This window comes from Glycine soja, chromosome 19 (assembly GCF_004193775.1).
Source record: "Glycine soja cultivar W05 chromosome 19, ASM419377v2, whole genome shotgun sequence".
Taxonomy (NCBI): domain Eukaryota; kingdom Viridiplantae; phylum Streptophyta; class Magnoliopsida; order Fabales; family Fabaceae; genus Glycine; species Glycine soja.
Genome location: NC_041020.1, coordinates 42,221,370 through 42,352,158, shown reverse-complemented (window position 1 = coordinate 42,352,158; position 130,789 = coordinate 42,221,370). Strand labels below are relative to the sequence as shown.

General features: G+C 31.5%; 8 protein-coding genes, 1 long non-coding RNA gene and 2 pseudogenes across 11 annotated transcripts; 4 read left to right on the top strand and 7 right to left on the bottom strand.

Annotated features, from left to right (window-relative positions):
* Positions 1-18,656: 18,656 nt before the first annotated feature.
* On the bottom strand, positions 18,657-19,322 carry LOC114398846 (annotated as a pseudogene).
* Positions 19,323-22,500: 3,178 nt separating this feature from the next.
* On the top strand, positions 22,501-30,544 carry LOC114400608 (transcription factor EMB1444-like). Its single transcript, XM_028363134.1, has 11 exons — positions 22,501-23,521; positions 24,257-24,427; positions 24,515-24,599; positions 24,721-24,762; positions 25,104-25,163; positions 26,248-26,361; positions 26,572-27,810; positions 27,908-28,015; positions 28,341-28,481; positions 28,669-28,794; positions 30,065-30,544. Exons 1-11 carry the CDS (start codon positions 23,427-23,429, stop codon positions 30,152-30,154), a joined length of 2,271 nt encoding a protein of 756 aa, XP_028218935.1. The 5' UTR covers positions 22,501-23,426; the 3' UTR covers positions 30,155-30,544.
* A 1,464-nt stretch (positions 30,545-32,008) lies between these two features.
* LOC114398436 lies at positions 32,009-35,108 on the bottom strand. The gene is made up of 5 exons (XM_028360632.1): positions 34,927-35,108; positions 33,476-33,590; positions 32,723-32,812; positions 32,540-32,638; positions 32,009-32,452 (listed from the first exon to the last, which is right to left on the bottom strand). The coding sequence occupies exons 1-5, from the start codon at positions 34,992-34,994 to the stop codon at positions 32,351-32,353; spliced, it is 474 nt and encodes a 157-aa protein (XP_028216433.1). The 5' UTR covers positions 34,995-35,108; the 3' UTR covers positions 32,009-32,350.
* Positions 35,109-58,503: 23,395 nt separating this feature from the next.
* LOC114399942 (LOB domain-containing protein 29-like) lies at positions 58,504-59,703 on the top strand. Its single transcript, XM_028362172.1, has 2 exons — positions 58,504-58,858; positions 58,983-59,703. Exons 1-2 carry the CDS (start codon positions 58,580-58,582, stop codon positions 59,328-59,330), a joined length of 627 nt encoding a protein of 208 aa, XP_028217973.1. The 5' UTR covers positions 58,504-58,579; the 3' UTR covers positions 59,331-59,703.
* A 9,473-nt stretch (positions 59,704-69,176) lies between these two features.
* On the bottom strand, positions 69,177-70,921 carry LOC114399882 (LOB domain-containing protein 16-like). Its single transcript, XM_028362100.1, has 2 exons — positions 70,356-70,921; positions 69,177-69,727 (listed from the first exon to the last, which is right to left on the bottom strand). Exons 1-2 carry the CDS (start codon positions 70,659-70,661, stop codon positions 69,392-69,394), a joined length of 642 nt encoding a protein of 213 aa, XP_028217901.1. The 5' UTR covers positions 70,662-70,921; the 3' UTR covers positions 69,177-69,391.
* A 3,922-nt stretch (positions 70,922-74,843) lies between these two features.
* Positions 74,844-85,640, bottom strand: LOC114399032 (poly [ADP-ribose] polymerase 1-like). Of its 3 annotated transcripts, none has more exons than XM_028361127.1 (20): positions 85,487-85,640; positions 83,507-83,556; positions 83,179-83,398; positions 81,660-81,825; positions 81,229-81,559; positions 80,430-80,625; positions 80,186-80,350; positions 79,971-80,031; positions 79,810-79,870; positions 79,480-79,731; positions 79,086-79,320; positions 78,867-78,979; positions 78,721-78,797; positions 78,416-78,576; positions 77,754-77,945; positions 77,533-77,641; positions 77,104-77,186; positions 76,852-76,989; positions 76,409-76,591; positions 74,844-75,189 (listed from the first exon to the last, which is right to left on the bottom strand). In XM_028361127.1, the coding sequence occupies exons 1-20, from the start codon at positions 85,610-85,612 to the stop codon at positions 75,142-75,144; spliced, it is 2,967 nt and encodes a 988-aa protein (XP_028216928.1). In that variant the 5' UTR covers positions 85,613-85,640; the 3' UTR covers positions 74,844-75,141. The 3 variants fall into 3 exon arrangements, with proteins under 3 accessions (XP_028216928.1, XP_028216927.1, XP_028216929.1); XM_028361126.1 differs by lacking the exon at positions 85,487-85,640 and adding an exon at positions 83,770-84,056; XM_028361128.1 differs by lacking the exon at positions 85,487-85,640 and adding an exon at positions 83,680-83,770.
* Positions 85,641-85,674: 34 nt separating this feature from the next.
* LOC114399033 lies at positions 85,675-87,548 on the bottom strand (annotated as a pseudogene).
* An 8,033-nt stretch (positions 87,549-95,581) lies between these two features.
* LOC114399905 (protein LATE FLOWERING-like) lies at positions 95,582-96,782 on the bottom strand. The gene has a single exon (XM_028362127.1). It carries the CDS (start codon positions 96,651-96,653, stop codon positions 96,129-96,131), a length of 525 nt encoding a protein of 174 aa, XP_028217928.1. The 5' UTR covers positions 96,654-96,782; the 3' UTR covers positions 95,582-96,128.
* An 8,647-nt stretch (positions 96,783-105,429) lies between these two features.
* Positions 105,430-106,622, bottom strand: LOC114398323 (transcriptional regulator SUPERMAN-like). Its single transcript, XM_028360508.1, has 2 exons — positions 106,392-106,622; positions 105,430-106,276 (listed from the first exon to the last, which is right to left on the bottom strand). Exon 2 carries the CDS (start codon positions 106,241-106,243, stop codon positions 105,608-105,610), a length of 636 nt encoding a protein of 211 aa, XP_028216309.1. The 5' UTR covers positions 106,244-106,276; positions 106,392-106,622; the 3' UTR covers positions 105,430-105,607.
* Positions 106,623-110,654: 4,032 nt separating this feature from the next.
* On the top strand, positions 110,655-115,406 carry LOC114398009 (F-box/kelch-repeat protein OR23-like). Its single transcript, XM_028360115.1, has 2 exons — positions 110,655-111,778; positions 114,832-115,406. The coding sequence occupies exons 1-2, from the start codon at positions 110,865-110,867 to the stop codon at positions 115,121-115,123; spliced, it is 1,206 nt and encodes a 401-aa protein (XP_028215916.1). The 5' UTR covers positions 110,655-110,864; the 3' UTR covers positions 115,124-115,406.
* A 10,930-nt stretch (positions 115,407-126,336) lies between these two features.
* On the top strand, positions 126,337-128,601 carry LOC114400000. The gene is made up of 2 exons (XR_003663883.1): positions 126,337-126,448; positions 127,893-128,601. It is a non-coding gene; the product is annotated as an uncharacterized LOC114400000 (long non-coding RNA).
* The last annotated feature ends 2,188 nt before the right edge of the window (positions 128,602-130,789 follow it).

Genomic DNA, 130,789 nt, shown 5'->3' with positions numbered 1-130,789 from the left:
CATGTAGATTGATTTAGCCTTTATTTTATCTTCTTATTTTTTTTCTGCAACAAATATAAAAAAAATTATCCAAACAGGTTTAATTTAGTGTAATCTCATATAATGTACCTTATTCCCATAATATGAAGCCAACTACACGTGGACATAAAATCAAGGGTGTCTGTTAAAATGACTTTTTTAATTAGTTGAGCCCATAATTATAATATGTGGAATGAGATTAGTTGTCATTGTACACTGACTGCTGCAAAATACGAGCGGGCTCAAGCAGCTCTGTATTGTCCCGATTACTATTAGCAAACATGCATGGAAGTAATACTATATATGGTTTTTTCTATGATCTTGTCAGCATCCTACAGAAGCAAACAATGCAAATATTTATTTGTGAACTTATCCTTTGGAATTTTTTGCCTCAGATATTTCTTTCTCACAAGAATAATTTCCCTTCGTCCGCTAAAAAACACATGTTGGCCAGATAAAACTATGATGGAAATAGATTCTTTCTTTAATACATCATTGTCATCTGAACAATATTTTTAAATTGTTTCGTTTTTTCCAGGCCAGATTTGAACCCGAAATTTTGTTCAGCAATTTCCGGTCGGAAATAAAATAAAATGAAACAAATTAAGAACTCTTCGGCTCAAAGAAAACCTTCATACGTGATAATATTAATTAAAAGTACTAAGGGTCAATTTGTCAATAAACAAGGGTCAAACACAAGGCAAGAATTTTGTTTGTTTTCACTAAGTCGGGATGTAATATTATTTCTTCACCTAATACAAATAGACGTTAACATCATCCAATATGTTGAATAAGCATATCTATTTGCTTATCGGAGTTTACAAGTTTGAGAAGAATCCAAGGTATATCCTAGAAATTTTCAGCACATGTATAAATAAGAACTTAAGAAGATACCACAGGGTCCAATACAAAGTGCGCTCATCAAGGTTTCAATGGTGCTAGAGAAAGAAACATGAGGCATAGAGAGGGAGAAGTGTTGGAATTTAGAACCCCACAACACCCATCTTTGGGAACAAACAATTGGGGTGGTTCATCTCCTTTGCTAGCAAGGAACGTACCCAAGGAATCACTTGATCAAAAGTATTCAAGACTCAACACAGTTCGGACCAAAGATGAGATCTTTCCAGCTGATGATGACTACTATGTTGTGAACCCTTCCAATGAGTCAGGTGCAAGTGTAAGTAGTGCCAAGAGATGGAACAAAGGTAGAGGAGTTCTGTTTAAGTTAATATTTGTGAGGAAAGAGAACAAAACCACAGTTAAATTGGGTTCACGTTTAAGGAAGAGAAGATGGATACCGAGAATGGATCCTACGACTAGGTGGCCACAAGGTTGGTGTTGATGCCTCATTGTTCCATGCATTCCATATGTTGATGTCACTTGCGGCTAGTGCCTTGTGATTTGAAAATGCAGTCTTTTTTATTTCTTTTCTGAATGTATCATATCACAAGATTCTAACATGTCTTATGTATCCAAGGATGAATGGTAACATTCTTAATTTTTATTAATAAATTATCTTAAAAATCATGTTTAAGAATGATTTCTAGTTAGTTAATTATGTAAAAAACGAATTTTATACTAACAGCATGCCTGTTATAAACTCTATTTCTTCCCCCACAAACATTATTAAACTGCATTATCCCCTTTTTTTATATATTTTGAAATTTATATGCTTCTTTCTTGAGAAGTAAACTATGTTGTAATTTTAACATAAACAATTGTAAGCAAATAAACTAGCTATTTAAAGATACTTTTTTTCCTCTCAACAACTTCTATTGTGAATCTGTGATAATAACAAATTTTGAAAATTTTATTGATTTTAGAAGATGGATAATATTTTAAATATATACACGTATTATCAACTTTAGAATTTCGCTCAAAATCATTATTTCATCTTAAGAAGTTACAAAACTCGATAATCAACATTTAAAACTAACTTATTAATGGTGATGCCGAGAATGGTTGAAAGAGAAAAAATGACAATAAGATTTTAATGAACTATGTAATACATATTAAGTCCTCAGGAAACAATATCATAATTTGTTTTTTAATAAAAAGAATAGCATAATTTGTTTTGAAATAAAATGAAACAGAATATCATTTAATTAAATATCTATCCTAATGGAATTTAATTTTACTCTTTATTTTATTTGTATAAATGGTTGTAGCAATTTGATGAATCATTCTAAAAAATTCTTGCATCGTCCAGGCCTAAGGGATTTTTCTTTTATCACGAGAAAGACAATCGCTTATATGCCACCAGTTTGACAAGTGTTCTAATTACCCCGCGTGGAAGGTCCAACTCAATGCTCTCTTCGCCGGCCATAACCTTCTCAGGTTCGTTGATGGCACCACCACGTGCCCCACCACAAGCCATGCGAACTATCACTATTGGCGTCATCAAGATCAACTCCTCCGACACACCATTATCTCCTTTGTGGACTACCTTGAAGCAAGCATGGGATATCCTAAAAAAGATGTTTGCGAGCAAAACAAGAGCTCGCACCATGTATCTCAAGGAGCGTTTTCACGCTAAACCAAGGGTACCCAATCAGTCTCGGCGTACCTTCATGGCATCAAGTCCCTCTCTGATGAGCTCTTTCTCCTTTCCTCTCCCTAGATGTGATGGCCTTGTCACCAAATACAAAGAGGTCACCGTTGCGCTTTGCTCCCGCGAAAACCCTATTGGTTTTACTGAACTCCATGACCTTCTCACTGACTTTGAGACATACCTCAAATAGGATGAACATCATCAAGAATCTACATCAGTCACCATTGCACACGCCGCCCACAAAGGATCAACCTAGTACAAACATCGGGGCTTCAAACCCAAGTACAACTCCTCCACGTCCAATGCTCGTCCCACATCCCCCAGTGCCACCAAGAAGGTCATATGCAAGTACTATGAGAAACATGGGCAAGCTACTACGGTCTGCTACAAACTTCATGGTTACCCCTATCCACCTAGGTGTCACATGCACTGGTCTATCTTCTCATCATGCCAGCAACACCACCCCCCATGCAGGACACAACTGACTGGATTATGGACTTAAGAGCCACACACCACATCACCCATGACCTAGATCGCCTGCATCTCACTCACCCCTACCAAGACACTAATTAACCCATTGTAGGTGATGGCACTGCCCTCCCAATCAACCACAATAGTAAAACTTTCATTCACACACCATCTCACAAACTTTCACTTCCCAAAGTTCTACATGTTCCTATTATATCTAAAAATCTTTTATTTGTTTCTTCTTTATGCCAAACTAACCCTATCTCTGCTGAATTTTTTTTATCACTTTTTTGGTGAAGGATCTGAAAACAACATTGCCTGTAGTCAAGGGGGAATATAGGGAAGGCCTCTACCATATGTTACACCTCTCCAACAACATTCCAAAAATAACCCAATAATTATTTAAATAAAAGTTATCTAAATATATCTTTTACTATAAAAATAAATTGATTAAATTATTTTAATATATTATATTATTATTTTTTGAAAATATATTAGTATAATAATATATTAGATTGGATAAAGATAATAAAAATAAAAGATAAAAAAAGATTAGTTAAACAAAATTCAAAATATATAATTTTAAATTAAGTATTATATAAGGATAAACGGTTTTTTTCTTAAAATCACACAAATAAACAATATATCTTGAAATTAGTAGGTTGATCAAGAATTGAGAAAAAGGGAGAAAGCAAAGAAATTATGTTGAACTAAAAATAACAAAAAACTTAAATTACTTGTTTTAAAAGTAAGTAAAACACATCTTTTAAAAACTTCTATGGTATAATTCATTATGGTATAATTCATTTAGGAGTATTTTTCTTTTACTGTGTTCTCGATGTAAAGAAATCATAATTAATAATGTTTTAGATGTTCTAATCGTAGGAATATATAATTGGACATTCGCGAGTGTGATCGGATATAATTTAAAATTAGTTGAAGTTTTTAATGTATATATAACACTACATGTTAGCGATAATACTCTCTCTCAAGGCATATGACAAATTTCAGTGGCGGTGTTTTATAAATCCTAGTGGAAAAATAACAAATCGTTGTAGTGGTATTACTGTTAAGGCAAATTTATATGGCACTAATTAAAGAAATAATCGCATTCGATTGGCATATACTTGTTAAAATATATACATTCTATTGATTGTAAATTTGATTTACTTGGGGAATTTTCTTCTACATGTATGTGCCTTGCATTTGTTTATATTATTTAATTATTTAATTATGTATATGTATAATGCATGATTTGAGTGAGGGGTATAAGAACACGGAACTGATATGACAAGGTTTTAAGAATTTTGATTATTAAATGATTTTTGTGATGTACAATATTATTGTGGTATGATCTTGTGAATTATTAATGGATGCATAAAATTAAGGAGTTTATTTGGTAGTTTTTTAAAATGATATTTTTATAATTTTGTGAGTTGGTCATCACCTCTTAGAAAGGAATGATGATATACATTTTATTATGATAATATAATGTTAGATAATTCTAGCTGGAATGTGGATAATACTTATTTATAAATATTCCCATGGAGAAAAATTTTAAATACTTTCATTTATGATAAAGAAATTAGTAGAACGTCATTACATAAAATATGAGTTTATAGGTCTTTTGAAGAATCTGAGATCTGCATTAAGTTGTATCTGTTATATTTATTTGAGTGCGTTGAGTTGTTGTTATTTATTTAAATATTTTATTTATTTAGAGTGTCATGAATTGTGAGTGTTTTAATTTGATTTTTTATTGGAATATATATATATATATATATATATATATATATATATATATATATATAATCTCATTTATATCATGCTTGATTTTCCAGATTAGTACGTCGGCCTGAGAACAACACTATTTATAAACACTCTAAGTTTGTTTTATTCATTGAGATTATCATCTCATTAAAAATTTTATTTTCAAAGCATAATTATTGGAATTGAGGAGACTTAAAAACTTAATTACCTTTAAATATATTTTTAACTTTGTTAATATTCAGAACAATATGTCATATGTGGCTGATTACTTGATACTTTTAGTATCAGTTATTTTTAGATGTCCATATTTAAAAATAATATTTTTATTTATGTAAAGACTTATTTATTTAATTTTATTTATTATATGAGATATTTTTATACTAATATAATTTTAAGATTTTATATTCTTTTTAACATGAGTTATTTTAATAAAGTGCGAAACAATTCATATGTCTTTCACACTTCATCATCATCTCACCCACCATGTCTTCCTATCAAATAAGGTCGAGCTCAACCCAACCATGCATTTCATGTAGCACAGCCAAAAGCCACAAATAGCTTTTCAACACCTCAAGCATAACCACCACCAAACCATTAAAACTGATCTATGCAGATGTATGGGGACTAACTCCAATTAAATCATTAGATAATTTTCTTTATTACTGAGTGTTAGTTGATCATTTTTCAAAGTACACTTGGTTGTACCCAATAAAAAAATAAGTCTGATGTCTTCATTATTTCCCCTCAATTCAAAAACATTGCTGAAAAATACTTTAATCTCCTTGTAATCTCATTGTACTTTGATAATGGAGATGAATTCCTTAAACTCAAAACATATCTCATGACCTATGGATATCCCACTTCACCACCCCACCACACATACCTGAACTAAATGCAATAGTTGAGCTATGTCATCGCCACATAATTGAAATTGGTTGAGGCCTTCTACACCATGCACACTTATCCCTATGTTTCTGGTCCTTTGCTTTCCAAACAACCACTTATCTTATAAATTGCCTACCCACACCCATACTTGACATGCACTCCCCATATCAAAAGCTTAACAAAACCAATCCCAACCCCAACCACTTACACTCCTTTGGTTGCCTTTATTTCCCATGGCTTATTCGCCCATACACCAACAACAAACTCTAACCAAGATCCACACCAAGCATCTTCCTTTGTTACTCACCTACTCAATATGCATATCGTTGTCTTAACCCTGTTACCAACAAAATATACACATCTCGCCATGTTACCTTCCATGACAACATCTTCCCATATCACACCCTACTTCCCAAACCACAACTTGATTTAGCCATCCCGACCACACCAAGTCCCCCACCTCACACAATAATTCCTCTCACTACCCTTACAAACACAACCCCAACCACATTTTGTATGCACCATTGTCACTCACTAGACACGAATGAGGCACCCTTGTCAACAGACTCGACACCAGGTAATGATTATCCGCCCTCACTTTTGCCTCTTACTACTTCTAGTGTCACTAACACAATTGCAACAAACCCACCCCCCATCCACACTCATCCCATGCCCACTCGCTCCTAAAAAAACATCTTCAAGCCCAAGGAAGAACTCAATATCTCCAAATACCCCCTACACGAGAACCTTGAACCATCCACTGTAAGGAAAGCAATGCAACATGCTCATTGGCGTCAGGCCATCTTAGGTGAGTTTGATGCTCTCATAAAAAATGGTACCTGATCACTTGTTCTTGCACCCTAAAATCATAACATTGCGGGTTGCAAGTGGCTCTTCCGTATCAAAAGACATCTCAACGGCTCTGTTGCTTGCTACAAAGCCTGACTAGTAGCGTAAGGCTGCAAGCAGTGCCCTGGTGTTGATTTTTAGAAAAAATTTGTTTTGTTAGTTCATCCCCATACCATCAAAATTGTCCTCACCATTGCTTTTGACCATAACTAGCCCATGCATCAGCTTGACGTCAACAATGCCTTCCTTCAAGGCTCCCTCAAGGAAGATGTGTCTCAAGGATTCACAACAGATTACATAATGTAAGTTGTATAAGTCTATCTATGGCCTTCGTCAGGTGCCATAGGCTTGGCATGATGGCCTAAAATTTTTCATCATGTCCTTTGGCTTCACCACCAACAAAAGGGACCCCTCCTTATTCATCTACATCAAAGCCAACACCATTATATACTTTCTAGTCTATGTTGATGACCTTTTCCTCATCGGCATCAACATTAACCTCATGAACACCTTCATAGCTACCCTATCCCACCAGTTCTCCCTAAAAAAATATGGGCACCCCTCATTATTTCTTGGGTATTTAACTCATACCCAACACCTCGGGCCTATTCCTTTTTGATAACATAAATTCATATGTGATGTCCTCCACAAATCTGATATGGCCGAAGCGAAACCATCACCCACACCTTTATCTCCAATTGCTACCTTCATTTTAAATGATGGCACACCCACCGTTGGTGCAACCCTATATTGGAGCATCATTGGTGCCTTACAATACCTCACTTTCACCATCACTAGACCTGACCTATCCTTTTCCATCAATAAAATTTCCCAATTAATGCACAACCCACCACCCTTCACCTCCAACACCTCAAATGCCTACTTCGATCGATACCTCAAGTTCACTCTCAACCATGGCATTCAGTTACAGAAAACCACCTCCTTTACTCTACTAGCTTACACGGATGCAGATTGAGGAGGGAATGTTTACGACAGAACCTCCACCTTCACGTTCATCATCTTCTTTGGCAGCAACCCGATATCCTGGTTTTCCAAGAAACAACGTACTGTCGCAAGATCCTCCAATGAGGCTAAATATCGTGCAGTAGCCATGGCCACCTCAGAGCTTAGGTGGATCATGAATCTCCTTACAGAACTTCGAGTTTGCCTGCCTACACCTCCAACACTCCTATGTGACAACATTGGTGCCACATACTTATGCTTGAACCTTGTTCTTCACTCTAGGATGTAGCACATCTTCTTGGACTATCACTTTGTTCACGAGCAAGTTCAAGCTAGCCACCTCAATGTCTCTCATGTCTCCACTAAGGATCAACTAGTTGGTGCTCTCACAAAGCCACTTGCCACCGCTCGGTTCCATGATCTCACAACTAAGATGCAAGTTGTGGATGGCAACTTGATCTTGAGGGGGCGTATTAGCACATGACAAGTGCACTTTATCACTAATTCAAATATAATTAATCTGTTTATATTGATAATTGATTTACCATTATCTTCTCAGCTATAATAGGAAATATATTGGTTGTACAGTAGTTTTTGCAACAACATCCTTAATTCTAGCATTCATCACTTGTATATATTAGGAAGCTACGTACACATTGCAATAGATTGGAAAACCTAATTTCTCTAAACTCTATAGGAATTGAGTCCTTTTAAGGTACCATGTATCACTCCGCGATTGCTTCTCAACTAGCCTCAGACTTCAAGGCCCACTCCGATCCGTAAAATCTCTGTGAGCCACCACGAAACCCACCACTACAAGCCCACCCCAAACAAACACAAGCCACCAGCGTGAACCCACCATCGCGAACGCACCCCGAACCGCCCCAAAACCTCCGTGAAACTCACCGCAAACAACAAGGAAACTAGATCCACAATTAGCAGGGTATAGGAACAAAGTCGTTTTCTTTATCTTGGTTATGCCTTGTTATGTGCAAGTTTGGTTTATCTTGTTTATTGATTTATGTTTGGTTAGGGGAGCTTCATACAGGGGTGACTTTAGCTAGTTCTTCATTTGTTTTCGGTGGTAGAGTTGTCATTTTTTATTGGCAATAGTTTGCTCTCTCATTATCATATTTCATGTAAACTTCTTTGTCTGTCATTTGGCACTTCTTATGACAAATGCATGCCTGTTATATTTATTATCTTTTGTTGGATGTGCCAAAAAAAACAATTGGAGATGAAGCAACAACATGTTGAGGGAGAGTGAACACAAACACATTGACGACGTTGTGAGATGGAGCAGATGAAGATGGAGATGTATACGCAGTGCCTCTTGTTTTTTTTAATTACTCTAGTGTAAGCATGTTCACGGTGCTCCCTCACATATCTTGAAAATAGTCTTAATCGGGCGTTCTCGCTTTCTTTCTCATAGTGAGAGGTTTGGAATGCTCTCCCACCCTAGATGCGACCCTCAACCAAACCCTCCTTTAATGGGCTAGAACTAGAATATAAAAGCCTGCCCACGCCTTAAGGACCGACTTTTCACCGTGAATGTGAGGCTGTGTAGCATTCCTTGCAAGTTTTTTCTTTGGTGAAATATCATTACAAGTTTGATTAAGAATATTGTTGAAAACATAATCATTTATTTGTTAAAAATTATTTCTAAATATTGATAAAAAATATAATTATTTGAAATAAATTAAATTATGTACTTTTCATCGTGAATGTAAGGATGTGTAGCACTCCCTGCCATATGATTGTTTTACCAATTAAATAGTATTTTATCAGATAAACATTTATTTTATGGTACGGTTTTTAGTAAGAAATAGCAAAAATAAAATGGTTGGTCATAACAATAGCTCGATCGTATTCCACAGCCAGGTTTAATATTTTTATGTCCTTTCCATGTCATGATTCGTTCAATACTCCATGACACATTACTAAAAGTCCGGAATGTGTTTGTTCACAAAGCAAAGCCACACATCCCAAATGTGTGTCTTTCCTTCAAGTTATAAGAAGCCCGTTCAACTATGATAGTCTTCTGGTATTATGTAGCAAGTTCATCGCTACAATTACTCAAAAGAAAAATAGTACTCAAAGACCTTCTTAACCTTATATCAAATTAATGTCAATTCTTTCTGAATGATAAAAAAAATTAATGTCAATTTACACCCATGATTTTCAGTTGTTCAAATGGGACTTACGTACCTTTGGATAAGTTAAATATTTACTTCTAATTGATAGAAGTTACTTGTTAGAGCAATTTTTGCTAAGGATAATAATACATATAATACATGTTTTTTTTCGGAGTAATACATAATACATGTAGATACAATTACTTACAGAAACAATATTAAGTTTATTAAATGGATCCGATGGCATCATCATCATTACATCCACCTTTTCTGTATATGACCAAGGTACTTCTTGTACCAACTAATAAAATCCTTTTGCTGTTTAAAAAAAAAAAGAAAAAAAAAAGCCTTTACACACACCGTCACTTGTGCAGGCTGGATTCAAGGTGTTTGAATTGGCTCTATCATAATTCATCTATCAGTCAGGATTAATCAGTCATATATATTAAGTTTGACCCACTATCTTGTATACTTCAAACATAACAGATCGATATATGCATATTTTAGTAGTACTTGATGTTGGAAAATGTGAAAGAAATGGTTTTGGATCTTAATATTAATTATAAACATTGAAAATGAGGTTCTCATAGAGAATAAAGGAAAAACAGGTGGCGCTCAAAATGTTAGGCCGTTTCTATCTAATAATCTTAGTTCAATGTATCCTGACATAGCAATTGCATGAGGAAGGACAAGTAGAGGGGACAATTTGGGTTTATGGATGAAGATGATGGTTCAATTGTCAGACACGTCCTCCAACTACTTTATAGAACCTGATTTCTCTGGTAAAAACTGGTACGTACAGTTGTACATTTTATCTTATAGATTAATATTGACCCACATCGTCTTACTAAAATTAGTGCTTTGCTTTTTAAATTCTTTAGCTCAGTCAATGGCTTTCGATATGATGGCTTTCTGAGATAAGAAAAAGGGAATGATAACATAAGATTTCATTGTCATATAGACTGTTTTTAAGCATTAATATGTTTTACTGGATCGATAACATGCATATAATGTGTGTTTAGTTGTGTGTATTCTTATTAGTTTAAAAAATTATATATAATTTTTTAAAAACAAATAGAATGATAGCATTTAACTATGTTGGCACTCCAAAGCGGAAGCAATCAATTGTAACACAGGAAAAAAAAACTTATATAGAATAAATTCTTAAATTATCCTAATATAATATGTAAACAATATAATTTTTTTCTATAATTGATACAACATATATATTATATATTATGATTTTTAAGAAAAAAAATAGAATGTAACAAATTGAAGGAACAATTCTCAATTAAACTTATATAGAATAAATTCTTAAATTATCCTAATATAATATGTAAACAATATAATTTTTTTCTATAATTGATACAACATATATATTATATATTATGATTTTTAAGAAAAAAAAAAGAATGTAACAAATTGAAGGAACAATTCTCAACTTTGTGTGTGTCTGTGTGTGTCTGTATCTGTGTGTTTAATATTATATATAATTTAATTTTTTATATATATAATAGCAATATATTATTAATATAAAATTTATTTAGAATACTCTGACCAATGTAAATTAAGCTTCTATACCATATCATTTAATCACATATGATTGTATATAATAAATTTATTGATTTTTATAATAATTATTTTTAAAATTATATATATTTAAAATCATTCCTCATTAATTGATTAGTACTGGAAAAAAACTACACTCTCAATACTTAAAAAATAAACAATCTATAAATAGAATAAAAAGAAACTAGAATGTACTAAAAAACACTGCGTGCACACCAAAGAAAGTATTACCTCTGGTTGGATAGATTCAATTTAAGTAAGAAAACTATTTATTTGCATAGAAAATATTTATCCAGACATCTCACATGATCATCATAATGACCTCTCATTTTCCCCTCTTATTTTTGCTCTGCCACTTTTTGGAAAATATAATACAATGACCACAATTTCTTGTTGGGTCTATAAGATGTAACACTTTCTTCTTTCCCTTGAACTTCTGGTCGATCTTTTGCATGCAAAGAGACGATTCATTTGAGTTTCTTTTCTCTTCTCGAGAGAGGTAGAGAACGATACTGACGTTGCTCTTCATGCAAGCATAACTGCATAAGTGCATGTGTTATTCTTGCGCTTTAACAGGTTGTCTTAGAAATCACAATATATAGCTAGTAAAGTGGAACGTGAAGATCATTAGAACAATTGCCACAAACCATGCATTTTAGAAATATCGTGATTATAATATTATATTCGCAATGATCTACATGAGAAATTTTATTACAGATAATAGTATTTAAATACCCTATATTTTTATATACCTTGTAAACCCTTACTATTTCTCTTTGTCTTTCTCTTTCTATCATATTAATTATATCACACATTTATTTTTTTTCTCTCTCTTCCTCTTTCTCTGACAGGTATCAAATAAATGTTTATAGGTGTCCAATAATAATTTTTGTTTTATTACCAAGGTTTCTCACTGTTAAATGGTCAACGTATTTAAGATGACTAAATGTAACTTCTCCAAAGCTGGTCAGTATGCAACTTTTTAAAACTAAATTTTTACTCAACTAACTATTCTATAGCAGGCCTACATGACTTAATTATTTTCCTCCAAATGTTTAGATTGTGATCTAACTTAAAGAGTAGATATTATATAAAGTAATCAGTTCTAGAGGACAAGCACCAGACAACTCATTTTTGCATTTAGCCCCTCCAATTGATTTTTCTCTTTTGGGTTGTTAAGGCCAAATCAATTTCAATTTTAACATCATTAATTTGTTAAAATAAAAAATAATTATAATAATAATAATCAATGGGGAATCTCCATATCCTAGCTTGGCGGCTAGTGCTTGGCAGCTGTATTGTCCTGAAAATTTTCCCATTTACATGATTGCGTTCACAAAAGAATGTTGAATAGTTTGAGGACAGAACAACAGAGCTGAATCCTCACTATGAGCAGTTTACATCCACTGAAAGAATTAAGCTGATAAATATGTTTGTGAGTTTGGTCCTACGCAAGGATGATGAATCCAGCACCACCCAAATAAGGGAAGAAAAATGCTACCAAGCTATAAAACCAATGACTTTAATTTCAAGGTCTAGTTGTTTTGTCAAAATCAAAATTGTGTCCCACTTCCAATCACATTCTCACACACAAAAGGGTAAAAATGTAAAGAGCATTCGTCCCTGAAATCTTTAGTGCTTTACTCCCTTGGCTTTAGTTTGGTACATAATGATCGAAAATGTATATGCTCTTCTTTGAAGAACGAAATCTAACTGTGAAGTGACCATTCTAGTCACTTCAATAGAGTAAATAATTTTGATATAATGCACAGCGTGTTTAATTGGCTAATGAAAGGCGAAAATAAAAATGATGAAAATTGGTAATTTATCATTCTCTGTAAGAGTGTTAGTAATTCATTATTTTTAGCACACTTTGTACACAAAATTTATTAGAAATGAGTGAAATTCATTAAATAAGTGGAACTTATAAAATTTTATAATAAAAAATAAAAAGTATGATGCAAAGGGTATATTATATTGTTAGCATTTTCATATTTCATAATTAATATGTACTGCACTGAATTTATATATATATATATATTATCAATTTATTTTACTTCTCTCTACTAAGAGATGGCAACACCGTCTTATCTTGACTGAAATGTGCTCCCCCGTGAAGACAAATCATCCTCATTTTCCTTGTTTCGTTCAACACTAATTAAAGTGCTCTATTTGTATAAATTAAAGCCTTTCTTTTTTTAGCATGTGTTGAACCTTTTACAGAACCTCCTATAAATAATCACAATCTTTTAGTGGCTACAGCCTAAAGATACCCTTTAAATTCGCATAGTGGTTTGAATGATAGATTGCATTCAATCAAAATCGTTCAAGGTGGCCAAATTAAAGTTATCATTTATCTTGTGGAAAATTTTACAACCTGATCACTCCCTCACAATACATTTTTATGAGAAGATCTTCCTTTCAATAATCATTGGCATGAAAATATTTAATTTCAGTGGAGATAAATTAATGAGAAGGATGGATCCATGCGGGAAAACAAAGAACAACAGACGCCATTGCACACAATATTCGTGAGAGCTAGCGCTCTTATCTCTATTAAATGACAAATCCCACTAATCCAATCTTATCATGGAATAGGACATATTGGATTAAGCACTTTTATCATGGTAAACTTACTTGTGGTTAGAAAAGTATTTGTACCTTTCATGGTGGTATGAATGACTTTCTTTAGCGCAAAGCTTATCAATTTTAAAACACATAATGCTTGACTTTACTTGCAATAGTACCATTTTAAGATTACATACTGTTGGATATGGCCAACGTCTACTTTGTGCAGATCCCAAGAGAGATCAATAGCAATTCCATTTCCCCACCCGATCGAAGGGTCGAATGAGCCTTTACAGAAAGTGACAACATGGACTTGGACCATATTAACCGTTGTAGTTATCATGTAACATTATTAGTGATTGAAGATTGGACAACATTTTTGCAAAAATAATTATGATATTCCCTAGCTAACAAAGTAAGAAATTTAATATTCTATATACTCATTATTCACAAGATGACAAGAAATTCTTTTTCTTTGCTCTATCTTTTTTTACACTCAAGGACTGAAACATTATTGCTTCGGTAAAAAAAAATATACAAGAACAAATTAAGGGCTAAGAAGAGTTTTGAGCTAGTGATTATCATTGGATTCCTTATGCCTGTTTTATCACTGGCTTGGGGAATGACTTAATGATCATTCAGGAAATGGAAACAAAATCTCTTACCAATTAAATTAGTACCACTTGAGATATGTATCTTGGCAGATTTTCCAATCGAAAATACATGAAAAAAAAAAGAAAAAAAAAACTTCACATATCTGTAGTTGCTTAACTTGTAGCTTAAAGATAGTTTATTCAGGTAGTGGCCACTAGAGCAATTATTGTACATATTTAAAATTTTATTTCCTAGGGGTGTTCCATTTTTATGCCGGGCCATCGATATTGACTAAGAGAGAGAGATCAATCAGTGAGTGAGTGAGAGACAGTGAGATCGAACACTCTACTCATGACTTTGAAGGCCAAGGAGTCATCCTTTCTTCATTAGATTACATGTTAACAAAAAGCTCAGCTACAAGATCTATTTGGGATGATTTTGGCCCCCAACCATGTTAAGAGAAAAAGGGAAAGCAACGAAAAGGAACTCGACCATATAACATAATAAAAAAGTGACCTTTGGAATCTATACGCAAAATGAAAAAGATATTTTCATAATATGTTCTCTCTGTGTTGGCTTTGTATGATACATATCGGATGTAATTCTTTTAAGGTAAAAAACCTAGAGAGTGAAAAATAAAAAAAGAGTAAATTACACTTGTATCTATGTATTTTTAGTGAATTATATCTGATATTTCTTTCTTATTTGACCTTAAAAAAATCCTAATATTGTTTTTCATATATATAGCATCGAGTACATTTTTTCCCAACACTGTTAATACTATTAATGAAAAAGGAATTATAATTAGTGTTTTTCTGTGAATTGTGCCGGATATCCCTCTAATATTAGTTTCATTAATATAGTATTTATACAAATATATTGATATTTTTCTTGTAAAGTATTAATTATTATAATTATTAAATATATTATAATAAATATAATGATAATACACACACACACACACACACATATATATATATATATATATATATATATATATATATATATATATATATATATATATATATTAGTTACATTAGTTTTATCTTCCATGTTGAGTTGATATTGTTGCTTATTGTCTTTTAATATTTAACTCAAAATGTAAGAAAAATGTTGTCCAACATAGATGAAGAACTTGTCTGTCTAATAAAATAGTTTTTTAAGAAAAGATTCGTAGAAGAAGTATTTGTAAGAAAAACAATTTAACTTTCTTATTGTGTTTCCTTATGATTTACAGTGTAATTATATGTGTCATGCACAAGTGTTAATTTATAATATATATATATATATATATATATATATATATATATATATATATATATATATATATATATATATATAAAGAGAGAGAGAGAGAGAGAGAGAATATTTTTATATTCTTGTATTTTTAATTATTTATCTTAATTATTTAAATTTAATTATCTTAATGAAGTATATTTAATAATTATATTAATTACTTTAATTATATCAATTAAAAAATTTCATCAAATTCAATAATACATTAAATAAAAATCTAAATTATATATAATATGTCATGTTTCTCTCATCTTATAATACATGTCATGAAATTCTACATTAAATAAAAAAATCAACATTAATGGTGAAAAATCGTGACGTCTCAGTGTCAACATTTGAAAATACATATCAACTTAGTGTCATGTTAATAGTCATTTTTGTTAACTTTGTCTGGCTTCAAAAAATAAAATGTATTTTTTGAGATTTGAGAGAATAAAATATATATTTTTCAATTTAACTTCCTTATTGTGTTTTCTTATGAGTCACAGAAAATTTATTATTTTTGAAATAAGGAAAAATTCATGAAAATAACTTTTAAACTTGCTAAGGGTGTCTGTAAAAAAAAAAAAAAAAAACCTTGCTAAGGGTGTTTTCTTGCTCCAATGTATTCTTGACTGAAATAGAAAAAAAAATGAAAGGTAGGTAGTTCTCACAATGATCAAATAAGAAGATACAAAATGATTGTCAATTATAACCATTTTTTTTAAATCAAGTGCAATGAATTGAAATTAAAAGGAAATGAAATGTCACGTTGAATAAAACGTAAAAATACATAGTAGCTAGGTTAAAAAAGAATAAAACATAAGTAAAAATCTAGTCAATAAAATGCAAAATGTGACGACAAGACTGGAAATTGGAAGCGATGGATTCAAATTATAAAAATAGTAGAACAAAAACATAATGTTATTTCCTTTATTCCATATGACGTTTAATTATAAAAGTAGTAGAACAAAAAGATAATATTACGTTTAAGATTTTGGCACAAGTATTAAGGAAGGTAATCAATTTGTTAAATTTTAAAAAAAATAGATAACTTTTTAATATATTACTTATTTTTTAATTAATAACTCATTTCTTCTTTTTATATATTATTCTTACTGAGTATTAATTAAGGATAATTAAAAAAAATATTTCATTGATTTTATAAAACGATATATATTTTAGAATAATTTTTATTTTCTAAAACGTTATATAATATGAAATAGGAGAGTAATAAATGCTATTTCATGGTATATTTCCTGAAAGTCGCGGTGCACCCACGATACTATACCTGAATCCGCGTCAATTCACACATGCATGCTTCAGTATGGATAATAAGGGGATGAGAGACTTAACTTTTTCGAAAACTCATGTTACTTTAAAGTTAAGTCTATCAAGTGGCGAATTCTCTGGCTAACTATAAGGTCTCCTTGCATGAGGATATGACTTTTCTATATTTGTATATCTTAGTTGATTCTACTGGTTTATCTTTTTTCTTGAGGCTTTAATTTGATTTGTTGGGGATTTTGCTCCTTCTTTTTCAAAAGAAGAAAAATCGTGATATCTCAATTAATTGTTGCAGTTTTTTTAATTTTTGTAATTGTTAAAATTTAAAAATAATTCTCTTACAGTTGTGAGAAATGAGAATTATAACCGACTAACATGGATTATGCATGTGGTTGCATTTCATTTTTATTAATGTTAAAATAATAACTTTTATGTAATAATCAACATATACATAAATACATGCTTAGCAATTTTTATGTTTTGTATAATATCCAATTAAAAAACACATAATACGTACAAAGAAATACTTAAAATTTAACACCTTAGTTTCTAGACTAAATTTGCTAATTTAATCTTTTAAAGATTCGCTTAACATTAATTTATTCCTTTGAGTATTTTTAATATCAAGTATGTTTTCTAAAATATTAAAAATAAAAAATAATGAATAATAACTTAATAAAAATCATTTTTATGTTATTTTTACATTTGAATAACTCATTTGATATCACAAACAAGTTGATATCAAATAATTTTTTAAAAAAATTAATTTAATATATTTTTAAATAAATTATAATACCCAAATTATTCAAATAATTAACTTACTAATATCAACCAATATAACATTATTATTAATATAATTTAAATTATCAATATCATAAAAATATAAACTAGTATATGACATAGTTGCAAAAAACACACTCTTAAATACACTTATTTTAATATACTCTTTATTATTTGTTAAAATTTATTAGAAATGATAAAATTTTATAATTTTTTAATAAATTTCAGTTAATAAAAAAATATTAAAAAAAGTGTGTGAAAGTGTGTTATATCTAAAATAGGGAAGTAGTACTCAATTGACGTACACTTTATTTTGGATTTTATCACTGTACTTTAGTAACTTTGTCTACTCGCTGAAAACATTAACAATGTACCTAGTAAAAACTTAAGTAAAAAAAAAAAAAGAAAAAAGAAAAATGGAGAGAGATATCATTGTTGTTGCGTCTCTGTCTGCCTTCATCATAATACTCATTCCTTACACTATATCATTAGAATCACTGACTTGGCATATTTCATGCATAGCCCAGTTGACTTTTTACTATGACCACCACCTGTGCAAAGCTTTTGATAACCCTATAATTAAATTTATTGCCGAAAACAATAATGGTCGTTCAAAGAGTTTTTATTCGTTCCACCACTGAACATCATGGGTAGTAATGTTTTTCTTTTCTTGTTTACATTTTTTCTATACTTATATAATATAATTATTTAATAGGCTTAATTAAGTTTTTCATATCTAAAATATAGTCTTTTTTAAAAAAAAATATCTAATATTCATTTTTTCTATACTTAGTACATGTCGTCAGGCTGCATCCGTTAAGTGATAACGTGGTAGACGGAGTATCATGTTATCACGTCTAGTCACTAACCACGTAAGCATAGGTCATCATATCAAAACCACTTCATCGGCTTCTTCCTCTTCTCCACCGTCATGAAAAACGTCATCAACTGAAAAGGTTCAACACTTTTCAGTCTTCGTCGGGGGCATAGTTATCTTCAATTCCGCTCTCCAAACACGATGTCATCGTCTCAAACTCCTTGGAGTTCATTGACGGAGATCCTGACCAGTGAATTTCCTGCCAACAATTGAAGCTCGTCGCGTTCTAAAAAAAACTCGACGTCAACCAGAGATTGAGATTCGTCACCGTCGTCTGAAGCTTGGCGAGCTCTTCAAATTGCTTGTGTTTACCGTCGAAACCACCCTTATCAAACCTCAAACCTAGGAACCAAAAATTAGGGTTCAGATCTCGGACTCTCTACTTGTCAGTACAGGTAACTTCTCCTTCAGAGGCAGAGAAGCTCTGACATGGACCCGACGGTGCCGCCGTAGAGCACCGTCTCAACCACCGCTTGGCACACGTGCTAGGTTTTGGTCCACAAAAGTCCCACAGCACTGTTGACAGGGTTCATCGTTCTTCCACACGCTTCGCACAACAGAGATTGAAACAGAGCTGCATAAAAGAAAAAAAATATATCAGAGATGAAAAATCACCCTCACATGAAAAAAATATCATAGATGCTTCATGCGTATCGATCCATTGTAGACACAGCCGCAGGATACAAGACTCGATGCAACCCTTTCGAAGGACGCGACACTCGTTACAACTCATGCCTCTTTGGGAAAAGAAAAAAATAACCTAGGAGAGTGTGTGGTTTGTGTTTTGTTGTGGTTGTGAAAACTTTTTGCAAAATCACCCTCACACGAAAGCGAGAGAGAGAGAGAGAGAGGGGGGGGGGGAGAACAAAGAGAAGAAAAACGAGGAAAGGAAGATGGAGAATGGAACTTGAGAGGAAGAAGTTGATGACGTGGTGTTGATGTGACGGTCTATGCTTACGTGGTTAGTAACTAAGCGTGATGATGTGACACTTCGTCTGTCACATCATCACTTAAGAGGTGTGATGATAGGTACTAAAATGAAACATAATTTTTTTTTGAAGATATCTGAAAGAAAAAATGAATGATAAATAATTTTTTAAAAATAAACTATATTTCAGATATGAAAAATTTAATTAAGAATATTTAATATTATACCAATAGGATAATATTTTTGAGCGGACAATCAAACATAAAACTTATCAAAATAAGTTTTACTTTTTTTAATAAGATATTTTTCACATACACAATTAAAAATTGAACCTAGATAAATATGCTTGTGGAACCTATAACCCATTTGACTACTACCTAGCTACGTCGATCTCTTGTGGTCCAATTTAGGATGATAGATGATGGGTCATAATTATGATGGATGATCGATAATTGAGGAAACTTAGAGAGATATAATTGATCCCGTAGATTTAAACCTAACCAATTAGCAACAGAAACAAATATGAATGATTATGCCTCCCGATACTGCACTATTTAAATTGCTGTTAACTACTTCCGACAAATTGAATCTCTACATGACCAAAACAACGTTTGCCAGTAGTGGAATAATATATCGTTTCCTTTTACTGTTTAAACTGTAACTGGTCTGTACGTGCTTTTGTTTTTATGAATTTTGCACTCTACCATTACTTGACGCAGTAAATTAATTGTTTTAAAAGTGATTGAAGATAGATCATAGAAATCAATAACCATAATCACTCTCGACTATGCCACTTACAAACTTGCACTAACGGGAATAACGTTGAGTTGATGCCAACACAGGGAAATTTACACATTTTAAGGATTTAAAATCTTACTTGATGAATGTCCCTTCCTAAAACCATTTTTTTGCGTCCTAATCAAGAATTAGTTGATGATTAAGAACACTTGATAAAATTACCGATTTATTAGTATGCCTATATAGTAAGTAGTAACTAATTATGTCGTTTAGGTCTGTTGGTTTTCTCAACATGCCATTAATGCCTCATCCAGTAAATTAAAGATGTTATTTCTTCCCTACCATTTTCACTATATAAAAAAAAAGCAAGTCAAGAAATGTATTTAGGACTTTGATCTTAAAAAATTGAATGAAAAACATATATATTCACAACGTAAAAGTTTTTCATAATGTCATTTAATCATATAACGTATAGTATAATAAGTTTGTTAATTTTTAAATTATACTGTAAATACTTTTTAATTTATTAATAGTGTAAAATCTTTTATAGAAAATGTATGCTTGTTAAACTCTTAAAAAAATTATTTCCAATTTATTTTTTAAGGTTATATTTATCAATTTAGTTTTAAAAAATCATTTAACGTTTAAAAAATGACATAATATGTTTAACTTGGTCGATTAAACTAAAATAATTGTGTTTGGCGAACCCACTAGGGTCGTGTAATAATAATAAAAAAAAAGACAGCAAGGTCGCCCTAATTTCATATAAGATAATATGTATTGATAACTTGGTTTTGATCTCTCTCTCTCTCTCTCTCTCTCTCTCTCTCTCTCTCTCTATATATATATATATATATATATATATATATATATATATATATAGTTTTTGCAAAATGATCTTTTTTAACTTAATTAATTTAGGTACATATATTATGCTACTCTATTCATTCCAAAATAAGTAATTTTAAGGTTTTTATACAAATTAAGAAAATAATAAATAATTTATTGAGTGAAATGCTTTCATTAAATTGTCCTTATTATTTATTCTTTGTCATATAACTGATTTCATCAAATTAATTATTCATTTGGGGGAAAATTGAAATAAAATATTTAATGTTTCACTAAAAACGTAAAATGTCACTTAATATTAATTTTTGAACGTGTTAAAATGTCACTTATTTTGAAATGAAGAGAGTATTTTTTTAAAAGTTATAAAAAATTCAAAAGTTAATAGCATTAAATTAGATAAGTGATAGATGAAAAATTAAAGATTTAAAATTGTACACAACAATTTCATGTTTGTTTATAATAACTAAATCTTAAAAAAATCATTTTTTTCTTAAAAATATTTACAAAATAATTATTTAAAATAAGCTAAATCAATCGCATAATAAATTACTAAAAAGAAAATATTTAATATAAAATAAATCAATATTTTTAATATGATATTTAAATATTTTCTTAATTGGCTAATGATTCATCTTTATTGCATTCTTTAGTAAGACTCTATTAAATTTTATATTTTACCAACTAAATTAATAAATAACATATTCTTTAAACTCTAACATAAAGTTTTCAATTAAAATCTAGATTAAATTTAACATGATCATAAACATGTCTTACTTATCCAATAGAACATGCATGTTCCTAGGTAATTGCGTGAGAGGCAAATTTTTTGTTTTTGCTTTCTCCAAACTCCATTTTCCAAACCTTGTAAAGGGTAAAACAGAAATTAAGAAGCTGTAAATCGGTGCAAGGCATGATGATAAAGGGCAGCATGTCCACCAATGTGTGAAACAAAGGTTGGCATTCTAAAAGATTTAATTATTAACGTGACAAAGTAGGAAGGGGTTTGAAGAAATGGGAGGTTGAAGGTGTCACAACTTTAGGGCAATAAGATCATTGTTGAAAAGGACCTCAAGAGGGGTGGCAGGGTACGTTCTATAGGGTTTCAAAGAAAGGATTGAAAACTTGAGGGGAAAATAAGGAAGCATGTTCTCAATTTGGTATGATGCTGTTGGCCATCAATTGACACCACCATAAAGTGTACTCATACCCCAATTGGATTGTTCCCCCCATCAATCTGTTTCCCCCCTTTTCTCATTGCCCTTGGCTTGGGGGTTGTTAACGTTAAATATAAAGCCCCGATTATCCCCTAACCCTTCAGAGTTCCCTTGGAGCTTTTGCCCTTTGTCAAGTGTTTAGCCTTCATTTGCCATATTTTTAATTTTTGGTTTCATTTTCTGAAAAAATATATATATATTATAGTAACTGTTTCTATAAATTTCTTACGAATATGAGATACTAGATATCATTTAATAAAAATTAAACCTTAATTGATCATGCATGTTATGAAAAGCCAATCTCTTTTACTATGCCAATTACACGAAATTTGCTAAAATGCATGGTGTGGTTAGTGATAATATGATAGCAGTGGATGGTCAATGGTGGATTACGCTATGGTTAGAATGATTGCATGAATCAACGGTGGAGATTCCCTGAGTGAGAAGGCTAGATGGAACAGCGTGCTAACGTGACTCCAATATAGAAGAAGAGAGCCACACTTCCTTTTCCACCATTGACATTCTCTGACTATTTCCTCGGCATTTGGCAACCTCTGCAAACTCCTTCTCTCTCTTTAACTCTGCAAAGGGTAAAGTAAAGACTTCATTCAATCACAAATCACAATTGCATTTCCAGAGAAAACTTGAACCTTCTTCACATGTCGTCGGACATAAGCTAGATTATTAGCCACCCTTTTTCTTCCTTCCTTTAACTCAACCTTCTTCAATCTTCACACACCCCTTTTAGAATATAACAAGGTTTATTTGTCATTCAATGGCTAGTTGCTTGATTTGTTGTTGTGTCATTAAGTCTAGTGTTGCAGTTGTAGCGTTAAGTGTGGTTGTGTTTTAGTGAGGGAAAAAAGAAAGAAAGTTGGAAGCTTTGGTTGGTGGGGTGGTGGGAATTGTCATGGGTGCGGATCGTCTGATACTGCCAACAGTTGGACCGCCATTAAAACGGCGAGCAGGGTTGCGGAGGAAGCAGGCTGGAAGAGGGTCCTACAGAGGGAGCTAGGTGTGAGTGAGTGAGTGTGTTTTTGGAGGATTCAAATTCTCGGGGGTGCCTTCGGGGTGTTAAAAGTTTCTGACTTGTTAGGGGGGGGACAACATGGGTACCAACTTGCACCAAGTACTCGGAAGCCTCTGTTTGAATACTCACTGGAACTACGCCATCTTTTGGAAGCTCAAACATCGTGCTCGAATGTATGATACTACTACTACTATTGTGGTTGTTGTTATTCCTTGTTTTTGTGCCTTGTGTGTGTGTTGTGTCTTTTCTTTAGTTTGGTGTGTCTTAGATGTTGGCAACTTAGAATATGCTAAATTAGGTGAAGTTGTGGTTTTGCATGTTTGAATCGTTTGGTCTGAAATTTGGCTTGGCCATTTTACTTGCCGGGTTAATCTAATTGGCTGTGGGCAGTTTCCAGTTTTTGCCTAATGATGTTATGATTTTTATAATGGAAGATTTTCGTTGATATTCCTCCCTGTGCTTTGTCCTTCTTCCAAGTTTGGTGATTTCCATGCTTGGTTAGAATTTAGAGTTTTTGACTAAGAAGGTCATGCGTTGTGTGTCTTGTCTCTTGAATCCATTCTATTGCACTGTTTTCAGGTTTTTTGCTCTTGGTTGTTGTTGTCCATTTTGGTTTAAAGAAAACTGTTGTTGTCATGTTGTTTCATTGATTGTAATCCTTCTGTTATTTGAAATGTTTTATGTTGCTTTCATTGTAGTGCGTTTGAAATGGGATAAGCATAGCTTTTGAAATGTTTTATGTTGCTTTCATTGTAGTGTAGTTGGCTGTAAGCTCATCACTGCTTAGTGATATAATTTTCCACGCAATTTTGGTGATTCATTCTTTGGTTACAGATGCACTTTGCACAAAGTGTGTGAATTCGATGGTGTCGTCTGTTTAATTTTCTGGATGTGGTACTTGCTTGCAGGATCTTGACATGGGAGGATGCATATTATAACAATCCTGATGATTTCGACTCTTCAGAAAATAAACACTGCCAGAAGACCTTGGAACAGATTGGTTGTGGGAAATTTTCACACAGTGCATTAGGGTTAGCGGTGGCTAAGATGTCATATCATGCATATTCATTAGGAGAAGGGTATGACTAATTAAATATAAAATTGATGCTATTTTCAATTTGATTTTCTTTTTGTGTAGCTCTTGTCCTAAGACTCTTTCTTCACAGTATTGTTGGACAGGTAGCTGTTACTGGAAAACATAGGTGGATCTGTGCAGATAATCAAGTTGCGAGTTCTGGCTTGTCTTTTGAGGTGAGGATTCTTGTTATTTAAGGTCATCATGAATGATCTTTCAACCTTGGAAGTATCATGTCAATAACTAACTAATCTTCTAATCATTCTTATTCTTTTCCCTGTTTTTGGTTTGATTCAGTTTGCTGATGGGTGGCAGTCTCAGTTTTCTGCTGGAATCAGGGTAAGCTAACTGCTTTATTATTTTTTCACAGCTTCTCAACATTTGTGGCTAACTAAAATCTGGAAGAATGAAATTTCTATTGGCACCCAGAAATTAGAATTGTCGTACATTACTAAAACTAGTTTAACTGTATATTTGAAAAATTGTGGTTAATGTGATAATAGGCTCAATATGATAAATTATTGAGCCACTACTTGTAAGATGCAACTGAACCGTTCTAGTGTACTATATATGTTAGAAAAATAGTGATTATCTTTTAGAGAATAATTTCCTAGTATGCACTATTGTACTTTGATTGCATTAAGAATTTTCATTAATAAAGCTTTTACTTTTTCTTGTAGACTATTGCTGTTGTTGCTGTAGTCCCTCTTGGTGTTGTTCAGCTTGGCTCTCTAAATAAAGTGAGAAGATTTTTTCTTTTTAATCTTTATTTGCTTTGCTTCAGCACTATACTGTTGGATTCGATAATGTGCTTGCTAACATGGTTCAAGAAGGCATCTATCATCTCTTTATGGTGTTGTGCGAAACACATTGTATTTAGTATTTCAAAATTTATTTGCACTCTAGTCACAAGGATTGGGCTAGTGGCAAGAGGCTTGGATTTGCATGAGATCGTAGGTTCAAACCTCATTGTCACTATTGTACCATAAAATATATTTGCACTCTTTTGTTTAGATGTATCATAACTAGTCAGATAGCATGACTTGCTTATATTTCTTTATTCTTTTCCAACTAATTTTGTTTATCACTGGTTCTTGATTGAGGTATTGGTTAAATACTTCTATAATCCTAATTGTATGTGCTAGGTAAATATGCATATGTAATTTAGTGAAAACATAAAGAGAAATGGATGCAAATTTATTAACAACTCATCCCTAGTTTTGTCAATAGAGAACTTAGGCAATATGTAGTTGTATGTCTGGCTACAGGTATACAAAATTATAATTTACTAAACTACCTACCAAAACTAGATGATTTGGCATGAAAATCAGGTTATGATGCACTTTTCAGTGCTGATTTATCAGTCAGTTAATAACATCACAAATGATTACCCTGACCTAGGTTACCGTTGAGAAGCAGATATCTACTTAAATGCTGTCTTACAATTCTTCAATATAAAGCACATTGGAAAAACCATGCTTTGGGGGAGAGGGGGGGGGGGGGGGGGTCTTTTTGCCTAAATTGGCAGAAAGTTGATTACTTAGTCTGGAAGTATCTTATTAGTTTTTATTATGGATCTGTGCCCTGTTACTTCTCTTTCTCCCTGAAATGCTATTATGAACTTAAAATGCAAGTTTAGTTAGAAAATCAGATCAGTCTTGTTTATTAGTTTCCTGTCTATGATATTTGAATTTTATTTTGTCTTGTCATGGGCTGTTCTATGATTTTGATGACTTGTAGAATATTTCCTGGATATGAAAATCCATTTATTATTGAAAAAAAGAATTTAATAGTTTTCTTCTCCTTTGACATCCCTGGTTCCAGGTGATTGAAGATATGGGGTTTGTAACTCATATCAGAAATCTTTTTTTGTCTACTCAAAATTACTCAATCCAATGTCCTAGTCAAATACAGGGTAGTTTGAAGAGTTCATCTCAGGTAAGCTTCTGTCTTCACTTCTCTACATTCATGTGTTTTCATGTTGCATAATGTGCAGATTTGAGTGGGTAAAGAGGTTTGTGTGACTGTTAAAATGGCATTTTTAAACAAGCTATTAATATAGCAAGCAAGTGGAACTGTGTCATAGTTATTTTTTAACCCAGATGCATTGATCATTATTATGAGTTTTATATTTCTTGCTTTTTCCAGCTGGACAAATCGAAGGAAAATTTTTCTTCAGATATTATGCGTACTTGCTTTTACGATACACAGAAATCTATGAAAAGTGAAACAGCAGATGTTTTAATGCCCCTTCAATGTTCTGGGACTGGGAGGAACTGTACACCTCCTTCTGCTTGTGAGAAAATGTCTGATAATGTGGCCAAGCAAGAGGGGCCTGAATTGTACAATGATGAAAGTTCCATTTTGCTTCAGTCGATATCCAATATGATGAATGTGGACTGTCAGGAATTTGAAGAGATGAAACCTCTATATGGGACAAAGTATGAAGGAGGAAGTAGTGGCTGCAAAGATATGAGATTGGAATCAGAAAAAAATGTCTCATCATTTTTAAATGATTTTGTTACAGATAATGCTAGCTTCAATGATGTAATATGTCCATCAGAAAAAGTCAGAGTTGATTCTGCATGCTTTCCTTCAGTTTTTCTTGATACAGTTGTTTGTGAAAGTGATAAATTGCATTATGCAGATATTAACCAAAAAGGGGCAGTGAATTTTGCCCAACCTTCAGAAGCAAACTCCCAGCAACATATTGAAAAGTCAAAGTTTCATACTGAGCCTTGTTACAAGGATATCCCAGACTTCCAAACTGAACCTTGTTACAAGGATGCCTCACACATATTGAAGTTCCCTGCTGGCTGTGAGCTACATGAAGCACTTGGACCAGCTTTTTTGAAAGGGGGTAAATGTTTAGATTGGCCAGCACAGATTAATCAAGAAATGAAATCTGTTGAAATGTCAGATGAGATTAGCACTAGTCAATTGACTTCTGAATCTTGTCCAGAACATCTTTTAGAAGCAATGCTGGCCAACTTTAGCCATAGTAATAATGATGTTAATAGTGAATTATCATTTTGTAAATCAAAGCAATCTGCAATTGTCTCTGCAAAAAATCATGAGGCTTCTATTCACAATGTGCATACTATTAATTCAGAAGGCTATTCGATAGATCAGCTCTCTCTTGTCAGAGAGGACAAACACCATTCTTTGAGTTCATCATCAGGGATATGTGGTGTGATGTCCTCAAAAGGTATTTCATCTACATTTCATAGTTCAAATAGTGGACAGCTTGAAAGGTCGTCTGAACCATCTAAGAACAGCAAAAAAAGGGCCAGGCCAGGGGAAAGTTGTAGGCCTCGGCCAAGGGACAGGCAACTGATCCAAGATCGTATCAAAGAGTTGAGAGAGCTGGTGCCAAATGGAGCAAAGGTATCTTGCTAGAATCTGTTTCCTGATTGTTTTTTGGGTTGAGTGATGATCTCAGATCTGGTTCGTGTGGCTAAAAATTTTATTGTAACTCCAACAGTGCAGTATTGATTCACTCCTGGAGCGCACAATAAAGCACATGCTCTTTCTCCAAAGCATAACTAAACATGCTGACAAGTTAACTGACTTTTCTGATACGAAGTCAAAGGTAAGGTTTTAGGCAATTTTAGAGATTTTTCCTATGGTCCATGGTCTATAAAGAAATTATACTATATTTCTAGTCAACTAGAGATTGATAATTGAACTTCCAAAATATGCATAAATGAGTCATGTGGTTTAAAACAATGACATTTACTTTTGACATGTTCCTTTAGAGCACAGTTCTATTGAAGCATAAGATTTTATTTATTTAATTGTTATTTAGGTTAGCAAGATTTTTAGTGCCGTCCTCCTTCATAAATTGTTGATTTAGTTTCAACATTTTCTGCACGTGGACTTATCTCCATTGCTTAACAATACTGAAATTTTTGCAGTTGCATCATAAGGAAGCAGACATTCTTGGATCATCTAGTTATGAGCAGGGCTCAAGCTGGGCCATGGAGGTAGGGGGTCATCTGAAAGTTCATTCAATATTAGTGGAGAATCTTAGCAAGAATGGACAGATGCTTGTTGAGGTACATATGACTTGAAAATTACAATTTGATTTATTCTATATTAGTGATTAATTAAAATTACAATACATGAGAGAACTCTGATGAGAAATGGAGGTTAGTGTCACTTGGTTGAAGGTCTAAGATATTGCTCTGTTGTTGATATAATCAGTTATTATGTTCTCTGTTCTAATTATGCCTTTTGCTACAGATGCTATGTGAGGAGTGCAACCATTTTCTTGAAATAGCAGAAGCCATAAGAAGTTTGGGCCTTACCATTTTGAAGGGTGCAACAAAAGCTCATGGTGAAAAGATGTGGATATGCTTTGTTGTCGAGGTAATTTCAGAACACAAAAAACTGAAGAACTGACAAAAAATTTGGAATCTTTATCTATGAGCAAAAAATTCTGAATACCAATTATCGTAAATTAATTCATAGTTGAAAACATCAAATCAAATACATTGAGACAATAAAATTCAATTGGCAGGCTTTAAGATTAGGTCTGATATTCTATTGTGATAAATTAAACTGCCTTTATCTGCTAGCACATTCCATACTTAAATTCACTATTCAACTAGTCCCGCCAGTCAATCTTAGTCCTAATTTTATTGCATTTGATTGGATAAAATATATACCTTTATAATTGAAACTTAAGTGGATTTTTTTCTTCCATTTTTTAATTTATGATCTTTATTCTTTTTTCATATCCCTCCCCCATATCTTCGCATAGCGAAGAGCCTCTGGGCAATGGGGTACGAAGTTTTTGAGGGCGAGCCCTGGTGCAGCGGTAAAGTTGTGCCTTGGTGACTTGTTGGTCATGGGTTCGAATCCGGAAACAGCCTCTTTGCATATGCAAGGGTAAGGCTGCGTACAACATCCCTCCCCCATACCTTCGCATAGCGAAGAGCTTCTGGGCAATGGGGTATGAAGTTTTTTATTCTTTTTTCATATCTTTTTCCAGTGTAAATATTGTGTAAGCTTACTTGATAAATTCAAATCTACTTAGCTGTTACTCATTCCTCTTCACTAATAAAACCTGAGTGTATTGAAAGGTTTCCTCTGACCACAGAAAACTGTAGTTTCATTTCTCCATTTTATCATGGAACGACCCTTGCAGATGAAGCCACCTAGTTCATAATATTAACTATTATAAAAAAAATGCTAATTGAAGCTGTTATAATATCATAATTCATGGCTTTGGGCTTGGGTAGAGCAATATATTTGATAAATAATACAAATTCAAATTTCAATGGCAACTTTATATAAGCCATTTGCATTCCTTAAATAAGAGAATTAGTACTGAAATTCAAAATATTGTACATGATATATGATTTTTTAGTTGAGTAGAAATCCGCAGTGTTTAATGAAATTGACAACTTGTATTGCTTTAGTCTTTGAAAGTTTTCATCTATAAACATTAATCCTCCTAGGGATAAAATAAAATTATTTGTAAGTTTCAGTAAGCTAGTTAACAAGTTCATGTTTTAGGGACCAATTTGTATAGATGGGTACTTTAAAATACAAAAGCAACACAAATTACTGTTTTTAAGAACCATATATACTATAATTCCATTGATTGTTGTTGATGGTAAACTGTGTGCCACAGGGTCAAAACAAGAGAAATGTACACAGATTGGATATCCTGTGGCCGCTTGTTCAAATACTGCAATCCAAGAGCACCGTGTATTCACATTAACTTGTTGGTTCTTGGAAACTATGGCCACTCATTGGCAAGTGTAACTCATTCTTGATCTTTGAAATGATGCTCACCTTTATAGTGTGTTAAGACATAGGTTGTGGTCGTGTTTGTGTGTTTTCTTAAATGATTGAAATGTGTGATTGTCGTTGTTTATGTTTGACACTGAAAATAGCACAATACGTTGAACATATACTAGTGTTACTCTCTTCACATCTCAGACTTCTTGTTTATTTACCAGTAAGGCCGAAGTTATATTATTAATGATCAGAATTTAAATACAATACATAGGTAAACCTATTTTGACATCCCTCAATTCTCTGTAAGTATCCATGAGTTATACCCATTTGATGCCACAGTAATGCCACCAATTAAGCGTTGTTTCTTTCATTCTATGTGCAATGTTTGGTGGATTCAAAGATGTAGTAGTACACTTTTTGTTGTTTTGCTAAAAATGCAAGGAAATCCACAATTTGTTCCGAGTGGAGGGCATTCTTGTTCTCTTCTATTCTTGGTGGCTAAGATCTGCCACAAGTAAAATGTGATTAGATTTCAATCGGTTGAGGTGGAAGGAGGAAAGAGTGGTGGTGGGCGGCAAAAGTGTAAAGGAGATGAACTATTAAGGCTATGTTTGAGTTGTCTTCAACCACATTGAATGCCAAAGCTTCCTCTCATAAAAGTTGCATTGAATGTGTCTTGGAATGCATGATTCGTGTAAAACAAAGTGCGCTTGAATTCACGTTTGAAGCTTGTTAAATAGATATTCACACTCTCCAACGTAGAGAATGTGCGTGTTTGGTTTGTACTCCTACGTTGGAGAGGAAGCTTGTTAAATAGATATTTACACTCCAATAAAATTTGGACTAAGCTTTTTAAATTATCGATTGAAGCTAAAAAAAAATATAGTTTGTACTCTTACGTCTTTTTAATTAAAGCTTACGTATAAGTGCAAGCAAACACTATATTAGTAAAAGCTTATAAACTTTCAAATAGTAAAAGTTCATATAATTCACGTGTGCATATATATACTGATAAAAAAATATTAACTATACATAACAGAACTTAATAAATTATAACTTTATCTTGAAAAACTATTAAATATTTTTTTCAATGTTTCCTATACAAAATTGGCAATTTCTATCTTTAGTTTCCTATACAAAATCCAAACGATAATATACTACCTCCTTCTCATATATTTCAATGTTTAATGTTATTGCACAAAGATTAAAAAACATTTAATAAAATTAAAATTGGTATACTTAGATTAAAATACCCTCATTTAATACCTTGATTTTTAATTACGGTATCCCTAGTAGCGAATATTAAATAAGAATATATTTTAAAAAAACATTAATTAGACTTTGAAATTCTAAAACATCAATTATTTGAAAAATACTTAAGAGAAGTTAAAACATAAAAAAATATGAAAAAGAAATAATATTTTTTAAGCAAAAAATAGATACTACGAATTTAAACAAGACTTAAGTCCTGTTAAATAAACTTTTCAACAAACACAAATAAAAAAAGGAAAACAAGGAAATAAAACAAATTAAATTTCTCCTATAAGATAAAATTAATATAGACAAAAATTAAAATCAACTTATGCATATATTAAATAACACTTTTATAAAGATTGAAATGTATAAATTGATTTTTTATGGGTGAAACTTAATTACCTTATTTTCTAAAAGTTTATCCAATTATAAACTAAATATCCTGTCAAAATTTGTAGTGCCCTGTTGAGTGTTGAAGGTTTTTTTTAAGTTTAACCATATCAGGTGAAAAACTCAAGCATACATTTCCATTACCAAACCAAGAACCAAAGGAATAAAAAATAGAGAACACAAATCCATGTGCCAACGTGAAGAAATCAAGCTTAGTTCAAAAGCAACTGCAAGTGCCAGACTCAGTCTGAGTCGAAGTCTGAATGAACGAAAATGGCTCTGATCATTTTTTCCCTCTTCGTATACAAGTTTAGTAATCGAAAGATAGTTCATAATGTCAGGCAAACGAAAAAATAGCATACATATATAACTAATTATAAATTATACATAATCCATGAGACAGAAGGTACACCTAAATACTCTCTTACGAGGTACATTCGTTCTGAACCAGACAGACACCTAAAGTCAAATCCTCGAGAATTGGAAAATGAGTATAATGAGCAACCGGCAACAATCCGAGAAGTCCTTGCAACTAATAGGTTTTTGTTTTGGGAACCTTCTTCTTGGGTTGCCTTCTAGGAATAGAGTTTTTCATCCCAATGAAAAACAACAATGCCCCGAAGAGAGCCATATTCTGCAAGGAGTACAATATTCGATAAACAATTGCAACAAAGAAACGTTGTGACAACACCTCAAGTTTGAGCTTTCCAACTGCTCTTACCTGAGTAAATTTGATGAAAAGTTGGATAAATTCTTTGTCCTCGCTGTCATAATAGTAGAAATCATACAGTATTGGAGTAGCAATCATTTGATGTAAAAGCTACAAGGAGAAAAGAACCAAGGCTTGAAAAATTGAGCACTTGAAAAGCCAATTTCAATTTCATAGAAAAGTCAAGCTACAAACCAAAAGGAAAGCTCCAAAAGAGCTGCCAAGTATGAAAAGAATCCCTCCGAGGCCCTTGAGAGCAATAGCCCCAGCAACTAAAATTTTCATCTGTTAATCACATCAATCAAATAAATACACGTGCTAGATACAAAACATTGTAATATGAATGCTAAAAGGAGTACTTGATTGGATGCAGGAACATGTTAACATAAGAATGCACTAGATGCATGACAGCTATTACAATGCAAGCAAGTTCAATTATTTTCCACTACAATGTTTCACAACTTCCCCACATCCTGCCTGCACCCATTTCATTTTTTAGAACATTAATCCTTTTTTTAACTATTTTTCAGTTTACACATATGATTCATGTCCAACACAGCCACAATCCTATTACCTGCTGAGAAGTCAAAATTGGGTATGTGCTGCTTGTAGCAGTCAAGCAATAAGTGTCAAGGCCAAAACGAGAAACCCTATAAGTTATTACTTCGTCCATGATACATAGTCTTATTGAAACATGTGCAGTTATAAAAACAAGCATTATTATATACCATGTATAGTTTCATTAAGCATTAATTAAACACTAGACCTACACTTAATGGCAGAAAAATGCATGAATTCACAAGCAGTGTCCAACTCCATGTCACACTCCTGTCAAATTTAACCACCTTGTCCTTCTTTTGTTCCTATCCAAGAACTTGTTTATCTGTTTAGTTGTGTTTTAATCATGCTTTCCTTAAATGATTGAATAAAAGAGACCGAGAGACTAACATCAATATCTGGAAGTTGAAAGCCAGCTTTAGAATGTACTTGATGTGCAAAGGCATCAAACTTCGGTCTGAGTGCTTTTGCTGTGGGTCCCCCATCAACTCCATAAGCATTAAATCTGTACAAGCATAGAAGGGATGGAGGATAAATAAAGAAAAGCAATAGAAATTCAAAAAAAAAAAAAAAGTAACAATTGAGTGCTCTGTGCATCCAGAATCAAAATGTCAAATGGAAAGAATTTATAGCTTCTAATGTCAGATACTCTGATTAAATGTAGTGAAAACTACCAAGAAACACCATCAACTTGTGCAAGAATATAACGGATGAGCCTATAAATCAGATCCTTATTGAAAACAAACGTTCAAATTTAATTAGGAATTAAACATGGGAAAGTATGAAACAGGGGCACGTAATTCACAGAATCACATTATTCCACTTCAATCAGAAGACCACAATCCACTAGCAACAGGCAATCACAATTTCAGTTACAGTATGAAATAGTGATACTAGATTTGTCTCCCTCAATATATGCCTTAACTTCAATACAATGACATGCAATTGCTCTCTGTTGGAACCATAACTTGATACAAGATAGATAAATCTCATCACCGTGCCCCAACACTATATGGGAACAGATTAGGGTCAAGGGTTAACTAATGAAGACCAAAATGTTTATATACCAATATACCCCCTCATTTTTACAAAACAAAAAAAAAAACGTATTTTAACTGACATTCATCTGCCATTAATCACCGAAGGTTACCAAATTTTCCCCGAATAAATTTCCCAGTTTCAAAATAATTAAACGTACAAAAAATTAATAACACCCTCTACACTTTACAGAATCACAACACACAAGTTACTTAACAACCAGCAAAAAGCACCCCTCGCCCACACTACTTCTTAATTGCTACTAATTGGTAACAATATATAGTCAAATTCATTCACAAACTACACAAAAGTTAGCTTGCCAAAACCCAAAACCCGAAACCGTTAATGTTAACTTTTAATTCTAATGCATTTAAACGATTCCATAACCTCAGCAATAATAAAAGCTGGCAACTACACCATGGTGATAACAACTGTAATCAAATCCCGCAAGAAGATCTAACTACCCTACCAAAGAAATGAATGCACGCATTAAACAAATCTGACACTACGAGTCTACGACGCTTAACAGAATCACAAAAAATAAAAATAAAAAACCTAAAAAAACTAATAAGTTCCCGTTCCATGCACTTGGACTATGTGAAACACAGATCTGCTGAATCGTTTTGACGAGTCAATTGAGCGTAACAAATCCAAGCAGAGAAAGTGAGAAACTACCAACAACAACAGCCAACTCAGCAGATAAACTCAGTTAAAAACAATAAATTACTGCAAGCACAAAAAACAATAGCCATGCATGATTCAAAATTGCAGAGAAAAGGAACAGTTAAGGAATATGAACGAACTCTTGGTAAGCGGAGAGGATGAAAACAGAGGCGAAGAGGACTCGGCCGAGAAAAGAAGAGAACGCCATTTTAGAGAGAGAGAGAGGAAATCTAGGGTGCTTGAAGAAAGCTGATTTTTCTTTTCCCGGTCAGAGTGAGAACGAAAGAGAAGGAGCGAGCGGACCGAAAATTGAAAAAAGGGTGAGGGAGGGGTAACATAGTCTTTTTGTTCTGTAAAAGGGTGGAACGGTCTAGTTAAGCGACTCTTTCGGCGGCTATGGGCTCCATTACTGTCACACGTGGCCCAATGGGCGTTTATTCTTTTATTAACATTTTAGGAAACAACTATTTCCACTGCCCTAATTTACTATTCTCATTACCATTTTCAAAAATAATAAAAAGTAGTAAAAAACTATCCTTCATTCCACCTCCCACCCCTTCCCCTTCTCTCTTCCCCCCTCTCCATATGTCCCTCCCCACCCCCACCCCCCCCCCCCCCCCCCCCCCCCACACACCCTTTCCCTCTTCTTCTCACTTTCTCTCCCTTCATTTTTCTCTCCAATTCTCTTTTCCCCGGGCCCAAATCCCCTTACCCTTTCTCCTTCCCTTTTCTTTTTTTCTTACTCTCACTCTTCCTCTCCAACTCATTATTCCTCTCTAACTTCTTCTCCGTCTCATATACTATAACATTGCAAGGTAAATATTTTTTTTGTGTACAACGAAAATATAATTTTGTTATGTTTTTGAATCCAAAACACAACAAAATTGTACTTTCGTTATGTTGTTTTCAAAACATCACAATAAAAATACAATTATGTCATATTATTTGATGAATAATTGAACTGAATCATATATACATTGTGTTAATTTTTTTATTTTTAAATTATTTAATTTATTGTTTAGTTTAATTTTTTAATTAATATTTCATTCCTTTTTTTTTCTAATGTTCACATGAAAATGTACTGCCTTTGTCTTAGATCCTGAGGCACAAAAGTGACATGCGATTGCGTCAACATGTCGTGATGGAAAGTTGGCTCGATAACATCAACCGTAGGTAAAGCCATAGCCAAAGGCACAAGCACAAGCATAGCCACAACCACAACAACAACCACTAATGATACATCATGTTGATCGTATCATCGAACCTTCATTTGGAGGAGGCCTTATGGATTTGACTCTACTTCAGTCCTATAAGGATCACATAGCTGGTTCATGTATGGATCGATCAACCCGAAGAGGGACTGAAGTTGGTAAGTCATGATGGCAAGGTTATGGACTACCATATCTAGGCAACAATAAAGGGTACGTTGATAGGTCAGAACTGAAGGCCCTGTGTGATGTTCAGTACATGATCGCAAATAAAGGCGTAATCATTGCCTTTATCGAGAGATGACACAGTGAGGACTCCTCCTAACACCTTCCAATTATAGAGATGACCCTCACCCTTGATGATGTATCATGTTTGTTACATCTTCCTATTATCGGCCATTTCATTGATCACATAGACACGAGCTACACTTGGGCGGAGACCAAAGGTCTATTGAGGTCAAAGCTACGATGTCATCAAGCAACAAGGTGGCTCTGAGTTGGTTAGAGAGTCTGTATCAACCTATGTTGCCAATGAGTCAAATGTATAGGCTAACAGAGCGTATTTGTTGCATTTGATTGGCAATACCATATTTGTCAAGAAGAGCTTGACTAATGTACACATCTGTTACCCGTAATACCTCAGTGATATGGATCAATGCCATGAATATGCTTGGGGGGAAATTGGGTTGGCTTATCTTTATGATCAATTATCATATACTTGCTTTTATGAAAGCAAATAAATGGGAGGTTATGTGACTCTACACATCGTAAGAACGATTTTTTTTGTAGACGTAACTGTTTTTTTGTACTACTTGACGCTAAAAATATATTTCATGTTTTACAAGCATGAGTGTTTAAGCATTTGTCAACCATTCTTGCTAGCGAAAAGGTGCTGGAATATGACCGTAAAAAGTTGTTTGCGGCTAGGTGGTTGTCGTTGAAGGGTACAAACAAGGTTGTTGGGAATAGGGCGTTGTTGGATCGATTGCATATGACTAATTTTGTCTGGTCCCTATATGCATCACATAGAGACCTTAGACCTTTCGAGGATCGAACATTGTACTCTGGCTATCGTAGATTTAGGACATACATGCAATTGTATCTAACGAAAAGGGTTTTGAAGTAGTTCAGGTACACACAAAGGATTCATTTGGACCCACTTGAGTGCCCAATTGCATATGAGAAGTGTTACGGACCGAGTAGGAGCAACATGTGGTAGCGGTGGGCGAAGTTGTTCCACATGGGGCTCTATGGGCCTACACTCCAAACTACTTGTCTTGGTATTACGAGCATTCACATCCATACATGATTTGTCATAGGAGGGAGAGCCACCACATGGTCTTATACGTATTTTGCCTTAGCCATAGCCTGATGGTGGTCAGATGCCAAATTATGTATCAGGTGTTGTTTACTCCTGTGAGGTAATGCAAACAATATTTTCATCATTTTCTTTTATTTTTAATGAAAAAATAATTACTAAATGTATTGTTTAGTATTTATGTAGGATTGATTCCAGATGATGTCAGCATCCACGCAGAAACTATTGGACATGAGAGTTGTACTTGAAGGCACGAATAGTCATCAGGCCACACAAAAACTTCTATTGATGACATATAAGGGTCTTGCAACTGCATGTAACTCAGTTGAGGAGTGGTCGCCGCCAAGGAAGAAAGCCAACAAAGGTGACAAAGGAGGTGACCACAAAAGCACTTGAGAACATTTGTCATTTTGTGTTATTATGTATTTGACTTATGATGCTTTTTGTACAAACTTATTTTTATGTTGTATGCACTTTATTTTTAGCAGTTTTTGTTTGCCATATTTTTATGTTTAAACGACACACATCTAGTAATGTAATAAAAAATGAAATTTTGATTAAATTTTGAAAACAAACAAACAACAACAACCACAACTAACATAAATTTCATCAATTAAAAACATGACCAAATAGAGTTGTGATCTTCATTAGAGCTTGTTGTTGTCATTAATCCACGCATCAAAGTAATGATCTCTTTAGCATGTCTTGATTTTCTTGGTTTACGCAACAAGACAAGGATTTTTTTTGGAGATTGGTCAACCATTACATACATAAACTGTGAAAAAATGAAAAACATCTTTCACACTTCATTGTCGTCGTCTTTAATCTTAAAATAGTCGTACTTAACATAACCATCCCCTACATATACAAATTTACAATAAAAAAACCCTCAAATAAGCTTCTTCCACCTCTGTTGGAATCTATAACTACATTTCTCAAAGCAACAAGCGACATTTCCTTTTTTTTTTTTTATGAATTTATGACCATTAGGACATTTAAATAATACCCCCTCGGTGGTTGATACCACATCACCATCATAATACACAACAACAACTACTCCCTCCATCTTTAATCCAATATGGTGAAAGATCCAACATAATGCATTGAGCTTCCTTAGACTACTCGTATTTATTATCATATTGTATTATTCTCTCGTGAATCAATTATTAGCAACGACTAAGATTGCATTAACAAAATAGATGGTTCAAATTGCATCACGCTTTACGAGAACATTGTTGGCTTGTCAAACTGTCATAAATATGGTTGTTAAAGCAAGATATAAAATATTAAAATTTACTTAAAAAAACTATTTTAAAAAATCATAACATAATCATGATTTCGTTGTAAAGAGGGGCAATTGTACAACAAAAACACAATTCCATTGTGTTACCTCCACTACATAACGGAAATCGTATTTCCATTGTGCAATTGGGTGATGAAAAAAAAATAGAAATATGATTATGTTGTACACAACATACTTTTATTGTGCATTTGTTTGTTCACCTCCCAATTATATAACGAAAACATAATTCAATTATACAATTTCTTAGGGAACAATTTTGGGATATGATTAAAGTGCCCTCATATGGAAATTCCATTAGTAACTAGCAGTTCAAATAGCAACTCTCACTTTTTAACCCGAGTTAAAACATGGTTTAGGCCAATCTTATAATTCTTATAAAAAAAGTTAAATTGTAATTTTAATCCCTCAAATTTCATAAATTGATGATTTTCGTTTCCCTAATTTTTAATTGATAATTTTAGTCCTTGTAATTTCTTAAATTGACGATTTTGGTGAGCTTATTAATTAGCATACATTGATTGTACCAATGTTGCAGTTGATCATCAAAGATGTGTTTTATTTTGAGTTAATTGTGATTATTGTATTATTTAATTAATTAAAAATAAAATAAAAAACAAAATGTTTTCCCCAACTCCTCCCCTCCAGTCTTCCCTATTCTTTACCCCTAACCCCTATTTCCAGTCATAGTCAACTTAATCATAGCAAACGACAAAAACACCCAGGGAATCCCAATCAAAAATTGACCCAAAGCCTTTACCTTCATCGAACCCTAACCATGTATTAATTTTATTTTTCTTCTTCGTCTTGTTGTGGCTGTGGTGGTTCAACGCCAGCATCCCATCCCAAATTTGAACAACGAACCCAGATTTGCTTGGGTGCGGATTTGGTCGAAGAAGGGAAGATGGTGGTGGTGGCTGGTCAAGGAGGTCGCGCTCAAAAGTACCTGGGTGGGGGGTGGTTGCGAGATGTTGGGGGGTTCTGTGGTGTTATGTGCGACCAATGTTGAGCTAGTGGCGGTGTGTGTGCGTGTGGTGAAGGGTGGGGGAAGGGTTGTCGTGCGTGGATGACGGCTTGGGTTAGTGGCGCATGCGACAGAGTATGTGGAGGTGCTGTTTGATGGGGAGAGATGCCAACACAAGGGTGATTAGTGGTGGTAATTGTGTTGTTTGGTTGCAAGCTTGACAGGAAGGAGGTGATGACTATGGTGTTTTGGTTGTTGAAGGTTGGGATGCACCAAAACGGGGACGAGGACATATAGGGGTACGAGGACAAGAGACGACAAATCTAGAGATCTCAAGATACGGGTGCGGCTAAGAAATTATAATTTTTTTTTAATATTTTTTATTATTTAAAAAAATTGAAAAATAAAAAATGTCCCTAGTAAAGTCAAAATGAAGTGTTAGGTCAAGAATGAAACTCACATTATTTTAGAAATATGATGACTAAAACCACCACCATTCTATAGTATAGAGATTAAAACCAAATTAGAGATTAAAACCAAATTTAACCTAGCTGAAAGACATTTTGCCCAAGTATCAATAAAAGCATGAATAAAGAAATTAACTTTTTTTTAAAGAGTAATACAATACTTGGTTGATTTCCAATAAGGTATTAGTGAAGCTGCAATTTGAAACTTCCCCAACAACAACAGTTGCTAACTCTTTCTACAAAAGCCTCAACTTTCCATTCAAATCACGCACGAGGCTATATTTCTCACCAACCTTTTTCACCACATTCGGTGACAAGGCAGGCTGAAGAACCCCAGAAACCACCAAGGGAAAAACAAGGTCTGTAGACAACAAAGAGAAGCTAAAAAAAGGAAATTCGAAGAGAGAGTGAAAGCAAACTTGGCTGGTGGTTCTCCACCGTGTTCCCACCGCATCAACCCGTGTTCTCACCGCGTCAACTCGTGTTCCCACCGCATCAACCTGCACTCCACCAACTTCGTGCGCGCGGTTCTCCTGCTCGTGTACGCCGCTGCCACCGCACAACCTTCTAGAGTGCGATTCTCCTGTTGATGCTAGCTCGTGCGGAAGTTCTGCACTCTGCAATTGGCTGGTGGAGAGAGGGAGCGGAATCAGCTGCAATCTCAATACGTCCCTACGAAAGGTCACCCCCAAGAAGTCAACATTGTCTCTTGGCCGTCCCCTTGCTGTACCCATCTCGTCCTCGTCCCGTCCCCGTGCTTCATAGGTTGAAGGAGATGGCGGCTGTTGGTGTTTGGGAAAGGAGAAAGGTTAGGGAAAAAGGTAAAAAAATTAGGATTCAAATATAAGATAGGTTAGAGATTATCAATTGTTAATAAATTAAAAATAAGCGTCTCATATCATTAATTATTTGGTCACTGTTTGTGCATTGACGGTCAACGGAAATAATATATGGAAGGGATCAAAATTGTCACTTTTAAAAATTCAGAGGACTAATTTTACAATTAAAAAAAATATAAGAATGAAAATCATTATTTTTATAAATTACGGATATCAAAATTATAATTTAATTAAAAAAAACAATCTTATAGTAAAATGTTAGCGTGATTACGCTTTTAATTTTTTTCGAAACTGATGGCCACATTTTGTAGTCATTGATCGATCAAAATAACGATGAAATTACATACCCTTTACTGTGATGGATATCATCATAAATTTTGTTGAGAATGCGTGTAATCATAGTGTCACATTTGAATTATGATTTTCATCATACCCTGTTCTAAAAATATTTTTTTATTGTAAAGTAAATGTGTATGGCGTAGTTGAAAATATTTTTTTTCTGTCTTAAATGTTTTACAATGTATGAGTAGAACTCAATTTAAAAACCAGCACATAGGGGACGAAACGGAGGTACATTTTAAGTTTTCAATTTTGTAAATAAAATATATTTCTCAATAACTTCTTCTCGTCCGGTCACATTCTAGTTTCTATCAATTTTGCACACGTATGACTGTATGAGAGAAAAGTTTTTCAAAATTTTAAAGGCTAGTTAATTTTTTTGGTAACAATTTTATAGGCTAGTTAGATAATTTACATCACATGCACATGCTTTTTCTCTTATACAAGATTTGAGTTTTTTGGTTTAAACTTATAAGAAAATCAAGAATTATGAATATTGAACGCGCCGCCGATGCAACGGTTTGCATTATGTATTATTTGTTTGGTAAAATGATTGATCTGTCAAGGCTAATTTTCACCCAAATGCGTCAAGTGAACTTTACACGCAAGTGACCTTAATCTATCAGTTTTTCTTCCCACGAAATAATAAAATTGATTTTATTCTGATTTTGATTTGTATGGTGTTGTCGCGTAAAATATTTTTATATTATTAATCAATTATAAACTATTTAAGTGTGTTTTTAAAGTAATTTTAATAATAAAAAATCGTATTTTTTATTGTATAATAATCTATAATTGAACAACGGAAAAAATTATACTTTCAATGCATTTTAATTAAATTATTTTTAATTATTGACATGTATGATAAATTAATTTTTGGTACATACTACCAATGGTCATTTAACAAATAAACATTTTTATGCATATAAATTATTTTATAATAAATTATAATATATAATTTAGAGAGTGTGATTCTCATTTTTCTCACTCTCAAATAAAATTCTAAACGATTATTCTTTCCTCACCTTTTTTTTAAATATGGTATTGATATCAAATATACATGGTAAAAAAAAGTGATCAATCTTCTTTCACACTTTAGTCTCAATATTAACCATAATTTTTTTCTCCCAGCTATTTCAAACTACCACTTTTTATTTTGCTTGTATATTTGATCTTATAACAGTTCATTTTTCTCAATTTATTTTATTTTATTTGTATCTGTAAAGTAAATTTTCATAATTTAAAAAATTTATAAGAAATATTTTTTTATATCATAATGTAAATTATTCATCATAAATCTAAAATATAATTTATAAATTTAAATATATTTATTTATTAAACGTTTTAATTATAATATAATTTAATATTATAATTTTTATTTATTATAAATTTTAATTATATAAAAATATTAATTTATTTTATAATTGTAGAAACTAAAAATACTAATTACATTATAATATTTGATGGGTAGTTTGCTCCAGGTCTTCTGTGAAACACAAAATGCTTACTGATAAAGAAAAAAACACACACACAGATTACTTGGGCTGGGCTAATCCAGAACTTACGACTCTATAGGCCCCTAATTAAAGCAGGACTTCAATGGGATTGTTGATGTTGTGATATTCGCGACCAATATTATTAGAAATTTCTTATGATCAATTTATGAGAACAACCAAATCATGCAATTTATTAATTATATTAGTTTCGTGACAGTTTATTTTTTTATTGATTATTTGTAGAAGAAATTTAATTTTTTATATAGTAAATCAAATATATTTCTTGAATTGATTAAATAAAAGACCAATGTATAATAATTTCCTCCATAATTTTTCTTAAAACCTCAGCATATTAACGTAGTTCGACTTTTGGTATGATCTCGAAAATCCATATTAGAAAATGACTTGTAATTGGACATGTCATGATGAACACATATAAGTGGGATTGCGAGGTACACAAAGAATATAAAATTTTAAAAAAATAGAAAATAGTATGCCATATCAATTATATAATATAATTTAAAAATTTAGATGTAATTAAAATACTTATTAAATTAAAAATAAAATGTTAAGTTAACATTAATCATCACAAATATAATTAAACATTAACATGTACTTAATTATTAATATGTTATTCTCAAATAATAAAGGATACTTTTAGTATAGGAAAGAAAGAAAAAGAAAAGTTGGAGAAAACAAAATGGATTATTTTTCTCGATAAAATTAATGTGAAATTATATTTTATTTTTAAAATTAATTTTTTAATATTTTATTTCTCACATATTTTTATTCACCTTATTTTTTTCTTTCTTATTATTATTTTCTGTTAACCAAACACATGTTACCTCCCTTACCTGTTCAAATTCAAAGACTCGAGGTTCAAACAAAGGTCACAGGTGAGGTGAACGGCCGAAACCAACTGAGTTGAGAGAGGAGACAAAAGCAAATTGATGTGACATTTGCCACCCAGTTTCTAAATAAAGCAAATTAATTCTATTTTTAGGAAGGTAAAGCCTAAGCCTATTTATGCGCCTACGGGTATGGCCATGTCACTATATATAGTAGTATTTCTTCAATATTTTTTATGAGTTTAATGATGAAGAACAATGTAAAATAATATCGTCTAAAATATAATTTTTAAAATAATTATTATAAAAATAAATAAAATTATTATTAATGATTAGTTATGATTAAATAATAATATAAAAAAATTACACTAATATTTTTTTATATATTTATAATTATTAATTAAAAATGAATAATTATTTCTTATGTTTTATATTTTCAGTCTTAACATGTTTAACTTTGTGACCCACTAGTTGGTCACCGCGCGCCCTTCTTCTCCCTTGTCTTTTTTCAACATAGTTTTATTCCTCATTTGATTTCTTGTTTTCTCTCACATTTTCAACATAATACACTTCAGAGACTTCAGAGATTGATGCAAATTGTCATGCACTAGATTTTTTTCTTGCAACATAATGGAAGTACGACGTTTATCTAGGTATATATATTTTTACTTTGTTTTAAATTTGATTAAAAAATATTCTAAGATATAATATAAAAATAAAATACACAATATGAAAAAAATAAAACAACGTAAACTATTTTTTTAAATTAAAACAATTAATCTTCAAATAAAAATTATAAGAGTTCAAAGTAAATAAAAAAATAAAATTATAATTACCTAAATATATTTTATCCATAAAACAAAATTTAAAATCATATTTAGAATATAATATAAACACATCCAATATTATCATTTTATGTTTATCAGATACTTTAATTAATATATGGTTTTATAAATTTTCTTTTTCAATAAATTAACGTTACAATTTTTAACTTTCAACTAACAACTTTGAGGTAGCAATGAACTTTTAAGTAAATAAATTTTCAATCCTTTTTACAAAACTTTAGCTATGTTTGAGTAAATGTTTTGTGGCTTCAAAATTACGGTTACATAAAGAACTCAAACCATACTTATACATTAGAATTTTCTGGGTACAGTTATACATTAGAATTTAGAAATGTATTGAAATATACATTATAGCAATTTAGACAGTAAGCCAAACATGCACATATAGCCTTTCTAACCTTGAGTAAAAAGTTTTTCCGCGACAACGAGACATATCAGTGGCTAAGAAAAATGCTATGCGAGTATTTTGTATACTTTGGGCGTGGGTCATGCAAATTACAATGTGTAAAGCTTGAAGTCAATACATGCCAAAACGAAATTTAACGTAGGTGTAGCTTATTTGAAACAATCAATAATCAAAACCTAAACGAGAGAGCTATATAGTTTTATTCTTACACTTTCTGTTTCTGTCACGTAGATACCGCCATACCGGGACAATTTTGTAGGACCAACCCTTCCTCATTCACGTACGCATAATAATTTCAGTCAAATTCCCATCCAAATTAGGTTAACTTGAGCCTTGAAACTACATTTTTAAGAATTCCAGGTTGTCTCCACTAGTGTTTAATCAGTTCTAGTCATATATATTTCATACTTGATTTTTATGTAAAAAGGTATTTTTTGAAGCAAAAGTAATTTTATTAAAAAATTAGGATTCTTGATATTGTTTTTATTTTATTTTTATCCGTTTAATTCAAACATGCATATAAAAACTGAAAATAAAACCTAACCGCATTCTTAACAATTAACAAAACAGCAATATCCCAACAAAGACAAACTCTATCCGTGTTATTGTTAAGCCTTTTGAAATTAAAATGACAACCAAGCTAGCTCATTGAATTGCTCTCGTTATTTATACGAATTAATACATTAAATCTCCCTATATCATGGCTCAGTTTTGAACAACTGCCCCCTGTTCAAACTACATTTGATTTAATTTTAAAATCCTAAAGCCACTCGTGAATAAACTAGTGTGTTTAATTGTACTGAAAACTAGCTACATTTGTATATCCTGTATTTATATATTCTATCGAAAATGAAACTTTCTGCAGATGTGTCTCAATCATTAAGCAACATCGTGTTCTTTTGTAGTTGGTATTATTCAGGGAGTTTGCTTTTGGGTTGCATCATTATGGTTTGTTTTTTAGATATTGACTAATTGGTGGATAAAATATAATTTTAAAAGTTGCACTGAACATGTTGCATATTATTGTCTGTCTATATTTATAGTCAATAATATGAAAGAACATTAATTATAGCTCCATTAACAAGAACAAATAACACGTACCGTTAAGAAAAAAAAGGAACAAGAACTTCATGTGGAAATTTTACAGTATTTTTCTTTTTTTTTTTCTTCTAGATTGTGAAGGATAAGAGATCATTATAATTATATTTCCAAGTCCTGACCTAGATATCTGGCAATCATCCATACACGTGCAGTGGCCCCATTGGGGTTGGTTTAATTTGACTGGTCGTGCTAGACACTTGTCAGCATTATCCTTTGTCCATACACCATGCTCTTCTGATCTCCCTGGCCTTTAATTTCCTGTATAATGCAAACCAGACAACAATTCTCACAACTTTTGGCTAAGAATATGCTTATATATATGATTGAATTAATGTATATCTTGTAAATTAACAATCCTCTCCGACCATGTAGCTTCTGCATGTTAGATATGAACCTTGACTTCCAGTCCCAGATTAGATATATTTTCTTCAGAAATAATTCTGACTTTAATTGACACGTAATATATGTACTTAAGTGCTTGTTTGGAAACCTACTGAGAAATGAAGAATCATGTTTAAAATGTAGAAATTATAACTATTAGGTCTTAAAAATATGAAACATAAAAAACACATCTGAATGTAAAACCGAACAAACTATCACTCGTTTGATCAATTTAAAATTCTTTTTGATTTCTTATAATTATTTGTGAATCTAATACATTGGATGCAAGGGTTGAAATGGATAAATCTGAATCTTCCATAAGTAAATTAAAGATTACATGGCTCAATTTTCATGTTTAAAATTTTCGGAATCACCAAATTAAACTTGCCTTAAATCAAATGTAATTTTCTTCAGATTTGGAAATTATGTGTTTAGAAAGAAGACTGACCAAAAACGTTGGATGCTTATTTTTCTAAGCCTTGGCCCTTCAATAATGCATCTTGTCAGTTTCGTCATCTTCAGTTTGGTTGATTTGTGTTGAAGAATTCGAACCTGACCCTTATTTTAACGTTTTGCGATTATTCTACTTTCTAAATGCTGATAGGATTTGTTTGATTTTTTTTGTTCAACACTTTCATTTCTTTATCTCCATATTTGTTCCGAAGCATATATAATAATATAATTTTATTTTAATAATGATACACAAATATTTTATTAATATTTTTTATTATATTAGTACATTTTTTTCTCTTTTCCTAAGTGCTGCATAGGAATTTAAGTATCATTAAAATTTTCCTAATATTTTAGGGCAGCCGCAAGAAACACTATCTATTATAGGATTGGTGGTGACCTGGATATGGGCTGGTGTGGACCCCACGACATGGGTATTTACATTAAAGAGTAGTAGCACTCGTGCGGAGTTGGATTAATGTAAGGAGCCATGTAAGATTTTGAGTCTAATAACTTAATTAGTACACATGAATGCTATTATTTTTTTAAGGTAATGTTACATCGGTTTTTAAGATTAATTTTAAATAGTTTAATTAAAAATATTAACTATGTTTTATATTTTTGATAAAATAATGTTTTATTTCATATATTTTTTATTTTATTTTTAATTGATTAAAATCAATGTTAAAACTGATTATGTTAGTGAAAAAATTATAATAATTAAATGATAATAAAAATGTAAAAATTTAGTTTCATTTTATAATTAAGTATATATTTGATTCTCAGTCACAGTAATTTTTTTTATCATCATCCATTTGATTTTAATAATTTACCCTCCTCTAACTTTTCTTCTAAAAAAAACATTTTATAGAAATTATATACTGTATTTGTCAATATCCTAAAAAAAATGATTAATGAAGAAGACAAAAGTTAATGAAATTATTTTTTAAATTAGTATATAATATTTATTAGTTTTATCAATAATTAATTTTGTTCAAAAATTTATATAATCATATTTTTTTGTTTATAAAATTTAAATTTAAAATCTTATTAAAGAAATCAAATCCAATATTATTGGCACCATGAGTTTGGTGGTTGTCGGTAAAGTTGATGGAGTTATTCTTACACTAATCAATTATTATGTAAGAAATTAGGTGAAGTGTGTCTTATTGGGCACGTGCACCGCATCCACTAGGAATACTAACGGCTGCAGCTTGCCTTTATTGTCCTCACTCGTTTTCTTGTCGTTTAGTTTCAAACACATAAATTATTGAGAAATTCTATTTTTTTTAACAATTGAGATAAAAAAAAGGAATTAGATGAACATTACGATGAAAATATATAAAGAGACAAAATAAATTAAATGTGTGTGTAATTAATATAATTCTAAATTATTTTATGAATTTTTTTATAACACACATATATCATTATAATAATTATGCATATGGATATTTTATTATAGATTAAAGAGAAAATTAAGATTAATATTGTATATCTGATAACAGACGAGACCATTTTTATTCAAATTTCGTTATAAAATTAATAAGAGAGTAACTAATAATGTTTAAATAACTATTTTATCTCCTAAAAAATAACTATTTTATCTTTAAGAACTAGGTTTTAAACAAATTTGATAACCACGGTCAAATGGAAAACAATTTTATAATTACATCATATGAGAGCAAGGACCTTTGAACAGACACTACATAAGTGACACTGTTCATCACGAGTCATCTAAAATAAGATCCAAATTTATAATTTCATTATAAATTTTTTTACAATTAATATATTCAACGATTAAAAAAATATTTTTGATGATTAATTAATGCTTATCTACAGCTAAATAATCCAACAATTTTGAAATAAAGTAAGCATTCCTCGTAATGAACGGTCTCAGTATTTTTTTTTAGTGACGGTTAAAACTTTCATTAGACCAAGTCACCAATATTTAATAGTTATAATTCTTTCACTTTAGAATTTATTAATCTCATCAACAGAAGATAATTGATTTTTTAGATAAAATGCGAATAGTTAAGAGAGTTGCCGCGTAAATCGATGACAAAGAACAATTTGATCTCTTAAGTTTTAAAAATCTTACTTTTTCGTAAATGAAAGATTCAATTTGATCTAATAAAAGCACTATAATATTAGTCTCAGCCTCAAAATTTTATTCTTAAAAAATGTCTTGGTGAGTTAAGAATAATGATGTTTATAAACTTAGCTTCAGCCTTCAAGTCTTAAGCTATATGAGACTATTTTGGTGTGATGAAACAAAATTATTTCTAATTTTACTTCATTTTTATATATAAATATAAAAATGATATTTTATTATCATTTTAATTTACTTTTTTAATATAAAAGCATTATTAAACATTAAATTAATAAACCAAAACACTGAAAATGTTCCAGCTCTTTATACTTGTATGCAGTGAATTTTAGATAACTAGACTTATGGCAATAAAAAAAATGGAAATTGTTGAACAAATCAAAGGTCAAAGAACCCTGAAGTTGCACCAATGCAACAAATTAACAGTTTACATATGCAGCTGAATATAGTTGGCATTTGTCCCCTTTGTGCACTCTTCGATAGCTGATCTGTGGGGGGGGAAAATCCTTTGTATGAACAGAAGTACCCGACAAAAAATAAATAAGAAAAATGTTAAAAGACAAGTTATAGCAATTGCGTATAAAAAATTACATCATCTATTGAAGTGGGAAAGAATGGTTGGATGCCAAGGAGAATCGGATCCGTCTCTTGATGCTAATTAATTATCTATCAAAGAAAATTAAAGGATTCTTCTTCCAAGCACATTAGTTGGAGAACATCTTCTCCTTTAAAGTGTTTCCGTTTTGTTCCTTTCCAGTTACTGCCACAATATAAAAAAGAAAAACACCAAAACCTCTAATAGAGGTTCGAGATACACACACACACACAATTTCAAATTCTATGAAAACACTCGTACAATTTTTTGTAGAAAATGCACTACATTTTGTCTGAAGGTCGTGGTGGGGCATTATGTATGTTAACTAAAGACGACATATATACGTATGCCCCTGCATAAGGCAACTTCTCAATTAAATCATAATAACTCTTTATATATTAATTTAGAGAGACTATTAGTAATTTATTCTTTTTTTCCCTATCTATTGTGAGAAAACACCCACAAACTCGTACATGTACATAGTATTTTTATGGGACAAAAGCTATAGGGGCTGAGTACTTTATTTGGTCTGGTGTTGGTTTGGCCGGGAAAGAAATGGAGAGGATCTTGACTTAATTGGCAAAATAGCTGAAAAACCAATTAAAGTCTAGAAAGTTAGTAAAGTTGTTAAGCTAACTTATTTAATTATGAAAATTTAATAAAATTATTTATTAAAATAATTAATAAATGTGAAATGGTGAAAACTAACATATTTATATGATATTTTTATATAGATTTTAATTTTATTTTATTGATAAACATATCTTTTTGAGTATTTACAATCTATTTTTATTTTAAAAATATAAATTTTGTTCTGAGTTTTCTGAAAAAAAATATGATTGAAAATGAAGAATTCATACTAAATACTATTACATAGTTAACTTTTAATAATATTTTTTGAACACTTAATAAAAATGTTGTTAAAAGTCTTTGTCAATATTTAAAGATATCATCAAATTATGAATAAATTTTATTAATATATTTTTGTAATATTTTATTAAATGTTACTTATAACTCATGTTGCTAAAACTTAAAAATGTCATAAAAAGATTTTAGCAACATGAGTTATATAGAACATATGACAAAATATCACAAAAATATATTAGTAACATTTATTTATAATTTTATGATATTTTTTTTAATGTTGTTAAAAGTTTTTAGCAACATTTTATTAAGTGCCTCACAAAAAAAATGTTGTTAAAAGTTACATTGTAGTAGTCATGGCTGTTAAACTCGTGATTTTACATAGAATCGTGAAAATTCCGTAAACTCGACTCGTATAATCGAATCATAAACTCGTAAGAGTTTACTTAAAAGGCTGCAATAGAACCCACTACCCAAAAGACAGCAACAAAACCACTACCCACCCTTGATGAAGCCAAAATTTCAATTAATAGATAATTTGTCCATGTTCGGGGGACCACCTTAGCGTTGCCAGAATTAAACACTAAGCATCGTTTCAAACTTTTAATTAACAGAGATTTCAATTAACAGATACTCCCTTAATTTAGCAACAGAATCCAAAACTCAACACTACAATGAAGCTAACAATAGCCTTACCATAACTTCAATTAACAGATACTCCCTTAATAAGCATCGTTTAAACTTTCAATTAACAAAGATGAATTAACAAAGAAGCTTTGAGAAAGAAAACACCTTAGCGTCATGGAGCAAAGCTTGGAGCTAGGTCAGGAAATGAGGGTTTTCGATGAGTGAGGGCTTTCAAGTTTCAAACAATGACGAGGATCACCACGACGCGATTAGCTCAGTAGTCCAGCACGACAACACGACAACGATGACGACAACCACCACGACGCGAGTAGCTCAGCGAGAGTCATTTTGGAGGGTTAGTAGCTTGAACAAGGTAGAGTGAGTGACTAGAGAGAGTCGCAAGAGCCATTTTTAGGGGTTGTTGTACAACGTTGTTTCGGGTTTTCATAAACTCGTGGACTCGGAGCAAACTCGCGAGTCTACCCAAACTCGTCCGAGTCTACACAAAATCGGACGAGTCTATTCTGATTTTGATTCTACTTCCAATTTAACTTGTTAACCCTCAGTAGAATCGTAAAATTATAAGATTTTATTATTTAAATTGAGAGTTTAATAACTATGGTAGTAGTGATTAGTTAGAATTCTTAACGAAGATTAGTAATCGAAAGAGCAAATAGATATTTCGTATTAATAATATGATAACAAGAAAATGTTATATTTTTAATTAAATTTAAATTCTTGTAATTTTTAATTTATAGAAAAATTATTTAATTACATTTTTAGTTTAATTTTTTTATATTGTAGAATATTGCGATTCAAAATCCACTGTTAAAAGAGAATGATTTTTTTTTTATTTTTAAAAATTGACAACAATTTTAACGTGAAGTCAGAGGCTAGAAATATTGTAGCGGGATTCTAAGATCTCTTCTTTATAATTCATGTTCAAATGAGTCATTAACTATAAACTTCAAGCAACTTAAAGTCTAGAAAGTTAGTAAATTTGTTAAGCTAACTTATTTAATTATGAAAGTTTAATAAAATAATTAATAAATGTAAAATGGTGAAAACTAACATATTTATATGATATTTTTATATAGATTTTAATTTTATTTTATTGATAAAAACATCTTTTTGAGTATTTACAATCTATTTTTATTTTAAAAATATAATTTTTATTCTGAGTTTTGTAAAAAAAATGTGATTTAAAATAAAGAATTCACACTAAACACTATTACATAGGTGACTTTTAATAATATTTTTTGAACACTTAATAAAAATGTTGTTAAAAGTCTTTGTCAATATTTAAAGATATCATCAAATTATGAATAAATTTTACTAATATATTTTTGTGATGTTTTATTATATGTTACGTATAACTTATGTTACTAAAACTTAAAAATATCATAAAAAGATTTTAACAACATAAGTTATATAGAACATATGATAAAATATCATAAAAATATATTAGTAATATTTATTTATAATTTTATGATATTTTTTTAATGTTGTTAAAGATTTTTAGCAACATTTTATTAAGTGTTTGATAAAAAAATATTATTAAAAGTTACATTGTAGTAGTGAAAGGTGACTAGTTAGAATTTTTAATGAAGATTAATAATAAAAAAATAGATAGATATTTCATATTAATAATAGGATAACAAGAAAATGTATATTTTTAATTAAATTTAAATTCTTGTAATTTTTAATTTATAGAAATTATTTAATTACATTTTTAGTTTAATTTTTTTATATTGTAGAATATTACGATTCAAAATCCATTGTTAAAAGAGAATGATTTTTTTTTTTTAAAAAAAATTGACAACAATTTTAACGTGAAGTCATAGGCTAGGAATATTGTAGCGGGATTCTAAAATCTCTTCTTTATAATTCATGTTCAAATGAGTCATTAACTATAAACTTCAAGCAACTTATTTTATCAGTCTCTTGGTACGTGTTTACTCTTTCCCTTTGACTAGGGTTTCTGTTTATCTGCATAATGAACTAATATATTATCTCTTAAATAAATTATACAACATGAATAAATAATTGTTTCTGGGATCTCTTAATAGTTAATAGTCCAATGATCAATGAGTGTTGTGGTGATCCACTTTGGATCATGTGACCTGGAGAAAAAAGAAGAAACAGAAAAATCAGTTGGAAAGTGCTGTGTTGAATCAATCATTTTGAATTTATGCGTCTTCATAGGGGAGGACCATAAAATCAAGATCAAACACTATGTTATGATAAAGATGCTTTGCAAGATCGAATAAGAAAAAGTTCAGGTATAAAATACATAAAATGAAAAGCAATATATATAACATTTAAAAGTACTTGATATAAAGAATCTTGTTTAAACTTGATACATGCAAAATCTCCAATGTTTAGGCAAATAGTCATGTACCACTGTTCTCTTTCTTATATGTATACTGAAAACAGGCATTTCTCATTTTAATAATCTAAAAATTGTAAACTTGGACTGTACATTCAAAATGATACATGCAAATGTCCAATGTTTATGCAAATAGTGGCAGTGGCTTTGGTATAAAAGTGGGGTTAAACCAGACTTGTTTTATCCATCGTCATGGTGTGTTAATCCCTTGGGATGTTTTTAGTGTGGTAATCAAGTTTGGTCCTTTTGGTGATCTAGTACTATTTTTTGGTTAGGATTTATAGAAAGTATAGTTTCTTAGTGTACATTTCTTCCTTTTGGTGTATATCCTACTTTACATATGAATAATATAATTTTATTTTCCTTTAAAAAAAATAAAATAATTTGGACTCTACTTAAATAATTAAGCTTAAAAGTTTATTAGTGGTTATACGACTATTTTAAAAAGCATGGTGTAACTAAAAACTCATATATATGAATAATTAATCTTTTAATATTAACTATTTAAATAAAATTTAATAATTTGTATTTGTTGTTTTTATTTATTTGAAGTCATATATATATATATATATATATATATATATATAGAGAGAGAGAGAGAGAGAGAGAGAGAGAGAGAGAGAGAGAGAGAGAGAGAGAGAGAGAGAGAGAGAGAGAGAGGAAGAAGAATGATCAAATTATACTAGTGTAATAACTTTGACAATAATTATATCATTTTACAACTTTCAACTGGATAATATTTTCTTAAAATTTATCGTTGGATTAAAAGTTTTTTTCATAAAATTTCATATTAATTCAAAAATTATTTGTTATCCTATTCATATAGATTAAAATCAACATAAAATAAACACAGAATATATTAAAATATTGACCATTTAATTATTTTGTTGTTGTTAAATTTTAATAATATTTGACATAACGATCTTAATAATATGTAAATATAATTTAACAGTTGGATTAATAAAAAAATATATTATATATCAAGCTATAAAAATGATATAATAATTATCAAAGTTGCAATGATATAATTTTATTGATTTTCATATATATACAATTTAACAATAAAACAGGTTTGTGTGTACATGTGCTTGCTGTCTCTAACAGCACTCTTCGGTCTTATGCCGTTATGCGGAAGTAGCAAACAAGTATATGGCTGATGATATCATACAACTATTCCACTTGATTTGAGGGTGATATTGGCTTTCATTGAGGCAGATTGAGGGTTAAAACTTAAATGTCTTTGTTGGTGATGGTGAGTTACACATCGATCTATCTCGCATGCAATATGGAACCCATATAGGCTACTGGGTAGAGTGATAGACTTTATCTACCCTATGGTTTCTAACTTCTTTTTACTAATTAAGAGCAACTCTTTGATTCAATTTAGATAACCTTCGTGTTTATTATATATATAGAGTTTCACTGTTGGCTAGCAATTCGAGCAATTTGCATTGGACAATCAAGACCAAAAAAAAAAAAAAAAAAAAGATGAAAATACTCATTTTTTTCTCCGCACTCAACTTCCTTTGATCAAGAATTTTTAATTTTAAAATTATACTAAAACCATGAATGAGCTTATATATTGCTCAATATTTTTTTTATCAGAATATATATATAGTCGATTAAAACTGGTTTAAAATTTTTAGAGTTGATTGGAATGATGACATTGAAATTAAGTTTGATATATTATACTAGATTAACGTGAAAAATAGAACGCAAAATAAAAATTAAGAAAAAATACAAGAGACACAACTGGTTTAACGTAAAAAACTTCTCAATGTAAAGATAAAAATCACGAGTCATTCGGACTAAAGAAATAATTTCATTATAATCAATAAAAATATAAGAGAGTCTCGAACAAGTACACTAAAACATGCTATAAACAATCAAATTAAAACAGACACCCAATTAGTACAATAGAGACAAGAAGATGAAATCCCAAAATATATAACAGAGAATGAGAAACACTTATTTCTGTCTCCAAATATTTTTTGATGATCCAACCAGATAATTTGAAATATCAAGTGTGTAAAACCTGTTGTCCAACAATCAGCCTAATCCAACGGTAAACGAATTCGCAGTTGCAATATGAAAAATATTCTTTCGTGGGTATGCAAAAATCACAATAATTTTCCCTCTTTTTTTTTTCTCTCAATGTTTATCACTTTTTCCCTCTCAAAATGAGTCTCTCTCTTTCACTTAATCTAATATCTCTCCACTTAAATAAGTGAGATAAAATAGATCTTCTTATTTGAGTCTTTACTCCACGTAAGAAGGAGAAAAAACCCCATAATATTAGCCTTATATCATATGCATTAACCAATAAAGGTTAATGTAATTTATAAATAACTAGACTTTGTTAAGTATGTTGATTAAAATTTATTTCTTGTTTTATGTATATGAGAAAGATTTTATTATGTAATATAAAGTCCACTTCAATAATTTGTATACTTTTAAAAAGTTTAATCTCTCATTATCATCTCTTTTCTACACCAAAAAATTTATTATTATTTCATTTATGAAAATAGGAGAAATACAACTTAGAACGAAATTAAAATACTGTGAACTAGCACATAATTAGATACCCTAATTAATGAGTGAATGAATGACTTGATTTGCTTACCAATGAACAAAATTTACATGTTCTTACTATCACTTAAAAGAATCTCATACATTTTACCATTAGCTAAATTTTAATCTTTCCTTACACTTTCTCTCAATTATCTCTCAAGTGGTGTGCTTTTAAACAGTTATTTTTATTATTTTATTTTATTTTACGGCTTTTAGTTAGAATGTCATTATTAGCTACTATATAGAATGTGGGGCCCATTGCACATTTGGGATTGGCCTACATGTTGGTGCCTATACTCGACACAAGAAAGTGTTTCAAAGTTTTGAAAGAGTATCTGTACAATATTTGTTAATGATAATTAATTATTTATACGGTATTGCCCGACAAACCATGACTTCGAAGGCTTAAACAATTTCAAGTCTGGAAAGGGAAAACAAATCACATCTCTTCTCCCCTCCCTCTGTCTTGATTAGCTTCTATGTGATCACATCTAGAGTCACAATCGTTTGTTTCATTCATTTTTGGAATCTGCTTTATTTTTTTTTGTTTTTTTGTGTGTGTGTCATTCGTTTTATCTTGTTTTTTTTGGCCTGCTTTACATTTTGATTACCTGTATACTTAGAGGACAATAATTATTCCCATAACAAGAATCCACCAGGAAATTAATGTTGATCTGATGATTAATTTTGATTACCTGTTCATTGAAAACACCAATCCCCGCTAACGTATTAGAGAGCCCCCGAAGAGGCAACTTGTCCCCAGATCATTGAACTTTAGCAGTGTGTGCTAGGATTCTTAATTATTTGTTTAAACTTTAAACTCGTATTTAACTCAAATGTACTTACAGTAAGTATAATTAATCCCAAATCCCAATTCAGTATGCTCTTTTTGCCAAATTTGCCAATACAAGTACCATAGTAATTTGTGCCATCATCAATAAATTATTGAACTTTGAAGGTGTGTGTTAAAGGTGATTAATGCTTACAAAATTAATTTTGCAAAGTTAATTTTGATAAGTTGATTTTGAAGTGAATTATTTTGGATATTTTTTATTCTAAAAGTAAGTTACTAATAAAATTTAGTATAATTTTTTTTATTCAAAGCAAAATTTATTTAAAATTACTTCAATTCAAAATTGCTATTGAATAATTAATTTTTTAACATATGATAAAACATGTGAACATGTATTTAGAATAATATTAATTAATATTTTAACTGATTTTAAATGATCTAATACGAATCAAAACATGCACTGACCTTTCATTTTTCTCAGAATTTTCAACTTAGGTTTATAAGGCGATTTGCTTAATTAAGCCATGAAACAACTGTAAAGCGCTAACGGGACACATGTAGACATAAACCCAGTTTTAATGTCAAAAAAAATATTCACACGCACGTTTTCTTTCTCTTCCCTTGGACAATATGTAGCATGTGGGGGACCCTTGTGTAATAAATTAAACTTAATTATTTGTTGTTCTTCCTTCTGTAGTCGGTACATTGTTCTATAACTATTTCTATTACTCAATTTTGTTAATTAAATTGACCTTCGATTTAATTTGTCATGGTATATATATTGGGTATCTTTTATATATAACGTAACAATTATATTGTGCTCGTGTCCTTTCCAGTTGAATTTTTTGGATGTTATACTGTCGGATTCAAACTCAGTTCCTTGTGAGATTGTTTTATGATAATGATCATAGGGACCAAGAATACCAGCTGTTATTACCTTCCCTTCCCAATTGAATGCTACTAGTACAGTAGTACTATATAAACAATGAGAAGGAGCGTGTTAAGATTATGCTCATAAAAATAAATTTTTAAGAGTAACAAATAAAAATTAAGATCAAATCCCGACTTAATGTATGTGTATTCTAATGGACACTGCCTCATATCATAGTGTACGTAGATAGAGCACTCCTCATATATAGTGTGCCATCTTTTTATTAATCACACATATATGATGTATAAATAATTACGAAATGTGGGGAGGAAAAATTGTGTTGGGTAATAGTTGGCATGGGCATTCTTCTTTTGTCGCATATATAATGGAAGATAGTTCTTGCTTCCAAGTTTCAATCAAATGTCTTTGGTCAAGAGAAATCAGCATCTACATTAATAGACTAATAAGTTAAAGCTGTGACAATTGAGTTCTTAATCAGAAAACAATTATTAAATAAGCCATGGAATTCTGTTTCTTCCATTTCCATATTCTCACAGTCAACTAAGTATATATGAATAAGTAGTACAATAAATGAACTTGCGGCTATCAGTACTCTATTGCATATATACCCAAGGACCGTGGTACCAATACATTTTATTCAGAAAAGAAAGGACAAGAGCAGATAGATCCAATCATCAAACAAAATGGGTTTGGTTAATGCTACCTCTTTTGTCGTATAAGCATGTTGAATGGAATCTCATTTTTCTGACAAATAAAATTTCGGTAGAGGGGGTTGATAGTGTTTTATATGGGAAAAAAAATAATGAACACTGTAGGCCATTAAGGGGACCTGGTGTAATTAAATATTCCTTACTCTAATCCACCCTTTCCTCTTGCTGTGGTGTATATAAAGATGGTGATAAATGACTATGATTTGCACAAAGCTGAATAGACTCAGAAAAAACCCAAAATCCCTAAACACCACAAATTAAACCCCCAAAACAAAAGGCCAAGATGACTGGTTCTGGTTCTCCTTGTGGAGCCTGCAAGTTCTTGAGAAGGAAATGTGTGAGAGGTTGTGTTTTTGCACCTTACTTTTGTCATGAACAGGGTTCCACTCATTTTGCAGCCATTCATAAGGTCTTTGGTGCAAGCAATGTCTCAAAGCACCTTGCTCACCTCCCTGTGAGTGACCGTTGTGAAGCTGCAGTCACAATCTCTTATGAAGCTCAAGCTAGACTTCAGGATCCAATTTATGGCTGTGTTGCTCATATTTTTGCACTCCAACAACAGGTTTGTTTCCCTCTCATAAGCAATAATCTTAATAGCTATGTAATTGAAAACCCTAGCTGATTTTGCTTACATACTAGTTAACTAATATATATATATATGCCACTTTTTGGTTTGATCTTTGTAGGTGGTGAGTTTACAAGCACAGCTAGTTTATCTCAGGGAACAAGCAAGTCAGATCTATCTCAATGGCTCTGCCACTGAAAACCCTAATGAGAAATACCTTGGAAAACCTACTACTTTCCCTCAAGATCTACAAAGTTGGTTCCAGATGGAAAATTCCAACTTGGCTTCACAATTTCTCCCTAACTTGTCCACCAATCCTTCAACACAGTATTATGGGAATACTAATACTCTCGTGGAACCAAACCCTATTGGAAATTATGAAAATTCAGGAACCGTAGAAGAAAGTATCTCATTTTCTAGCTTTAAAGAGAGTTGTAACTCTATGTCCTATGACATGCAAAGGCAGTGAGGCCTTTCATGAAGTGGATAACCTCCAGTAAGTGGCTTTTGGTTACAATCAAACTAGCTTCTTGAAAGATCTGAGTGTGCGTGAAAGAATTGGTGAAGACAACTTTATCAAATTTGAATTGCTGCTATATGTTGTGAACCATGCACTAATTTGTTGTCATAAATAACCTTAGGAAGCCTAGAAATGTTCATATATATAATTGGAATGGAAATCCATATCCTACTATATTGTTTTGTTTAGTCTAGTAGTGGAGTATTGGTATTTTTTAGAATAATAGTGTAATTCTTAGTGATGTAACTTTGGTTTTTGTATGAGCTAAATTGGGCTTGTTTATGGACCTATTGAAGATCCTAAATTTTGACCTAAAAGATATAGTCACCTATAACTGTCTGACATTTACTTTCCTTTGTCAAGTAAAATAGGTTTGCACTGGCAAATATTTGGAATATACTAGGGAATGGTAATCCCAAAGTAACTGATATATTAATTCAGAAACCCTATATGGAACAAAGTTACTCTTAATTCTCGGAAACAAGTAATCCCTAGGTTGGAGGGCAAAGGAACTTATTTGCAGAGAGAGCATATTGCTCAGAGTAATTGATGCAACTAAAATATATGCTTCACGCAGACACAGCATGTCTCCCAGAATGAATTTTTCTGGGCGAAGCACTTTGGTTGTTTAATAATGATACTTATTGCATTTCTTCAAGTCTCCCCATTCACCTTAATTTGTTTCATCAAACCAGATAAGCTAGTGTAATTATATATACTGAAGTCAATTATGAAACTACAAAATTTTGTTGTCCTTACTTGATTTTGGAGATAAGATCTTGAAGAAATATAAGCAAATGCTTAGCAAGATCCAAAAATATATTACTGTATCTGCTGCTTGGTTCTTGTGAATTCGGAAGCCAACTTTCCATTTTACACTTACTGATATTTTCTTTTTCCAATGTTTCTTGATTGTCTAGTATATATGCATGTTTATTAATTTGTTTATTTGTCCAGGTTTTTTAATTTCCAAGACACTCCATATGAAAATAATTGAACTTTGAATCATTAGGCATCATTTGCCAATTTTCTATGTCCTCCAATATACAAAAGTGAGTGGTTATACTCTATTTTTCTTATCGGTCATTTTCGAAGAAAAAAATTTAGTCCTATTTACCCGTTATATTAAAATTCTAAAACAATTTTGATTGATTGTTACAAATAAGAAATGTTGGAATGATAAATGAGATAATAAAAATAATTTTAATACAAATAAGAATATTAATTACAATTCTAAATCTATATGTATTATAAAAGATAAAAAAGAAATAAATTAATCAAGGTAGTATCTGTATAAGGAGTCTTATGTCAAAAAGAAATCTGTACAAATACTCAAGTAGTCCTTCCTTGGCACACTTTTCTTTAATTAAATACATCAACTGAGGCTTTGTTAGGTGTACATTATTACATCCCGTTCTAACCGAGGATAAGAGTTGAGAGGTGTGAGAGAGCCCATACTTATTCCTCCATTCTTTAGGAGGAAAAAACGGATGTGTGAATAAAAGTTGATAGATATATATGTAGAAACACCATTATTTGTACTTCTGAAGCCTCGGTGGTGTAGCTTTCTCCTTGGCGATGTATGTATATATATTCCTCAATTTGAAAGATGAACATGATGACTGCAAATTCATCAGTACCCCATCATCTAGTTGTTTTTTGTAGTGTGAAATCTGAAACTTTATGTCTCCCACGTCACATTAATTTATTTATACTATTTGAATAAACGTTGTCCCTAGACTGCAAACAGATATCCATATATCAAAAATGAAAGGACCCAATCACTTCAAGGAAACGAAACACACACCTTGAATTTTATGCAGAAATTGCCAAGACACTTCACTTGGCGAATCGTTAGAATAATGCTTATAAGTGTATTAGTGATGATATGAAATATATGTGCAAGAAACAGTTGCGTTGTGTGTGGCAAACTATAAGGATTTTTTTTGGGATATACTAGTATGTATGAATGATAAATAACTAGTTAAGCTCATGCACTTAATTGCTCCTATATATTTGGCTACCAATACCATGCAATGTAGTATCACGCTTGTGCCCATTTTATTTCATTTTCTGCTGTCTTACTGGGCTGGTGCAGTGCATGTTTGACTATAACTACCAGAGAATAATATGCTTTCTTTTCTTATCATCGTGACCCATGTTCAGTCAGTGCCTCGCCATATTTTCAAATACTTTGAGATATGCCTTTTCCGTTGGATTCAACTTCTACTTAATTATCATGGTGGTCCGTACTCTCTTAACTGTTGTTGTATTATAATTTTAAAGTTGTTCTCTTCCCAACCTTATCTAGAGGCTTTATCAACTTGATTTCCAGGTAGAGTAACATAGAAAGTACCAGCCATTTAAGAAATTGTTTGATTTCAGAAAAAATAGTTGTGAAAGAACATTTAGGGAGTTTTTAATAATAATAATAATAATAATAATAATAATAATAATAATAATAATAATAATAATAATAATATTGTGATCCAGTTTTAAAAGTAATATTTTCAACTAATAAAAAATACTATTTTCTTTTTTGGGATTTTTAAACAACTGATCTAATTATTATAAATTTTTACATATATTTTTAATTAAATTATTGTTATTGAAAAACACATGACAAACAGAAAATTCATTATTATTCAGTGAAAAGGATATTTGCTTATTATGCTAAAGCAACAGTTTAATTTCCTGCATTAACCAAACAGAAATTGCATCTGAAATGCTTATTACTCTCACAGTCTTTTTTTATTTAATGAAAAAGATTGAAATATTTTTTTTTGGAAATTATCAAGTCGCCAATGTCTCATGCGTTTACCAAAACACAAGGTTATTGAAAGAAGCAAACAGAAAGTTGATCCAAAATGATTATCACTTACAAGACATTTTTATATTTATATTAAAATATTTTTAGAAATTGGAAAATTAAGTTGGGAATTATCAAGTTATTGTATCATAGATGTTCGTCCATCACAAGGTTCTCAGTTCTCACAATAACTAACAACCCAATTTTAGAAAATATGTAATTTTAATAAGATAATGAATTAAAATTAATTAAAAGGATATTTTCAAAAATTAGTTAGTCGCTTAAGAAAATGTGTTGATTGTTAAACGAATTATTTTCATGGGGGGAAATATTCTAGACATTGTTAGTCTTTATGTTATGAATGATGAACAAAACAGGCACTTGTAATCATGTAATGACTTCTAATTTTTCCAAGTCATTATTTTCTCACGCATTTGATATTCTGAATCAAGCCTAATGTACACTATGTCAACTCATATTTTTATGAATAAATTGGAATTTTATATCTTTTTAATTCTTGATACACAGTTTTAGTTTTCTTATTTTGTCTAGCTATTTTAGTTCTCAAATTTTTAAAAATTTCATAATTCTGATTCAATCTTTAATTTTATATATTTTATTTCTTTTATTTTAGTTTAATTGAATCATAGATCTAACATTTTTATTTAAGGTATCATCAAGAATAATTTAATTGATTAAAATGGAAAAATATAAGAAATTGAGGATTAAACTAAAATTATGAATTTTTTAAAATATGAACACTAAAGTCATGAAGAAAAATAATAAAATTAAAATTGCAGATGAGAAATCAAAAAGAATGAAAATTACAATTTACCTTTTTATTTCTAATGTAAACATAATAGATTAAAAGGAAATAACCTCTAAAAAATAGATTAAAAGGAAATAAGGAAAACATGCACTTTGTTTCAAGACCCAAGCCCAACACATTCCAAATTTAAAAATCTATAAAAACTTTATTTGTTTTTTTATTTACAATTTTTTAAAGTATTTATTTTGACTTTGACGACAAGGATTATTCATTAACAGAAATATTTAATTTTGATAAAATAAGAAATTAATACTATTAATTAAAATATTTGATTCTTAAACAAATTGTTGTCATGGGGAAATATTATAGATATAGTTGACTTAGTTACCTAATTCTAACTTAATTGGTTTATTGATTTAAATAAGCATGTTCTAAAGAGGGGGGAAAGCTACTAGTCATTAATTTTACCAAATCATTAATTTCTTACGCATTTGATATTTTGAATCAAGCCTAATAATGCAATGTCAATATTTTTTTTTTTAATCTAACCCTGGTTAAAAGAAAACAGGAAGGAGAACATGGACTAAATTTTGAATAACAACCCAAGGCAAACATGGACTTTGTTTCCAAGCCCAACACATTTAGAATTTTAAACGTGCTTGGACTCAGTTTCAAATGATGGCCCAAATCATACAACAATAAGTAAAAAAATGGCAAAACAACCTTCGAATTAAGTATATGTTTGGATATCTGTTGCAAACTTTGGTGTCAAAATAAAATTTACAAAAGTATCCCATCTTTTCTCAGTTTGCGGCGAACCATTAAATTTGATCTCGAAATTCGTACACAATAAGTTGGACTGGAAATCAAACATGTTCAGTGTCAACTGGAGATAGCGGGGCCAATGATGTTGGTTTCACTCTGCGTGCTGAATTAGAAGAGAGAATGATGGAAGAATATAATGCTGAAAGTGAAAGGCTTTGGTGTTCTTTTTGTTACGGTGGTTTTAGAGGAAATTACCGAGGAAGCAAGGATGATGAAGGGTGGGATAAGGATTATAAAAAAATGTTGGATATTATAGGTGAGAGATCCTATTGAAAGAATCAAGCCTCCTCCTACTCCTCTTCTCTGTTCTCTTTTGCTGTGTCTGTGTATGTGCACCTCTTTCTGTGTGGTTTCTTGTATGCATGAGAATGAGAATGTGCATTCTGTATGTACTCGATCTCCTCGGCCAATCTAGTGGATGAACATGGGATTTTTTACACGAGAATGGGTGTGTGTGGTAGAAAACCAGGGAGCATGCGTGATAGTGCTCTTCTTTACCTCTCTTCGTAAGATTTTGTAAATAAAAAGAACACAAGCATGGCCAATGTTACACAAAACAAAAATATTCATTCACATGCATGTGCATATAGATGAGTAAATGACCATTTTGATTCATGAGATTGTAAGACATTTTATCACCCACTCATCATTATTTTGCAACATTTACAATCAGTTTTTTTTTTTTACGTATATTATCATTATATTTTCTAATTTTTGCACATTTTACCAATTTATAAAATGTGCAACCAAGTGTTGATATATCCCTAAAAGGGACTTTGTTTTGTTAGCATGATGATGATAAAATGTGTAAAATTAAAAAAAAAAGATGATAAAATACATGAAAAAACTTAGATAATAAAATGTGTGGAAACTAAAAAACATAATGGTAAAATGTACAAAACAAAACTAGAGTCGTGAGTTCATAAAATACACAAAACTTGAGTCGTGAATTCATAAAATACCGATACTTAAATGATAAAATGTACAATTAAGTCAAATTAAAAAATATCAATTAAATTCCTGAAATTGGATTATGTCACTCAAGTTAATCTTTGGTGTTAGTCATCTATTAATCTTTCAATAAATGTGTGATGTGACACATTATTTGGTCACTGATATTACTATGTGATTGTCCAGTTGTAAACGCACCAAAAGGGGTTAGTTTTTTTTGTCTTAACTCTTCCCTTCATCAAAGAAAAGTGACTTTGATTAATCTAAAGTTCAGTGGGAAGTAAAATGTGACAAAAAATTATTTTCGCCAAAGATTGAACTCTGGTATTACCCAAACGATTCAACTTTAACTTCAACACATTAATCACTTGTTCTCAATCACTTAATTACTAAATTTATAATAATGGATAATTTTTAAGACAAAAATAATATTAAAATGTAAAAACACTAATTAGATAAGTAGGACATATGCCCATTAATGATTAGTCCCTTAATTTTGGTTCTAGTTTGTTTAGTAATGTAAAATTTAGGGAAAGAAAGAACACCCCAATCCAAAGCAAGAATAATAAGAGAGCAATATCAATATAAAATATTAGTCCTCTTTAATTAATGTTTGGCAATGTTTTAGGAATCTTCCTTTTAGAATATGAACTACTGTAATTAATTTACTAGGTGCTGATACATCCTAAACATTAATCCAAAGTCTGCGTTCTTCCTTAAAAAAAAATTGTGTAAAAAGAATTTTCTTTATCAAGGAGAGCACTTATAATCCTTAGATTTATGTGTGTTCATAAAGAATTTTCTTCGTCAAGGAGAGCACTTATGATCCTTAGATTTATGTGTGCATGAAACTCACAAGGAGGTAGTGTCCAATGAAATTTTTTTGGAGGAAGAAGAATCTTCTAATACTGTAGTAGTAGTATTTAAGAATTTTCAACAATCCCATCTTGAAAATGAATATCCCATAATTTTACAAACTTAACGTAAAAATTATTTACATGATTCAAAATACTAATCATTATTCAATAAGTTAATTCAATCTTAAAAATAAAGAACTGTATTTCAATCTTCTCAGATCTGTCATTCAATTTAAAGCAATTTTTTAAACACCGGCCAAACATTCATTTTTTTTTATTAATATGTGGTTGGTTTGAATCAATTCTTTTAAATAAAATTTTAATTTTTTTTAGTCTTATAAAAAAAATATAATTAAGAAGAGAGATTTTATTAAAAATAATTAACTAAATTTTCAAAAAAATAATCATTAAAAAAATTAATAAATACTTTATATATCAAATGATAAAAAGAAAATTCATATCTTTTATACTTCTCTAAGAAATTTTCTAATCTGATAAGAAAACAAGAAAGGCAGTTACTTGTTCCCTGTGAAAACAAACTCCTCTGTTTAATACACGTCAGTGACATCCATGTTAAATCAAACATTAAAGTTGCACATGTGTTCCACTTTTAAATCTTAACACGCAGGAGGAGTAAATTAATAGAATGAAGTCCTTTGGCCAGTCCCAGGGATCAAATACATACTGCATAATTGATACTAGTAATTTATAATTGATGATGATTCATCTGTATCCCATATATGTTTAAAATATTTGTATTATGTGATATATTAAATTTAATTTTATTGATCTAATTAATGAAAAAGATATTCCTTCAGATAAATAAAGTATTTGTGTGGTTTGTTATTTGCACCTGAGAAAGTAATATTTAATATGTAATAATCATATATTTTTAATTATATTTATAATAAACAGATGTATAAATTTGATTACATAAAAACTCATTTATAGATATGTAATTTGCACCTGAGAAAAAAATTATACATCAGTCTTAAGTGAGTTTTTATGTTATCAAATTTAGTTTTAATTTTAATTGCAATTTTATACGTAAATTTGTGTGTGTATATAAGATATCTAGCTTTTCCCCATATATATTGTTGAGTATGGCAAAAAATATATACACCACTCTGCACCCTGTTCTGATCTATATCTTCTCCACTCCCGTCTTTTGACTCTATTTCTTTATTTTATTACATATAGCAACTCATCAGAATAATTAAAGACCAATATAAATCTTCTCTTCACTTACCACAGGTTCCATTTACTTTTTTTTGGAACAACTTTTGCTCTCACGTTCAGCTAATCATAATCACTCATCTCCAATTAAACTAATGGGTCTGCCCAAAATAATAATTACTTTCTCAGGTGCAAATAAAGATCCGGCTTAAAGTTTTTTTTAATTGATCTTCTATCTGCTTTGCCATTCTTTAATTTTTTAATTTTAGACAAATTATGGAATTAATATAATGGCCGTTTAATTGGACTGATTATCTATATATATATATACATTTTTTTTATTAGTTAAAGCATTGTGACATGACTTAGGATGTTTATTTTATTGTCCATATGTAAGTTTCTGTTCATCCGAGGTTCTAAAGGTGGTCCATTAATACTTAAACAACTTTCATATTGGCCTGCACACTTCATTCATTTTCTTACAGTCCTATAAGCCTATAAACCATAGGAGATCTTTCTGCTAGTTCTAGTTCTGCTTCCTGGATTTATATCATAATTTTCTACATGCTTGAGATTTGAGAAGCATTTATTTTAAGGAGGCAAATTGAAGTGAATCCAATTGAAAATTAAGACTTAATATAAAACTCGTTTGCAAAGGCACTTCAATGATTTGAAATTCCAGATTTAATTTATATCTCATTGGACACACACATGCAAATTTTCATTAGGAGTCATTATTAGGTGATACTTTAATTTCTCTTACTCTTGATCAGTTACTTGTGCTTCACTACGAGTTTCTGCGTATGGTCCCCATAGTTGAACAAGATCCCTGTCTACTAGTCTTGTCTCCCCTACTCAAGGTATCACCTATAATTGTGTGAGCAGAAGTATGAGACCAAATTATATTTTCTTTGTATTTAATATTTTAATTAAATAATTTAAAATGTACACAATGCATGCTTGGTTTTATTTTACCGATCAAATTAGTACGAACTGGCCAATAATATTTGAGTGGCATGCAAGGAAATCATAAAATAGTTTCACGATTAACCAACAAGTTAATTTTAAAAGTACATTTTGATCACAAGAACAGCACTTTGCAAGACCGAATCGATTCGATGTATAGTACGGCTCTCTAGTTCTGTCGGTTTATCACTACAACTCTTTCATTATTTGATCATCACCGTACGTAAAAGTGTCAACACCTCCCACTAAATTTATTCAACTTAATAGCTCTACCAAATTAATCAAAGCAGTGCCTTAAAAAATATTGCCGACTAGTTCCCTTGCAACGCTTTATAGGATTAGATTAGGTTCTTTATTTGATGTTACCATAGAATGAGGTTAATTGGTTAAATAAAAATAGTGACGTTGCCCATGTATTCAATCCGGGAGACACTTTGTCTACATTTACGAATACAAAATCATTGGTATATTGATATTACAATTAGATTAGCATAGTAATGTTAGGTAAAACTAGCTGTTACTAAAGTGGGGTCCATTGGATATACTCACCCTAGGGTTGTGCTTGCCTTTAACTATAATGGTAGCATCCAAGTCCCCCTCTAGCCCCCCTGCCTTGCAAAAAGAATTCTTAGAAAAATGTCTCATCAATGCAACCAAGGGAACATTGCATTTGGACCTAAACATGTTTTAGAAGATGGGGCATCTTGATCACTTTTGACTTAAGTTCCTCTAACCGGTTTTTTTTGCAACATATATAAAATGGAGAAAAAGAAGCTCAAACTTATATTGTATGGACTAATATGCAATGATTAAGGCTCATGCATGATCTCTTTTTGGTCCCTTTGTTGCTTCCCCCCTCCCTCCCCATAGAAAAATGACAAATTATCAAATATAATAGAAGAGTGTGTTTACAATTCATTTTTCAGTAAATTGAAGCTTAGTGTGTAAAGTACTTTGTGATATTACTTTTTGTCGCCAAACACCTCAGAAACGTGAAAGAGATTATTCACTAAAGTAGTAGCTGAGACCAGTATGTGTTTGTCTTTTAACAAATGCAAATTAACCTAGATGGGGATTCCCACTATAAATAAAACAAAAAGTTCAACGTGTCAAGCAATGTCATCTAGAAAGTTCAACTAAGCGTGTGGTTTTGTTGGAAAAAAGATCTCCCATTAAGCGAGGGAAAAAACGAAGGACAACTCATAATTCAAAGGTACGCACCATAATTATTGAAGTCTGACAGGCAAAGAATGCATAATAATTTATGACAACCCTATTCTTTAAGCTTCTCTTTCGCCATTTTTGTTTAAGACTGTCTATGCTGTACTGTAATTCACATAACAAAAACCACATTATTTTCTAGAATCAGAGTTAACAATTGCTAATTTGAGCAAAAGCATTAAGCATGCATATATAGAGAAAAAGAGAGGGACTCAGCTAGCTAGGCTGCAAAAAAAATATTTTTCTTTTGGATTGAATCCACAAACAGAAAAAGCCTAATGCTTAGTTTAAACTTTAAGCTTATCAGTTATGGCCAGTTTTCTTGATGACACTCTCATTATATATACAACACTAGCAAAAGACCATGTCCCCTCAACATCAAGGAACACCCTTCTAGAAAATGAAAAGGCTAGCTTTGGTGCCAACTTAGTCATAATCAGTTCCTCATCATCCTGAGTGCCAGTTCTTGCAGCTCCCCCAAGTCATTGTTGTTGTATGGTCTTTCTTTAGCTTGGATTTGGAAATCCTCTCTGCTTTGTATATCTTGCATGCTCATTCCATCATTGATGCTGCTGTGATCAATTGACTCAAGAGAGCTTTGAGGAGATATAGGATTCATGTAAGTGGGACAAAATGGATGGTTCATTGGTTGTCCTGAAACACTGTTATTATTCCCTGTCCACTGATGATTGCTCTCTATGTTCCTGGACTCCACCAGGTTCTGAGCCAGCTGAGCCTTCACCTGCATCAGCTGTGCCTGCAAGCATGCCACCTGCATTTCATCATAAAGAAAATGTAAGAAAATTAGAAAAGTCAGAATTTTAAAGAGGGCATTAGAGAATTTGTTTGTTTCTAGATACATTGACTGGTGTGTATTTTATATAGCCAATGGCAATAATAATAAATATTATTCTTGGAGCACTGGTCCTTGAGGCATCATAGAAGCCAAAGATAGGTAGCTAGACTTCAAGCAAGAGAAAAAGACAGGAGTAGCTAGTTTGGTTGAATGGTTTTCCAAATTTCCAACATACATTAAAAAAAAAGACAAGAAAGAAAAATCACCAAGTTCTAACTAAAGAGAATTTCATGAACGAGCGGCTAGTGCAAATGTTTAGATATTTAAGTCTATTTCTTCCGTTATTGAAAACCATAAAAGAATAAAACCTACATACAATTCTTTAGGTATTTTGGAAACTCCAATTCTGATTAAATAACATCAAAAACACCATTAGAACTCCATCTAAGTTTTGTCCTACATTAAATAGGTGTTAATGTGTTACTTATTTGATGTCTAACAGGATATATAAACATTAAAGATGAGCATGACAAGATCTATTATTTCTAGAGAAAAAAAAGTTTAAAAGTTTTGATGAGGTTTGTAATAACATATATAATGGTACCTGTTGTTGTAAGGCAAAAATGTGAGAGACACAGCCATAGACAGGGTCTCTGATACGAGCCTGAGCCTCATAAGCGATTGTGACAACGGCTTCACAACGATCATGAGCTGGTATATGCAAAAGCAACTTGGAAACGTTGCTGGCACCAAAGACCTTGTGTATGGCTGCAAATCTAGCAGGACCTTGTTCTGAGCAAAAGTAAGGTGCAAAGATGCAATCAGCAGCACACTTTCTTCTGAGGAACTTGCATGCCCCGCAAGGAGAGCCAGTGCCATTAGAGCCACCATTTCCACTAGCAGAAGCCATAAGATAGTAGTAGTATAATAGTACTAATAACCAACACACAAAGAGAGAGAGAAAGAGATGTGTATTTTATGTGTGAAAAGAAAGGACCGGAATGGGAGGAAGTGAATAAAATTTGTAGGCACACGGGTACACTAGGAAATGGTGCAAACTAAAAATCTGAGGACTATGGTATGGGAGAGGGAGGGGTCAGGGGAAGTGGGACAGTGGGAATAAGGAGCATAAAGAGTCTTATAAGAAATGTGAATTGGGACATGTGAGCCTCATGTGTAGGCTTCAGAGGGAACATTTATAAATGGTGGAAGCAATAAGCCTCTGGTTTTTCTAATGGGCTTAGACCAAGTTAATGTAAGTTGGACTCTCATGACTATTTTATTTACTATTTATTTTTTAGTTTCGATTAGAAGCTCTGATTACAGTAGTAGTATTATTTATTTGTTTTGCTTAGTGCATGTCTTTAATTAATTGTATGGGGTTGGTATGGTTTTGGTTTAGTTTAATTAATTAATTGGTTGATTAGTTTTTATTTTTTGCGCCGAACGCCGCACTGGGAACTGCTGTCGTTTGTCGCTTCTAACTCTAGTTAGTACACTGCCACCTGCCGGTAAACTCTACCGACAACTTCCTACTTAACTTTAGCTCATTGGAGTACTAAAACTACTTAAGTACTTATTTCAATTCTCATACTATACACATAAACTAAGTCATTAACTCGACTTCATTTTAATTAAGAAAAATGTTTATCAATTGTTAAACAAAAGTACACATAAACTAAGTCATTAACTCGACTTCATTTTAATTAAGAAAAATGTTTATCAATTGTTAAACAAAAGTATAAAGCAATTGTAATATTAAAAACCATAAATACTTATTTTGGTCCATGAAATTGTAAGGGAATAAAAGATTAATATTTGGTAGATAAAATTTTTGAATTTAACTCTAAATATGTAAAAAGTATAATAAATTTATCCTACCGTTAATTCTAATTTGTCATTCATAACATGCACGCCTACGTGATGCTTCTGGTAATAACATGACAGTTGATGGTTATTATGTATCATGCATGTAATTATCACGTGTCTAAAAATAGATTTTTCAATTTATTCTCTGAACTTAATTATTTATTGACATTTTGGTTCTTGAATTTAACCATGTTTGTCATTTTGGTCTCTCAAAGCACTTTCAAATTTTTAATTAAGTCTCATATTATGTGTGAATTATTAACATAGACATTATTATATTCCCTCACTTCTATTTTTTATCCCTCATATTTTTCACTTTTCTTTTACCAATTTTATCATTTAAATTATATTATAAATATGAAATTAATTTATGAATGATTACATAATAATAATTAGTAACTAAATGCAGGACATTAATAACAAAATTTTATAAGGTTCCAAACCATATCTTCTAACCATATTAGGTTATTATCTTATATGTTATTAATATGTGTAGAATGTTAGATTAATTAATAAACTAATATATTTTATAAAATAACATTAATCACCAAAAGACAGTTAACAAAACTTGAGAATCACAAAAGGAAGAAAAATAAAAGTCTTAAAATTATTTCCTTAGATACTCTTTTAATGGAACAAGTGTAGTATATTTTACCTTTTTTTTTCAATCTTTTCCGTTTCACATCATTATTCAATGGTTGTGTATTAGAGGACATGTTCCTCGGGTGGCATGCCAAACACATCATTTTTCATTTTTTTGATCATGTGCTGGAGAGAGTGAAAATTTTAAGGATAAAGGAGATGTAAGTGGAAGGCATAACATCTTATTCATGGAATCGATTGACACATGATCAACGATCAAAGTGAAAAGGTTAAGCATATCAAAAGATATAAACAACGGAAGTTGTTTTCATGAACTACTACCACAAAAAAATATAAACAAAAGAATTTTAAGTGTAATGATTATTGAGAATGTTGTAGAAGTAATTTGAAAAATTTTAATTGAATAAAATGAAACTTCTTAAAGAAGTTAGATAGTGTTTTAAGAAAAAAAATAAATAGTTTTTAAAGATGCTTTTATGTTATCTTCCTATTAGAATTAATGTTTCCGTTGAATAAATAATGAACTTTGCATGAAAATGATGGATGTGAATGTCAAGATGAATTAGAAAGTGTGAAAGAAGAAGGTGAAAAATATGAGGGATATAAAATGAAAGTAAGGACATACGGTGATGACTATGCTAATAATTCAAAATTCAAAAGTACTTTCAGGAACTAAAATGTCAATTAGTGATTACGTTCAATAATTAAAATAATATTATTAAATTCAGAGACTAAATTAAAAAGTTAACTTTTAGACACTAGATAACATATAACAAGTAATAACCATCAATTGTTACATCATTATCATTAGAATATCATGTAAATATGCATGTTAAGTATAACAAAGAAAAGTTAACCATAAGATTAATATGTCATATTTTTTGTACATTTAAAGATTAAATTCAAAATTTTCACTTTTCATAGACCAATCAGTTATAACCTCACACTTCTAGGAACTAAAATGAGTATTTAACATGTTAAAAATTATTAAATATTTTTTAAGTAATTTAAAGTATTTTTTTAGGTGTATTATATATTTCTTAACCTCTGTTATTAAAATACTTTTAGCAGATCCTTTAAGTATTTTTTTCCATATTATCATGTTATTAATCATGTATTGCTGAATTGTTAAAGGAGTAGATAAAAATGGTGAGAAAATTGAAAAAAAAACGCTGGTATTATAACAAAAAATACTAGTATTATGACTATTATCTTCACCGAAAGATCAAAACTATTATCGCATTTTCGTATTCTTTATAATAAGAACAGCGTTTTACAGAAGCTCAGAACAAATGAAACGTGAAACCCCGGTCTGCAAAGTGCAAAAGATATACGACTGTAAAAAAGGAAGCTTTCGCACAATTGTTAAATCATGATCAGAGTTGTTATTTCTTGACAGTTTTTCCATATATACTAGTATTAGTTTTTTCTTTTCTTTTTTCTTTTTACATGAAGTTTATACTTTAACTTAAAGTCAAAGACTAATTTGTTTGAACCAGGGAAGTTTAAACCTTTAAGAAGAATTTAAATTATTTTTTCGAAATGAAATTGATTTTTTTTATTGAAAAAAAATTATAACAGGTGGATTTTGTCTTCTACGTGACGCATGTTTTAAACTTGAAAAGAGACTGTTGTTAATTTCTTATTATTCTTTTTTGGTTGATGGGTGTATCATTAAATTCAAATCTCATGCAGTTTTGTCTATTCGGTCAGAGGAAAGAGGATATACTCAACGATTCATCTAACATAAGATATCACAAGGTCATTATCAGAATCTAAAATCAAATCTGTATTCTTCGGCAAACACTTTGAAATTGCACATCATCACTTGCACCACTTTCTTGATTTTGCCACGCTCAAAAGACTGGACTCTAAATGGTTTAATATCATACATAAAGTTACAATTTTCAAACCTGCCACCATGAATTTGTAAAGTCCAAATACTTGGACCAGATTCAGAAGAAAAGCCGTCATAAAACACCAAAACAAACGATAAAGGAACTAATCAGTGACGCAAGATAAGACACAAATCACAAATCAGTAAACACAATATATAGAGGTGGCTCATACATTGCATAACAAGCACAAACAAAATATATAAAAGGAGACACCAGTTCGTCATACTTGACAATGAAAAATGGCTGTTTATATCATGAAGAGTCCCATGTCATGATGCATGGGTCTTACTTAGAGCCGCCTGAGTTTTAAGTTCTCACCACCATCACTTTTTCACGACACACATGCAGACCACATAATATTGTGTGTAACAACACTCCCCACAGCCACATAACTAGGGTAGCTTTTATTTATACAAACTAATTAATGTACACCAGTGCCTAGAAGGGTCATTGTACACGCAGCCTTACCTTTTTAGCCTTACCAGGTACCACCAATCTAGCTCTTTCTCTGCAATCGGTTCTTATTTCTGAATATGGTTAAAGAAAACAAAAAGTAACCTCATAACAAAGCCTATAAACAAAACTTCTGGGTACACTCCTTCACAGAGGAAGGAAAATAGCTCTTCTGCTATTTATGCATACCTATCTGAAAATTTACTAGACTAGTAAGATAAAAAAAAAAACTTGATGATTAAAAGAACCTATACTGATGCAACACATACTAAAAATGGAAGAGCTCAATAAAAAGTTTGAGATTAAAATAATAGTTCTATACAGATAACCAGATCACAAATTGCATGGGATATTTCTGTTCTAAGTGGCGAGTTTCAACTAGATAGATTCCTGGACTTACATGTCCTAAAAAAAAACGTAGAAAGATCTCCTATCAACTCAAAATGAGACCTTACCAAAGACAATTCTAGAAAATCCCAGATGTCCCAGATGGACTACGTACAAGTCATGGTCAAAAAACAGCTTAGTATAGATGATACCCCAGAACAGCAAACTTCTCACCAGTCCTCATCTCTTGTGATGAAACCTCACCTTCAACAAGAATTGCATCTTAACCTGCACAAAAGTCCACATTCAATTATATGCATGAATTTACAAAAGATAAGAAAATACAACATATTGGGCTTTATCTATGACAAATCCAACTACTCAGGTTAATCAGATACAAACTAAAGTATGTCATGAATCAAGTTTTAACAAAAGGCAATGGAAAAACAAAGAACAACCAACTACTCATGTTAATCAGATACAAATCCAAGCACCTTACTTGCTAACAGTTTGTGTACTTTCTACCATAGGGATAAGATTCCTTAGCTTTTGTCATTTATCTCTGAAACTTAAGTGTTTCCAACAATAAAATTTTTACACATAATCTGTTAAATCTGGTGACCCAAATTCTTGGCCTGGCTTGTAGTGCAATTAATTTGGTGAAGAAATATTTTAGATTTTTTTGGGGTCTGTGGTGGTTGAGGAGGTCTTAGGTTCATAGGCAAGACCAAAGCCCACTAATCCCTTTTGGGTTGGCAGGAACAGCCTTGCAGTATGCTTTATGCTTCATGCTTCTGGTCTAGGGTTTTATATGCAACTAATAGTGTTGTAGCAACCGCTCTCTTCATATCTCTATTATATCAATTTTCAAATATAGTGACTTGTTTCTCCTTTTCTTGTGGTTTTTTTTCCCGTCAAGGGTTTTCCACATTAAATCTGTGTGTTCATTCTTCTTTCCTTATCTCTGTTGCACATTATTTCTGTTGAATAAACTGAGAGAAGAAGGAAGAGAAAACTTGTTGAACAGAAAGGCTGATTTTATTGATTATCAAAGTTAATTACAGAAGGTTACAAAAGAGGTATATATAGACCTCTGTTCTGTTATTGTAACAGATCGTAACTAACTAAACAGAATTGTAACTAAATAACAGAACTTAACCAACTCTAACTGATTCTAACCAACTCTAAGATAGGTGTTGTTAGCAAAAGCTAACAGCCCTTACAATTAGTTTACAGAACTGTTTTCACAGTTGACTGACAGCATACTCTAATAATTTCTATCATAATCAAATAAAAGTTTGTCATTCAACATAGCTATAATTCAACTGCAAGAAACTTCAATATAAAAAAATCCCAATTAATCTGCAGAAACATATCAAAACTGCAAACCAATAATGACAATGACAGTAGAAATTTCCCACTAAATTTTATTACAATTTAAACAACAAGAATCCTAGCTTGCTTCATTGGCATGATATGGCAAAAAGACACCAGACTTGAAACTTACTTGAGCAGTATTATAAACAATATACTCATTGTACATGAGCTCAGAACTCTTGACATTTGATGGAACTGGTTTGCCACAAGGAACAGTGACATTGCCCCTCCACTTTACATATTCTGATTCCTGAGGCATTTTCTTGCCCAGTCCTTTAGTAGAGTGCTTTCCTTCAGGAGGTTTATCCATATACTGTTTCTCAGAGGACAAACAATCAGTATGATACCAAAAATTATTGCAAATCCATTTGACAGAAATTCACTATTGAATGCAGCATTGTGGCTCATTTTGAATGTGTATGCACTTACAAATAATCAACCACATGTGATTGTTTGGATTAACTTATTTGGAGGAAATAATAATTTTTTCACACTTTCTTGATTTTCTTTAAAAATGATTTTAGTTCTCTGAAGTAAAAGCTACATGCACAAATTGGATTAAAACAGACTGACCTTCGCTTTCTTGAGCTCATAGACATTTCCAAGTGCAACTTCACTCAAAAGCATTAGACCAACAGGATTTTTCTTATCAGTGAAGCAATACTGAGCACTTTTGCTGACCAGGTCAGCAAAGTAAACCCCTTTGCCAAACTGCAAAGCAAAATATTCAGACTTTAGTTCTGTTGTGGAAAGTTAATTAGGTATTAGTATCCAAAAATATAAGCAAAAAAAAAGGAGGCATGAGAGGGGAGTAATAGATAGAACCATATAGCCAGTCGCGGGGGCTTCAGGAGGTGCAATTCTGAGTCCTTGGCTAAGAATGCCCACAAAGTTTGTCAACCTAGAACCTAAAATAGAGAACATTTTTGTCATAGGTGTCTAATTCAATTTTGTACATATTTGCATCTACGGCTGCAGTTTGCACATTAATACAAAATAGCCATCCATGTGATTGTATTTCGTTGGAGAGATGAAAGAATTTTTGACCTAAAAGTTTCAGCCTTTGGAAGTTGGAACTCCTCTGGTCACTGGTCTATTATTATCATGGCATTTCTATGGAGTAATCAGATACAACAGATTTGTTTAGATTCTTTTCTTTAAATTTTCCAACTCTTTCATTGCGTCATAGGAGAATATTTCACAACAGCAAACATACAAGTAACTAGTAGCAAGCATCACATATCTACAACCTACCATGCCATAGGAGCATTCTGTTTCCAAGTTTATCCCTGTAAGGAGCAAACTTATCAAATTCACCTTCCCTTTCAAGTGAAAAAACTTCTTCTAGCTCAAGACTCCAGTCCTGCATAAATGGATTACAAAGATAGTGGAAACATGTACATTGTGAGAAATGAAAAAACTCACGCCAGACATTAACACACAAACACCCACTTCTATACCAAATATAATCATACCGTATGTGTGGGGGCATGAGTATTATGGAGAAACTTCTCAATTAAACAAAACTCTTCACTATCATGAGGAAGTGGAGATATATCACAGTGAAGCTTCTTATAATTATCATCAATGGAATCATCATTGTTGGCATCAAATCCAACTAATCTTGAGGCAATTTCAATGTCTTGAAGGGCTTCTAACATTTTCACCTAAATCAAAAGAAAGGCCATACTATTCTAATTATAATAAATAAAAGGGAATCAAATGAGCCAATCCTCAGGAGCATAGGTCATCAGGAACAGTCCTGATAGAATTAGATAACTTTTATATCATTCATATATTTGACATTCCTTGAACATTATTGAAACAAACTAAAAATTTCACGTCCTGTTTGAATAGGTCCTAACTCCTAACTAACCTTTAGAGATTAAAAACACAAGGTCAAATTGCAAGACAACAAACCTAAAAAATCATTTGATGGTGCAGTATAAATTCTTCATTAACTATATTCAAAATTCAAATAATTATTTCAATATTTGAGTTTTATGGAGTGCCAAAAATGATTAACTTCCACGAGTCATTGTTGCAAGTAGAGAACTAACACAAAATAAAAGAATCAATCTGACTTCATGTTTCATTACCAAACCCCAAATTGAATTTGAATGAAAGATGGTACTACCTTGGACTTAAAGTCATCCTCATCCCTAATAATATGTGGATGAACAGAAGGGATCATGGTGAAGAACCGATTGCTGGCATTAATAAGTAAGCTTTCCTTGACTGATGGATCGGGATTGCTAATTTTTAACAGATTTTGTATCTCTGTCAATGCTTCAAACCCTGGGAAGAGGAAGCATACCAACATAATATCAACCATTTATTATTACTTTAATAAACGCTATGAGATTGCTTGATGCAATCAATCAAAGGGTATAGGGAACTACTATAGCTCATAAAAAGTTTTAAAATAATGTGTTAACATACCCTTTTGGATGTTGCTTTTGCTCAATTTCCCAAGTGGCATTTCAGACATATTGATCTCAAATTCCATCATGGCAGCTCTATAAAACTAAAGACTCAGTATTGCACAAAACATATTCTAATAAAATGAAGAGGTATTTGACTATAACCTGTATGTTTCCACATTAAAGAGCATCTTCATCAATTCTATTAATGGAGGAGGTAGTTTGCTGTCGACATCATTTTTTTCCTTTTTTGAGACCTGTTTGTTAACTCCATAGTCCTACAAGTCCAGAGTAACAACCATTAGTTGAATATCCACTTGATGGATGAAGATGATAACATATTTACATCAAACAAATAATTTTAAAAATAAAATAAAAAAGTACAATATCCAATGGGAAAAATCTTCCAGGTTGCTTCTGGATAGTCTTTTGTTCCCATGCGTCCCAAGGGTTTCCAGTCTTCTCATAGAATAATCGTTTGAATTCACATACTGCATCAGATTTTGACATTTCCTCCAGCTTTGTTCCTCCAATCTTGTCATTTCCAACTCGGCCCCATTTACGAAACACATAGCAATCTGACCCCTTATCTTCTTGGATTATCTGGAGAATGTAGTAGCTTTACATGGGAAGAAAATGTTAAGACAGTAAACCAAGAATCTTAAGAAAGGAAGTGATGTGAGAGAATTCACCAAGTAAATAAAAACAAATCACAATTAAAAAAAATAAGTTTTTGAGTATATAACAAGAAAAGGAGGTTAAAACACAATGAACTCACCTGTTAATACCAGTAGACAAATCAGACATATTCAAAGTTGTGTTATATATGCTTTTCCCTTCCTCAAGTATGTGGCCGGAATCCTGTAGGCCAGAAGCCTCGTGAACAGCACTATGTCCCTTCACTTTAATGGTGACCATGCTAGAAGCCTCACCAATCATTTCAACCTTGTACATATCAAATGGAAGCCTTTTCTTTCTTGCTAAGCAGTCAATCAAATAGTCCTCTCTGACTATTGGTATTTTCATCCTCCTATAGATCACTCTTCCAGGTCAGTCATATTAAAATTAATCAAATAAAGTTGAGATTGACAATTTGAGTGCATCATACCTTGCCTTCCGCATCTCAGCTTCATAATTGAGTGATCCACCAACCACCAAGCAGTTAGTATCTACAAATAAACAAGTCATGTAAAACATTACAAAAATTGTACACGAGACAGAAAAAATTTGGAATTTTAATTTTCATAAATTGGTAACTGCAGCAGATACCTTTATTTACTTTTGCATGAAACATCCCACATATGCCATCAATTTTGCATTTCCATTCCGCCTGTAAAATCACCTCATAGAAGATGAGTACAAAATACTAGAAATCCAAATAAAACATGACTATTTCTCAAAATGTTTATAGGGAAAGGGGGTGGTAGACTTTATTAATGGGTGCTAAAAATAAATGTTAAAGGAAAAATGGAAAGAAGTAATACAATAGAGTCATTAGGTAATCCACAGATAGCAACTTTCAAATCTCGTAAATTTCCACTATTTGATGATTGATGCTGACTAGCAATCATTTGACTTTCAGCAGATTTCCTTGGTGATGGAAGAGGCAATATCCTAACTGGTTTCTTCCCTTTTTGAGATTTGAACCACTGTAAACCGTAAGCAAAAACTTTAGCCATAAATCATAATTGATTGGTTTTGTTTTATGACAACTTTTTCCTTACACACCTTTTTAAGGTACTGATTATTTGTTTCTTTTGGGATTTTCCACTTCCCTTCAATACGTTTTGGTTCACAGGTAGAGTAAGAACATTTACTCCACTCGGAAATGTATCCATGGCACCGGTACATTCCTCCAGAGTAACGCAGAAAGCCAGAACATATTGGGCAAAGATCAAGTGCTCCAAACATCATTCCATCAGCACTAAAATCATAATAATAATTATCACAGTTAGGAGAATTAAAATATTTAAATGGATAATCTTTTCAAAATACATCACAAAGAAATTAGGAACCAGAATGAATCTAGAAAAGTACAAGTGCTAGACTTGCTTGCATTTATGTGTTTTTATTTTCCTTTTGATCAATAAATTATGATTCCATAACAAATTATATTAGAGCTCAATACAAGTGAGCATACTGTTATAATTATGGGTTATAATTATATGTATCTCTAGAGTAGATTTCTCTGTTTATCTTGTTGTAGAAGACAGCAGTGTGTCTTGTCTTGTCAAGCTGTCTCTCCCCTCATTGTGTATATATATATGTTGTTTGAATGTAATAAAAGCTAAGCTAGTGAGTAAACAGTTTTTCCCTCACAAAATCAAAGCTTCAAGTCATACATAATAGGAGATACTCAACATACAAACAAACCTAATCTATTGTCAGTAAAATCATTGACAACTTATAAACTAAGAAAGGGACTATAACATATTGAATCAAAAACATTAAGTTTAACAATGCAGATATTGGGATGATGCAAACGTTTCTTAAACATCAGGATAAAAACTCCATGAGATTAAATTACCAGCGGTCACGTAAATCAAGTTCTGATCCTGTTGAATCTTGACCACTGGCTTCCAACATTTCACGCAACTCTGTTGTTGTAACGTGCTTTTTGAGATCGTCCTTCAAATCCCAGAGTTCTTTGCTTTGGGTCTCCATTTTCTTCTCCAGATCACATGCTTCCCCTGATTTCACTGACATTGCGCTGCCCACAGACACATCTCCCTTGGCCTTAGCAACTTTTGATTTCCGCTCACTATCAACATCCTTCCCCCGTTTTATGCCACCTTTGGAAGTTTGTTGTGGTGTGGATTCTTTACCCTCCTCAGTCTCAATTTTTGTATCACTACCACCTGAAAAAAATGCAGTGAGCAAGTAACTACAGTGAAAATAAAGAGATTCAACCAACCACTATGGCAATAAAAACCAGACTTTCTTAAAAATATCAATCACCCTTTTTAGCGAAGTCAATGACAGCTGATTGATCAGAAGATGAGAGATTGTTCCATCCAGATAACTTATCCACTTCAATTGATGGTGACAGATCGATGAGACACTTGGCATGGTGCCAAGCCAAACCTTTAGCACCTTGACCACCTTGCTTAGTAGATATACGAACCTAAATCACATATGAAACAGACAGCAAGGAGTCAATTCCGACATCAGTAACATATGAGCATGGATCAATATGATTGTGATTTTTGAACGATTAGGTGAAATTCTGAATAATGTACATTGGGATAAAAATGATCTTAGTGGTCTCAGAATGCATGGCAATCAATATTAAGAATCTTAACAAGGTTGAGATGAAGTCTAAGAAGTGTGAATAAACTTATTGCTAATATCACTTGTGCAGATTTCATGCAATCCCAAAATGAAATTATGATTATGATTTATGACATTAGTGGCTTAATTTGAACACTCCAAGAATATTTTATTTATTTATTTTAACCTTTTAAGGACTTCATGGTCAAAGGAGGGGGAGGAAAATTGGCTAGATGCAAGATTCCCAGTTAAACCCAAAAGCAGTGGCCAGAATTCAGGAGACTTAGATCCCTGATTAGCATGTTCCACCATGGCCCCGCCTACATAATTGTTAAAGACAAATTACATACAAGATGCCAGAAGGCTTTTATTTTCTATAGGCATATAACCATTACAAAATTGAAGAGGAATTGGATAAAAGAATATGCTCTTCTTCATTCTACCAAGGATTAAGAACTTTGTTGCTGTTCTTCTAAGCCATGAACCAACTATCCCAAAAGCTTAGCTGTTAAAGACACATGAATAGTTTTACATTACAACTCTAACTCACTCCCTGACACAACCTAGTGCACAGGTTTACCAACCTTGTGTTGAAAGTTCAACTTTTTATTGGAAGAACGATGACAGCAAGGATTAAACTAGAGACTACTTGATCATAGAGGCTATGGTACCTTGTTATGAACCAACTACCTGAAAAGCATTTTGACCATACAACAAGAATCTCAAGAGTCAAGACCGAGAATCCAATGAGATAGCATAAAAATTCTAATACCATGGACCAGGGCTTGTTCAAATATATAACACATAATGGAATAGTAACATACCACCTAGGTAAAAAATACTGGAAGCAAACATTTTAGCTGTCAAAGCAATCATGTTGGGTATTAAAATCAAATCCAAACATGGCAAACTAGAAGTAGGAAGTAAAAATAAAAAGTATGCATCTCATAATTTCATCCCTTAAATCAGAAACATCATCCAGCTATTACTAAAAGCCAAATATGCTATTTTCCATAAGTTAACTTGACGTTAATAACAAGATAAATTAAAGTTCAAAAACATAAAATCCCCATCTTTAGATAATATTAACATGTTTTTGCTCATGGTCTCGTTTCCAAAATACAAAATCCATCCGTTCCAATTAACACACACTAATAAGTTAGTTAGCCATTGGAACATGACATAGAGAGAAGCATTACAACCCAACCTCTCCTTTGATAATTTTTTGACCGCAATCCTTGCATGTGGCACGAGAATTTTGTGAAACTTCAATACCACATTTAGTATCTTTGACAGTCTTGGAGTCTGACTTTGCCGCGCTGCCCCCGCCACTGCTGCTGCCGCCACCGCCGCCACTCTCTATGTATTTTCTGATCTTCTGCTGATCTTCCCAACGAAGTGACTCTAAGTTTTCAACATCTTCAACTCTACAGGAAAACAGTAGTACACCACAACAAAACCTTGTCAATGTCAAACCATGAAAATCAAACAAACACACATTTATCGAAACGACAAACGAGTAGAGATTTCCCTACAATTTTATCTGATTGGCTTTCTTCAATACGCAAGCAGCATGGTTCCACATCTGATTGAAAATAAGAATGCAGATTAAAATACCACTATCATACGGTGTATAAAAAAAAAAACCTACGTTGGGTTATTTTTGCATGCAAAAAACAGAAGAAAGGTGGGAAATGCAAGAGCGTACCTAAAGCTACATTTACAACATTGAACGAAGGTGAGGAATATTGAAGGAAAAAATAAGAAGAAAAGAGAAGAAGGGGCAGCTTAATATTACGGGCACGAGGCCATCGAATTTGGTGGATTGAACCATCTTCCCGAGACGCAGCGTTTCGCTGGCAATGGGGCTCTTGCACGTCCTGCATGAAGATCTCCCAGACTTCGCGTATTCCGCTTTCCATGGTTTCTGGTCTTGAGGGTTAGACATTTTCTCACACTTTTCACTCACCCGTTGCTCCCACTCTTCCCTCCTTTTACTCTCACATCTTTTGTTTTTTTCCTAACTCTGTCTCATTTATATATTATTTATTTGAGTATATGACTTTTTCCTGATAAAGTTGTTGTTGGGTTGAAGTTTAAAGTTAAATTATTTAATACTATTTGAGTTTGATTTGATTTGTTGGTATTTTTTATTCTGAATTCGGATATGGTCAATACTCAATAGTGTTCTGGACAAACCAGAACAAAAAAAGTGTACAAGACACGTTGTCTTAGGTCATCCAAATAATAATTTTAGTACTAAACTAAAAGTAAAGTGTATCGTGATATTGATTAAAGAATACAAATAAAAACAAATTATAAAGATGGTAATGTTATTAATGCATTACACTACATTTTATTAAAACTATAGTTTTTTTAATTTCTCAGGAAACATAATATATGATCTATTGTGCAAGTTAAAGGGGAAAAAAGCTTGTACCCTTTCTACACAAGTAAATGAACTATAGTGGATGTAACTTATTGGTTTTTTAAGTTTTAAGAGGGAATACTAATTATCAATCCACTCGGTTGCCATTCCTTTTCACTGAATAATGTCATATCTCATTGTAGATTATGGGAGCCTTTTCTTTTCTTTTCTTTTCTTTTCTTTTCTTTTTTCTTTTCTTTTTTGGGATCCCATGGTGATGATGAGTCTCAAATGTAGTAATGTACAAAGTTACGTAGTAGCTTTCCTCAAAAAATAAAAAAAAGTTACGTACTAGCCAACCTAGCGGGCTTTCACGGTTTAACTTAGCCTATCTGTTTTATTTGTGTGCAGAAAGAAAAAAAAAATTAAAAAAATCACTTTAAAAAGTGAATTTTCATTTTTTTTTGTCTTTTTTATTTAAATTTAATTTTTTAAAAAATCTATCTAATTTTTTCTCCCTTATCCCTTGCTCGTTATGTGTGAAAGTTGGAATGTGAAAGTGAAAGAGAGATAAAAAGAGGTTAAACAGTTTAAGTAAAAAAAAAAAATGTGAGGTTCAGCTGAAAGAAGATGAAATGTTTTTTTTTTAATCTACCGTTTTAACTATCGGTGGAATTAATAGTACGTCAGCATACTTCTTTTTATTTTATTAACACCATAACCCATTATGATAAAACCATAATCAATTATCCCCCTCCCCTTATAATTATGGCATGAACAACACCATTGGTAACCGATCAAGGTTTTATCATGGACAACTAGCTACTTTTATCATGACAATTTCATGTTTATTCCATTCCAAGAAATAGAAAGAATAGTTCTACAGTTGATATTTTGGCCAAAGAAATGTTTTTGAAATTCATTAGTTTTTTTTTTTATCTTTCTCAACATATTTTCTTTTTTTAGTCAAAAGTGGAAAAGGTATAAATGAAATATCAAATACATATTTCTATAAAAGAAGGCTATACTATATCACCATGCAGCTCTACCACACCTGATATCTCTTCATGTATAGTGCATAATATATTTTGACTATTCATACAATATAGTGGATAAAATTACAGAAATAAGAGTGTGCTTATCGAACCTCATGGCACAGTAGAGCACTTTTTGAGCCCAAGGAATCAATAATAGCAGCAACAGCATCATTTCCACCGTCATTACGAAGTGCAAAAAGAGCTGCATAGCGCTCATACATCCCTTGTTTCTTCATCAATAAGCACTTGTCTAATATCGATGAATACAAGTTAGCAACCTACATATTTACTCAGCTAACAAGAGAGGTTCTTTCTTATAGTATGAACCTGACAAACCTTGGTTTATCAACAGAAGAACCAGGGGTCGCTGGTGCAGCTGGATCAACAGACATAAAAGTAGATACATCATTCGCAGCAACACATCAGTATTACCAGCATCTTTTAAATTCTGAATTCGTTCAAGAGCCAATTCACATGTTTCTCGAACCTCCTCGGCCGGATCTGAATCCAAACTATTTTTCAGGAGAGGAACATTACCATCTGAACCAATAGCACCCAGAGCCTCAGCTGCCTATGAAATTATAGCAAACTCAATCATCTCTAACCTAGAGAAGTGGTAAAAGCAACAAGGAAGAGCAGAGAAGCAAATAAAAATTGGTTAAACTATTTATTTGAATTTAATCCTCATAGTTGTCACCATTTTATACGAGAGAAAAATGTTACTTTTGGCCCCAGGACGTTTTACACGGGCAAAATGTTTCCTCTGATGTCACCAATGAGGATCAAAACTTAGCTTTAATACATATGCAGCAAGCGAATAATAGTAAAAAGCTACCTCATGGCGAACAATGTGATGCAAAGAAAGATCATTGAGAACTGAGGCCAAAGCAGGGATGGCTTCCAATTCCTGCATATGACCCAACGCAAATGCAGCTTCGTGCGCCAACAAATTCGACGAATCCCTTGTGGCTGCCAACAGTTCAACATACTAACGGAACAAATGAAGCAGCAGAAAGAAATTACCTAACCTAAAATGATGAGTTGAAGAATACGAATCTGCTTAGTTAGGTTAGGGTTGTGAAGGGAGGGAGAGACCAACCGAGAATAAGAGCGTTGCGAGTGGAGGCGCCTTTGAGGTTGCGGAGAGAGAAGAATGCTCTGAAGCGCTCAGAAATTGGCTGGGAGGAATCCAGCAACAACTCGCACAGGAACTTCTCCATCTCCGAGGACACTAAAGCGACGTCGTTCCACGAATCCATAACCATAACTCAGAGACAGTTTCTCCTCACTCAGCGAATCCGATCCCGCCGTAAGAATATTAAATTATATAATATTATTGTCCTTAATTCCTCGTTTCTTCAGCGTTCTGCTTAGTTTCGTAGCAAAATCAAAGTTCCGATTCCCTCCGCAGGTGCGCTCACAACTTTCCGATATTCCTTCGGATCTGATTTTTTTTTTCTGCACTTTATTGGCTTCTGTACTTTCCGTGTTCATCTATTTGAATTATCCGTTGCTATAATTGTGTTCCTGAGAACAGAGATTGGACGATCTCGCGAGCCATGAATACTAGACGGTTAGTATAGATCACTGGCTTGAATCAGACTTTGAAATTTATTCTCCTAAGAAGCTTCGTCAAATCGCGATGATCGTTATTTAATTCGTTTCTGCTAGGCTAGGCAATATTTGTTTGATCCTTGCATCGTCCAATTGGAATAGTTTTTGATCTGACAAATTGCGTTATCAGTGGCATGTACATTCCTGAAATGGATTGCGGAGTGGTGTCTGAAGGAGAATGTCTTCTTATTTAGTTTGTTTCAACTCTCAAGTTGAGTCTACCAAATGGTCAATTGGTGTGACTTCAAAGTTAGGTTGAGTGTGAGCATGCCAGATTGCAATCGGATTCTTCTAAATAGAATTAACTGAATAAATTTCTCATTCTCGCCTCCCCCCTCTTTGGATAGCTTGCTTCATATGCTCCAAGAGAATGAGTGCTAGCAACACACTCTTTAACAAATTGTTTCTAACACACTTTCTATTATTGCTTAAAACTTATTATAAACTACAAAATCATGAGTGAAGACCGATAAATAAGAAGTGAGACCCACACAATTTTGTAATTTGCAACAATTCTCAGCTAATAGTAGGGAGTGTTAGAAAGAGTGAGTGTGTTGCTAGAGCATTTCTCCCTCCAATAATACCAGTGGTGATTTTCTACAATATATACCTTTTGTAAATAACATCTGTTGTTAATTTGTTTAACTGTTTTGCATTTTGCACGTCTTGTGCTGGAAGTGTGTCGTGAATACAATGACTCTAATCACCTAGCAGAGAAATTATGGGAAGACTCTTTTTCTGAGGGAATTCATTAGAAAGTCCCATATTGCATTTGATACGGGTAAAATTATTTTTATGATCCCATTGTTCTTTAGTCTAAAACCAGGAATGATTTTGGTGAACTGCTTTCTTGGTCCTTATATGCCAGTGGCTCTGTACCGTGCAACTTGACAAGGAGAGTTACTATAGTTTATCTTAAGTCTCTCTTCCTAGTTTTAGTTGTAGTTTTTGTCTCTCTTATTCAGTTCGGTCTTAGTGGTCAATATATGCAATATGATGTGCTGTATGCTATAAAAATTCACCCAGCATTTGTTTTCTTGTTTAGTTATAAATTTCTCCCTCATATCAATCTTTGTACTGGTGAGGTGTGCCACTTTATGATTCTATACTTTGAGAATTATGCCGTAGTTTTTTTGTTTTCGTTTAACCATTTGATAGCTTGTTCCATACGTTACTTTAAATAAACTCCTGTACATTGGAAGCAGTCAAACTCTAGCAGTTAAACAATTGCTTGTTTTCTGTTTTATCACAAGTGTATAACATAGTGAAGCAGTGGTTGATCAGTTTTTAGCGACTATTTATTCAGTCTTTGTTTATGATACTTGGAAGAGCGTAATTTTTATCCACTATCAGTATGACAGTATAAAACATTTATACACTATCTCTCTGTTTATAAAGATAAGTCAAACTCTTTAGGCAGTGTGAGCTATCATGACAGTGTAAAAATTTTTAACCTAATAGTAAACCAAATTAAAATCTATTTGGAAAATATCATGGTGTTTTTATTCATAGGGCGAGAGACACTTTTTTTTTTTAATTTACTTCATTTGTAAATCCTGATATTTTATGCAATATGGAGATGTCTCATGTCTCATGACTCTCCTTTGTTCTAAACTGTCTATAACTATGTAGAAAGGAAATTTATCCTGTTTGTGTTTATCATGTGACCATTTGGTTGCTTGTACTTGATTTTGTTCTAGAGACAATCGTAACAATAGAGTTTCCCTTTTTGATGGTATTGAGGAGGGTGGCATCAGAGCATCATCTGTTTACTCCTCTTCTCATGAAATTGATGAACACGATAATGAGCAGGCATTGGATGGATTGCAAGATAGAGTCAATCTGCTGAAAAGAGTAAGTTTGCTATTGCTATCAACATACCCTAGACCTCATTTAGTTCTTTGTATATATAAAAATGAGTGATGTGCCTTGTAGTCATTTTATCATTTTGTTACCACTATTGTTAACCATTTCATGTTTTTCAATAATTTTTGTCCGAATGTATTGATATTTTATAGGTAGGTGAAAGTCAATTTGTATTTGTACTAATATATAAAAATGAGTGATGCTATAATTTACTTTATTATGTAGTCTCTTATATAAATGTAATGTTGCCTTAAAATTAATTTCCATTGTTTAAGTATTTAATATTTTAAACTTTTACTGTCATGGAGGGTGTTCATTGATAAGTGCACCAATTCGTTTAAGTAGTAATTAAAACGGTAAGATCGAGTATCGTATCCATAGAAAATTTCTTGTACTCCAATGACACATATTCAGTTTGTAAACAATTTATAGTTGGAGTAATGTAAAATTCGGCAATTCATTCATGTCATAAAGTAAACGCTCAGTTTAGTGAACGAAATAAATACCAAGTTGAAATTCTACTGAATCCTCTCGACATGATTATAAAAGTTTTTCTCTATTTAATATTATCCAAATGTTACTTGCACCTATAAATTTACTCTAATTGCAATTCCTCACATGAAAGAGTCTAACCCTCCTAGTTTCATTCTTGATTCCTCAACAAATTTAGTCTAAGCGGGCCGCATGATAAATTAGATGCAAACTATACTAAATTACTTTACACTATTCCTAGCTGCTCTACCAAGTTTTAAAGATTAATAGAATTTTCTAACACTTAAATCCTAACAAAACATATAAATGAATGATTAAGCCACATATATGAAAATAACCACATATAGAAGCAAAGACACTAGCAATAATATTAAATAGATAGTTAGCGTTTTTACATCAAGAGTGCTCAGTGGAAAACTCTCCAACAATGGAGTATTTAGCCCTCCATTAGCATGGAGAGCTCAAATACAATGGCAAAAACAAGGTAGAAATGGAATGGTGAAGCAAAAATAGGAAGAAAGCAGCTTGCTTGTCTTCCTTTAGCCTTTGTGCTCTATTTTTCGTTCTTCACGCTGCATGTGTCGCTTCATTTCCTCTTATCTTCCAGCTTTACAAACTTTTGGGTTTCTCAGTTTACGAAGGTGCGCTCAGCAAGCAATGTCTTGTTGAGCGAGAGTTAGTGGCTAGGCGCTGAGCGAGCTTGGATGCACTAAGCGAGAAGCGACAAAAACTTTCTTGGACGAGTTGGTTGCGCGCCGAGTGCGGCTCTCTCTGATTTCGTGCTTTCTAGGGTTTTTCTTCGCGTTGAATAGGCTCTCTTTCGTGCTGAGCGGGTCGCCTCGCTTAGCAAATCTTGCACGCTGAACGAGCTCTTCATCATACACTTCCAAATCTTCCTTACTTAAAACCTGAAAAATTAAATAGAAAAATACTATCAATCATCAAAATGAAGTCTCCACTGTGTAAAATTCACAAGGAATCAGTTATTTAACAAAATCTCACACAAGAAATCATAAAATTGGAGGCACATTACTAATTTCCATCTACTCATTTTGTGCTCTTGAATACCAATTATCACAGGGATATAATAATAATGTATTTATAAATTATAAAAAGTGTTTTACTTAATGTTTAAGAATTAAGAAGATTTTTATGTGATGAGTCAAAAATATGCTTGCGATTTCATATAAAAACACAGAGGTAATGTTTTTAAGTTTGGTGTATTTATAAAATAAGAGAAATTTGTGTAAGTTTAAAAAATAAATAAAAAAGGTTCTTTTGTGTAAATTAAAAGTATAAGATAGAAAAGAGTTCAAGAAACACCTATAAACTTTTCTGTTTGAGGGTCAATTTTTTCACTCTTTTTTCACAATCATTCATACTCTTCTCTTTCTATTTTCGCACCACATGTGCTCTCATCATCACTTCAAAGTCTTTATTTGTATGTAAGTAATGCATCTGTGATACCCTTGAGGCATATACACCCATGTGGAAGACAAAGATTACAGGGAAAGGGTGAGAAGTAATAAGATGAATGAAGTGGCGAAGAGAATTAAATTGCGATATAAGGTATATAGGCATAAGGACTGAAAAATCAAGATTTTTATTTATACAAAAGTGAAGTGTAAATTTTCATAAGTATGAATCACTTATATCTCTCTATAATTTATATTCGATGACTCAAACATAATGTTATTAATATTCTTACTCTTTTAATTTTCAATGATAAAGAGATAAAACAAAATATAAGATAAAATGAGGTACGTAATAAATTATGTTAAAAAGAAAAATAAATAATAAAAAATGCTATAAAATTTTAAGCAAGAATAGTATTGCCTTTTCTTTCGTCGCTCCACTTGTGAGTGACTAGTGATCCTCTCTTTGTGTTTATCACTCCTTTTTGCGTAGTGACCCTCCACTTTGCCTGTTGTCTTTGCCTTTTCAAAGTAAAACTGTGTGTCACGTAGCGCCAGCGGGAACACGGCTCTGTTTCGAAGCAGGATATTATTCCAACACTTGACCATATTGGTGTTAATTTTAAAGTGGAATAATTTCAGATATCTTACAATGCCAAAAAAAAAAATACAAAATATACCGTTTCGAGAGAAACACTGATATCTTACTCAATGAACTGATATATGCAATAATGAAAACATTAATTACATATTTACATGCATCTAGCCATTGAAATTACTTTGAAGATTTTTTGCATGACTAATCGCATCATGCACTTGTAGTGTTCCACATTTTCTTATTTACTGCATGGATGCTACAGACATAGATTTGTCTAGCAAAGTAACAACTAGGAAGTGACAGCTAGCTCCAATTCATTGGATCATGTTTGTGTACGTTCCTTAGAGTTAGGACTTGTCCATATAGATTTTTCTTGCCCATTCTTGAGATTTTACCAGCCACCTTCATCTAAGATATCTTATCAAAACGGGAGGGAAAAGAATATTATTAGAATAATGTTGTTTTTCTTTTTAACTCAGAGATTGGAATAATCATAAAAGAAAATAAGTCAAAAGATAAACGATAGATGAAAATCAATTATGGGGCATAACCCGTATCTGAGTAAGAAAGAAACATATGCCATAGCCAAGCCAGGTGCGACATATGTCAGAGGGATAAGAGAAAAAGTAGTACAGTAATTGATGGCCAAGTCAAGCAGAAGCTCCGTCCATGACCCGCTCAAATGTTCGAATATATGCAAACATTGTGGTCAATGGTCATAACTCATGCATATTTTTTCTTTCTTTCTTTTTTTCCTTTTATCTTCTTTTGCATTTTGTTCTCTTGCATCTTTCATATATATTATTCTAAAGTTCAATTAATGGACTCACAAGCTGATCATATCGATCAGGAATCAGGAACACTGCCAATAAGAAGGACCGTACAGACAGGTTACTTTACATATCATTTTCACATACTGTTTGCTAATATAGTTACAATATAAGTATTGTTGCATACCAGATATCGACCATCTCTCTTTCAAGCTTTTTTTCTATGTATAAACACATGTAATTAGGCGAATATATAAGGATTGTTTAATCTGTAAGATTTTTCTCATTACAAAAACCGAAGAACTAAATATATTACAGTAAAAGTTTATGTATTTTTAAGTCTTAGAATAAACATTTGCAGTAAAAAAAAAGTGTTAGAATAAACATTTACCAAATTAAAGGAAAAAAAAAATCGGCTAGAATAAAGATATTCAGCTTGGAATTAGCTTGCATTACTGCTTCTAATAAGTTCTGGTTGGCCTATCTGAAGGGCATGAGTAAATTATAGGAGGTTTAATGGTTCAAGTATCTATTTGAATTGTTTCATATATATTATGTCACAGTTATGCTAGATAACTACTCATTTTTGGTACAAAAGGAAGTTCTTAATTTTATTAGATTAATAATAAATATGAAAAAAAATTATATCTTTATGTATCATATTTCTGTATAACAAGAGGGGATTCAAATTTACCTTACCTTGGAGTTCTAACTCATTCAAAGGTACAAGTTCATGATTACAAAATATTGCTTTTTTAAACATAATATTTGCAAACATAAATAAAGAGGAGTTATTATTGTTGTTGTTGGGAGCTGAAGAAAGTCTAGCTGCAATCTATGTTTAGGGATGTGTAGTTTACACTTTATTTTAAAAAGGATATATTTTACATCATTGTGTGCAGATGAATGCAAAGATGAGTGTTGGTATGTCAGTAAAGTTTGATTGACATTATTTATTTTTAATTAGATTCATTTACATGCACTTATTAGAAATGTTAAATTACTAATTTATGTTAGGCCCGTTTGTTTAAGTATATTTTAAAAAAATGTTTCTTTAACAAAAAAAATCAGTTTTCTACTATTTTATATGTTTGTCAAAACTATTTTTTAAAATAATAATTTTCTGTTTTTTAAGAAGTAAACCTGATCTGTTTCTTAAAAATTATTTTTTAAAAAAGAAAACTTTTTAAGTTACTTTTTTAAAGTTTATAAACTGACCCATTATTTATAAATATTTTCTTACAACATTTTTTCCTTCATCAATTATTATATTTTGTACCTCTCTGTCTGTTATAGAAGAAAAAAAATAAAAATACAATTTCTCATAAATTACTTGTTAAAGAAAGAGAAAAGAGAATTGAAGTAAAAAGTTCTGGACCCTTAAACTTTCACTTGAGAAGCAATACCAAACCAAAGTCGTATGGGACAAGCAAGCAATGATAATCGGCAATTTGTTGGAAAATAAATTCAAATTTCTAAAATATTAATTAAAATGGGGTTCTAATACATTACACATTGTTGAAAATTAATATTTGACTCATGAAAAGTGTATATTCATCATTGAAAAGGTAGTGACATTTAGAATCTTGGGAATATATTGGGAGAAATATGATATTTAGAAGAGTCCTTCGTGAAATGGATAATTTGGACACTGAATATTATTCATGCTGGTTCTTGCCCTCCGTACCATCAACATGCAGATTTGGTGTTGAAGGTGCTGGATTTGCTCAAAAAGCAACTGGTCTATCTCTTTATCTTATTCAGGGAGAGACTAATCAAGTTGCTCATTAGTTATTTGGCCAATGTAGGAGTTCGCCAATTGGAATCTCTTTGTATTTGGCATGAGTCTTCTCACAGTACTTTAGCTTCCCTTTGGCTTCAGGATAGCTTATTGTGATCTTTTTATTGTTTTCCCCCATGAATTAATAAAAAAGAAAGGGTTGTGGAAATTTTCAATGTCTTTAGAAAAGTGAAAGTTTAATACTAGAAATTATTAAGTAATCTTGAACTACCACTTGTTTATGGTCTCAACCAATCTCTTTATGTATTTAAAATTTTCAATTTAAGAAAAAAAAAACAATCAATAATACTTAATTTCGTATTATGTAAAAATTGGTTAAAACCATGAATTAGGTAGTGGTCTAACAAAACATTATAATTTCTTGTTTAATGCTGTCTTTATTCTTAAAAGAAACCACGCCGGTTAGTACATAACAGTATTGTGAAATGTTGAAATATTATAATCTTGGCGTCAAATTCCAATGTGATCACTTGTAGTGAATGTGTCTCTTATGAAAAGTATTTATTAACTATCATTCTTTAAGCTTATAACTCTTGAGTAGACTACTTAGATTAATTGGAGGATAAACATTTTTTTAAATGAGTTTTGAAACTTATAATCTTATTTGAGATGATAAATACTTTTACTGAAATGTTTTCAAATATAAGAAAGAAAATTTATTTTTATGTAACTACTTCATTACCACTAATGCTTGACAAGATTCATGCTAATATATAAGCAATTCCATAGTGGATGGAAAAAAGAAACAAAGCTCTGTCAAATAGTAGAAGCAAACCTAAGACAATCTAAAGAACTCATATATACACTAATAGATAAGATTTAGAAAATTTAAATGATAAAAAAAACAAATATCTAGCAAAATTTATAATACATTTACTGAAAATGATGTAACATGCATGGAAAGTATTTTCCTGCAAGTATTTTATGAGTCACACAATCAGTTCCCCCTGATCCCCAAAAGAAAAAAAAAATGTTTTTCTGGATGTGTAAAAGATGTTCTGTATATTATAGTAATATTTTATTGGACAAAATTTGGATGCAATTTCATATGTATTTTTAGTATTATATTTCAGTCAGAATTACATTTTATCTTGATAATATTCAGTAATAAAAATATACATTAAATGTCAACCTAAATTACAAAAATAAAATTCCAATTCTGATTAGACAATAACATTAAAGATATTTACAGAATTGCATCGAAGTTTTATTTTTTCCCAGTTGATTATTAACAAGATCGCCGACACTTTTTGCATGCTATGATTTTACAGTACAGGTAGACGAGTGAAGATAAATCATTTTGTGAATTAGTTTGCTTATTGCTTCAATACCAAGTAAAACAAAGAAAAATTAATTTCATGATGAGCAACCAACTGCGCTTGTAAGTTTATGTTTGAAATTATAACCACTATTATATCTAGGAAATTAGTAACATAACTGAACCATAAATTAATGTTTCCTTCTATATGGATTTAGTGAGCTGATACTCATCCTGCCGGAGCGGTTACGTTATCGATATCTCACCTGTCTTCAAACAATGCAAAGCAGATATGGACCAGTCGAGAAATGACAGAATTATATTTTATTATATGGACAGAGTTTTTGGATTATATGTTAAGAGATTTCTTAAAATAAAATGGTACAATAGATAAATAATTACCTAATTTTTATTGTAACAAGCAAGGAGCTGCGTACCAAAAAACTGAACAAAAATGAGTACCAAAAGAAACATTCACATAATTAGTAACTTCAGTAGTACTTCTGGTGTAAATCATGGGTAGTGAGATTCAGTGCTAGACATTATTTTCATGAGATAAATTATTTGAGTAGTAACTTCCTCATAAGAATCCTGGGTACCTTTCACTAGAAGAAGCCCCACATGAGCTTTGATTTCCTGCTGCTTCAAGCCATCTCTATACAATTGTCATAAGATAGAGCTCAAAAAGCGCGCACATATATATATATATATATATATATATATATCAAAATGGAAGTGTGTGAAGTAAGGAATTAACTTGATCATATAATCTAATTATATGGTCAAAATTAGTTTCTCTCTCGTGACTACGTGCTCCCATCTATATATATATATATATATATATATATATATATATATATATATATATATATATATATATATCTATATATATGCTTGATATATATATATATATATATAGCATGATATGCATATGCATGCTATGGATGATGACCAAGCCTCAGCTCCAAATCCAGGCCATTGTCTTCACTCTCTTCAAACTTATCTTTAATTTCATGAAAACCCAACGGATTACTGTACAAGCTCAAATTTCTCTTCCTCCAATCTTGCTCAAAAACGTGATGACCCCGTTGGTTTTCTACACACAAAACCTCATGGGAAGAAGGCCTAATAACACTTGGTGCAGCGGTAGGAAAGAAAACTTCACGGTAGCTATTAGCATCAGGAGCAGTGGAGAGGCTTGGAATCTGTGAATAGAACCCGAGATCTGCATAGTTGTTGATGCCATCAACGTTGTTTGAACTTGAAGGATGAGAAGAGAAACTGGCTTTGGTCTTGTTGGCTCTTTCTTTTCTGTGTATGTTCATGTGTCCACCTAAGGCTTGTGCTGTGGTGAAGCCTCTCTTGCAAAAGATGCACTCATAGGATCTTCCAATTCCCATATCATCGTTGGTTTCTTCGCAGGAGCTCTTGGAGTAGCACTCTTCTGGGTAGTTTAAGTCCATGGTAAACGGGGAGATATGGACTTAACTAATTTGTTGTAACAAAGGAATTAATAATTCTATGATGAGAAATGGAGAGTCTTATAGAATATGGAGAGGGTGAAGGTGGTTTGAGCAAGAGACAAAATGAGGACATACACATTACCTACCTATAATAGTCAAGTACTGAATGTTGTGTGTAGGATGTCGAAAAGTCTTAGATGTTTGCTAAGAGAAGTATTCTACAAGCCGGCTGTGTGGGGATCTCTCTAGCAGACAAGAATTCATTTTTTATATTTGTTTATCTTTATTATTCTTTATTATGATTGATTTGATCTGTCAATCTCCTTGGGTTTTTCTGATTCTTTTCTACCTAGGTTTAATTTCTTTAGTTTTTTTAATTAAAATGACCTAATCTTGTACTTATTCTCTTTATACCGGATCTTATACGTGAATTAAATCTTCTCATCGGTGAAAGGTCTGAAATGAATTTGACTTTTTAAGGAGCTTAATTGTAAACTTATCAAAGCTAAGAGTAATGACTTTACACTTCATTTTCTTTAAAATATTTTATTTTCAAAGTTTAATAATTATGTACTAATAATATAAAATAATATTATACTGACATTTGATTATAAATTATCATTTATATAACTTTTAAAATAATTTTATAAAAATATATATATATATATATATATATATATATATAATAATTTAGGATTAAATAATTATATAAAATTAGTTGACAATGTCAATGTATAATTTGATAATATTAATCTCTCGTTTATCTTTATCTCTCATTTCTTATCACATTATATCATCTTCATATCTTTTTTTTTTCTCTCCCACTGGGAGTTCAACAGCATTCGGGTGTCTTAACTAAAATCATTTTTGTTAAAAGTTACATCAAATATGAAGATAACTTATTTGTCTATCTTAAATTAACATCAATTATATAGAATATAATTTTTATTAATGTAATCATTAAAATATAATTATATATATATATTGTGAATTTTTTTGTCAAACTTAAATAACAATAAAGTTATAATAAAAACATTTCAATTTTAATATATTCTAATATATATATATATATTGTGTCAATTCGATATGTATTATATAATTTTAAATTAACCTATAATATTTTGTAGAAATTATCTATATGTTATAATATAAAAAACTTTCAATTTTACAATAAATTTTGTGAATAAATTATCATAAAAATATTAAATTAAAAATAAATTTAATTTATATAAATACATGTGTTTGATATATCTAGCTAGTGGGAGAATATTTTTTTTTATATGAGAGTTAATTAAAATGAGCATATATCAACCATTAGATTTATTATGAATGATTAAGATTAACATATGAGTTATATGTTTTCTTCTAAGTTTAATTGATAATTTTTTTAAAATGATCAAATGACTTTAAAAAATATTTTAATCTTTTAATCATTCATATAAGCTTAATTGTGGCTGGATTTCTACTATTAAGTATATGTTAAAGAGTTCTTATTCTTTTTTATATTAATTACTAGTGTTCTAGTCTTTGCAATATACATCATAAATGTTTGTTTTATATAATTAAAATAATTTTTACTAAATTTGTTTTGCAATTTGGAAAATACTGACTGAACATCATAAAAATACTGTGAATGAGTAGAGAGAGAGACGGATAAGAAAGAAAAAGAAAAAATAAACCTAATAAATAATCAAAATGGAACATGAAAGAAAAATTAAATAACAAGTGAGGTAAAAAAAATAGATGTATAATCTATAACTATTAATAAAGACAAATATTTATTTTGGTATATACATTTTTTATTCCTAAACTACCCTTTAATATATATATATATATATATATATATATATAACTGTTTTTATTTCTTTTCATGAACCTTTAAAATGTAAATGTTATCATTACTTTCTTCAATTATTTTTTATTTTTACTTTTTATTTTATAAAATACAGATAATAAAGCTTTCAATTTTGGGGTTTTGTTTTAGTTGGAGAAATTTTGTTGAAACGAAGAACACAAAAAAAAATGTTAGAAATTTTTACTATTTCACAAAGCAATATCCCTAGGAAAGTTATTGTAATTAAAAAAAATGCCACAAAAAAAAAATCACAAAATGGTTCGGAGGATTGCATGCAAATTGCAAAGATCACGCAGTAACTTTCACATGTCAAACTACCATTGTTTGTACAAAGAAATCAATTGTTTGTTGATTTGTTCTTTAATGCTTCTTCAAACACCAATTAACAGTCGGTCAAAAAGAGTTATACTGAGTTTTTCCCTAGCCCTAGTAGGTATTATGGCACAGCATGCCTCTATTCATTGTGTGACACTTGACATTCTTTGATCTCAATGGACCTGTGATGACACGATTCGAGTAATTAGTACAAAAAATTATGGATAATAATAGTATTGTTCATGCAATAGTTTTAAGATATTTGTTTTTTACTTTTCAGAAATGTTTTTAAGATATATATATATATATATATATATATATATATATATATATATATATATATATATATATATATATAGTATTAATACAATATTTAGAAATTAGTATGTATAACTATTAATAATAAAAATTATTCTGTTTGGTATATACATTTCATTGGATAATTTTATCATTAAATCATTTCTTAAATTTAAAATTTTTCTTCTAATTTATATTAACTTCTCACTACTTTTATATTATTATTATTTTTATTAACTGTATTTAACTTCTATTTTTTTATTATTTAAAAAATTTAAGACCTAGTTTAAATAATAGAATTCGAAAATCATATGTATGCTAACTTCATACAAACATTTTTCCTTTACCCACCTATAGTATTTGCAAGGAAACATATGCAGGAACCTTCCTATAAGAAGGTGTAGATGGAAGAGATCGAAGATTATGGCAATGCCATTTGTAGTTTGTACTTGTCCTTGAGTTTAAACTCGGCACCAAAATTTGGTAGTGACAGCACATCATATCGACATGCCTTCACTATCAACATCATAACGAATGGCCTACGTTTTTTTGGCCTACACCTGAAAGAAATTGATTAATTGGAAGCAGTGCTGTTCATTACAAAACAAGAGCATAAGCAGAGTTGTTCACTGATTTCAATTAAACAATTCCAACACTAATGTGTTATCTATGCCATATACGTACATACACATTTAAGAAAGAAAAGTTTGTTTGGCCTTCTGCTGTCTAGATAAGAAATATGTTTCCATATTAAAGATTGTTTGAATCTTTTTGTCTATAAATATTTATAAAAAAATAATTGTATTATAAACTGAAATTAACTTATGAATAAGTTCAAAATTATTTTTTGAAGAAATTAGTTCAAGAAAACTTTTGTTTGGAGAAGTTTTTTTTTTAATTTTCTTATCCTATAAATATTATGAAAAAATTATCTAAGCATACTCTAATTTTCTTTTATGATCAGTTTAGTACGGGGAAGTGAAAGTGAAGAAAAAAGTTTAAAATATAAAAAAAGGAAACGTAGAAATTATGAAAAAAATTAAATTTTTTTTAGAAAGTTTTTTTTTTCATTTTCTATCAATCAAATATTTTTTAATTATTTTTTATTATCTTTTTTCTCTATTTTGTTTTCATTCTATTAAAACATATCATTAGGGTATGTTTGATTGATTTAGGAAGCAAGTTGTGAAGAAAAGAAAGTGAAAGAGACGAATAAAAAAAGGAAAAAAAAACAACAACTAGAAAGTGAAATATTTTTTTAGGTTTTTTATAAGCCAGAGAAAAGAAAAGAAGAAGAAGAAAAGTTATTTTTTTATTTTCTTTTACTTAGTTGTATAGAAAGTAAAATAAAATAAAAATATTTGAACATTAAGAGTAATTTTGTCTTCTACACAATCCCTTCCTCGTTTTTCTTGCTATCGAAAATTGGAAGCAACACGTTTTTTTTAGACCCGAATAAATCTGTTCATTCCTTCTCGGGTGATATGCGCTTCCAAGGTGAGAAGGATTGTCAACTATATATCAATGAAGTTCCACAAATATTTTAAACCATTTGAAGTTATTATTATTTTTCTTTATTTATATACTCAATTGTTTATTCATTTTAATTTATCCTATTTTATCTTCATTTCCAAATTTCTGCAAAACAGTCTTTATCTCTAAATTAGATTTTAATAAATTGTTAAAATAAGTTATCAATAATTAAAAGTAATCTTACATTATGATTTAAAACAATAATTTAAATCCAAAATAAAACTTATACATTTAAATATATTTATCATGAATTTATCCTATGTAATATTACAGGTTAAAATAATGGCATAAAATAAAAAATATAAATTTATTATGTAAAATTAATCTTAAATAAAATGAGTTATCAGTTAAATATTAGTCTTATGATTGGATAATGAAGATATTTATTACGGGAAGAGATGGGAAATAAGACAAGGACAATGACAAGAAAACGAAAGACATTAACGCGAGTGTCATGGCTTTTTCTACCAAATTGCCCCGTCTTTTACTATGTTAACATTTTCCACTTGGATGTTTATCAACACGGATTGCTTGATTCTCGTTGTTACAAAGCAGCATATATATAATACACTTAATTAATTAATTGAGAATTGGAACGTACGATAAGCTTCTCAATCTGGTTCTTTTATTGGACTGGTTATATGTGTATTTGTACTGGTACTTTAGACCTCATATGTCTATATTTGAAGCCTTTTAAGCAAACAAATTCTACAGCTCTAACAAACTTATAAGTTTATTTTTGTGTCTTTTCCTTGGCAATGACAAGTAATGAAGTTTCATGAGTTATTAATGTTGTTAAATCGAGTCAATTCAATCTAAATCACACAACTTAAACAATTTTTTTTTATAAACTGGATTGAATTTTAAAAATCATTCTAATATACTTTTAGTATATTTTAGTATATGTTTATAAAATTCACATATCTAAGCAGTATACTTATGTTTATAAAATAATTATAATACTATTTTCATTTCTCCAATATCTTATATTACGTCTTGTTATTTTAGTCTTTATAAACTTATTCGGTTTATATTAATTTAAAATTTAGTCCTTTTTTTCCGATGAGATTTAAAATTTAACCTTACTCTTGTGTTTTCATACGCACACGAACGTATGAGAACATTTTTTGGTATGAGAAACAAAAACATGTAAATTTTCAGATATTTTCTTTGATTCTTATGAATAAAAAATTTATAAATATAAATCTTTCTATCACATTTAAACAGTCAAAATTAGATGAAAAAAATATATGCTACTTTTTTAAGTGATATCGTGACTATTGAATAAGTTAAAATTTTGAGCATTTATGTATGACTCAAATTTAAAATTCTCACATTCTTAAAATGATAATTAGTTCCACTTAATATGCCATATATATATATATATATATATATATATATATATATATATATATATATATATATATATAATGAAACAAAGAAATAAAATTCTTTGAATTAAATTTAAATTTTTAATTAAATTGATTAGATAGTATAGTGAAAGAATTTGCTTTAATGAATTTTCTTTCCCAAACAATCCAAACTCATCATGTAGTGGGATCTCACACCCCATTACGAAACAATTTCTGCATTGCGTCATGAACAAAAGAAACGTATTTTTGTAAAAGGTATTTTTAATTTGTTTAAAAAGAAATTGAACTAAAGCAAGGGACATACTCCCTTCTATCTCGAATATAACAAAAAAAATATGTTCAAACACAAAACAGAAATTTGTTTCCATTTTATATTGGGAATGCATGCCCCAATACAAAATGATTTCTGGTTTTATGTATTGTATTATGAACAATTGAAATATGTTTTTGTAAAAGGTATTTTTGTAAAAAAAAATTAAAAAAAAGTAAACTAAAGCAAGGGACATATTTTCCTTTGATGTTGGTCTTAAAAAAATGTTGGTCTCAAATATAAGAAAAAAATGACTTATATGTTGGTCTTATATATAAACAAATTTTAACTAATTTTATCTTATTCAATAAGACCATTCCCAAATTATCTTCCATTTAAATCATGCTTTATTTCTAATTACGCTCTTTTATTCTTGATATCAAGTTTTAAGAAAGGATAATTTGAAAATTTTTAAATGAAATTAGTGTAATTAAATAATGTTAACTAAATTTTTTAATAAGTATAAATTAATTTTTATTTATTTATTTATATTCAAGAGCACATACAATACTTATCAATATAAGGGTGTCATTAACAAAGCAATGTGCCCTTTATTAGCCACATTCAACATGATTATAGTCGGCTTATTCCATTTCCAATTAGTTGTGGACCAGCTATCATGAGCCTGCCAGTGGCCAAGGCCCAATCATAGAACTGTAAAAAAATTGACCAACAGTGACCAGCAGTAGGACTAGTGAACATATTTTGCTTAAAAACTATTGAAGAATTTACGGTGATATTTCAACAGGAGAAAAACATGCTATATTTTTTTTGTTGAAAACAATCTTATTTGAATTAAATAAGATTATTGTGAATATTTTTTTAAAAGTATTTAACACAATATACTTAAGATTTGAACTCAATATCTTTATTTAAGTTAAAATAATTTCACCTAAGATGATTGTTGGTTGTCACAAATACACCGCATAAGAGGGGGATAAGGTGAAAATTCGTTTTAGGAAGAGAGTAATTAAAGGTGTTGTATTTTTGTTCTCTCTGGGGTTTGGGAAGAGGTTGGGTTTGGTGAGTGCAGGTAGATGGCAAAGGTAATTGAATTTGGGTGAGGAAAAGTAAATGAATGAATGGAAGAGGAAAGTGACGTGCGCCGACTAGCTTACTTTAACCCATTCCCTCAGCTTTCACTAGAACTGCACTTTTGGCAGGTTGTGTTGTACACCCAAATGTCCATTTCCTCTTCATTATTCCTCATTCATACTTATGTGACATCATTGCATTGCACTACGCACACTTCATTTCTTCAAACCTAAGGCCCCTTATTAATTCCCTTGCTTCCACTCTTATGTTTTTTTTTTTCAAACAACTACAATCCAACTTGAATTACTTTCTTTAATCAATCTTAGAGGGTACTGATTTTCACAGACCAATCAAGAGAGAAAGAGAAAGTAGCTATCAGCCTATCATTCCTTGTTTTAGATGGTACTGACAAAAACTGTGCGTTTGTTTTTAGGGTAAGGTCATCATGGTTTGTAAACCAGACATCACATAGGGAACATGCAACATATCTTATGTTGGAAAACACACAAGGCAGAAGGCACCCATTACATGATACCAAACCTAAACGACTTTGAATAAATTAGACAAGGGAAACGAATTAAGTTACCAAGGCTACATAACACTATGTGTGCTATCCTCTATGTTCTGTTTGACAGTTTATAGGAAAAGGACATCAAATTCATAACAGGTTGAATGTCCCTTCTGAGTCTCCTGACATATTTTCTGGGTCTCCCTTTTCATTCTACTCCTGTATTATTATGCTTACGCAATCTCATATATGTTTCTACTTCATTTCGTATTTTTTGGTCTTCTGAATCATCACATACCATAAGCACGCCGCTTTCAACATCACCGAGAGCATTAAATACCATTATGTATAGAGAGTAATATTATTTTCATTTTACCTATTTTTTTTATACAACATCCTTTTATTATTGTATCTTTCTTTTATACATGCCTACAAATAATGAGAGAAGCTCTCTTTCTCCTTCTAATTATAAAAGAAAGGTATAAAGGGTAGAGTATATATTGGAAAGTAATGTAATTAAGAATAATATTACTCTATACATTATATATATATATGTGTGTGTATCAGTATATCTATACTATTGTAACATATGCCGTATTAGAAAATATATTTAAAGAGGAGGTAGATTGACTGCTTATTTGTGAAGAACTCCTAGCTTGTTACACAATATTTTAAATGAATGTTCAATGAATAAACCAGCTCTCACTATGGTGTCTAAGAAAATAGTGATGTCGTAGAATAACTGCACTATAACTAGGAAGGTAGTCTAACTAATATTGTGTTTGGTTTATAATCACTTTTAGCAGAATTGATTAAAAAATCACGTTAAGACTGAAGCAACAAATAATTGTTTTAGCTATTTTATGGTATCATGATGATTTTATTGATTAGAATTAACTCTCACTTATTACTGTTAAATGAAAATGTTCAGTTAATTTCTTATATTGATTTGATTGTTCGTTTATATGTTCAGTTTACATATAAAACAATCTTATTGAGAACTTTATATATAGTAAGAGCATGATGTTTTGATCTCATTGATTGCCGTTTGACCATATGGTTATATTAAGTGTTTCCGAGAAAGAATAAGACAGAAACTACCCTCAAGAAACATCAAGACTAGGTGCATGTATCCAGGAAAATGCATGGATACTTTAAAGAATATCTTCTATCTGAATGATCACGTGTTCATCTACCTTGAGAGACCGAGGAAATTAATTATAGTTTGTAGGAAATCAAATTGAATATTTATATTCAGTCAAACTAAACAAAAACTCTACTCATTGACTGTCAGATCAGACGACTGAGGTGAAATTTTTTGAAAAGCAAGAGCAAAATTTGACTCCACTTGAGACCTATACAACAGTATGAAGATTAAGAATCTCTCCAAGTTCGTATATCTCCATTTTGGTGACCTTCAATTTTTTTCACTTGGCCCTTACACCAAACTGATTTTCGATTCTACGAACTTTGAATAAACCATCCAATCGGTCGAAAGAACATCCCCCCCCCCCCCCCCCCCACAACACACCATTGCAACGTTAAAAATGTAACCAAATTTAGAAGAGCTCAGTTCACAAAATATAAGGTCGGTTCTTCAAATACATAATAGAATAATAAGCAGCTTAAATGGGTTAACGAATTACTGGTGCAAGAAGTTAAATCAAATTTGAAGTTGCAGACTTGCAGATCAGACAGATATTTGTTTGACAAATTACACTTTGCTAGCTAGCAGTGCCCCAATCGTAGCTCCAAATCTAACTTTTCTGGTTGTTTAATCAACCCTATTCCCAACTCCAGCTTGATGTTATGCTCACTAGTACTACTCTTGAAAAACTTGAGTTCCTCCCCTATTGCACAACCCCGTACTTCTTCAACTCCTAAACCACTCGCTTTGTTCTTACTCATCTTAATTTCCTCACAGCGTTGATGAATCAAAAGAGGAAGAAGATGGGGAGATACTCTTCTTGGTTTCTTGTCTCCATTGGGAGAAGCTGGAGTAAGTGAAGAAGACAAAGTCAAAGAAGGGATATAAAGTGGAGACGTATGAGCACAATTCAACAGGTTATTAGATATGCATGATGATGATGGAGAGGAGGATGAAAGATGAGTTGGGTTAGGCTCAATGCTAGGGTTAGGTTTATTAGGAAACTCAGAAGAAACCCATGATGATGGGGTTAAGCAAGATCTCAATCTTGCCCTATCCCTTCTGTGAACATTCATGTGGCCACCCAAGGCTTGAGCAGACTTGAACTCTCTCTTGCAAAAGCTACAAGCATAGTTTCTAGCAGGCCATGAATGCTCCTCAAACCCAAACCTGTCCCCTTTATTATGCGTGTTTCTGGTCAGAAAGTTTCCTTCCATGGAACTCTTGGTCTTGTTCTTCCAAAATTTTACCTGTAAAAAGAGCAAATTAAAGATATATAGCCACATATATTATATAATAAAAAAATTGACTTTGTTAGGCTCATAGATCTAGCTAGTAATTCTTACAAACAATTAAGAGGCTTACTTCTTTGGACTTCAAAACTAATGAGTAGAGTGATCCATATTGAAGCTCAGCTTCATATATATTCTGAGGCAGAAAGTGAAGATCTCTCTCAGCAGGCGTACTTCATCTGCCACTGTCTGCAGCTACTGTATTTGGATATTTCTTTGCAAGTATAGTGGAGAAGCTGTGTGAAAGTGGTATACCCTTTTGCCTTAACCTGGAAAAGCCCTCGCAAATAATGCTTATACTATATTACACTCTATCTAGTGACTTTAGCCAGAATTTGACTTCTAAAAACATATTATTGGAATGATCCTACACAATGTACCTACGCAATTTTACAGTACCCCTTTACTTCTTTGCCGTTTATCTATTAACAAGTTTTTAAATTCTGAATTAAAGGGAAAAAATGGGTGTTTCACAATCATTTTTAGAGTTATTCTATGATAAACCAAAACCATACTCAGTGTAATTTGCCAAAGATATGTATCACAAATAGATCAATATTAAATTGGCATTCTCAAATTAAAAATGAATTTAATTAACATATATACACATGATAATGGCTAATTAAGAAGGTTTATTTCATGCTTTAAAAACTTGAATTTCTAGGCTGAATATTCAATTAAGAGAGAATTTTTATTTATTAGTGTATCGAGTCACCTGGGAAGTGCGTCCATTATAGAAGCTGCGGAGAGAGATGTGAGGATATCTCGTAATTAAAACATAAAAAATAACATGAAAGCTGAGTTTTCTTGTTTGTAAAATTGGGATAGATTTTAAAAAATGCAATAGATAATTTACTGTTTTTCTTTTGGTGTAGTAAACTTATATCTCAAAAGAAAACTATTCCAATATCATATTATATTATGTAAATATAAAGTAAATGTGTAAAGTAAGATAATGTATGTAACTCAATTGATATATATTAAATTTATGAAAGAAGATCTAGGTTTGATTTAGTATGATATATTTTAGGAGAAAGATGATAAATTTTAAACGTAATTAAATTCAACCGAGACTTGTGAAAAATATCTTAGATACTAAAGGAAGTCCAAGACCTAGTTATAATGATAAAAAAAGGTAAACGTGTAAAGTAGAAAAATAATAAAGATGTTCCATCATCAATTAAAATTAAAGTACTTTAAAGATAATTTTTATTAATTTAAATTTATGGTCGATGCATCCTTACTTTCTCACCTTACACATTTGATTACTTAACTAAAAGTGTCAAATCACTATATTTCTAATCCCAATGGACTAATTAAAAGCTAATTTAACAATACTTGAAGAAAATGAGTGAAAGACTCTCTTCATTCTCCAACGAGTTTGTTACTCATCACAACATAAAAAAATATTATACTGAGTACATGTTTAATTAGCATTGAGTCAACCTTAATTGATGCAATTTTTTAATAACAGTAATATACATTAAACTAACTTAGAATATAGTTGATATAGATAAGTACTGCATTATAATATACATCAAATGTCAGCACGATATATTATATTATAATGTTTATGCGAATTATTTAATTTTATTAAATAAATATCATAGAAACGAAAATAACCTTAACACTTAAGAATTTTCATCTATTAATAAATGACATTTTTTCCAATCCCAGCTGACCCAAATATTTAATGAAAATGTTTATTGAACAATAAATCATAACATTATCTTCTTAATTTTAATTTAAGGTATAATTTTATGTGTGTATATTAAAAATATATAATATAAGTGAGATATAAAAACAATTACATACATACATAATATTGATTTATTTATTTTTTGAAAATGAATCTTGAAGTGTGATCATGATCCTCCGCTAAGTGATACTCCCCAACCAATGTCCAAGTGTTCGCTACCTCCAATGTTTCAAATAAAAAGAATCCATCAAACAAAAAAAAGTGTTTACCTTATCTTTACTATTCAGCGCATGAATCAATTAATTTTAATATAATATTGTTTTAGTTTACTCTGTAATTCCTAGTTTAAGTTTCGACATGTAATTATATTAAATATATTTTTTTAAAAGCTAGTTACTTCTAGTAATATTCTCTTCTATATGATACATGTGATTTTTTTATTTGAAAAAGTATCCTGATCAATGATCATATGTCATAGTTTAATTATTGTTGAGACCCAAGAAGTCATATTCAGGTACTTGCACATTCAATAAACATCCTCCGGCTCAAAAGAAACAAAAAATCTTTTATGTAATCAGTTAAAAAAAAGAAGAAGAATTATTTTGATTTAATACTATTTTTCGGAAAGGAAAATATTATTATTTATATAAAAAAAGCATCGCTAATATGCTAGCTAGGGCTTGTGCATTTGAGTTGATATACATTCTATTAATGTTGCTCCGATTCGTTTGAACATTATAATTCGAGTTATATATGATTAGATAGTTTCTCATTTTAATTTATCTTTTAATGCACTTCATTGTTTGTTTTGTTGCACCCAAGTGCATTAGGAATTGGAATGAGGTGCCTCTAGTCTGATAAACCGAAATGCTGTCCATTTAGGCCCAACAAACACCCAAAAAAAAAATAGCTTACGTGACCCAACTAGTCCCCCAGACTAGTTAGTGACAGATGAGCCACCAGGGTCCAGGCTGCAGAGATTTTTAAAACTTCTCACAAAGTCCACTTCAGACCCCAAAAACACAAAAAAAAATACTCCAACATTAATATTCTCGATAACTATAAATTAATTAAAAACATTTTTATCCCTCTCTATATATAAATTAGAACAACAATATTGAACAAGAACATTTTTATCTGTCATTCTTCAACCGGAATGTTTTGAAAAACTTTTTTCAATAAAAGTGTTTTTAAGAATTTTTCTTTAAAAAAAATCTTATGCTTTTAACCTTGTAGTTTTAATGTTTGACAAACCAAATATGCTAATATGGTATACTCTAAGTGTACAGGGATCATATTGTGATAGTTCATCTGTTAGAAAGATATACAATCTCGTGAGAAATAGTCTTAATTAAGACTATATATATGTGACAACAATATGAAGACTACATCTTTCGATGACTATTCGACAACAAGTTAGAAGATTATCTCATTTTAGGATCGTTGAACATTTCTCTGTTGTTGGACAAAATATCAAGGTTGAACTCAAAACATATAGCAGTCCTAAGCATTGGAAAAAGTTACCTTGTCACATGAACAATGGAATGTTCTACCTATTGTCAACAACAGAGGAACAAAAGTAACTCACATTTTTTCGATACAATGACAACATTCAAAATAATTAATATATGCAATAAATGTACCAAGCGTTCATATTTTTAGAATAAGCACTTTCAAAAAAGGTCTAAAGATCCCTCAAGAAGAACAATTATAAATGAAGATAGTGAGACACTCATTGCTTTTAATCGCATAAAAGAATTTGCATTAACTACCATCCTAATTACCTATGGCACATTATTTCTAAGTGTATTTATAGCAAGAGATGAAGAACAACTATCTCTAGAGAATAAGATTTGAATCCTTTAAAATGAAAATATGCACCATAAAGAATAAAATACACCTGTCATTAGTGATGGTAGATTGTTATAGATTCAAATATATATATATATATATATATATATATATATATATATATATATATATATATATATATATATATAATATGAAATTAAATACACTATCTCCCTAAAAAAATTAAATGCAATATCAACCATCGATTTTTTAATTGAAGGTTATTATTGGACGAGGATAATTTTATTTTATTTTATTTTTCTTCTAAAAACGATGCGTGTAAAACTAGAAGAAACTTTTTTTAAGAGCTAGAAGAAACCTGTTAAAAAGAGTATTTAGACTTGAGTCTATAAAAACTTATAAAAATATATACTTAAAAAATGAGAATATAAATCTTGTATTTTTCAATCATTGAAATAGATATCCTAATAATAAGAGCGAACAACTTACGTTATAGGATAAATCAATATAAACACTGTGCGTAAATATTGATTTATCTTTTTTATCTTGATTAAGACAAACATAGTTTTTTGAAGTTTCTATAAACAACAATATCTTTTTTGTTGATTTATTTTAAGAATAAAAAAATATAATTCAAGCATTTTTCCTACCTATATATTATATTTAATAATAAACTACCTTGTACTTGCATAATTTTATCAAACATTTTTAAGTTAACAATTTATAAACCTTAAAAACAAAAAAAAAAACACAACCTTAACCGTTCATAATGATTTTATTGGATTTGATTATGATTGTTTCGGATTCGGTAAAAAAACACATCCTTAGATGAAACATAGAAAGGTCGAACTGTTGGTTGGATTCCGACTCCCATAGTCCCATCCCACTGTCTTGCTCAAAAAGAAAACCCGAAAAAAAAGTGTATTATCTTTTTGACCCTCAAAACAAAGTGAAGCATATAGTAGAAAAGAAACGAACACGGCAATGCAAACGCGCGCAGCGTTGACAACAACAACAAAAACCAATTAACCGAACATGAATTCCTATTGGGACACCGGCGCCGGCGGTGGCGGTGGCGCGACGCTCATCCCGGGTCTCCCAAACGACGTCGCGGCGTCGATCCTCTCGATGGTCCCCTACTCCCACCACGGGAGGCTCAAAGCCACATGCAAATCATGGAAACTGCTTCTCTCCTCGAAATTTTTCTTAGCCTCGCTGAACGGAAAGAACCACCTTCTCTGCATCTTCCCGCAAGATCCTTCAATCGCTTCACCCTTTCTGTTTGATCCGAACGCGCTCGCGTGGTGCCCGCTCCCTCTCATGCCCTGCAACCCCCACGTGTACGGCCTCTGCAACTTCGCCGCCGTCTCCCTCGGGTCCCACCTCTACGTCCTCGGTGGGTCCCTCTTCGACACGCGCTCCTTCCCCATCGATCGCCCCTCGCCGTCCTCCGCCACGTTCCGCTTCAGCTTCCACGACTTTTCGTGGGAGCCACGCGCCCAGATGCTGTCTCCGAGGGGGAGCTTCGCCTGCGCGGTGGTGCCGGCCCGCGGGAGCATTTATGTGGCCGGTGGGGGCTCGAGGCATACGATGTTCGGGGCGGCGGGGTCGAGGATTCGGTCGGTGGAGCGGTACGAGGTGGGGAGGGACCGGTGGGTGCCGATGGAGAATCTCCCCGGGTTTCGTGCCGGGTGCGTGGGGTTTGTCGGAGAGGAGGGGAGGGAGTTCTGGGTGATGGGAGGGTATGGCGCGTCGAGGACCATATCGGGGGTGTTTCCGGTGGATGAGTATTATAGGGATGCGGTAGTGATGGGAGTGGAGAGTGGCGCTTGGAGAGAGGTTGGGGATATGTGGGGGAATGAGGAGAGGGTCAGGGTTGGGAAGATTGTGGTGGTTGAATATAATGGATGTCCCATGCTTTTCATGCTTGATGGAAATGAGATTTTGAGGTACTTTCTCTGATTCTGTTTCTTTCTTCAATTATACCAATTTCCTGCTTAATTAATTAGTTTCTATTAATAATTGGTAGCTCTCGAGTTTGTGCTTGTGCATTACATTACATTACATTATTCTGTATGTTATTGTTGAATTTTGATGTTATGAAAAGAAAGGAGGCTGGTTGACTTACTATTGGCAATTGGGAGATCATTCTTTCTGTTGTTTTGTTTTATGGTTTTGCTAGTTAGGATTGGAGCAAGTGTGTTAGCTATTTAGAATGTTCTTTTCAATGAAAAATGGTTTGTAAGGGGAGTGGTATAATCATCTTGGCTTGTGATTTAAACTAGTTCTTAATGTGCATTTCAAGTTTTATTCATGAATAGTGATTTTACTATGTAAGTGTGCTTTTGTGTTGTTTGTTGGACAAGTTTGTTCTTGGTATGGGTGCTTCTACCATTTTTTGTCAAGCTTGAGCTGTCAATTATATGTTAGTTGTAGATTTTCTTCCAAGAAATTCGTTTTAGGCACTTGTTTGGTGCATGGTAGTCAAAGTCTTACTCCATGTTGTGTCAGATTCTGTGATCCTATGCACAGGTGAGAACACAATTTTCTGGAATTGGAGATGAATCATGTCTTACCTCTAAAAGATCTCTGAATCTGCATTTCTAGCTACTCTCAAATTTGCACCAAAAGCTTGTTAGTGGATTGGGCAGAACAAAATAATACCATGTCCAGCCCACCGAAACTCACACCTTGACTTAAACCACCCAGTTCAGCTTATTGAATTGAATTTCACCTTTTCCTTTCAAAATCATCTCCCTTTCAACAACTCTGAGACTGCAGCTGTGTGTGTCTTTGTGTAGCCTATGGTGCCATGTTACTTCAGCTCAACAATGGAGTGTAATTGAGAATTTGAGATGGGTGATGATGTAACTTTGATAAAGATTTTGGGATGTCAGACTTCTACTTGGATTGAAATTTTGGTTTGTTTTGCTTCCCCTGTTCCTGGTTTTTGTATTTTGTTGTTCACGTGTTCTCTGCTGGGTTTCCCGATTTGTGTGACTTGAACTGAACTGAGTGTTTGTTTTCCTGGTTGCAGCTGTTGTTTCTGACCTGTATTCCTCTATTTATGTCCTCTATCATTTCTTGCTGGCATTTGGTTTGTCTTTAGTAGTTAGAACCTAGAAGTAATTGTTTTGATAGAAGGCTTGTCTTGTCTTTGGTAGGTTAGACTGTTAGAGGCCTTTGTCTTTTTATAAGTCTCATACACATTACACGGTCTTAAAATATTGTCAAGCAAAATAATTAAATGACATAGGGAAAAGGACAAGTTTCAGATTTATTTGATTTGATGAATAAACAGCCCAAATTTGACTCCTTAAATGTACTATGACTATAAACTTGTAGTTGCAATTGTGATCTTGTATTGTACATGTGGGTTGTTTATTTGTGTTTTGAACTTGTTAAAACATGTGTTTAGATACTTGCATCATTAATATGTACCCTATATTAAACATGTGTTTAGATACTTGCAACAACAATAACAAAGCCTTATCCCACTAGGTCCAATATATTTGTCTTCTTTAATATGTACTCTGAGGACGAGCCCTGGTGCAGCGGTAAAGTTGTGCCTTGGTGACCTGTTGGTCATGGGTTCGAATCTGGAAACAGCCTCTTTGCATATGCAAGGGTAAGGCTGCGTACAATATCCCTCCCCCATACCTTCGCATAGCGAAGAGCCTCTGGGCAATGGGGTACGCTAGTTTTTTTTTTTAATATGTACTCTATAATATCATGATTAGGCAGATGCAGATTTGGGTTTGGTGTTGTGTATTGTTCTTAGGTTTAAAGCTGACGAGTTACAAAAGGGTAGTGGTTAGACTACTGTCATGATGTTACCACTTAGAAACTAGGCTATATAAACTATAATCAATTGTGGTTTTCTGGCACCAAGTATTTGTTATTAGGAGTTGCAATAATTGTGTCTTGTGTCTGTCAATCAGTGTAGAAGTTATTTGCAGTTAAATAAATGCTGTAGTGTGAAGTGTAAAATGCGTAGAATAAAGTATAAATTGTTCTGATGTTTGTGAAATTGAAATTGATTATCCCTTGAAGTTCGGAGTGACTTGAATATGAGACTCATGAAATTCTATTTATGAAGACATGGCACTGGTATATAGGATAATAGAAATTTGTGCCAAATGCTTCTAATCACACACAGTAACTTTTGTATGTGTATACAATCTATTTATGTAATTTTTTGAACTTGAAAATTTGTGTGTGTGTGTGTGTGTGTGGTTTTTTTTACTCTGATGGATCTTGACAAAATGGACAAATGAGGCAAGCATGATCAAAAGTTTTGCTTAACTGACCAATGGTTATGCAGTGGGGAGTGTTCCTGCCTCCTGCCAGGCTATTTGAGCTCTATTTATTCAACTTTTAGGAAGAATCATGATAAGGGTTTGCTTTAAAATACTTTGAGATAATTAAATAATTATATTGGTTACTTAGCTTGCTTACCAGTCATCTAGTAGACCAGAAGCGGAATGCTTGCGAACAGATATACATTGTTTTATCCTTTTATTATGTATAAGGTCCATTTGGTTTAGATTTTGATAGAATTGATGTTGAAAAAAAAAAAAGACTAATGTTTGAGAATATTTGAAGAGTGGAGTTTTGAAGAATAATTTTGTTTGGATGGTAAAGTAGAATCACTTTTGAAGTATAAGTATAGGCATGCTTTTAAAGTTTTGATGGGTCACAAATTTGGAATCAAGTTTGTTCACCTTGAAATTTAACTTATTTTTATTATCTCAAAATCAGTTCTACTTACTGCATAATTTTTTTTTCCGACTTCAAATTTATCCGACATGATGATTTGCTGTTGAAATCAAGTTTGCTTACTGTAAATGGCATTTTGCTTTTAAACAAATAGGCTAATATTCATTGAAACACGAATTCAACATTCTTGATGGCCCTGCTTGCTTACTTGTAAATTACAATTTCAAACCTTCTGAAGTTATAAATCTGTTATTGACATATTTATGATGAATACACCTTGCAGATATGACATGTCTTCAAATCGTTGGCTATACGAGTCTCGTGTGCCAAGAAAAGCTCCTTACTATTCGTCATTTGGGGTTGTTGTGTTAGACAGGGAGCTGTATGTAGTGACACATTTATGTGTTGTTGATTTTACTGAAACACGGAGGTCCAGACAACATAAGAGGGCAGGAACTCTGTTCATTCAAATCTACGACCCAAAAAACAAGACATGGAGATCGCTTGTTGCCAAATCACCTTTCAATTACCCTATAGATATTAATAGTGCTGTATTGAGCTCAATTTGTCTATGAATAATGTTGCATCCTATTTGTATAGTATAGGGATCACGTCCAAATTTCTTGTGTATCACATCATTTGATCCACCAGATTCCATGTAAGGTGGCTTATTTGTATATTTCTGTATGTAGTATGTCTTGATCAGGGCATTCACTTTATATTAGTTGATACCATCTAAATTTGGATACAAGTGACGTATAGTATCAGCTTTTACTAGTGTTGTAATCCTGATGTACTGAAATATTTGTAATGGATAAAGAAATGGATATAACTTGCAAAATGTTGCTTGATTTTATACTCGAGTTGAATTGGTACCGAGTGTAGAATTACTTGGGAGACATCTCAGCAACTTCCTTGTCACATCCACTAAACATTTACAAAAAGTTATTAACAAAATCGTTTTCTATACACATTTAGATTTCCCTAAATTATAGAAAAAAAGGCAGTTTAAGATAAAAAGCTCTTGGGAAATCTTGATGATAATTACTTTAAACATAATAAACTAATACAAACACTTGCATTCGAGTCAAGCCTTGCTAACTTCAGAAGCCTTCATCTATTGCCCCATTTTACTCCAATTTTGAAAGGCTGCACGTAAAAAATTGTTATGAAGTTAATTAAGTCTAAATTTTTCACAAATTTAAAAAATTGAGTGATATTTCATTGCATTATTTTATTATTTCTATAAGTCAATTTCTGTTATTAGATTACGTATCCTATTAATTTTTGAATTATTTAAAATTATTAATACATAATCATACACCTGTTGGTTAATTTCCCTCCCCTAAAAAATGCAAGTCATTTGGGCTCAGCTAAATTTCACAGAAATACTTATTAATTTCTTTGGCGTAGTTACCCCGAGAATCAAAAAATTGAAATTAGATGCTATCTGATTCATGCCTAACGTAAGTTTTGTGGTCCATGGTGATACGTTTTTCTACCTAGTTGACGTTGTAGTTGTAGGTAGATCGATGAAATTTATGTTCATACAAAAATATTGACTAGGGTAAGAGGATCTTACCAAATGTTGTTAAATATATGACACATTTAATAATTTTTTTTTTTACAAAAGTAAATTTTAACGGTGCATCCATAAGATTTAAATTTTTCATAAAGTAGATTGAAGTTTATAAAATTCATAAGGTAGTTGATATTTCCTTGCATCAATTTATTTTAACATATAATATGTTGCTTAAAACATGAGTAAATATCTTCTATCACATTACATACTTGCTAATATTTAAATCATGTAATATTATCATAATGATCATCAATTAGCTTATGAAAAAAATTTAATTATTTTTTCTCTCTTATAAATATTAATAAAGAAGTTTATTCAAACATACCTTTGATCAAAACCCTTAACACAACTTTAAGATATCTTTTGCAAGTCTGAATAAAAGAGTTTTAATTTGCGAGAAACAAAGAACTTGTACAAATACAAGTCAACGGGCGGTTGCATTGGTAACTAAATTCTACTTGTCGTGTTTGCTCCTGTTTCCAACAATGAAAAAAAAAAAAAAAAGAAGGCAAAACAAAGAAATGAACATAGTGCATGTGAAACATTTATAAATAATATGCAATTTTGTTATCTCCAAATATGCTATATATACTGGCTAGCTGGTAGGAACCCGTTGACCGTATTGTTTTCATTGTGAGCCTCGTGTCATGGCAAAGCAAGGAAAATTAACGTGTAAAGGTGAAAACACACCAAATGCTCCTATGCATATGCATGCAGAGTCATCAAATTTTCAATGGCTTTATATTATGAGTATGGCTATTACATAACACCTAACAGTCACTTGAATAAGAGATTAAGTTGCATGGTCACGTAAAATAAGCTTAATAAGGCCAAGATCTGATGATCTGCCCTAAATTTTTGGGATTGGAATTTGGGAGACCGAAATTATAAAGAAATTAAAATTAAAAATTAATTAATTATAATAGTAAAATAGTAGCCTAAGAATATAATCAAGTCAAAAACATGTAACCATGTGAGAAGTATTGTAAAATTTAATATCATATTCAAGCTAGTTTTATATCTCTACTGGACCAAGTTTAGTTGTCTTCGTTCTCAAACACATGTTGCGCGTGGAAGGCATTTAAGGGTCCGAGGTTTGCGGTTCTAATTTTCCAAGCCATGTTAATACACATGTGTATTATGTCCACCTTCCGTCCACCACAACATTATATATCTTGTGTACAAATTAACTCACTAACATTGTAGTTCCACCCAAGATCATTGAACTCCTTCAAAAGCTTTCCTTTTGTTTCATTTACTTAGAGAGAATATAAACATGGATTTCTCTTACAGAAGGTTCCTCTTCACAGTTGTGCAGCTTCTGCTTATCATGCTCAACATTTTTGTTGCTTCTCCTGAGTCCAGAGTAGCTTGCAGGCCATTATTATTACATCGTCAGTGGTCGAGAGAATATGGGCTTCATTTGCAGTCGCTTCCAAACGGCCCTGCTCCACCGTCAGGTGGATTTCGCATTCATACCTAAGCCAGCTTGAAATGGAACAGCGGAAAACAATGAAAGAAAAATACTTGTTGCACGTTCATTATATCTATATAGTGTTTGTATGTAGGCACTAGGCAGGAACTTATCTTTAAACTCATCAAACAATTTATTTATTTTTCTTTCGTGTCAAAGAAAATGCATATCTAACTTGTCGAATTTTATATTTATTTTACAAGTACATGGTACGAATGGTATGAGATTTTTATATCCTATACTCTCTTAATTATTCAAATATTGTTATTGTATTCTTTTTATTACAAAAACATTGGTAATTCGTTCATAATAAGCATTCTTAAAAAAAATAAAACAAGACTTTTTAATTCACCTTGTGATATAGTAGATCACAAACAAAATTTTAACAATTTTAATTTTGATAAACTTCATTCAACAAGGTGCAATGCAATACTTACATGGATATAATAATATTTTTCTATAAGTTATACATGGAAAAACAATTAAATATCTTCAAATAATTTAATATCATAAATTTAAATTTTGATTCAATTGTTAAAATCTAATTCTTCAAATAAAATTTTACCATTAAAATCATAAAAATTATTATGTTTTAGATAATAAATTTTAATTTTTATTATTTTTTCCCCTAATTTATCCCTCTTTACATTTCACTGTCCAACTAAATAAAAACAATTCAAGCCTGCATGGCCATTACTATATATTGTAACAATATTGTACCTGTAACCCCAATTCCCAAGAATGTAAAACAACTAAATTACTAAACACGTGCTTGCTATAAAAAAATAATTAAATGTACACTATATATGCATAATGGAAAGTGAGGTCAACGATGTGGCACGTTACGGAGAAGATTGTGACGTTTGATGGGTGAAGACTCTTGGTTTGATTTCAAGATTCAAGGTGAGAAGGAGAGATCACAATTCACGAAACATGATTCACAATACAATGGTTTATGGAGAACGCAAAACACCCAATCGTTATCCTTCACCATTCATTTGCATCTTAGTTCTCATCCATGTGAAACGACGAAGCCCACACTGTGACAACAACGAATCACAAAATGACAGCACTATAACATTTTTGCCTTTAAGCTGCAACAACAAAACCGTGGTCAAATGTATAAAAACCGTGGCCTTAAGTTTAAGCTACGGTTTTTCAGATGCGCTCCAAGTGGCTATTGTATTTGTTAATAGACCATTTTTTTTGTTTTTTTACTTAAGGCCACAGTGCAAATATAACCGCGGGGACAAATAACAAAAAAGACTACACTTTTTTAGATGTTGTCATACATCTAAGACCACAATTTTTTCACTATGGACAAATACATTAGTAGTAGTTATTTATCATTATTAGTGACAATACTTACTTATTTAAATATATAAATTAATAATTAAACATTGTTGGCTATATGTACGAATAACTAGACATTATTGTTGGCTAGACTATAAGGTGCTAAAACATAAGAACACGGGATATTTGTGGATTGTTGGTCAAAGGCTATTTTATTGATCAATTAATAAGCATTTGAAATTATACAAAAACTCAAATATGCTGCGGAAAAAAATTGCTATTTAATAAACATAAATTACAAATTAAGGAAATGTCTACATTTCTGCTACACATAGAGCACATAAGAAATTCCATGGGTCCTTAAAACTAGCAAGGACTAAACGATGGTCTTTCCATGAGTCATCCAGTCAACAAACATGGTATGAAAAGTGACCAATATTTAGACATAACCATCAATGAGTGAATTCCTCATCCCGGCTTGTAAACACTCTCAGTTAGACACCAAGTTCATTAGAAGGAAGTAAATGCTGAAGTTGAGCAAGTCATGGTTTCTGATTTTTCATTTACAGTCTTTGCCACATTTTGCTTGGTCTCTATTATTTAGTTTTGACTTTAGAAGCTTTAGAATTCACTATTGAGGGTCTAGCACTGGCATTGATATACCTTGACAGTTCATATATATCTGCATGGTTTGAAAATAAATTTAATCTCCAAATAAATAAAATATATGCAGTCACATCAACTTTCTCATGTTCCATTTATTTGAGAAAAATGGTACCTGCAGCCAAAGCTTCTAATACATGATCCTGACACAACACCAGAACTTATTGGAATTAAATATTAACGTGATTAAATTATACAGATATATAACCTTATTAACTGGGATGGTGATAATATTGACCGAATGAAGACACTAAATACAAACAAGAATGTGAAATTAACCTCATACAAGTGCAGAAAGTTTAGCATGGTAGTGATGTCAACATCAATCTGATACAGCTTGTTGTAGTGAACAATGAGTTAACCATGTTATTGTTTGATCATTGACCCTTGAAAACAGAGTGGAGTGTAATAAAACAAAGTGACTAAATCATACAAGTAAACTCACCAAAAAATTATCGTTTCGTTTTTTCAAAATTATGAGTACGTAAATTTTATTTGAGAAGTAAATCATCAATGATTCTTAATTTGATTCTTTGTTAAAATTAACGATTTAAATGCAACTAACGCTAAGAAACTGACGTTAAATTGTGCTTTTTCTTGTAGTGATTGGAAATTTATAGTTATGTAATCATATAGTACTCATATTGATCGGATTAAAAAAAATTATATTTAATTTGAACTAAAAAATTTAAATTCAAATCTTACATTTTTTTGGGTTAAAAAAATTAATCTCAAAGTCTTAAATTTTATTTGGCCTAAAAAATTTAAGCTCAATCGTGACTCACTTTGCCACCTCAAGTTATAATTACAGTTACATGTGACCATGATCTCTTAAATGTTATAAGCTCGAGTGAGAGAGTGTTCAGCGAGCTAGAAAACCTTATTTAATTATAATTTATAAATATTTCAATGTTATAGATTATCCATAGATGTAGCTAGTGATAATATCTCAAAGTCTTATCAATTAGTTTCAATTAAAGAACATTACATATACAAAAAAGAATGACAAAATATGAGTTACACACAAACTAGTACTATACTCTTGCATGTGAAGCCACGGATGCTGTGGTTTCTCAGCAAGCACAAGCAAAAAGAATAGTCATGAAATTTGAGAAAGAATTAATGTGTTTGTTTCAGTTAGCACATGCAGGTTTGAAGGTTTGTCATGGACGAATTGGATCGGGACTGGATACCACCGGAGTGCCCCGTTGAAGAGACTGCAACAAAAGCCCATTGTATTCTCTCAACCACTGATCATCTTGTAATGCTCTGCAAGCTCCAAATTGAGGAAAAACAAGCAAAATGGTGAAGACTATTTGTAGCATTATGAAGAGGATCATCCTGTAAGACAATGCCATCTCTAACTGTGTGATAGCTAGTAACTGTAAACTGATCAAGGTAACTAAAAATTAAATGCTCTTCTTTAGAACTTTAAATTTTAAGTTGCCCTTTCCGCTGAGTTTGGATAACGGATCGGAGTAAAATTAAATGAGAGTTTGTATGGATATATGGTGAAAGGTACGTGGTAGCCCCCAGACATATATATACATATATATATATATATATATATATAGCTAGGGAGCGAGCTATTTGAATTGACCGTTGTGGTTGATGAATTGTTTAGCTTGACTGGGTATTGTTTGAATATTGAATTCTAGCTAGCTAAAACAGCATTGACGAATTAAAGAAAACTAATTCAGACGCCAAAACACCCTGTTGCCTCTAGAAAGTGCTTAATCTATATATATATATATATTGAAACTAGCTTTTACCTTTTGAATATCGATATATGAATATGATACAAATGACTCGGTTTTCTTTAGGGACGCTACTGTTATAAGATTTTCTATATATTGACCAAGTCATATATTAGAAAGACCCCCTTTTTCTGTTACCTGTGAATTTTTTTTTAATTCGTAGTTGGTTTAGCTAAAGAGAATATTATTATTATATGTTACAAACGTAAAGCATGATATACAAGCATTCATGTAAATTAAATTGCATATTTAAATTAGCATTTTGCATAAAAAAAGTATAAAAAATTGTGAATTTTTTAAGTTATTATTTTTTTATAGAAGCTTTATTCTATACATACTATTATAATAAAGCTAAAAATATGAATTTTAAGTTTGACTATAGAAAAAATCGAAATAAGAATTCAAGTAAAGCACTTCAAACTTTTTTGAGTTCATTAAACCTTTACTAATTAAGGTAATACGTGCCTAAAACAACTTATATAAATCTCAACTATTTTCTCTTCCATTAAATTAAAGATGAGATCTATGGTTAAAAGTCTCATATTAATAGAATAACCTACTTGACGGGATACTTAAACCTTTAAGATTTTCTCACCTAATAAATTAATCTTTTGGGTTTAACTCTCCTCTTGTGTTTAATTCTTAATAATTGACGATTTCATTGAAAGTTGGTTCACTAAAAAGGTTACCAATAAATTAGGTTAAGGTACAAACCGAAAAAGGTTACCTATAAGTTTGGTTCTCATGAATACGATGCTCTTCTCACACTGTATTATTTATACGAATAATATATTTACCGCAATCTTAACAAATAACAATCTTATTGAATTCGTATTCCCAGTAATTAACGATGAGGATTCATTTTGCTGGTGTTGATGTTTGGTTCTCAAGTTACCTCTATCCATTGAACTAATTTACACATTGTGGCCATTAGCACATACTATATATTATCACAATAGGTAGGGGTGTTCTAGTCACTATCTAGGTTCTTTGTAGTAGGAGAATGTAATTTTTCTGCGTATTCTCATTATTATCGTGTTTGTATGCTCAAGAATGCTAATTAACTTTGGTAGTTTTGAGCGTGTGTCTAATTCGTCATTGTTGATATATTTTACATTGTTGTAATGCTATGTTTAGCATCTTGTGTGCTTTGTAAGTGCCTCTTATAAGCATTTTCAATAAATGATCTATTGATAAAAAGAATATAGAATGCATATACCGATTTAATCCAATTAAAACAGATACAAAAAATCAAATAAATCGAAAATCACCAATACATGTAAACACATGTCACATTTTTTTTTTTTAAAAGAAGGACTTAAAACCCCGAAACTATATACAAGCTTAGAAAATCTAGAATGGTGTCAAAAAATTGTAAACCTAGGAAACTAGACATCCCATGTTTAGCAAGCATATATCTCAGCAATCTGATTTGCTTAAAAAAAAAACATGCTAAAAAAATAGAAGATCTTGATTCACCAAAGATCTTGATATAATAAACCAAACACGTCACATTTTTACTAAGATTTGTTAACATGCATGACATGACGACGATGCATGTCAACATCATCAATAAATACTTAGGAATCATTTTTATACAATAACTTCTAATTTTTATGGGCATCAAAACTAAGAAAAATTATTAGAAAACTAAAGCTATATATATATATATATATATATATATATATATATATATATATATATATATATATATATATATATAATCATTTTAAAAGGATTATTAATATTATTATTCTCTTAAGTATGTTGACCTGTTAGATCTAGGGTTTTCTACATTGCCTTTACGGCTGATTTTTTTAAATCACATAGACTTTTAAAAATAGTGTTAGTTTTTAATTATATGTCTGTCGGTTACATCTTGTCATTATCTCTTAAGGCTGTATGCTCCAGAGAGGCTGTTAAACATGTACATTTAGGTTTTGCTTCATTGTAAATTAATACAAGTCTGATTGAAGCGACACTCATTTTTTTTTAATCATCTACCATGGTTCATGGTTGGAATGTCGGTCACACACACACATGTTTTCGTTTCGATTATATTGTTCATGTGAACGAGAAAACATCAATTAAAAATAATTCATTTTATGGATAGTAATACGTAGATATAGCTAGGGATTATATTATCATCAAGTCTTATTAGTTTCAATTAAAGAATTGTATTAGATTACAATTACAATTGAATATGAAAATTGAAAAGAATATAAATACACGCCAAATATACAATTGCATGGGAACCGACGGATGCTGTGGTTTCTCAGCGAGCAGAAGCAAAAAAGAATAGTTATGAAATTTGAGAAAGAATGTGTTTGTTTCAATTAGCCATGCATGCATGCATGTTTGAAGGTATATCTTATGGACGAATTGGATCTGGGCTCGATGGCTTCACAGGGTCCCGTGGAAGAGACTGCAAAAAAAGCCCATTGTATTCTCTCAACCATTGATTTTCTTGCAATACTCTGCCAGCTGCTCCAAATTGAGGAAAAGCTACCAATATGGTGAAGATCATTAGTAGCATTATGAAGAGGGTTATCTTGTAAGACAATGTCATCTCTAGCTGATAGTAACTGATCGAAGGAACAAAAAATTAAATGCTAGATCTTTTGAGCTTTCAATTTCTACTCTCGTTCCTTTCCGCTGAGTTTGGATGATGAATTGGAATAAAATTAAATGAGAGTTTGTATGGATGGTGAAAGGTAGGTGGTAGCCCCAGACACACACATATATATATAGGGAGAGTGCTATTTGAAATTTTGAATTGACCAGTGCCTCTTGTGGTTCATGAATTGCTATATATATAGTTAAGACAACATTAACGAATAAAATAAAAGTAAATCAGACGCCAAAACACCCAGAGGCGCCAAAACCTGTTGCCTAGAATGTGCTTAATCCATAAATTGAACTTTACCTTTTGATTATATACATGTAGACTCGGTTTTGTTTAACGAATTGCTACTATTATATGATTTTCTAAAACCATATTGACTAAGTCATAAATTAGAAGGACCCATTTTTTCTCAGTTATCTGTGGGTGATTTTTGTTTTATTTTTTTAATTGACGGATGGCTCAGGTAAAGAGAATATTATGTTCCAAACGTAAAATGTGATACAAGCATTCGTGTAAATTAAGTTACATGAATTCTTTTGAAAGCAATTAAATTACATGATTGAATCAGCATTTTCCGTCCAAAAAAATTGTGGACATTTTTTTCAAGATATGATTATTTTGTAAATTTTTTATTTCTATACATGCTATTGTAATGCTAAAAAATAGAATTTAAAAAAGGTTTATGAGAAAAAATTGAATATAAGCATTCAAGTAAATCACTTCAATATTTTTAGCATCAACAAATTCCTTTACTCAGGTGATACGTAAAAAACAACTTACATAAATCTCAACTATTTTCTCAATTAAATTAAAGGCACATGAGTAACTTAAAGTTAAGAATTTACGAATTAAATTTATGATTTCAATTTTATAACTCATAATCGAATACCAACAAAAATCATTGTTAGATAGATTATTAACGTCGTTATGAAGAGTAGACTAGATTAGCCCATCTGGTCAAGTTAACAGAATCAGCCAAATAAAAAATCGACATTAATAAATTATTCTTAATTAGTTTTCCAACAGATAAAAGTGACCAATATTAATGACTAACTAAGTTTTATCACTTCTAAGATTATCCCTTAATTATAGTTTTTACATTATTATATTTTAATTTATAATATATTTAATTTTTAAATTTAACACATATACCTGATTTAACAATATACCACGCATTAAGTTGGGAATTTTTTTGTCACTAGCTTAATAACTGATTTTTTTTAAAATAATTATTTTCTCAAACTAGTACGTACTATAAAAGGGAAACTAAGAAACATCTAGAAAAGGTCAAAAGCCGGTGACGTGAATACCCTAAAAAGGAAAGCATATGTCAAAGACTCTTAAACACTGTGTTTGGCTGCTATTTCTCCAACATAAATTAAATGGACAATTAAGCAGAATAAAGTAACGCCCGTGTTGCACGCGAGAATGTCGATCGAATTGTCAATTAGTTATTTCCCGTTGGCACAATTGGCGTCTTTTTTATTTATTTATTATATTTCAGCAACAAGCACTTTTATTATTAACTTGCTTGAGAAGACGTATTCACCCATATTACATAGGATATGTTCGGATAAATTCTTTTAGAAGCATTTTTAAGAGAAAAAATAAAAATAAAATAAAATAAGTTTCTTCATAAATTAAAATGAATTGTCCACTAATTAACCATCAATTAATTTAATTATAATTTGTTAATTTGTAATTTATAGAAACTCTATTATGTAATACAACATTACAAACCGAACAGATTATAGTGTAGAATTCAGATTCTTGTACATATATAAGACACTGATTGGAATCTTAAAAGAATTATCTACGGAAGATCTTGCAAGCTAGCAGAGCCATGCATTCGTCCCATGTATGAAAGTAGCTTGATGACCTTTTCCACCACTGTTAGTTTCAAGAGATATGATGTAATTTATCTGATTAAGCCACATACAGCATCAAGTTTTAATTAACTGATGCTAAACTAAACATTGATTAGTTTTCCTGAAGTACATAACATTCCTCTAAACATGCAGTCCTTTAGATGGTTTGAATGCCATAAAAAGAATTCCTGTGTTAACTTGGACTATTTTCCTTACTGAAATGCCAGAGAAATTAACTCCACTTGTCTGAGCCACGTATAGCATTATATATAATAGAATGAAATACGCTGCACGTGCAGCCAGATTCTTGAAAATGTTTTTTTGTGGCTAGTGAGCCAACACATTGCTGGCTTGTCTGCAACATGACATGCATGGACAAGCTAGCTGTACGTGTATAATTAACCACCGATAAGAGAACAGTATGCATGTGATGGCGGGAGCATCGTTCAATTGTTTTCCACGCTAATTTTAATACATATACACACTTGCTGCAACAACTCAACTATAAAAGAAAAGAACCACACACAACGAAGCGGAAGGAAAAGAGAAGGATGGGGCACTAAAGAGAATTTGGACGCCAAAGACGGAAATCTCCCATTCTGCATTACCAGCTTTATCGTTGAGTTCGTGACTTCGTGTAAGTTTCATTTTCAGTATAATCAACTTGATTAAATTGAACAATTTTCTCCCTACAATGATGTGGATTCATTTTCTGGTGTTCTCGTTTTCTTCGTACGTAGGTCATCTCCATCTATTGGTCCACTTATGTTATCCTTCATGGAAGTTCATGCTAGAGCCTTCGAAATGGACATTATTATAAGGAGGTGTACTTAGCAAAAGAATGTGCGAATAACAATATCCCCTTTGAATTTATGAGGCCCAATATACAAAAGAGAACTTATTTTATTCATTTAGACCATTGGCGTATACTATCACAATAGGTAGGAGTAGGACTCACTTCACCTAATAAAACTATTCACAATTGGACGGACCTTTTGAATATAAAGTGCGCAGCCCTTCCTTCACAATTCGGCCATTTTTTTTACCAAATCGACATTAATATTTAAAATATGAAAACCCAACAAAACCTTCTTCCTTTCTCAGCCTCCATATATATGATGATCCCAAAGATTATCATTCTCACAGCAAAAAATCTCCTCATTTATCTTTACCTTCATTCAACATGTTATTCTTCGTCCATCATAAGCCTAAAGAAATTTCTGACCAAGCATGTAGTGGCACCCCTGACACTTTACCTGCGTGTATATCTTTCCCTTGGAATTTCAACTGGAGACCATTTTCTTATGTCATTAAATTAACCATCGTGATATTAACACTTGCTAGTATTATTGGGATATCCTGTTCATTCATTGGTTGCAATTAATAGCATCAAGTTCACTCCCAACATCACGTCACATGTTAACTAAGATTTGTTACCATGCCATGCCATGACTAGATGCATGTCACATTACCATTAAATCAAAACTATAAAAAAAATTATCATTATTATTATTTAGTTAAAAGTTTGACCTATTAGAGCAAGGTTTCCTAAATGGCCTAAATTACGCATAGAATTTTTAAAATAGTATTGGTTTTAATTATGTGTTATTAATTACATGTTGTCATGATCTCTTAATGTTGAAAGCTCGAACGAGGGTGTTAAACATGCATGTTTATGAGTTTCGGATTTGCTTAACTAAATATATACAACTCTGATTGAAGTTATACTCATTTTTTTTATCATCTGCCATGGTTGGAGAATGCCGGTCACACACACACGTGTTTTTGTTTCAATTATATTATTATTGCGAACGAGAAAACATTATATAAATTGCTTAATTTTATAGGCAATATAGATAGATATATCGATATAGCAAGCTAGGGATTATATTATCACCAAGTCTTATTAGTTTCAATTAAAGAATTGTATTAGATTACAATTACAATAGAATTATGCATGAAAAGAATATAATACACATCCAACTGTACTCTTGCATGGGAACCCACGGATGCTGGGTTTCTCAGCAAGCAGAAGCAAAAAGAATAGTTATGAAATTTGAGAAAGAATGTGTTTGTTTCAGTTAGCACATGCAGGTGAGTTTGTAGGTTTGTTATGGACGAATTGGATCTGGACTGGATACGACCGGAGTGCCCCGTTGAAAAGACTGCAACAAAAGCCCATTGTATTCTCTCAACCACTCATCTTCTTGCAATGCCCTGCTAGCTGCTCCAAATTGAGGAAAAGCAACCAAAATGGTGAAGATTATTAGTAGCATTATGAAGAGGGTCATCTTGTAAGAGAATGCCATCTCTAGCGGTGACAGTAACTAACTTATCAATGGTACAAAAAATTGAAGTTTTTGGATGACGAAATGTTGGAATATAATGAGAGGTTTGTATGGTATGGTATTGAAGGTGAAAGGTAGGAGGTAGGTAGCCCCAGACACACACATATATATATAGGGAGGGTCCTATTTGAAATGTTGAATTGACCAGTGCTTCTTGTGGTTGATGAATAGTTTAGCTTGACTGGGTATGATTTGAAAATTGAAAACTAGCTAAAACAACATTGGCGAATAAAATATAAGAAAAGTAAATCCTACGCCAAAACACCCTCTTGTCGGACACTAAAACACCGTGTTGCCTAGAAAGTGTTTAATCCATAAATTGAACTTTTACCTTTTAGATAGTAGATATATACTATATTTTATTTATAATGCTTGGTGTTGTTTAACAACGCTACTGTTATATGATTTTTAAACGATATTGACCGAGTACGTCTTAATTGTATATATTAGAGCGGCGATTATTTTTTTTAAAAGAGAATATATTCCAAAATATAATCTATTTTTTAAACGATATTGACCGAGTACGTCCATTATGTTCCAAAATAGCGTGATACATACACAACAAGTTACATGAATTTCGACTATTTTTTTCAAATAAATTAAATACATTTTTTAAGGGAATATATTAAAGACATATAATCTACATAAACTTCACTTGTAAAGAAAATTCTTTAATTATCAATTAAAGCATTTCAATCTTTTTAACTTCAACCAACCTTTGCTATATAAGGAGACACATTCAACACTACATGAATATAATAAACTATTTGTTTCAATTAAATTAAAGACACATGGTTTACATAAACTCGAGAACTTAAAAATATAATTCTTTGTGATTTCAATTTTATTAACATATAAAATTATTAGCATTGTTAAGAAAAGTACACTAGATTGACCAATATATTAATATGGCAAAGTTAATTAGCCAAATTAAAATCGATGTTAATATATTAATTATTCTATGCTTTTGAACAGGTAAAAGTGTGATATCAATCACAAAGTTATGATCATTCCTTAATCATTAGAATATTTACGTTATAATATTTTTTATAAAATATTTATTCATTATAGCTAAACTAATATATATTATAATGAATTGAATAAAAAAAAACTAATATATTATAATGAGGAAATTAAGAAGCATAATAGAAAAGGTCAAAAGTCCGTGTATACCCAAAAAAACCAAAGCGGATGTCAAAGACTCAAAAGTACATAACATGATAACAGTGGTTGAAATGTTTGGTCGTTTTTTCTTCAACATAAAATGAACAATAAAGCAGAATAAACGCCATGTTGTCGTGTTGTATGCTAGCATGTCAAAGAGTTATGTTATTTCCGGTTGGCACAATTAGTTTTTTTTTATAGTAGCAACAAGCACTTTGATTAACCCACTGAGTACACAAGGGCTATTCACCCATACAAAAGAATAACCGAACAGATTTACAATATTAAACTCAGATTCTAGGATATACAGCACACTTAATGATAAACAAAACAATGGATATTAGAACACAACTCTGAATTGTAAAAAAACCCACACACACACACTATACATCTGAAAACAAATTATTCTGCATAAATCATTTTAAAAACCATTCCACAAATTATTAATCCAATATTCCAAATCGAGCAAAATACTGCATATACCACAAACTCACTTTCGAATCATTTCTTTCTTAAACATAATATTGAACTATTGATGACCCCAAAAATAGATCAACACAAATCGTAGGCATAGGTCTTTGGATAATTTTTTTTTTTCAGAAATACTTATATATAGGAGAAAAAGATATTTATTTTTCATAAGCTAATCTGTAAAAATCTATCATATTAGTTTCTCTAAAAAATAATTTTAAATTTATACATTAACTAATTTTAGTGTATAAAAAAACTTATTTTCTTCTTATACTCTTTTTGGATAAAATATATTTTTTATTCCTCTAAAATATGTGAATTACGCATTTAATCTATTAAATATTTTTGTCCCATTTCAACCTCTTTAAAATTTTAGCATATTATTGTTCAAAATGTTAACTTTGTTAATAAATCTAGTATGTTTATCTAGTATTTTAACATACATGCATCTCCACTAAATTTTCTTTTGAAATTGTTATACAAATACTTCAGACAAAATCTGTGCTCAACCTTACCTACTAAACTGATTCACTAGCATAGTTAACATACTCATCTAAATTCACATGTACCAATTATTGTTGGTGTAAACAAGTGATCCCTATCCTCGTTACAGACCATTATATTACGAGATGAGCACATCAAATCTCCCATCTTCAACAATTATGCCTCTAGTCTTTCAGTTTTCTTTTGTAATTGGAATTCGGTTTTCCATGAGTGACCACATGAATGCACTTGGATTAATCCCATTGATCCATAATTCTAATCACATGAGATAGAATCTGATACGCTTTCTTGACAGAATATTTTCCTCATTTGCCACCTGTACATATCCATATACCTTCTTTAATTTGCCCTGCCCAAAACATATATATATATATATATATATATATATATATATATATATATATATATAACAGAAATAAGTCTTTCTTGTTTCTTCTATCTCTTTTTCCCAGAGAAATTAAGCAGCGGCCTTCTACATTGTAGATTCCAAG

Excerpts from the sequence above, each read along its gene's own strand:
- LOC114398436 (XM_028360632.1), bottom strand. The coding sequence starts at position 34,994 with ATGGCGTTCTCTTCTTTTCTCGGCCGAGTCCTCTTCGCCTCTGTTTTC. Across the intron at positions 33,591-34,926 it reads ATCCTCTCCGCTTACCAAGA|ATTTAATGCTTATGGAGTTG; the intron begins GTTCGTTCATAT and ends ATGCTTGTACAG. Across the intron at positions 32,453-32,539 it reads TTTTCATCAAATTTACTCAG|AATATGGCTCTCTTCGGGGC; the intron begins GTAAGAGCAGTT and ends TACTCCTTGCAG.
- LOC114400608 (XM_028363134.1), top strand. The coding sequence starts at position 23,427 with ATGGGTACCAACTTGCACCAAGTACTCGGAAGCCTCTGTTTGAATACT. Across the intron at positions 24,428-24,514 it reads GCATATTCATTAGGAGAAGG|TATTGTTGGACAGGTAGCTG; the intron begins GTATGACTAATT and ends CTTTCTTCACAG. Across the intron at positions 27,811-27,907 it reads TGGTGCCAAATGGAGCAAAG|TGCAGTATTGATTCACTCCT; the intron begins GTATCTTGCTAG and ends TAACTCCAACAG.
- LOC114399905 (XM_028362127.1), bottom strand. The coding sequence starts at position 96,653 with ATGGACTTAAACTACCCAGAAGAGTGCTACTCCAAGAGCTCCTGCGAA.
- LOC114399942 (XM_028362172.1), top strand. The coding sequence starts at position 58,580 with ATGACTGGTTCTGGTTCTCCTTGTGGAGCCTGCAAGTTCTTGAGAAGG. Across the intron at positions 58,859-58,982 it reads TTTTTGCACTCCAACAACAG|GTGGTGAGTTTACAAGCACA; the intron begins GTTTGTTTCCCT and ends TGATCTTTGTAG.
- LOC114398009 (XM_028360115.1), top strand. The coding sequence starts at position 110,865 with ATGAATTCCTATTGGGACACCGGCGCCGGCGGTGGCGGTGGCGCGACG. Across the intron at positions 111,779-114,831 it reads GATGGAAATGAGATTTTGAG|ATATGACATGTCTTCAAATC; the intron begins GTACTTTCTCTG and ends TACACCTTGCAG.
- LOC114398323 (XM_028360508.1), bottom strand. The coding sequence starts at position 106,243 with ATGGAAGGAAACTTTCTGACCAGAAACACGCATAATAAAGGGGACAGG.
- LOC114399032 (XM_028361126.1), bottom strand. The coding sequence starts at position 83,919 with ATGTCTAACCCTCAAGACCAGAAACCATGGAAAGCGGAATACGCGAAG. Across the intron at positions 79,732-79,809 it reads GCTGAGATGCGGAAGGCAAG|GAGGATGAAAATACCAATAG; the intron begins GTATGATGCACT and ends AGTGATCTATAG. Across the intron at positions 77,187-77,532 it reads CAGAATGCTCCTATGGCATG|GTTCTAGGTTGACAAACTTT; the intron begins GTAGGTTGTAGA and ends TCTCTATTTTAG.
- LOC114399882 (XM_028362100.1), bottom strand. The coding sequence starts at position 70,661 with ATGGCTTCTGCTAGTGGAAATGGTGGCTCTAATGGCACTGGCTCTCCT. Across the intron at positions 69,728-70,355 it reads TTTTTGCCTTACAACAACAG|GTGGCATGCTTGCAGGCACA; the intron begins GTACCATTATAT and ends GATGAAATGCAG.